The sequence below is a fragment of the Thermobia domestica genome, chromosome 1 (genome assembly GCF_964235325.1).
Source record: "Thermobia domestica chromosome 1, izTheDome1.hap1.1, whole genome shotgun sequence".
NCBI classification, from domain to species: Eukaryota; Metazoa; Arthropoda; class Insecta; order Zygentoma; family Lepismatidae; genus Thermobia; species Thermobia domestica.
In genome coordinates, this window is record NC_137454.1 from 337,519,467 (window position 1) to 337,663,645 (window position 144,179).

The window sequence follows — 144,179 nt, forward strand, 5'->3', positions numbered from 1 at the left end:
TTTCATAATCTAGTGCAGATTTTTTTTTCTTCTGGGAAACCTATATTCCGAATAATGAGTTACGATTTTACAAGGGTTCCTACTGATCTGGAGATAACTACTTCCCTGACTTCTCCCTGACATTCTCTGACCTTTGACAGGAAATTCCCTGACTTTCATGAAAGGTGTCGGATGACGTGGATATATAAATAACGGTGAATATTTATATATGAGAACATTTATTCCATAGAGACAAATAGTAATCAATTGCTCGTAATTACATTCTACTTACCTTCCATAAAAATCTGAGTAACGTTCCATACTGTGATCATTTATGGTTGACTATGCTGAAATTGGTGTACAATTAATGTTAGAAAATATATATTTTTAAAAATTCCCCTGACTTTCTCAGATTTCCAATCTTTTTCCCTTGACCTGCACCATTTTCCCTGAGTTTTCCCTGACTTCCCTGACTAGTAGAAACTCTGTTTTAATGATCCCAACAACAACAACATTATCTTAATAGTTAATGAACACACTTGTTAATCAATTTTTACCACAATTATAATACACATTACATATATATGATATTTTAAAGTACCAGGAAATGCTAGGGAAGAAAACTTTAGATTGATAGCAAACTTTATATGCGAATTTCAATCTATAAAATAAATTTGATTGTTACATGATCAAAGCTAATTTCTTGAATGCAATTTAAAATTGTTACTTCGTTGAAATAAAAAAGAAGTGGAAAAGATATACAAAAATGTATATTTTAAAGGAAACACGCTACATTACAATAATAAATGTATTATCTATTTGTATGAAAAACAAAAGGAACACTGGAAAATATATGAAACAAGTGAGGAGTTGAGGTCGATGCACTAATTGTAAAGTTTAAGCATCCATTTTACGAACCCTGTAATATATGAAAAATATTTTAAATAATATAATATATGAAAAAAGGGGGAGGAAAAGTCAACATTAAGTAAGAAGTATGTTGTGAAATTTTTCTATCCTCTTGTAACAGTTTGTAAATAACATATGTTAAAAAATGAAGGTAACTGCAAAAGAGGATCGACACATTGTATAAAAACAGGTAACATGTCACTATATCAAGTGTCTTAAGTATATTGCCAATGGCTTTTAACAGTGTATCGCACGCCTTGGTTGCAACTAGTCAAAAGTGTACAAATATTTTATTTATTTTTAGGTATGTACTTAACTATTAATAATCAATCGTAAATCAATAATTAATCTATATATGTTCTGCGAAACAAATAACAAAATGGAACATTAGTAAAATATATATATTTAAAAAGTTCCTTACATTGTACTTTAATTTTGTAAATATTTCTCTATTTAATAACGTACAGAAACAAGTTATTTCTAATTGTTTCTGTTTATCAAAAAAAAAAAAAAAAAAAAATCATACAACTGTTTATATAATCTAAGAAAATAATGAAATGTTAAAGAATTTTGTGCAAATTAAAAGTGTGTATATATAGAAAACTTTGTTTTATATCAATATAGAAAAGGACTTGTTTTTGAACATGCTTTATCATATAGTTTCAAGATGTTTTCGATGTTGCGTTTCAATATTGTGATTATTTAGTAATAAAGAAACAGTGTTAATAATAATTAATCCTTTTTTGTCATTGTTATGCAAGGGAGTATCAAAAAAAGTTCGTGAAATCATCCAAAAGGAGAAGAAATACGAACGCTCTCGGACACGCGGATTATACCTTGTTTCTTCGAAGTATACCAAATGTTGTAAGAAAAAAAAGAATTCACGTACCTTGTACCAATGTTGTTTAATTTTATTCTTTCCTTATATTTTCTTGATTTAGACCTGTAAGCTTCAATGGGAGTTTCACTTTATGAAGATAAAATCGACAAGAGTATCACAAGTTGGTTACGTGGTCTTTTCGTGGCCAAACTTCTACTGGATGTACTTTTAAAAATACACTGCAAAATTCCTATAAACTTCGTTAATCAATTATAAAATATACATTTGTAGTCTTATTAACAATAATAACGAATTCCTTTTGATTCATAATAGTCAATCTCTATAGGTTTATTAATTTATGAAAATAATTTATTAAATTATGATAATTTTTTGTGCACTTCTTTAATTTACTTTTATTAACCTATTGCACTGAAATGACGAGTCTAGCTTATTATGGCCTCCTTGTGCTAAATCGCACAATGACGAACTACACTCGTCATAAATATTTAAACTACTGTAGCATCACGTAGTGTTACTATATTGATGTTTTGAAAGTTATATAATGATAAACTATCTACAATACAGTTTTATACTTTATACTTCAAGAAATTTGATGCAACGGAAGGAGGGGTAGGAAATTCAGAAAATAAATCGTAGTAGAAGGGGTTAAACAAGATTGTTATTTCCTTGGTTAATGATATAATTCTAATTTTTGTCTAGAGATCTTTGGTCTAGATTTAGTTTCGGTTTCTCGTCCCAACAAAGTAGTTTATATTTGTGAAGCTGTCTCAGGAAGCAACAGTATCTTATTAATGGCGAGCTTAGATGTGGTAAAATGTTTAGAAAGTTCTGAAACTGCGAGATCTTGATCCTGATTCTCTGATGTGTTCTTTACTTCTCCAAGCCACATTTCTTTTGTCATTCCAATATAAGTTTGTTTCCAATTGCATATTGCCAAATATGTAACAGAGACACTTTTTCTTATTACACAATATGAAAACTTTAACGTATACACTTTTTCTTTTTTCAGATAAAATTATCACGATGCAATTATTGCAATTGTTGATAAACTTGAGGACGATATCAAGTTCCTATATCTCCAGGAGTAATCAGCAAAACAAATTCACGAGGAGATGAAAGCAGTTTATGGGAATGAAAGCCCATCGTATGAGATGGTATTCAGGTAGAAATTGCAATTTCAAATTGGACATATGACCACTTCGGATGTCCTTAGATCTGGGAGACCATATTTCACAGATGATGCCGTCATGACGAAGAAAGTGGAGATCATACTGGAAGACAGGAGGATAACCATTGAAAGTATTGTGGCTGAAATGTAAGATGTTAGTTAGGAATCCATCTGGAATATAATTCATAACAAGCTGCATCTTCAGAAAGTGTCGGCACGGTCGGTGCTACGGCTGCTTACCCTTTTGCGGAACAGAAATCGAAAGAGAATGTCAAAGGAAATGTTGGATCGTTGTGAGCGTAAGAAGAGTTTTCGACCAACTAGTCACAATGGATGAAAGTTGGGTATATCTCTTTTACCCAGAAACAAAGGAAATGAACAAGTAGTGAAAACATTTCTTCTCCTCCACCCCTAAAAAGTCAAAGTTGCAAAAGTCTGCCGTCTAAGTGATGCTGTCCGCGTTCTGGGACTGCAAGGGCATCATCATGATAAACTACTTCCAGATGATCAAACTATCACTTGTCGATATTATTCTTATTCCTAGCTCGGTTACGAGAGAAACTGAAGATCAAAGTCTCAGAATTCTCAGCAAAGAGATGTTGTTGTTGGCAGACATCAGCTCATTCAAGCAATGTGTCCATAACGAAGGCAGTGCAGTTAGGATATGAAACTTTGTCCCACCCTCTATATATACCGGATTTAGCATGAAGCGATTTTTTTTTCTTTTTTCCAGAAATGAAGCGTCGATTCAAGAGAGGTCATTCTGACAGTCGAGATGACGTCATTTCTGAAGTCGTCTTCTTGTTCATCTTAACCGTAGGTTGGTTGGCAACATGGAAATTTTAAAACTTTTCTCTCCCTTGGGAGAGCTCTTTTATACTTTGATAAGGTCTCTTCTTCGTAACTGAATCTAGATATTCTATCCTTGGTCTTCCTCTTCCTAGTTTTCTTTCTGGCTTTCCCTCTATCAGCACGGTAATCCAATCTGAGTGCTGAATAAGATGACCAAGCATGTTGTTTCTTCTTTTTCTTATTATCTTCATGATCTGTCGCCCTTCATTAGCTTACTTTAGTACGTCTTCATTTCTTTTCCTTTCGGTCCATGATATGCGCATTCTGCGCCAACACCACATTCCAAATGCTTCCAGCTAGCTGAAGTAGAAATGTGATTTCATGCCTAAAGTGCAGACTTCTATAAAAACGACCTACACAAAGCAAAGGATCGCTGGCAAAAATTTGTCACGAAACATGGTTACCACGTAGAGGACTAATAATACCATCATGTTCTTTAAGGTCTGTACAGTTGTTTACTTCAGATGACTGCACGAACTTTCTGATATCCTCTTATATAGTAGTAGTAACAAAGGGGTGTTAGAAGGGATGTAAGAAAAAAAATCTCCTCACGAAAATATGGAATACTTAAAAGCATCAGTAAGTAAACATAAGGAAAATAAAATCTTGGTAAGTACGAGGGCTATCCAGAAAATCACGTTTCGGCGGACTGTGCGAGCGCTGCCATTTTGTGCAGGGATTTTCTCCCCTTCAGTGCGCATTCAACTGTAGATGCGTAAAGTTCTTATTGCTTCTACTCTGTTCATAATACGTTGTAAAAATGAATGCTCCGATTGTAAATCCCACCAGTTGTGAAGCAAGGTCGGTCAAACGATTTTTGTTAAGGAAAATCATTAAACCAATTGACATTCATCGACAGCTGTGTGAAGCTTATGGTAAAGATGTGATGGCCAAGGGAAGGGGGAGATTGCTCTGTGTCATTGTTCTCCTAATGGTGTATTGGAAATTCAAACGGATTGGGGCCACGTTCTCACAATTCCCGGCCAACCACGTACTGCCGACATCTGCTCGACACATTGTCGGATGACGAAACCCACACCAATTTTGCTGACGATTAAATCCTCTCTTTTGCACCGCACTATTGCTGAGGGCTATAATAGGCAGCAGAAAGTCTACAAATGAACTTCTTACTTTTAGCTTTATTGTTCCACAGATCTTGCTTAACTGATACCGTTACCAAGAACAGGTTCCAGTGTATCGGGACATAACAGGGAGTAAATGCGTCGTTCGGGAGGGAGAGCGACCTTCTGTACATAGAGTTGATTAAAGTTATTCTGAATTATTTTTCAGCGATGAATTTTTGTCACTACATATTTATTATTTCAATTATCTAACAAGTAATCTGCTAGTTTTACAATCAGTCGAGGATGGGAACTGATTGTACTTTTTAATTATTAAAAAGATTTGCTATTGTCCGAAGGAATGTAATTTGATTACTTAGTAGATAAGTCACATTACAACTGTCAATAGCAGAAGTCCGTATAGTAAAAGTGGCTCACTCCACCTTTGGAACTAGGTCAGGGCCGGATTAAGGGAGGGGTTTGGGGGGCTATAGCCTCGGGCCTCTAGGTAGACGGGGGATGCCACTGTTATCAAAATCTCAACTAGCTATCTAAAAAGAATCATGATGATACAATCATCATCATAAAATAATTTATGACAAAAATATTTGGTCTAGGAATTAATTCGTGCGGTTGGTACGCACACATTGAAGCTGTAGTACAAACACAAAATACATAAATACCTTAAGAAAAATATTGTCCATCGCTAGCCACCACTTTCGCCCATCTGTCAGGCAATGTACGGATTCCGTGGCGAAAGAAGTCCTCATCCTTGGAAGCGATCCAGTCAGAGACCCATGTTTCGATATCTTCTGAAGAAGTAAACCGCTGTCCAATCAAATCGTTGTTCATGCAATCGAACAAGTAGTAGTCCGAAGAAGTAACGTCTGGTGAATACGGCGGGTGGGGTAAAACTTCCCATCCGACATTTTCTAAATAGGTTTTGACCGGTTTTGCGACATGTGGGCGAGCGTTATCATGTTGAACAATAAGTTTATCATGTCTGTTCTCCCATTCTGGTCGTGTTCTGGCCAGAGCTTGCTTCAAACGCATTAATTGACGTCGATAACGTTCTCCATTCATAGTTTCACCCGGTTGCAGCAGCTCATAGTACACCACACCTTTCATATTCCACCATATGCACAGCATAACCTTTGCACAGTGAATATCTCGTTTTGGTTGTGATGGACCTGGTTCACCTGGTTTCACCCAGGCCTTTTTTCGTTTAGGGTTCTCGTAATGGATTCACTTCTCATCACCCGTAATAATTCGATGCAGAAACCCCTTTCTGCTCTGTCGTTGAAGCAGCAATTCGCAAATGGTTTTTCGTCTTTCAACGTCTCTGTCTTTCAATTCATGTGGAACAAAATATGACATGTTTGAATCATTCCCATGGCTTTCAAGCGTTTGGAGACTGTTGTTTGATCAACGCCTAATGCTGCTGCAAGTTGTTCCTGCGTTTGACACAAATCCTGCTCGAGCAATGCTGTCAATTCTTCGTCTTGAAATGTTTTTGGCTGTCCAGCTCGCTCTTGGTCTGCCAAGCCGAAATCACCACTTCTAAACCGTGCAAACCACTTCTGACACGTTCGCTCAGCTAGAGCATGGTCACCATACACTTCCACCAAAATACGATGACTTTCAGTCGCACTTTTCTGCATGTTAAACTAATGCAGCAGGACACCCCGCAAAAACACTTTATCAGGCACAAATTGCGCCATGTTCACTTAACTACAAACTGGTGTTGTTGACGCTTTACTCCACTGCCCTATACTACGAACGATACGCGATGACAGGGGTTTGCAACACATGTGTGGATACACGGAACTGTGGGACGCTCCGTTCGTTGCGCCATCTCTTGTCCACCCGCACGAATTAATTCCTAGACCAAATATGAAACATATTCCCTTAACTTTTCTCCTGTACTTGCACAGAAATGTGTTAGGTGAAGTCAGCAGGGGCTACATATTTTTTCTAGCCCCGGATCTCCAGATGGGTTAATCGAGCCCTGAACTATATATAACTTAATTAAAAATAAAATCTGATGATCAAAGAGAACATTTATAAAAGGATGTCTATTGACCGTTTGGTTTTAAATTCCAGGTCTAATCTTACAGGTTTAATATTTTTTAAACGATGAAAAGTTGTTGTTAATAACCCTTATCAGGAGTCCAGTTGAGAAAAAAAGTGTAGTAACTAACAAAAACAATCACAACTCTCACCATTAAGTGTTATGTAATTCATATTCATTGGTATTAGTTTTTTTTTTTTTTTTTTTTTTACATGAAGTTCTAAAAATTATTAATTTAAATTCTAAGCATATGTTAATTTATATGCTTACATGTTACTACATATTCTTCTTGAATAGAAACGGCAGTGGATGGAAGAAAAGCAGTGGACTATGTCTAGTACTTTACATGGGATTATTCCAGCTCTACACTTAAAAATAAAAGGAATATCAATCTTGCAGGTAAAAGTACGTCACTAATGTGGGTCTTGACTTTACTAGTTTAGTGTTTTAGATGGTTTTGTTTCCACTATATCGACATAAATATTTAAGACAGGAATCATGAGAATTGTACTATTGATCACTCTTGAATTTTCCACTCACCTAATGGAGCAGACCTTAAGAGGAAACGCGTGTGTTCCTGAGGCTGTAATTAAGTCTGTCCTTCTAAATGGAAAGTTGTTGAAAAATAGTACAATCATCTCAAAAGCTCAGTTGTTTTCCAACCAGCCTTGGTATACAAAGTCTTAAAAGCTCCATTAACAATATTAATGAGCATATTCTGTTCCCGAGAGCTGTGGACCACATTAAAAAGGTCAAGTCGCTGAGAAATTTCAAATTAACGTTGGGGCTATGAAGAGAAACTTGAAGTAACTTAGAATAATCGAGACCTTTTCCACGAAAGTTTTTAAAAATGCATTTAAGAAATCCTGGACAGTAGATTGACCGAGAAATATTGACATTAAATATCGTGTCGACACAGATTTTTTTTTCACTGTCCCAGGAACGAATTAATACGCCCATCTGAAAGATATTGTTTAAGTCCTCGTCTAGAGAGACTGCGAAGCAGTAACATTTGTGTTGGTCATGAAGTAATGTCTGCTGAAAATATAGACCCAATCCAAAAGTGGTAACACAACCTATTTTGTCTTTGTGTAACTGCATTTTTAAAATCAATTTCACAATCAGGAAACATTATACGAAACAGTTCGATAGAACTAGCTTGGCTTCTGGCAGACGAATAAGTTGTAATTTTATTTGAAGTCCAAATTATTTCATCATTCGTCACTTGATCTTCACGTACTTGTTCAACCAATAGTTTCTACTGGGCTAGCAACGACTACATGGGAACTATACAACACTGGAATTTGAACAGTGTGCATTAACAGCTATCTTAAGCTTTTTTTCTTCTTTCTTTTCTCATGGAGCTTGACAGCTTCGAGTTCCCATATTTGAAACGTCAAATTCAGTTTTATATAGTCTCCAAACTCCATTAAAAGGTCTTTAGGTTTAATAGTCCATTTAAGGCTATTTAACGGGTCTTTCAACGAATCTCGAAATGTAGTCTTGCTATTCCCTATTTTAAAATGTGGGAGATCAAATATTAATATTACTATATGTTCACCAATATACGTACGTAAATAAAAAAGAGAAAAAGGCTTTTTATACTACATAAAATGTAGCTGTAGCGGAAAACATGTTTCGAATTGGTACACAAAGTATCGATAGAAATTCCGGCTGAAAAGTTTCAAGGACTATGGGAACTCTGATACTGGAAAGAGTAAATAAATAAATAAATAAATAAATAAATAAACTATAACAAGCAATGACAGACTAAGCTCATGTATTCCCGTGGTCACTACTCACGGACTCATAAAACGTAAGATCCAGAGGAAAGTAATCATGTAATGAAAATGGAAACGTTAAGAAAAATCTAGGTTCCTGGTTAAATTCCAAAGCTCTTTTCCAGGTTTTCCAGGACAGTAGACACCATGTATTATTATTCTGTGTTAAGGTTTCGTCATTGTTGCCTTCTCAGGCACATTATTATGTATATAATATTATAATATAATACCTGATGAAAGCAATGATCTATTGCCGAAACTCAGATAAGTAATATGTGTTTGGTCTGGTCAAATTATATTTTTATTTAACTCCCTGTCACTAATTGCCTATTTTGAGTGCAAAACAGTTAATAATTCACACAGAATTGTCTTCTCTATACGAAAATTGTGCTCGCCATACAGAATTTTCTTTAATTAAAAAATAAAATCTGACCAAAGCTAATCATTTTTAATAAATAATAGTGTTACTGTTTCGGTAATGCATCACTGTCTTCATCAGGCACGTTATGAAATAAAATCTAAATACTACAGCTTATGTATCAGAAAATGAGACGAGGTCATTTCCAAGAACAAAAGAGATTCATCCTATCATTTTTAGCAACAATTTATTGAGCTCCTCTCATTTTCTGATATATACGAGGGCTGATCAGAAAGTAAGGTTACAAAGCCTGCAGTGAAACGTGTATATATATTATTTTATACAACCAATACGGCCAATAGATAATACATTCACCAGGTTATTTTTCGACATAGTCTCCATATTGGTTGAGGTACTTGTCGCATCATGGAATGAGTTTGAAGATTCCCTCCTGGTAAAAAATCCTGTTCTTGGCGTATTCAGCCACGTTGTCACAAACTTTCCTGTACTGCAGAATATGGTGCACAATGTGACGAATGCTTCCGAAAGACATTCACAATTCTACTATCAGATGTCCTGTTCTCCTGAATCAGCTACTCCACGCGAGCTGTGTTCAAATCTGTTAATGTCGTGCTGGGTCGGCCATTGCGCTCCTCGTCGGTGACGTTTTCTCTACCAGTGGCAAACTTTCAACACCATTCTGCCAGATACTGACGAGACATTACAGTCTCTCCGTAAAGCTCTACTAGCTGCCGGTGAATTTCAGCCGCAGTTACATGTTTCGCCCACAGAAATCGAATAACTGAGCGGCCTTCTTCGTGAGACCAGTTCTCCAAACAAGACGCCATTTGTGTTTGCGTACAACTAGCGCCGTCGGTCGTGGGTAGCTCGAACTATAGATGCCAACCCCATGTACTAAAATTACTGCACATTCCTCACTCCTCTATAAGAGACGAAGCTCCAGAAATATCGGCCTTGTAACCTTAGATCCTTCTTTAGTAATAACTCATCTTTAAAGAAAAATCCAATAATAATATTCACTTCTCTAAACGCCTTCTTTGATAACCAATCTTGCTCATATCTTCCATTATTTTAGTTTTCTAAGCTTCAAGATCGTTCAGAATGATCTTTATCTTCCTGTCCTCAGCTTCTTTTTTTCTTCCTTTCATCAATGATTTGTTGCTTCTGCAAACAACGTACGAGCGTTTCTTAAATGATGAAATCATGGATTTCCTTATGGATAGTTTCTTAGCGGCACCAGAAGACGCTACTGAATTTTACACAAGTCTCAATGTTACTAAAGTTTCTTTTTTTTAAAATTATCTGCTTCACATTGACCATTGATTGAAAATCCTTTTTCCTAGATTTGAATTTCCATGGGAAATAATCAAGGCAATTTTAGCATCTCTTAAATCATTTTACTCTGAAGTATCCATTCTTTAGCCAAAAATCATCCAAATACTGACAAGTTTCAGAATATTGACTCATAATTGTTTTACAATTTGGATTCGAACAAACTCTTTGAACTGCAATACAAATCTATCTGCCCTATTGCCATCCAACCAAATATTTTTAGCTAGTTCAGCTAAAAGAAACTTCATAGTTTAAAGGTCACTTCTCCAGAAGTTTAAAAATAAATTTCTGTAGACATTTCTCAAAGGCAGTATGTGTAGCAAAGCCAACATCAACGTTTTTCACAGGAAGATGATTTTCTCAATTTTCCCCATTAATTCGAAGAACTACAAACTTCTGGTTTTACAAACGTATTTTACATCACTTATTATTATTATCGTCATGTCCAATAAAGCGTACAGAAGTGGACTGAGAGAGGAGAGTCAGTCTGAAATTCAGTAAGGAAAGATGCTACTACTGAAGAAAATCCTTTAAAAAACTTAAGCTTAGGAATAAGCATTTTATCTTATTCCAACAAACTTAACACAATCTGATAGCCCGAAGAGCTGGGAACTTTCTTATTCTTCCTAACACGTTGAATATACAACGGAAAATACACATGAATGTCAGTAGCTCGTTGGGCAACACTATTTTCAACCAACTCAACAAAATTTTACTGTAAAATTTTCTGCGCCTCTATAGGAGTGTACTTGTACTCGACACGCTGTGCTGAAATATCTTGAAATAATTATACAGAGTTCTTAGAAATTAAGCAAAGTAAGTAACCCACAGCTTCCTATACAGGATCATTTGCCGACGTCTTAATATCTAACTTGAAGAAATGTAAAAGTATAAAGTTTACACTGGGCAAGCTATTGAAGTTTGAATAATGTTTTTCCAGTTCTAGGGAGAAAGCGTCTCTTTGAAAGTGATTAAAAGGTCAAAAGCAGTAGAATTCCTCGTATCAAATAACGCGTGCACACTTGCTCTTTAAAGGTACTCCAGAATCCCACACTTGTCCCCTTCAACAACTAAATTAATTCACTTCTAAAGTATGTTTGTAATCTACAAACTAAGTGTATGCTATTTTGTGGCGTTGAAGCTGTATTTTCCCAGCAATCTCACAGTCTGAGAACATAAGTGATACTTTCACATCTTTAGCAGCAGAGCGCATCGATGTGTCATTACAATTTAAATACACTATTGTAATTCCACTTTCATAATGTTATCATCTTCCAGTCTTTGTTAAATATTTTTAGAAGGGTACTAGCAGGGGCATTGAAAAAACATACAAAAATTTGGCTCAAAGATGACTAAACAAAGAAAAAAAAATGAGATACGAAAATGAAATTTTATTTGAACTTATGTACCATAAATATTCTTCGCAAATTGCTGCATTATTTTTAATATCAGAGTAATTTTAAAATGAGAAAACAAAATAATTTGCGAGACGAACCATTAATAAATCATTACAAATGTACTACTATTGACGGAAAATGATTAAATATGTAGCTATAAATATAATATTTATTAATTGTTATACAAGCACAAAGTAGAAAATACACTTTGATATCTAAAGGCGTATTCCATATTTGAAGTTCAAGAGTCCTATGAAATTAGTCCGCTCAACGAAGTGTTGACCCAATGCATATGCTGATATGCAACTTTCTCAGAATTTTCGTACACTCATAAGACCTTCCAACAAAAACCTCTTTGTGAATTAAAATACATTACAATGAAAACACAGTACGAGTAACCGTGTTTCAAAATCCTTTTGTTTGTGTGATAAGCAACTCTCACACTTACTGCAGGGCAGGAAACTCAGATAAAATCGAAATTAGTACGAACGAAACAGAAAAATTATTGGAATTATGTTTACGTCAAAAATGAATTTATTATTGGATCGCTGATCCAACTGAATTTTGTTGATGATTCACCAACATGATATTCCACTGCACAAGCGAAAGTAAATAATGCGCAAAACTACAAAAAGTAAGTTTGCAACTACAGAACACAAATTTGTTACACATCGTTAGTGGAAAACACAAGTAAGTTTCTAGTTTGAAGCTGTCAATTAAAACATAAGCATTCAACCACATTTGAAATCGTCTTAACACGTCAGTACACGCCCCCAATTGTAACATGAGGACACGCCATGACGGCAATTTGCTCACTATTATGAAACTTTTGAGGAAACATGCAATGTTTTGTGCATGGAACTGCCTGTAAAAGCCTGTCAGATTTTACAGGCATTATACAGGCGCCTGTTTTGACGAAAACACATGTGAAGAAAATATTGCAGGCACATTGTCTTCAGGTGATATACATGTCGAAAAAGTATCCAACTTCTGTTGGAAATTTTGCACGGAAACATGCGTTGTACAGAGCCTGTACATTAAAATGAGAACATGCACTGTACACATAGTCACTCACATGCAAGTAAATGGAGGAAATATAGGTATGTAAAGTACCTTGAATGGATTGTTGACAACATTCGCAATAGAGTAAGAATGAAAAGTACAAGGAAGGTGCCTGTTTATCAACATGTAACATACATGCAATATACATGTGTGACATTCGCATTACATGTAAATACCATATTAGCATATAGCATGGAAAACGCATGATGCAGAATATGTTATTTTACATTTATCATTTTCGTGTGTAACTCCCCTACGTGCAGTGTACAGGCAATGTACTGATGAACGGGAACATGCAATGATCATGATTGTAAATAAATGGATTAAACAGATACGTGTGGTGAACAAGGTGGATTGGAGCTAAACATTCACGTTATAGGCATAGGAGACATGCAATATTCAGGCACAAGTCTCCAATTCGACTTTCGCTATGCAAGGTCTTGACACATGTATAATACATGGGATTACAACTGAATACATTGCCTGTATTATCTCCGTGTACATGCAAAGTGTGAACCCACCTATATGTAATGTACAGATAAACGGAAAATGCAATGATCATGATTGCCAATAAATGGGTTAAACAGATGCATGCAATGAACAAGGTTGATTGCAGTTAAAGTGTAGGAAACATGTAACATTCAGGCACTAAGTCTCCAGTTTGTCATGTACATATGCAAGGTCCTGACACATATATAGTACTTAATGCGATGTACTTTACATGTATATTCTGCTAACACGCCCACTAATTCGTTAACACTTGTATTTAACATGTCAATTACATTTTTATCAAATGAAAAGCAGCTGTCATCAGATCCTCATGGGGTAATGTATATGTCAACTACAAGGAATATGCCGGTTACGTACATGTCTTTCCACTCTCTAAATGTTGTTTACACGTATTTTTCACGTTGCAAGATTGCAACCCTATCAACATGAAAGCTACATGTTTCCGTGAAATGAACATGCAATGATCGTGGAAAAATCGATACCTGTCTCATGCGTTTAAGTGTTCCATTTTCAGCCGCATATACAGGCGCCTGTAAAAATATGCCTGTTTATGCATGTTTCACAGGCGCCTGTAAACCACCTGCATTTTCTGTCTGAGCATGCAAGTTTTGATAGTTAATTTCAGTATTTGTACATTTTTATTGCGAGTAAAAAATTTATTACATGAAATTTTGGCTTCGTAGCTTATTATAGACACTTTCAGTATCTAGAAAAGATTAACCTAAAGATTTTGACAAAATTTTTGTTGTTTTCAGTTTTTGAATTTTCTATTACTACACGAGAACACGCCACGTTAGCATATTGCTGCACTGTTTGATTTACAAAGTAACGCCAGAACACGCGCTGTGAGCAAATTGCCGCATTAGCTATTTGAGCTATAATAAATTTTCTCCGTCATATTGACACACGTTTTATTTTTACAAATACAAAAAAAAAAAAAAAAAAAAAAAAAAAAAAAAAAAAAAAACATTGATGTACTAGATCAGTGATGTTATGAAACTAGTCCAATGAAATTTAGAACGTATATTTACATGTCACCTTCTCCGTCCTTGTCGTTTGCAGCTGGTCCTTGGCCACGCTCGATGCAGTTTGTGCATGATGGTCTTGTGTTCCTTGCATATCGGAGTGTTGCAATTGATGCATAAGACTGTAGTTTTCCTGTTCTTTCTACGAGGGCAGATACCGCAAACTCTATTGTGACCTCGCTGATCAGGTGCTGCTTGAGGTTCTTGTCTAATTGGCTGAAGTTGGAATATTTCAACTAGTCGGTCCTTTATTGACCTTGCGATTGGATAGTTTGCAGCTATTCTTCTTTGCACATGATCCAAAATAAGTTGTCGGCCAAGTGATTCCAAGAAGTATTTTCTTGCAGGCTTGTTGAATTCATTATCTCCAGTGTTGGCTTTCTAAATAACAAACGAATTTATTCCACCAACATTCAATTCAAAGAAACTCATGGTTAGTGGCCAGCAATTTGATACACTCGATACGCTACACTCTTTTTGCATGGCGTCATTGACATCTACACCACATTTGTTTTTGTTGAAGAAGGTAATTGATGGTTTGCATGCATCACTTGTACTTTCATCAATCTCATCGTCCTTGTGCCATGTGGAAAGTAATACAATATACTTGTTCTTTGCAGCTTTGTACGATAATAGTGTTTCGTTCAAAGTGAATGCAAACATTGAACTATTTATTGGTTGCTTGTTTTCTTTATCTTCCGTTATAAGTTCTATTGGTATTTCACTTTTGTTTTTTCTAATCGTACCAACCAACGTCAGCTGTTTTTTAGATCATCTTGAGCGAGTGGAATGGATGTGAAGTAATCGTTACACGTTACGTTTCGTCTAGTATTTTCTGTGTGTGAGACCATTCTATTGACTACATCTTTGGTGGAATTACTCACAAAAAAAGGGCCTACGTGTTGATTCGGAATAAAAACCTCCAAATTAGATGTATAGTAGGTTTTTGAGTCTGTGACCGCCCAAACTTTGATACCAAATTTTCCAGGTTTCTTCGGCATGTATACGCGGAAGCTACACTTCTACGAAAGTTGGGCAATATTTCATCAATTGTTACAAATGCGCTGTGGCTATAGTTTTCCCTACATCGAAAGGAGAAAACTTCAAAAAATATTTCTGAAACAGTAAAGTCTATCTGTTTGTTTCCGCTGTTGTTTCTTCGATACTTTCTTCAAGAGTCAGAGTCATTTGATATCTATGTTACTAGATATCAAATGTTCATCCTCAACATCACTATACTCCGATCCCGGATCTCCAAGTTCGCCAGAAGGATTATCGAGCATCGCTTTAATTCTTTCTTGCTCCATTTCGTAACTACCCATTTTCACTACTACAATAAAACACTTAGGCCCATTTGCTCAAACAAATTTAAACCTAATCCAGGTTTAACGACAGAAAACATACAATCATAAGTAACTTTTCAAGCACTTATGGTTGCAGGCGTTAAAGTAAAGGCTTTTGGGATTTTAACTGTTTTCAATTTTATAATTACAAAATTTATGCAGAAAAGGAGATAATTTTTATATTTTATCTTGTTAAATTTTGTGTAAAGTTTCTTGTTTCCAAAGCATAATTTCCTCTTGAAATTTGCAGAAAGTTTTAGTGCTACCTGTTGTTCTACTCTTCAAAGAATACGCTTAAAGAATGTTTGAGCAAACGGCCCTTAAAATACAACACGTAACACTAGAACACGCCCGTTAGCAGCCTGCTCACAACAATCTCTACGTGGTAACACGCGCCGTTAGCAATTTGCTCACTGTGACCAATACACACCCTTCCACTCCCGAACCATGCGCGTGAGTGGCAAAACCGGTCAGGGTCAGGTGGAGGTGGGGTGGGTAGGGGATAACTCGGACCCTCCGCTCCTATTGTCTTAGAATAAGGAAAGTGCAGATGTTTTTGCTAAACTGCGGCAATTTGCGGCGGGTGCGTGTAACGACGAGTTAAAAATTTTGATTTTAAATGTTTTTAAAATCTCAATTCTTGCAAATCGAAACTCCTTGACTTTTCCAAGTTTGTCGCCACCCTGTATTCTTTCAATCGCAGCTCGAAGTAGAAAAATATGCTTTATGCAATATGATTTTTTTTTTTTTTTTTTGAAGGAGCTCAAAATAAACAAAAATACGTAATATTTCACACTTTGCATTATATTCAAGTAATTTTAAAATCTACTTTTTACAAAGACATTTAAATTGCAACAATATTTTACAATTATACATTTGACAAACACAGTAATTTGTGTTAATTTACACACAACGAAAAAAACACTTATATAAAAATAACTCTTTCACAAAACTTTGGATTTCAATTAGTAAACCCACTTAGTATAACACAGCACAGCACTTGTGTTAGAAACGAATGTTCTTACATAAAGGTTGTAATTTCTATAAGAAATGATAATAATGTTCACACATTATCTGTAGTTTTATTACATATACTGAAGAAATATTATATGGTTATTTTCAGAGTTTCTGAAAGAACTGTTAAATTTCCTATTAACTGAATTCATATTATAAACTGAAACATATAAATTTACATATATGAAATTATAATTTATCGTATGTTTATAATCTTTTATAACAGTAATGTGAAATAATATAGTATTTACCTGTGAACATACACTTACTGTTACAAAAAAATACAATTAATTTTATTACTTGTACATAAAATGCATATAGATAACTCATTATTTTTGTTTTGCCCTACAATCTTAATATATATACAGACTACAAATTTAAATCTCTTTTAGAAAAACTTCTATTAATGCATGTAATAAGATATCTGCAGCTAAAGAGGCAAGCTGTAATATAGTGGTCTTTCCCACTTATCTGTCGTATTTAAAAGAATTTATTGGACACCATTACAACTTTTCGCTTAGTGCCTACAGAATGCTATAATGCAAAAATTAAGTGTTTTATTAAGTTCCTCCTTCTTAAGCAGAACTTAGCAAAACATTAAACATACCAAATTAGCCAATTAGACGTGTTGTTATTGAAAGCACGCTATTTGTAATAGTTTCTTAAAAAAAATTACTACAAAAAAAATTAATATTGTATGTACTGTATACAAAGATGATGAAAACCGAGTAAATATGCTAAAGAATTGTCATAAATATTAGTTTTTTTTAATTAAATGTAAATTGTTTATATGCTGACATTATTATAAACATAAACAATATATACTGTTTATATTGTTTATATTATCTCTGCACTGACCTCTACACCCTGCCTGTACGTCAAAATCATGACAAAAACAGAGAACCTCACGGTTTCCTGGTGTATCGTGGCTGACTACCACGAAACACACTTGGGATCTTCGTGATTGCTCTTCTCTCTTTGTTTCCTTTCTAAGAGTGGATACGAGAAATGAGAAAAAAAAGAACAAAAATGCCCCACATTTTCAGTGATTTTTTTTTTTTTTTTTTTTTTTTTTTTTCAGGAATTATGTTTCATCAATTACTTCCACAACATACTAGACCTTCCAACATGATGCTAACAGACATTCTCATGATTGTAGTGCTCTGTACCGTCATAGTCGCAGCTTTTATCTTAGTGATCATTTGCATTTACTATTGCAAGAACAAGAAAGGCTGTACTTCTCAACATTATAGACGCAACATCATGTCTCAGTAAAGGGTTACTTGTACGCAATCTACCGAAAATACTGACCTAAAACATCTGATGCATAGCAACCACCCGACACCCCCAAATCCTCTCATCCTCCTGCACGCGCCGGCATCCCCTCCCGCTTTCATTCGTGGTGACTCGCCGTTTTCTCACACCCACCTTTTCATTGATCGGAATCAAGCTGCAATATCGCGTCGCGTTTGGACAGGAAGATCGGTGTGTCAATGCTCACGACCCCGCCTGAATATCCGCATGGATACGCTCCAGGTGGAGTACCCCATTTGTGATCTGGGATCTCTCTCCCCCACGTAATGACGATTTTACAAAGCAATTCCTTTTCTTTCCTTTTTTTTTTTTTTGTTGTTGTTTTGGGAATTTTGTGTTTTGTTTACATGATTTTTACACTCCTAAGGAATTCGGTAGCAGACTAGTCCTTCATAAGGACTGCGGAGTGTTTTCCCTCGACACTGTGGCAATTCTATAGCATGCAGGCCAATAAGAACCTTGAGAGCATGAATATGATTTTCTTGCTCATATGGTGCATAGAAAAACAATTCATAGTGAAAGACAGTGAGGTGTTCCCAAGTGGTCTTTCCCTCAGACGAACTCAGGACCTTCGCCATTGGTTCACTACTCCACTATGGACATGTTTCATTTAACATGCTGTGCTTTTTTTTTTTTTTCATTTGTTTTCCTCCACGGCAAGCGTGTCTATCACTGGCGGCGAAAGGCATGGACATTAACGTTTGCAGCAAGGACCCCTTTGCTTGTGGACGATTATCCTTCGATCTTAAATAATCACATTTCCATCATCCATAATCATATATTTTGTAATAAAACCTACAAAACCTAGTCTCTCATCTTTTATTGAGGAATCCAGGCATCATTCTTATACGTAGTTTATAAGTTTGGAGTAATTTACAAAATTATAAATTACTACTATTACGTAACAGATAGATACAGTATACTACTATTCAAAGATTAACAGGCCAAATCATTAATTCAGGAGGTTTTAGAGAGGTCTGTTATATAAACTCAACTCTTACATAAAGAATTTTGTTATAGTTTTATTATACTGGAAACCATGTCTTAACAATTGTAGGGCAATTTTATTATTATTATTGTTATTTTTTTTATTATACATAAAACTAATACAAAATGACCCAAATAATATATTCACACACAAAAAAAAAGTTATAGCTTACATAAATCAACACGAAATGAAGAGTAAAGAGCAAACACGGAACGCCAAGAAGAGTACAAGTATGTACAACGGCATTATAACAAACATGACATAGAAAAGCATATAAACAATAAAGTATTAACAGTTACCTTTTTAATAAATTCATGAAGTCATGTTTGTTTTCAAGGACTTCATTACTACTGACTAATACATCTGTTGTGTCACACAGAAATTCTTGAAAACAATGTTAATTTTATAGAAAATAGCACATTACAAGTACAAAATATTTATTTGAAAAGTTTTTTTCTATTTCTTGTAGTATTTTGTAAATACGAAAACGTGCATCAAAAATTCAATGATCAAGTTTTAAACTACAGTGTTAACTAGTGAACACACACAATGAATCTTATTTCTTTGTCCTCAGCAAACAACTCATTATCGACTTCAGCTTTTGCTCTGTACTCTTCAAAAATACTACATTACTAAAATCAGACCTACATCTTTACAATGTATATTTTTAATTGTTTACATGTAATCAAAACTAAATTATTATTATTTGAAACCTTGTGATCTCATAGCCCTGTTACTTAAGGAGCGAAATACCTTAGGCTTATCGCATTAATAGTACACAATATATGCATTAACTATATACATATTTATATGCTGTACATATAATTACTCTGTATCAACTTGCTACTACTACTTGTTCTGTTATCAATAACTTCCGTATTATTTTTTTCCAACCTACTGATAAAACAGTATGTACGAAGTAGTACTTACTTTTTCCTGGTAAATCGTACTCTTCATCTACTCTCACTTTTATTTTGTTTATAAACAATGCAAAAAAAAAAAAAAAAAAAAAAGTTTTAAAAAAATCTTAAGAGTTGCAAAATGTTCATATGCACTACTATGTATCCTGAAATGTTTTCTTGTTGCTCAGAAACATGTCATCCTACTGTGACATCTTCCTTAGAAAGGAAGGGAAAAAGAACTTTCCGGTTTCTTAGAATTCTGAAGTACTTTGGTTCGTTCTTCCAAAAAATTATTATATTGTTTATTAGCTTCGCATTGTTTATATACAATAAATAAAGAGCAGGCAATACAGATAACAGCTGTATAACATGGCTTCAAGTGCTTAAAATATTATATTCTAATGATGCTCGTAATACACATATGAGTAATTAATGTGCAACTTTTGTGCAACGTATTTTAATAATCAAAAAATTAGGCTTTTATCATCATGATTTAACGTCTCTTGTATGTACATATTATTTAAATATATATTATATATATATGTATAGGACAATAATATGAGAAATAAAGTCTGCAATGCACAAATAAGTTCTTTAAACATTTCACAAGTTCATAACATGAGAATCCGTCGGAAAAACGTTTTTGGTATTACACTGCCTTTTACAACTTATTACATCACAAAATATGTAATCAATATTTCTTTTTGTGACATACCACTGTAGAACTCCTCACATAGTAAATACGATTCTCTTTTAATACATAGTAAATACACTGCCTCTTACTACTTATTACGTCACGAAATATGTATTCAATATTTCTTTTGTGACATACCACTGTAGAACTCCTCACATAGTAAATACGAGATAAAATATTTTCTTCTGCCACTTTCTGCGACAAATTACTATCGTTTAACTATAGCTCCACATATTTTATTTTGTCCTATCGACACTGCAAGTAGATCAGTCTTGATTGTTCACAGTTCACTTCTTATTGTATTACTATTGACAAACTTTAACTCATAGGAAAACTCGTCGAATTCATCACTTGAAACACACTCGAAAAACTCACTGTGTAAAATAGGGGATTTTTAAGTCATGAAAATTTTCCATACTTGCATTAATTCTTAAACTAACTAACAACTAAGTGTATCCCTTCGTGTTGAACCACTATAAAATGTTCAATCTCAAGTAGAATTATTGAAAACTTTTAAATATATTTCAGTATAGGTTCTGAAGATTTATCTATTATGTACAATACGATACATGTCTTTAACTAACACAACACATTGTAGATTTATCAGTATTAATAAGACAAACCTGATCAAAGCACTAAATACATACTAATAATACTTGCCTAACAGTTTTGGCAATATAACGTTATCTAATACACATTATCGAATATGTCTAATGAAGACGATATTAATTTGACGGAACTATTATACAAGTATTAATAATATGTATTTAGTGGTTTGATTACTTTTGTTTTTTAATACTGTCAAATATTTCATATCCATACATAAAACTAAATGTAATGTATAATACATATAATTAAGAGTAATAGCATACATTTTACATATACAATGTTGCTTGTAAAATTAAAATTTGTATAAAATATTGCTACTCAAAATACAAAAACTATAAATATATTTTATGAATTCTGCGTACTGTACTACAGTACTATCCACTCATTATCTCGCTCTTCAACAATGTGGTACGTACCTTGTCACTTACAATATCACCACTACTCGGTATAGAATTTTTGTACTATTTTCTAAGCGAGATTTCATGTATAGCTAGTTAATTTGTTCACACATTTTTCTTTTCACTTTGGCTCTCTTCATATGTACATTTAACGAAAAAATAGTACTATTTTTACAAGAAGCTTTGTAAAAACTGCTGAAAATAAATTATTATTCTAGTAGAATTTTAAATTATTATTATTATTATTATTATTCTTTCAAAATTATCGCTGAACAACTTTAATCTGAGAATCTCTAACCTACAAACTACATAAACTTCAAAAATTACATTACAACCAACGTGTTTTTTACGATTTTACGGATTTTAGCATTTACTTAATCTTTATAAGTAACTGAAAAATGTAAATAGTTTTATATGTAACAATACATTTTAACAATATTTATTACAGTCCCAGTTTCGAAGTGTAATTATGTAAGAAATTATATTAATGTTCAAGTGAACATATGTATAGTTTGTTACGCAATTGAACTATGAGGCGAAGTGATTACTAGAGCCTTTCCCCACAAAGCGAAGAATACCTACTTTTATATTTATTCATTCAACAATGAATTTGCCCTTGTTTCTAACGGAATATTTATGAAAGGTCCAGGGCAGTCATTTAAGGAGGGCAGGGTGATGTCCCCCGGAATTCCGTAAGTGCATACTTTTTAATTAATGTAGTAATAAAAAACGTGAAACTCTTGTGTCGATCGGACACCTAAATCTCTGTATACACATCACAATAGGCGTATATTAGGCCTAATATTTACTATTCAATATCAATAAACCTGTTCTTTTCGTAATGATTATTTCTCAATGAAAAAGAAAATCTGGTATTTTCTCTTCATTATATATACAAGTGTATCGCAATATCTTTATAACTACGTAACATTCTGATTTGTTTGAATTAATCTTATAGGTTCTCGCTTTGTTAGTAGATCGAGATAACTTATCTACAATGATAACACGTTACAATGTACCCACAAGGACCTAGTCCAGCAGTCTCATCAGCAACTGGAAACTGTTACTGTGTAGAATTAACATAAATCAATACATACATTATATACTGACTAGAACCACGACCGGCATTTACAATATTATCACAAGAATATCATAAACGTACTATTGTCACGTTAAGACAAAATTCAAAATTCTTAAATGGTTTATTTGTACTGAATCTGACCATATAACTAATATAATTAAATAAAAGTAGTATGATACTTGTAGGCATTGGAAATATTACGAAGAACAATGTGACAGAATACACTCTCAGACATATTGGTTTTAGCGTCAAAATGTACTACAATTACCATTTTATATATATATATATATATATATATATATATATATATATATATATATATATAAACTATCTGACTTTTTTCAGATGAATTAACTTTCAAATGAATGAATTAATGACTAATTTTTTTAAGTTGTACAGTACGGGTAAATTCTCGATGTTACTGAAACCATCTTCAAATTGATAAATTTGTCGCAAAGTTATTGTTAAAATATTTGAGATTGTACTTTGTTGATGACTATACAAAGAACGAGATACAGAGAATAAAAGTTGTTTTTGTGAATAAACTGAGAATATAAAATCTGCTTTTGTACAACGGACAAGACGCACGAAATGAAAGTGTTTTTCTGATCAAATGGCGAATAATGCGTTCCCTTTACTTGTGTAAGTATTATATAAACCTGACTGTAAGGCTCACACTAAGACAAAGAAAAACTGTATTTGGTATTATACGTTTAATCATATATTCAAGGAAATGTACACAATTAGTAAATACGTAAAGCTTTATTCAATAACACCATTATCAACATGAATGTGATTTTCATGATGGATTTTTATAGCTGCCACCTACGCTTATCACAAATTACTGGATTACGTAGATATGTATATGCAAGAAAAGGATTCTATATCTATACATATAACATAAAAATCATTGTTTGAAATAAAAGTCAACCTTCCCAATTTTGGTAAATTTTTCCTTAAACTATTTTCTTTGATTTTTAACCACTCACAACACTGTCCAAATAAGGACAATTTGAATTCAATTTACGGAAGCCCCATTAACCGTCTATCTTTCTGTTAATAGGTTCTATTCGCCATGCTTCACATTTTAGATGCAATATAAGGAATGTTAAGCGAATTACGGAAGTAAACGTGCAAAATATGTACAGTTACGTCTGCAAACACCTGCAGTGCAACTTTCTTCTGAAAACTTTCTACTCAAACGTCAATATATCTGTTTTATACTGAGCCTTGTAAAGGTTTGACAGGGAAAGAAAATGAGCCTTTGATAAATATCCTCCACCTGATGACACTTCCGAATTTTTCGAAGTGGATGGCCAAGATTTTCTCAACAAAACTGTCCCTATAAATATGTGTACATCTTAAGCTACGACCGTGCCAATATATTAGGATGATACACTTTCTTACCAGAAATTAGAATCTCAATATAAATGCACAATGACGTAAACTAACCTAACAGAAAATTGCACAGTTAACCAGTCCATGAAAAAGATTTACAAAGAAAGAAAAATATACTATTCATATTAATGAATAATTTCGTTCTTACTGATGTAAGTTTAGCGTACGTATTATTCTTGGACAACTGGACGAAATTGCTTGAAAATAGTAAGATATTCCTCTAAATTTTATTTCCATTGTTCTGCATTACATATAGGTCTTCAACGTGCTTTATTTTAGTCTTCCAATGTTTTTCCTTTTAGTAGTTAACAGGAATAGCTATTACCAAAGGAAGAATAAAAACAGACACTGTAATTTCAAAAATGAAATTAAATCTGAGTTTTATGCCACACGGTTATGCCGGTTAGGCTAAAGGAGACGGTGATTATGAGAAATGAATGAAATGAAAGTGGGAGGAAACGGGAGAATCCCGAGTACGGTGTTTGTCCACCACAAAGTCCACACGGCGCGAGCTAGGATCGAACAGGGACCCCAAACACCGGAGGTGAACGCTCTACCACTGAGCCACCGCGCCCTTACTGTAATTGCAAATGGTGTCCTAGTGTCAAGGGTTAATATGACACTATCATAAAATCCAATATACTTCGGGAAAAAATACAGTGGGAGAGATTCTTTTTTTCAAAATATATTTTCTACAAAATGTTAGAAGACTGCAGTTATTATTTACTATGTCTATTAGAGTGGGCCGATTTTTTTTTTTTTAAATAGAAAATTAAGATTAAGTATCGTGCAAAAGTTATAAAATGTTATATTATGTTTCCTCACCAAAACAGAGCCGGATTAAAATATATTTAACCGGGCCCCGAAGAATGTTAATTTTGAAAAAATAGTTGCAAGTAGTGAAAATATTATTGAAATAATTTTTTTAGAAAGTTAAGTTTGAGTACCATGCAAAAGTTGTATAATATTATGTTGTTTCTTCACCAAAATAGAGCCGGATAAAAAGATATTTAACCTGGCCCCGGGGGCCCGAAAGAACGCTAATTTTGAAAAAATAAAAGTAGCGAGCAATGAAAATATTATTAAAATATATTTTTAGAAAGTTGTTTCAGTACCGTGCAAAAATTGTATAATGTTACGTTTCTTCACAGAAACAGAGCCGGAATAAAACTTATTTAACCGGGCCCGGGGCCCTAAAGAACGTTTATTATTATTTTAAAAAAAGGTAGTTGTGAATAGTGAAAATATTATTGAAATATATTTTTTTTAGAAAGTTAAGATTGAGTACCGTGCAAAATTTATAATGTCAAGTTTCCTCGCCAAAACAGAGCCGGATAAAAAGATATTTAATCGGGCCCCGGGAGCCCGAAAAAACGTTAATGCTGAAAAAATATGGTAGTGAATAGTGAAAATATTATTGAAATATATTTTTCAGAAAATTACGTTTGAGTACCGTGCAAAAGTTGTATAATGCTATGTTTCTTTCCCAAAACAGAGGCAGATAAAAACATTTCACCAGGCCTTGCGGGTCCGAAAAGTGTTTTGTTTTTTTAAAAAATAGATACCATTATTTTAAGTATGAATAGAGAATTGGTTAAGATTCCTAATACTTTAACTTGACCCCAGTATTTTAAATGTTCTGATCTGATGTGCAGCTCTTCGTCTGATTGGTGTTTAGTAGATATAATAGTACGGACACAAATACGTAAGGTTGCAAAATTGACCAACAAACACCAAACCAGCCCGGAACTCACCACGTGGAGGTGGCTACACAACGAGTTCCTCCCACCGACCCTCCTCTTACTTAAAGCTCCTTTAGTTGAATCTTGGAACAAAACATTGAGATTTATGTCCGAAGCTTGGTAGATACTTTCGTGCTTCCAATTTTGCACGAACATAACCGTCTCCTGCAACACTACCGCATACTTCTGAAGAAGATTCTGTTACTACCTTTGTACACCTCTCCAAAGCCTGTGTGTGGAAGGGAAACGTGCCAAACTGTGGAACCTCCTCTTTTCCTCAATCATTTCAGTTAGCAGGGTTGGCAAAAACCATGGTTTTTATTAAAAAAACCAAATAAACCGGTTTTTTTGGTTTAAACCAGGTTTTTATGGTTTAAATAATTTACTCTATATATTCATATCATATATGGACAGAAATAAGTTTGTTTCGCCTTGATGATATTATGCGACAACCGAGTTATGCTGGAAGGGGTCACATAAGCTTAAAGCGGAATAAAAACCGCTTCTCGAGTTACATCCGAGAGAAATTGTCCTCCATTTGAACTCGGAACCAGGACTAATTGGCCACAAATGCGATACGTCTGCCGACTCACTCACGAAGGAATCCTGATTAAAAAACGTTGTACTGATCTTTACATGCTTCTTAATATAACTGTCAAAAGTCATTTCAGAAGGACAAAAAGATAAACAGTTGCACAAGTGAAACCATTACACAGAATTGCATATGAACAATTTCAAAATAGTACGGAGTACAGAAGAACTAATTTAGTTCAAGTTAGTTAATAACGACTTTTATTGGTCCAAATTAAAGAAATACACCGACTTAATCTGCATATCAATAAGAAAAGTGAATAAAGATACGAATTATTTGAGTCCACTTTGGCTCAGACTCGTTTATACATAAATAGATACCAAAGATACTTATTTCACTAAAGGCCTCTCGTGAGGTCTGTATGACCCCTCCCCCCTACAAAAAGTACGACATTTTCGATGTATTTTATCAATAGTAAACATTGAAACGAAACAATATTTAGAATTTTTCTTCGACTGCAATTACATAACAATAATAACTACAAAAAATCACAAAATAAACATTTATAAACTTATAAAAAAAAAAAAGTTGCTTTTGTAGTATAATCTTTTTGAGTAATGAATGGGGAATTTAGGTCTGGATATAATACGAATAATATACGGGAGTGAAACGTGATAACCCACAAATGTGTGTTCATCAAGATTTTACAAACACTTACACTTTTACGAATATTTTTTGTTTTTTGGTTTAAACCAGTTTTTTTTTTTTTTTTTTTTTTTTTTTTTTTTTTTTTGAAAAAACCAGCTGGTTTAAACCACCTTGGTTTAAACCAGCCAACCCTGTCAGTTAGTTCTTCTGTTGATACGTTAGCCGAAATTGGAGGTTTCGTTACTATTACTTCTGACCAACCGGTCAAATCGATATAATCCGCATATTCTTCAGTTCTTTGCCTATTGCAATTGTCAATTAGAACTATAGTTTGGTATTTTCGGCCACCAAAATAAAGACCCTTAAAATTAGTAGCTTTACACGGGTTTGTTTTTTTTTTTTTTTTTTTTTTCTAGTTTCCTACTGATTTTGTTTTCATCTACTACCTTGTCTTTGTTAGTTTTGTTCAGTAAATTCATATCTTCTAAAACAGCGGATACAGTTTTAGCAGCCGACCTATTCGAGACACCTATTAAATCTTTTGCGGTACTCATTTGTTTAGGGCTCACTATTGTTTATTTAGGTTTACTTTAGATTTTATTCTCTAAACGATAGTTCCATGCGAACTCTTCATCGTCTGAATTCGGGGTGGAAGCGCTTAATGTATGTTGCAAGTGCGGGATTGAGGCTAACGATTGCATCCAGATGCGAAAAAGTGATATTCTCTTAAAGTTTGAGAGTTCTGAGCTGGGCTCAACACGAAGGTTTTTTGTGTGTTAATATGGTAATTATAAAAGTTAGTTAAGCTCTTAATAGTTATTTGCTTACATTGGAAGCATATATTTCATGTTTTATGTATTAATAGTATTGTCTGGTAAAATGTTCTTATTACCTAAACTCATTTTATTTGAACAAAAAATTAGGCACTTTAGGGCCACGAGGACCCGGTTAAATATTGTTTTAAAATCAACATATTTGACATGACTTCATTTCGTACCAATGCACAACTTTTGATAACTACTCAATCCTGAATATCTGAAAAAAAAAAAAAAAAAAAAAAAAAAAATTCGGCCCACCCTAATGTCTATCCAGTGGTAAACAATATTCATTTTATTTATTTATTTTGGGGATAGTAAAATCTTACGGAGATTTAATCAAGCTAATCTTCAACTTTAATTAATTAACTTAATTCTTCATCACTTCTGTCTTCATCCGCCAGATATGTTCATACAACTGTCGTGTTACTGTTAGAAAATAACTGTACTTGCACATGATATTAAAACTTCGGCTCCAAAGTAGCTGAATACTTAGCACAAATACTTCGTTTGTATTGATTAGTTTCGATCTCCGGTATGAAAAACGTAATTATGCCCTGGCCGGCGAACGATGATTTCTGACAGCTAAGCTCGCGAGGACGACTGAGGAGTGCGGTGTTGCCATGTGTTTCTTGCGTAAGGGGAGAATCGTCTGCTTCCTCGTTGAGGGTGAGTGAAAGTTTGGTAATGTGCGGTGGTTACCATGGAGACGCGACAGGTTCTGAGCCTAAGGTTGGTTGACCTGCTGTCTTCTGCTCGCTCGCCGTGGCCTTGTGCAAAGCTGTCAGAAATCATCGTTCACCGGCCAGGGTATAATATTACCATTTTGGCTTCATGTGAAATACGATTTTTAGAGTGAGTTTCCCTAAAGACTTTCAAAGTCCATGTTAAATATTTTAGGTCCACATCTCACGGTCGGCTGTTAAAATGGGACGATAAGAGTCCTACCCACGAAATGGTATTAAAAGAAAAATAGCATCCCTTGAGTAGAACTATATTCAAATAACGCGTGGAAATATATACAAGGTGGTAACAAAGTATCTGAACAAACTTCGGGAGCTGATTCCTGACACCGAAACGAGCAAAAAAAAGTCCTCTAAAACTTTGGTCAGTGATGGATAGTTTCGGCGATATAAGGTGCCTAAAGCGTGGGAAAAATGAACTTCAGAGAACTGTAATTCAAAAACAAAGCAACGTAGAGAATGCGGTTTAGAACATGACACTCGAAGTCACACTTGCCCGGTTGAAAAATGTATGCTTCAAATCGCAAGGTGTGTGTGTGAGGGATTCTCCAAAGGAACGTACGAGATTACTTGCCAGGTTATATCGGATCCCTACGGTTCCTTTGGGGATGTCTATTTTTTTATTTTTATTTTTATTATTATTTTTTAAGGTCATCCTGTTAGAACTTTCGTAACACCAGAAGGAGAAACTCAAGTTTATGTGAAAATGATGTAGTTCGCGCTAGAAACACAATGGCACTACAACAGTAAGTTATTTCTAAAATGGCGATCCCAATCGAGCATGTCAGTTGTGTAGTGGTATGCAGAAGTAAAACTCATAATTCAAGTGCAACGAAACTTTCGTCGTGTGTAGAGCAAGGACTCTCCGATATTCAAGACTACAAGGAAGTGGTGTGATCAAGTTTGGGTAACCGGCAGTGCTGTGAAAGAACATGGTAGTGGAAATCAGGGAATTCAGGAAAAGGTAGTAGAAAATGTTCGAAGATCGTTCGAAGTCCAAAGAAGTCAACTAGGCAAGTAACGAGAGAAGGTCGACAGTTCACACAATTCTTTACCGCCCACTGGACTTGTGCAGGAAATTAAGATTGATGACCGACTAAACAGCGAAACATTTGCAACCGCTAAGCTAGATCGCGTTGCTAATGATTATACATGTTTTACGCGCATGATGTTTTCACATGAGACTTTCGCCTTCCGGAAAGAGTACACCATCACAATGCACGAATTTGGGGTTCAGAAAACTTCCATGCATTCGTAGAACACATGCAAAACTCCCGAAGTTAATGGACTACCGAATTGAGCGGCTTAACAAAAATTCTGTTACCGTTACTCTTATTAGGGTGTTCGAGAACTTTGCTGTACAACAGTCAGCACACATGCATCCGACAATAGTATTTCAGCAGGATGGTAATCCGGCACATTGGATTCTTAAGTCCAAAATTCAAATCGTTGGATTAGCCAAGATGAACTTATTTCTTGGCCTCCACTTCCTCCGATATTACCCACTTGACTTTTTCTTATGAGGATACGTCAAAGACAACATGTACGCCTCAGAAGTTAACAACATACTGGACTGTAACATCATATAAAAGATGCCATAAACTATGTCTCATTGTAAATACTGTACAACACATAGTGTAAGATTGACTACAGGTTAGACATACCTTTGTGCTATCAAAGACGTCAATGAGAAAAGTGTATTGATTTGTGTTATACTAAAACTCTTTTAAGTTACATTATCATTTCCATGTATATTAATGATGGAATACAAATTTTCTTTTCTCCTACATTTGCTTGAAATGTTACTAATTTACTTAATTTGCATTGTTAACTATTTACAATTGAACGTCCCCTTTTAGCAACGAGGTCATATAAGACATGGACCTACAGGTTAAGGTGGAGTACATCAACATCTATCGGGAATCGAACGAGGTCTTCCGCATCAAAGGCAAGAACACTTCTTTTTTAAATTTATTTTTCAATTGCAAATGCAAATAACGGATTATATATAATTCTCGCTTAATAATGAAGTTTCTATTCTTTGAATTACATATTGTCAAAACCTAATAATTAGGCACGGGAAAAGGTGAAATGTTACGTTTCGCTGTTTACAAAAATTATTTAAAACAATATTGAGTTTCTGTACGATCAGCAACAAAAGTTCTGTTTCTTGAAAATATACTTCAAAATAACGTTAAAGCAAAGAAAGAAAAAAAAAAAACACTTCTTCAATGTGTTATCTAAAAAGTCATACAGAGTTTGTTTTTAAACAGCTGAATGAATTAGAATTGAATAAAATATGTTAAAAACCTCCGTACTCCTACTAATCCAGTGGTTTTGAATTTCGATGTCTGGATCGGCAAAAGTCTTTACTTCATCTTGTATTTGTAATATTTACACTTTTATAAATGCGGGTGTTATAATGATTAAACACAATCGAACAGAATTTATTATATGAAAGATTTTATTATCGTTAAAGTATCATAATCTTTAAAATTCTCATTTACCACTTTTTCCCGGATTGTGTTCTACAAGATGTTATAAGCATTTATAAAAATGTAAATAATACAAATGCAAAATGAAGTACAGGTTTTGATCTGTTAAATAATAGAAATCGTTACGCCTTCGAAAATGTTCAAATATTGAAATTCAAAACCACTGAATTATTAGGAATGTGGAGGTTAGTAATTTAATTCAAGTAATTGTTTCTTAACGTTCTCTAAGTAACACAAATGTTTTACGATCTCAATCGCATGTTTTTGTACATTTACACATTTTATTATATTCACGGAGAATCGAGTGTCCCTGGCACCAATAACGTTAGACTAATGACTATTATTAGATAAAGTCCAAACAATAAAACAAATTTTCTTCGTAACACAGAAACATATTAAACACGGAACGATTACATAAAAGTACGAAAATATTCAATGCTAGAGACAGGCTAAGTGTTTGACTGCGTGAGAGAACTTGCGATTTAGATCGGAGAGATTAAAGAAAAAACGTTTGTTGCTGACCGTGCATTTAACACGACTTATATAAAGTATTATATTAAAAAAATTACTGTAAATGCGATGAGACCTTTTTATTGATTACAAAATCCATATCTTTTATTGTATATTGTTACTGCGGAATATTTTCATATTTCACCTTGCTCAAATCGGGTCACAAAAGTGCTCACATTATCTTTACATCGTATTGCTATCACATTTCAACTTCATTTCTACAATGCGGAAGTACACTAACAAATTACTCTGTAATTTTTCAATTATATATATATATATATATATATATATATATATATAGATAGATAGATAGATAGATAGATAGATAGATAAAACGAACAGTCTATTTCAACCTTCTGTGCTAATTTTTCATCACTTTAATGGAAAAGTAACACTTCTAGCTTTCCAGAAGAGCGAGTTGATTAGCACTGTTGCAGGCTAACATGGGCTAATAGATGTGAGTTGGTTCCTGGGCAGGAGAGGAGGGATGTGTACCATCAATAGCAATGTTTTCTCTCAACTTTCCCAGCCTTTAGGATCATTTTCAACATCATATATCAATAAGGATCACTTTTAGTTGTGTTACTTCTCTATTAAAGTGATAAGTAAAACTTCACTGAAATGATCACAGAAGTGATTCAGTTATCGTGAAGAATATCATCATTAAGGAGTCACAAATGGATTTCTATGGTCTTCTACACAAAATTTTCTTTTTCACATAATTTTGTCTGAATATGCAAAATCAGAATCTTACAATTTCTGTGTTTAATTTGCAAAACATACAACTTTCTTAAATTTATATCTAAACTTACACTCGAAAACAGAAAAAAAAAAAAAAAAAAAAAACACTGAAACACTCAGAACTTTATTAAAGTATCACATGAACTAATTCATATTCATGAAAACTCATTAACCGAAAATGATATGAGTGGAAAAATGAAACCGAAAATTGTTATGATTTTACAAATACTCACAGAAATAAGAATATCTCGGAAAGTAAGACCGTGTTTTAGTTTGAAACTTAATAGTTTACATTTTACCTCTCTATTAAATCTCCACCATAAATCAACAAACAAATAAAGATGGAATTCGAAATGAAAAGTTTCTATAAAAAAAGAAAGAAAAAAAAAAAGAAAGAAAGAAAAGAAAAAAGGCTAAAGGCTAATCCAATATTATACGCATACAAAAGTATATAAAACATCATAGTAGTCGGATGCAGCTTTTGAGAGGGTAAGAAGTCTAAAATTAGCAACAACTCCAAGCTTTAAATATATATATAAAATAATAATAAATGCTATTATTGCATTTAATTCCTTTCACTCAGTTGCATTAGATGAACCCTACAATAGAGGTACTCCTTACCCTGTAATAAACTTTCGAACAGCTCCCCACTTTCTCATAGTTTTCTAGAATTATGAAGAAACAAATGACCTAAAAAACTTTCTTACGCACTAGTAGTTTTAATAAAATGTTCTTAAAACAAAATAATTCATATTATCGGTTTGCTACAATACTGGTTATTTTTAGAAATACTCAATAATCCGAATCACTTATTTTTCTTTCTTCCCCTTCTCAATATATATATATTTGAAACGTAATATATGCAAGAGAAAGAATGCGATTGCATTGCACTTGGAAGCAAGAAAGCAGATATTCCTTCAAATTTAGACTAAGATGTATACGTTACAAAAAGCTTCGTATGTATTTGCTTGTATAATTCTGAAAAATATGAGAATCTGGGAGAATAATTCGTTTCTCCTTACTACCTTCTCCCAATCTCTTTTACGGCATAGCGGGCTTCTATATTATTCTCCTTTCCCCCTAATGCGTTAAGTTTAAAGGTAAGAATGTATCCATTTAACGCTTAATCCCCTCATAGAGACTAAGGTATTTCATAACATTCTGTTAATATGTTAAAAGAAGATCAAGCAGTAACAGGCAAAAATAGTTCAGAAAAATTTTCTACTCAAAGACAGTAGAATGCATTTAATCACAACAGTTATTTCTAATTCAAAATAAGAGGAGGGGGAGGACCTTATTTCAAGGCACTTAAAAGATGTGCATCATAATGCAAACAAGGATTCATCCTTCAACACAATATTATTCCAATTACAAAATCTTTTAGGAAAGAAAGAAAGAAAAAGAAAAAAAAGATGAAAACTGAAAGTAACGGTCTTACTTTCCTTAATTTTTAATGCTTCCTAATTACTATTGTTTTTCGTTTAACTCATTAGGATTTTGTGATGATTCATGGTAAATAGGCTCTCACAGTAGCCGAAATTTTCTTCCTGCATATCACACATTCTGACACACTTAATGCACAGTCGATACACGTTGCAAGATGACCACATGGCATGAAAAGTATTCCAAGTTCATTCATGTAGCATACTTTACACAGTCTCGCATCATCTTTCACATTTTCTGCAAAGATAAACAAAACAACATCACTATAGTTATACGCTATAATTAAGATACATGCACTGCACACTGTCGGTAGTACAAATGGATACTCGTTACTATCGTGTGTTATCAACAATTCTGGAAATACTGAATCAATATGAATACAGTTTCCTTTCCTGAGAAGAACTACTCAGTATGTTAATCAAATTCAATTTCTTCCAGTCAAGGAAAAAAATATACACAATAGGGGTAGGAAGCACTTTACGTGATTACTGTAAAGGACGTAATAAGCTGAAACACACAAACACAAAATATGAAAGGTAAAGGAAAAAAACAAGGAATGTCCATGTATGCGCTTTATCGGGTGCTTTGTCCTATCTGTTGCTGACTCTTGGTACTATTTGACTGTATGTCATACATGCGTAAATGCAGAAATGGCCATGTAAGAATGGGCAAAAGATTTGAATAACCCTATTCTTTTTTACGCGGTTTTCAATATTAAAACGCTGTATTCTCGAAAATGCAGTTTTGTGACATTCCTTCTTTTTTTCCCTTATCCTTCATATATAAAATACTTTTATTACAGGGTGTCTACTAAATTCCAAAATGAAATTTCGTGACCTTTTCTTCACCAAATCATAAATTTTCCTAAGCTTTTCGAGAGCAAATTCGGGTGCGAATTAGGTCGAATTTCAATCCATGCGTCAGAACCGTACTTTGCTTGCAATTTGGTAGCGTCTAAAGCCGACCATAGACATTTTTAGTGGTGAATTTTGACGTTTTACAGAACGAAATTTTCTAATCTGTACTTACATTGTACAGTTAAAAAAATCGTGACCCAAAAGCTAAATTTCGTGACTTTCATGACCGTTTTGTGATTTCGTGACATTCATGACTTTCGTGACCGATAGACACCCTGTATTACAAACAGGGGCGGATCCAGGACGGACTTCTGGGGGGGGGCGGTCGGCGGTAATACTGCTACTTTTAAGAGCTCCAAACTTGTTATGGATGGGTTTATTTATATATAAAATAAGAAAGTTTCCTCTTGTGGGGGGGGGGCGATCGCCCCGATCGCCCCCCTCTGGATCCGCCCCTGATTACAAATGATCTTCCCAATTGGAAACACGAAACTCATGTTCAATGACACGTAGGGTACATAAAATGATGTGAACAGATATTGACTCTCACGAAGTGTTGTTTTACAACACTGAAATTGTTTTTTATGTCAGAAGTGTTCAAAGCAAGCCCCACTTGTTATACACATCAAAACTATAGTCAAGTGCCTATCATTCATGTTACAGCATACAATGGCTTTCTGATGCGCACTCCCAGCTGGTTAGTGGATAGCACAACACACGTGTTTGATGCACGTAATCCCGGGGTCGATTTCCGGTGGAGAGCACTGAAATTTGAAAGCATTACTGTAGTTTGGAATTCATAGCCTCGTTGATGAAAAACGCAAAATTTCAATAAACTAATCAATTGGCGGTTGTGTGTGCTCCCTGATCACTATGGTGGATGGAATGAGTGGACCAACAGACCATATCCCAGATATTAAAAATAAATAAATAAATGCGGATAATGAACTCAAGAAAAAAGTTCACTATTAGCATGATGAATACAATCGTCATGTTTGTAGGCATGTATACATATCATTTCTGGCCTCTGTGAAAATGGGGAATATGAAAACTCAGATGTCCAATTCTTTGCTAACTCTGATCGTGGATTTCTGTGGACTTCGTGTGAAAGTTGTATGAATACGTTTAGCTGTTTCAACGCATCCTGGCGGACGGCCGGATTAATTCATTCACAGAAACAAACCCTTTTCTTGAAATCGGAAGTATCACTTACTAACCGCATGCCCACTGCCCATGTGCGCCGAACTTTCTTCCTAAATTGCGTTGTTCGAATTTTCTTCCTCAGACTGCTTGACGTGAAAACGTAGGAATAAAATGCGCTTCAGTATTTGCTGGGAATCATTTTCTCTCGTGTCGCTCAAACGACAAATCATGTAATTACACAACTGTTTCACCACCCATTGTGAACTTTGTGAATTCCTCTTGCCATTGAGAACACTTTTTATGTACATGAGTTTCAATGAGCGTGAATTCTCAGAGTTCATACCACGGAATATGAACAATCTTACCTTGTATTATGAACTTTTGTAATTCACTAAGACAGTGAATTACACTGTCATTCACTGTGTTCTGTGACACTATCATCGATCTAAAAGTTGCTAAACTGCAATCATATGTTAAGGTTCCTCTCAAAACTAGAAAGAAACATTTGTTCCTTGGATAGTTTATAAGGATTAACATTAATTATAGTTCTTCGTATTTTCCGTATACAAACAGGGAATGAAATTCCAGACAATCATTTCCAGAACAGAAACAAAATAAGTTTCTGGGAAAAGTATGAGTCACAGTTTTAAACGCTAACCTGAAGATTGTTCACAGATATAGAATCTATCAGCAATTATTTATAAGTTCATTTGTAATAATTCAGTACAGTTCCTTACTTAAAGAGAAATTTGTAATCCACATACCTATAAGATGTGAGTAATATTGTTAGGAACAAATTGGTTATGGAAGGCTTTTTATATTATATTAGTACTTAATATAAAAGGAATTATCATTAGAAACTTTACCGAGACAAAAATGTAATGTTGCAACATTATGAGTACATTTGTTACCGAATATAATAATACCATTTGTTCTGCTCGAGTACAAATTTTGTACTAGCAAGTTGTCTACGAAAAATATCAGATTCTATTTTGAAGTGTCCCTAATAAATTGTTTTGATAACTAAGACACCTATATGCTATGTAACAATTTATTCATACCTTATATTTTTAAAATTCATTTTCTCTGTAATGTTCAAAGCTAAACCGTTACCGCCTTTGATGTATTCTACTTCTTTATTTTTACATTTTTTAAAAAGTATTATTCCCTGTTAATAATAACTGCAAGTAAATATGGTAGCGTTAACACGTGAAATCCAACAAAATTTCGTCACTAAATTAATTAGCTAACAGAATACATTTTCTGATCACTAAATTTGTCCAGCTATTCAAAAGTTAGTGGTAAACATAATAATCATTACATTTCAATCTTACCTGAGGACTCAGAAGATAGGAAGAAAATAAGTTTATATATATTACTATTTAACTTTGTGCTGGAATACGCCATAAGGAAAATTAAAGATAGCAACCAGGGCCTAGAGTTGAACGGCATTCACCAGGTTATGGCATATGCTGATGATGTAAATTTAATAGGGGATGATAGGAGAACAGTAGAAATAAATGCAGAGATCTTATTAAACGCTTGCAGGGACATGGGTTTAGAAGTAAATGCAGAGAAAACTAAATACATGGAAGTGCGTCGGGACCGTAATACGGCAAATTGTGGAGGCGTTAAAATATTAAATAATACTTTTGATAAAGTGGATACTTTCAAATATTTAGGATCAATATTAACAGACGAAAATCATATTCACGAAGAAATTAAATGTCGACTAAAAGCAGGGAATTCGTGTTACTATTCGGTTCAAAATCTCTTGTCGTCGCGAATTCTGTCGAGGAATTTGAAGCTTAAAATATATAAAACGATAATCATGCCTGTTGTTCTGTATGGTTGTGAAACATGGTCGCTTACTCTGAGGGAAGAACATGGACTGAAAGTATTTGAGAACAGGATCCTGAGAAGAATATTCGGACCCAAGAGGAACGAGAATGGGGAATGGCGGAAGCTTCATAACGAGGAACTACATAGTTTATACGGTTTACCCAACATTGTTAGGGTCGTTAAGTCTAGGAGGCTTAGGTGGGCAGGTCATGTAGCTAGAATGGAAGAAAGTAGAAACGCTTTCAAAGTCTTGACTGGTAGACCCATAGGAAAACGACCATTAGGAAGACCTAGGCGCAGATGGGAGGACAATATTAAGATGGATCTCGCAGAGATAGGAATACAAAGTAGAAACTGGATGCAATTAGCTAAGGATAGAAGTCAGTGGAGAGCTTTTGTGAACGCGGCACTGAACCTCCGGGTTCCATAGGCCATAGAGTTAGTTAGTTAGTTTAGTTTATATATATATATATGATGAAGGAATGGTACTAAGATTAAAAGCTTTAATGTATATTGGGAAAGTGATTCCTATAATCTATTATAAGCAGTAAGTTCCATGTATGATGCGATGCACTTACCATATGTCCACAATTAGAAACCTATGATAATCGATAACAGAAATGTAACTTAAACATTGAACACAAAGTAACGCTTTTAGTCTTAGCCAAACTTCATCTTACCCCCTCCCCCCCCCCTTCACACACACACACACAATAGTACATTTTGTACAAGCATTGTATTTTAAAAGTTATTTTTAAAATTATTATTATTTACTGTTTAATCTTTATTCAAAACCCTGCTATCAAATTTTTTACTCCTAAATACCATGATTTCAATGTCTGAGCTTACATCATATTTATTTTTATTTTCTACAAACACTTCGCAACTTACAACTGGCAATAGTTCGTAACTTTTTCGTTCAAGGCGCTACATAAAGGTTTCGAAACAACACTCAACTACTCTGCAAGCTATTAAAATAATGCTTAATTAACTGACGTTGACTACTCGTATATATAATCTAAATACGAGAGGATCAGAAACTAAGGTTACAAGACCGATATTTCTAGAGTTTCGTCTGTTATAAAGGAATTTGGCGTGTGCGGTAATATTAATACATGGAGTTGGCAACTGTGTAGAGTTTGAGCACCCGCCGCATACAGCGCTAGTTCTAGGTAAACACAAATGGCGACTCGTTTGAAAAATTGATCTCGCGAAGAAGTGCGTTCAGTTATTCGATTTCTGTGGGTGAAACAAGTAATCGCAGCTGAAATTCTCAGGCAGGTAGAGATTTACGGAGAGATTGCAATGTCTCGTCAGTATGTAGCGGAATGATGTCGACAGTTTGCAGCTGGTAGAGGAAACGCGCGCCCGCATACAGCCCAGAAGATCACCACTCTGTTAAAGCAGTTTTGCTGGGACATCATCATCAACTCCCTACAACCCGGATCTCGCTCCAAGCGCTTTCACCTGATCCCGCACTTGAAGGAGTATCTAGGAGGCCATCGCTTTGTTTCTCAGACGAGAAGGTCAAACACTTCATGACAAAGTGGCTGAACACGCAAGGACAAGATTTTTACCAGAGGGAATCTTCAAACTCATTGCACTATGCGACAAGTGCCCCGATTGATATGGAGACTGTCAAAAAAAACCACACCCTAATGTATGTATTATCTGTTGACTGTATTGGTTGTATGAAATAATGTATACAAGTTTCTCTGCAGACTTTGTACCCTTACTTTCTCATCACCCCTCGTACATTTGTAGTAAATTAATTTTACAGTAAAATGATAAGCTGGAATGAAATTTACGTGAAAATATAACATCGTCGTCGGGTTTCATATCTACTAAATTTCTGAGCTGTAGTTAGTATGAACACCTGTTAAATTTACGCTGCAATATTTGATTCTTAACAAGCAAGCAAACAGAAAAGGAACCTTAAAAGCAATTTAGAAAAAGAAGAAAACCGCTTACCTGATTCGCTTGAGGCAGCAGCGTTACTTCCGTTACTAGTTTCACCATTGGTATTGCTGAAAATAGAAGAAAAGCGCTTCAAATATGTCTGTTAGGGTTCCCACAGATTTTTGTAAACTGCTTTCCCTGACAAAAGTTTAATTTTTCCACATTTTCATAATCCCGTTACTTCAGTTAGATACCTAAACTAAAGATAGGGCACTAATTTCGTATAACATGGGTTGGCCTAGAAAACATACATGACCAAATATATATATATATGTGTGTGTGTGTGTGTGTGTTTAATGGGTCAACGCGGTACGGAATTATACGTGAACATATACACGATATCAACTGTGGGGGGAATTTCACGACCAAACTCTCAAGATGGTTACTAAATGCTGATAAAATTTATACAGAATCTGCGGGAAAGTATACTCACTGAAACCAAAAGATAATTGAAGTTATGCGTAAGCATGGACATAATAAAGTTAGTTAATTACGATATTAGCACTATGAACTGTTAACGGGTTTCTAGATCTAGCTCCGATGATAATAATCATATTCTAATGAAATTTATATGGAACTAATGCGAGAAGATACTTCTTCAAACAAAAAGTAAATCAACAAAATTGGTGGGCCTATGTCGAAATTACGCGTATACATAATTATGGTAATCCCAAACACTGTCAGTCGTTGATTTATTATTATTATTATTATTATTATTTTTTCATGGTTTAGCTCCGAAGACTATGGTTAGATCTTAATGAAATTTATGTGGAACAGCCGGAGAAAATACTCTTTCAAACAAACAAAACAAAACAAAACTAAAATCGGTGCACCTATGTCGAGTTATTCTTGAACATACGCATAACATATATACATAAGCGGATCGAATTGAGAACCTAGTTTTTTTTTTTATTTATTTATTTATTTATTTTATTTTATTTTATTTTTAAAGAACGACGTATGTATCAATTCAGAAGGTCAGAAACGCCACACTGTCTACACTAAGTGATTCAAGATTCTGCAGATAACTGAGTTTAGAATTAAGAACTACAAATTATGGCACAAATCACCGTGATATAACTTTATGCATCTTTAACTTAATATTATATATTCTTATATTGGATGATCTTTAAATTCCATAAAAACTTATTACTTCAAAGGGCCTTTATTATCGACAGCGACTATTTGGTTTCCCTGGCATTAAAGAACTTTTCAATAATTTCCGACAAAAATCAAATTCCCTGACTTTACCCTATTTTCCAACGTCTGTAGAGATTCTGGATAATACTACGGTTACCAATATCCATAAATTTTAGCAACAACGAACTCACCAGCTCTATGCTAATAAATCACACAAATAATAAAAATCGTTAACATACATTACAGGGAGTCCGTACAAATGGAAGAAACAATCGATTTTTAAGACCAATTCTAGCGAATTCAATATTACACCATTCGTTAATATAATACAACTGTCAGAGTTATGCTGAATGTGGACACTGAATTGTCCAAGCACAACACAAGTTGTACAGGCCATGTGGTCTGAGTGGAGAACGCAGACTTCCGGAGTAAGAGAGTGTGTGGATATTCAAGGAGTGGAATGGGTGATGAACGCATCGGAACAATTTGTAGAAGATCCCATGCACTTTTTCACTTTGTGTGACAATGAATTCGCATCTATACAGAAGTTGATGCGTTAAAAATCGGTTATTTCCTCCATTCGATAATGTAACACAATTATTTTATTAAAATGTCTAGCTTAATGGAACTAAAATGGAACTAAAATCCGCAGGAAAACAACATTGTGTAGTTACACGCCAGTAACAAACAATAACCAATGGGCTATTCGCAGGTTGTGACCCATTTAAAATATACACATTTAATTATTCAGACTTTTAATCCAAGTTTCCTCTCGATGAGTCCTACGAATCTAATCAATTTATGCTTTCTCAGAGGTGAATAATCAAAAAGTTGTTTCCTTTCTTAAACTTTCATCATTTAGACGCCAAATCACATTTCGAAATCAATACTGTTATATGATATACAATATATTACTATTGAAAAGATTTCCTATAATTTAGTGGATTTATTTTTTCTTTCCTTCTTTTAAACTTACTTACTGCTCCAACATGTAAATATTGGCCGCCTCAATGTTGATTTTGGTTGTTTTGTTTATATTAAATATGCTTCTTTTCGTTTCTCTTTTCTTATATACTTTTTAGCTATTTTATTGCACCTTCTATCATTTTTAATGGATTATATTTTTTATATATTTTCTCTTTAATTTTTATTCCTACTTATCCTTAGATCTTACCTTTTATCACACTAAGTCAGATTTTGCAAGTGCCTGCAAGACGGCGACAGAATATAGGAAGACGGAGAAGATAGATGAGAAGTGTTGAGTCTAAGACGACAATGGGATTACGATAATTCATCGGTTGTGGTTGAAAAAACTTCAAGGATCCATTGCAAACCGCGAGTAGAACGAAACAAAACATTAAACAAAGGTAAGTCGACCACTGCACTAAACTTTCTCGCTCTCATTCCTTAAACTTAAACGAAGTCACGCTGCAGTTCTTACTAAAACATTTCTTTACGAAATATGAACAAAATTACCTAGATATAATAATGTTCTCATAAAACTTACCCTAAAGACTAAACTAATGCTTGTGAATTTTTCATTTGAAATGACATATTGCAAGGTTGTTACTAAAATATTTATTTATGAATAAAATTGCCGGAGTAATTTTTGAGAAAATCGTTATTTAAAAAAAAAAAAAAAAAAAAAGAGTAAACTATCCCTTGTGGACACACACCTTATAAGCCTTGTTAATGAAATATTTACTGTATTTTTAAAAAAGAACAAAATCGCCTGAATAGTTTTTGAGATGATTAAAGAACTTACCGGAAAAGTAAACTACTACTACTGGATTTTTCTTAGAAAAACAACTTAAAATATATAAACAAAACTGTTAAAGCTGCTTTCGAGAAAAAGTGCAAATTTTGATTTTCACCATCTCCCGTAAACTACCCTTATTTTTGGGATAGGAAGAAAATTCAATCCCACTCCTAGAAAATCCTATAAAAACATTAAATTTAAAATTTGGTCAGAATGCATTTAATGATACGACCTTTACGCGAGTGTGCACATATTGGGAAAAACAGAGAAAAAGGTATCCAAAAATTTCTTTTCCACCATGTAGGGGCCACGAAATGTGAACAACCGCTGAAAATCTTGAATTCGATTTTTTCACGACCAGCATAATTTCTTCTCTCATTTCGTCGCCCGAAAGTAATAAATGAACACTAGCTAACATAGTATATAAACTTGTGTCTCACTTCTAGTCTCGGATATAACCAACCGCTAATTATACTGACTTAGTTTTGGGTACTAGCAGCCGCTGATTAACACTAATTCCCCATTGTTCCTCAGTTGTAGTTTCGGGTACTAGCAGCCACTAATTACAATGACTATCTTTCCAAATAGAAGTAAAACTATATACAACTCTTAAAATTTATTTTCCATACAACATCAAACTTAGTTACATGTCCTTGTTTGAATAGTGTTCTTAATTAACGGAGAAAAAAATCATCACTGCTACAAAAATTTTTATAGCAATTATGTATAGAAATTTATGCATAAAAAAGTCTCTATGGAATTATTTTCACATTAATACGAACTATATGTTATGCCTGCTTAATTATTAATGTTATTATAAAGTATATAAAAATCAGAGAAATACATATATCAAAACGTTATAAATATACTGAATTAAAAATTATAAAAGGTGCAATAAGCTAAGTAAATGGAAAGGATCCACACAAACCTGTTCACCAATAAGCTCATATGGATTGAGATCGCTCTTAATTCGAATAGTTACTGAAATAATAATAAATTGGTGGCCGCTGGAATCTGGTCCGGCGCAAAGTACGTACTATTTTGTTTCTAGGCGCGGATGCAAGAAGGGGACTATAGCCCCCCCTTGACGCTTAGGTATATACTGGGTAAAATGGACTTCAATCCTGCTTTACACTGGATAAAGCTGCAACTCCTCCCCTGATCATATCCTGGATCCGTTACTATAATATATATATATATATATAAACGATAAAACATAGACCGTAATCGTATGATACAATAGTATCATATACATTTACAACCATTTCTAAACATAATTTCTAACTGAATACTATTATTTATTAGATAGCATATGCTTTGGTCAGGGTGTCGTATTTTATATAATTTCTAACTTAAAATGTTATCAGTCTCTCGTTTTAACTATTATTGTTATCATCATGCAGCCAAGATAATTCGTAATGATTAATGTCCATCACCAGTATTATTATTGTTTAGTATTTAAAAAATATACTATATATACAAAGCGCACTTATTGAAGAAACCAAGTATATACATACCTATTTACTACTTCCATCTCTTCACTATGAGAAGATACATCGCCATTTGGTGTATGGCTATTTTGGACATCCTGTAATAGATAAACATATGATATTATACTATCCATGCAAACAATTATTTCATCTTATTGGACTACGATCAATACATGAAAATATTTATTTACTGATTTATAAATTAAATAAAGCCCAGTTGCTACAGCAATCTTACACTAGTAACATTAACGATAGAGAGGCAACAACTTGGAAGGCAACCTATCTGAATCTATTAAAATAAGATTTCATCTTCCCCTGAGGAAACTGATGACAACCCTGTTAGGATTTGAAATCAATTACAAATCAATGTTAAAAATTTACGTATGACCGCTCACCTTCTTAGTACGAAACAAATCAATCTAGGTGGTCAACACTGATGTGTTCAACATCACAGAAGTACCCAGTTCCTCAATCAAAGAATTTAAGTTTTAGTGTATGTATTCTATCGGTTCTGAAATACTCAACAATTTATTATATCACTAATTAATATTAAATTTTTGCACAGAAGTTTAATGTGAAGTAGAAAAGAAACAGACCCTAGAGAGCCCCTCATACTGTTGTGTGTGTGTGTCTCTCTCATACTGTTGTCATACTCTCGCATTTTTAATATATAGTGTGTAACAAAAAGGTCGGGACAGTGGAATATCTTGAGAAATACACCTGAGATTCAAAAACCGCGAAACACATATCCAATATTTTAAAAAGATCTATTTAACTAACATGCAGCGGCGTGCCGTCAAGGGGACTAGGGGACTAGGCTAGTCCCCTGGCATTTTAATTAAAGTATTTTGTGATAAATATATACCAAAGAAAACGAAAACATTGTTTGTATTTCTCTATTTTCGTAAAATAACACTATTTCAATTGTTCTGACACAACTATAGTCAGCGCCCGTATGCTGGGTGTGACAGCGAAGTTGAGATCGGAAACGCTCGGGTTTTAATCGGCTTTTCTCGGGGAAGGGAACAGGATCCAGCCACCTAGTCCTCATATTATGTTGTCTAAGCTCTAAGCACGGGCGTTCTGTCGTAAGCGAATTTAATGCTCGTTTGCTTTTTACAGTTAATAGTTTTAACGCTATTAAATTTACAGTATTAATCTTGACACTTTAAGAGATCTAGTGAAGTGTGAACTTTTTAGATTATTAATATATTTTGAAAATGACTCAAAGAATAAAGTATGGAAGGGGACTCGTTTGAGAAACCGAGTCCCTTGCAGCAAAGCGATGGCGCAAGCAGTGATATTACTTCAATTGGTACAGGAGACAGTAGGGGTGGGAATCGGCCGTTTCAGTGTTGTATTCTGGACCAATTATTCATGGTATAATTTGGATTCCTTAATTTTCAAGAAAAGCAACAAATAATAACCAGTGGTAGAACAACTTTAAGCATTTCCATTCAGACAAAAATGAAAGGTTATATACATAATATCAAAACGGATTATTTTGCTTCTTCAAAATAGTTAACTGCATGTAAGACAAGAAACAAACTGTATTGCTGGCCTTGTACTCTGTTCCACATAGAAAAGAACGTGTGGAATAATGATGGCTTTTGTAACATGAACAATTTTCACAAACCCAAGTTGCGCCAAGAAAAATGTTATTCACACCTGTATACAATAACTAAATTGAAAACTTTCGGAAAACCAGAATTGATTTTCAATTGAGCAAGCAATGCAGAAGTTGATTCAAACCGAGAACTAATGAACAGATTGATTTGTTCCTCTTGTTTTATGGCTAAACAAGAGCTATCATTTAGAAGTCATTACAAACAGGAAGATTCTGTCAATTAGGGAAATTATATTGAAGTAATTCAGTTACTTTCAAGTACGACACTAAATGGACTTGCAGGGGCGCCTGAAGAAAATTTTCTAGGGAGGGGCCCATCTCCATGGTTGCTATGTTGCGTCTGGTATTTCTGGTATTTAATATACGTGGTTTGCTATATTACGTATACATTTTCGTGAGCCAGAGGAAAGTCCGGGACCCACCCTGCCCTCTCGTTCGGGCGCCCATGTTGACTTGTCATCTTCACAGCATGGGAGTGTTTAAAGGAACATCAAACAGAATTCAGAATGATATTATTAAATGTGTTGGTGAGTAATTCTGGATAAAATTAAGTCAGAAATAAACAATGCACTTCTTACAGCAATAATGTTGGACTAAACTAGGGACATTGCAAAGATCTCTCAACATTCAATCGGTATGTGAAAGACGGCAATTCATGAAAGATGTATTTGTTTTGCAGATGTTACTAGTGATTGCACTGCGACTGCTCTAAGTGAGCATGCTTTCCAAATTCTCTCTCATTTTAATTGTAAGCAAAACCTTGTAGCACTAGGCTATGGATGGAGCTGCCACATTTTCTGGACATTTGAACGGTTTACAATCTTTTGTGAAAAGGTGTTTGAGTGCACTCACCATACACTGCTATCATCACAGACTCAATCTCGTTGTTCCACAGTCTGTTAATCACATCAAGGAATGTAAAATATCTTTTAGAATAAGTGGCATTCCAAATTTCTTTACATATTCATGTAACGCGCTTGCTGAATCAGAAGTAACTAAGCGATTTCCAACGGTTGCCTCTATAAGATGGAATTACAATTCCAAAATTGTGAATGCAGTAAATGAAAATCAAATAGAACTCTTACGGTGTGCTGAGAACATTGTAGAAGATTCAGATAATTGCGACACCGAAGCTTTCATGACTACAAAAAAGAAAAAAGAAAAATGTGAGAGTTATCATTGAAGGATTTCGATTTTGCATTTCTACTAAAAGTTTTCAGTCATTTTTTTTTTCGCGCACGGATATACTATTCAACATTCTTTAAAGTAAAACCTTGGATGTGAAATATTGCATCCAAAAATTACAAAAGATGGTATCTCAACTTAGAAATGCAAGAAACGATTTTGAAGACTTATAGAAAAGTAGAATTGGATGACAACGGGAACCTTCTAATAAAAGACGTAAAGTAGATGACTCAACAGATACAGAAATTAAATATATGCTTCTCTTCAATGACATTATTGATATTGTGATTTCAAGATCTCAGTGAGTTACAATTTCTTGAGCTGTTAGATTTAAAGAATTTTCAGTGCATGAAATCTCGATTTCCTGATTGCTTGTTTTTGAACCTTAAATCAATTTACGGGAGTTTTTTTTTTTTTTTAAATTTTAACAATTTGCAGAGTGAATTAATATAGGTTTACAGACTCTTAGATTTTTCAAATAGAACTGTGACTGAAATTATCCATTTCTTGAAAGAAAGAGGCTTCGTAGAACAAGCGTTTACAGAAACAAATAAATTGTGTTATTTGGTGTCAACAATACTACTCAGGACCTCCACTCTACAGCACACATTCTCTTTGAACCTAGTCCCCTGTGAGAAAAGTCACGGCACGCCACTGCTAACATGAAATAAAGTTGCCCTCCTCCCCTAACGGGGGGAGGAGGCAGCAACTTTAAAATGTTAAAAAGAAACCTATTTTTCTTGCAGATTCGGATTCTACAACCAAAAATAAGAAACTTTTACTGGAAATACTTTTTCGTTATCTTTCTAGATGGCGTTGTAATCGAAAAAAATGAAGATTATCGTACCGACGTCCCCTAACTTTGCGATCTGAAATATTTCCCAAATAACAAAGAATGTGACAAATCTGGTTACGTAAGAACGTACTCATGTCAGGGGCCTATACAATTCTGTGAACAACAAGTGTCCCCAATGGTCCTATCATAGGGCCCCAGGGGCCAACTTGAAAATTTCAAATAGAAACCCACTATTTTTATTGCAGATTCTGGTTATGGGACTGAAATTAAGCAACTTTTATTTGAAGCGTCTTTCCGTTATTTTACTATATGGCGCTGTAATCAAAACCGGTATGCATCAAAGCTTGTATCGTGGCACAATAGTGTGAAGTGAAATTTCACAAATGTATTGGGAAAGTACGACTGCTTGAACTCGAAAATAAGAAATAAAATGAAACACATGTTAAACACAATTTTTGAAGATAATTGAAATAAACCTACTTTTCTCTTTTTTTTTAAAAAATCACATTTTCCTTATATTTCGACTATCCATACTCCAATCTTCCAAGAAACTCATAATAAACACTCGAAATACAGGAAAAATTTGAAATTGGAGGACAGAAAGGATAGTGCATTTTAATTAAACTCTAGCATTTTAATTACTGTATTCCATGCGCACGGTTTGTAATTAAAACTATTGAAATTCCTCAAGCCTCTCTTCCAACACTTATTGACTTTTCTTGAGCAGTACGGTGAGGAAAGTGATGCTTTTATAAGCCAAATTGTCACAGAAGACAAAACATGAAAGGCTTACGTTGCACCGTCATCAAAGCAAAAATCCATGAAATGGCAGCATTCAACACCACCCAAGAAAGTGAAATTCAAGCAAACACTTTCAGCCCGGAAAATCAAGTGTACTGTGGTTTGGAACAGGAAGGAGGTGTGGCTTGGGATTTTTTGCCTCGTGGCGACATAATAAATTCAACGACGTATTAAAAAACTGCACCTTGCAGTCCAAAACAAAGGTACGGCATGTTGAGTAAAGGGATAATTTTGCTTCACGAAAATGCCCGTCCACATATGGCAACTCAAACTCAAAATGTCATCGCTTCATTGAGCTGAGAACAACTTGATCACTCTCCGTACATTCCGATCTAGCGCCCAGTAACTACAACGCTTATACATTTGAAGAAGCATCTAAGTAATCAACACGACGACGACGATGATATGAAAATAGCTGTGCTGCAGTGGTTGTGAAATCAGGCGACAGACTTCTAACAGGATGATATTCAAAAGCTTGCTGTACGGTATGGCAGGTGCCTTAATATTAGTGGAAGCTATGTAGGAAAGTACATTGAGTTACAGACTCTTATAACAACAAAATTAATACGAAAAGAATACTTATTTTGTTTCATTTCAAAACGGTACTTAAAAACATGCCTCGTATATGCATATTCTCAGAATCATATATATATCTTTCATTAAAATCGTATAAGGTATTTCTTTTACTTTGAAAAATCTCGTAACCTTAAGATTAAAGCAGGACCGAACCACTACTCGGTTTGCATCCGAGAGAAACTGTCCTCCGTCTGAATCAAATGCGGAAGCCCTTGATTACATAGGCGATTTAATCGTTAAATTAAATCTGTCGTAAAATCCACATTCACGCCCAATACTCGGCAACAACATTCATGAATATGCAGCGTCGTCAAACTATGTATAAAAGTGGGGAAAGGTCACTTCCAGCATTTCTTGTAATGGACCTTCATTTCTCAACCGTAAAAGTATGTCATGTAAAAATTTGGCTTCATACCCTTTTTTATTAAGATTCCCGGGGTCCCTTATGAGTGGGACACCTTGTACATTTTGCGAGCTTGAGGTGTTCCGGTACTGATCCGTTTCTTTTATCAAGTCGAGTTGATTGATATATATGTTGCATGTGTACAATCGCTGAAAATACCCCACTCTCGGAAACTCTATTAGGTACTGTGTACTGGATGTGAGCAATTCTGGTACTGTTCGCTTTGGCTGTTACATGTTTGCAATCGCTAAAAATACTCTACACCCGGAAACTGCATTAGATACCAAGTACCGCAAGCGGTTCATCGGAAGTAACCAATTCCGGTAACAATCACTTTCTCAGTTAAAGATGAGTTGATTGATATGTTGCATGTGTGCGATCACGGAAATTCGCCACCCCGCGAAACTGTATTATTCCTCTTTAAATCGTTAGTCCAATACCGGAAATATTTATGGTTATCTTCCTTCCTATTCCCTGTTCGGCCTAAGCTCTAAACTGCGATAAACAAAGCCACGTAAAACCAAACCTCGCTGATTTGCTGTTGGTCTTCCGACACCTTTACTCCTCCGCAAAATAGTTCATATGATATTATGATTACTTTTACAATGAAGCTCCATATAAAACTGCTATATTATTATAAATGACAAAAATATAATACGGATTATCTAATAATACTGCAATCGAGTGTGGTTAATGAAACAATAGAAATAAACACTAAGATGCGCAGTAATTATGGCGCAATTCAACTGAGAAGGCGTGTTCTGCTTTTAAAGTCTGAAAGATGGCTGGCATGAATCCCGGTTCCGCGAGTGTTGTGGTGAAACACCAACAAGGCAAACCTTTACTCACTAAGTAACAACTGTTTACCAGCGATATTCATTTTTTTTTAATCTTGCGAGTTTTTTCTTTCTTTTCTGTTGTTGCTGTAAGTATCTGGACAATACGAGACAGTATTGTCAAAATGCACGTGTATAATTTGCTCCTCCCCGTGGGGAGTGGGAGTGATACATTACTAGCCAATCGTAATTGTGACAAGCGGACGGATACAAATATTTTGTTTATCGGAGTTTAGAGCTTATGCTGAACAGGGAATCGTAAATGGCAAAAATTATTTTCGAGACATTTTTGAAACATTGCTGACATTGGAGGTAGTTTAGCCTGTATGAAAAAAAAAAAAAAAAAAAAAAAAAATGTGAAAATCTCAGCCTAACAGTCAATATTATTTTATGATTTGTTCCATTAGCCTTCTGATCCACCTTCGGCGAGTTCGTCTTTTTTCCTTCTCGTTCACTTTTGCTCTTTTAACTCTTCGCGTAAAGCTTTTAACAAACGTGTTTTTTTAAACTAATCCATGTACATTCTGATATTCTGAAAATGAATCCTTGTGTTGTGCATCAAAATGGACGAAACAGTGAATTTTGGAAGAATTATGAAATCTTGTTTACATATTTATCAAGCAACATTAGTCTTCTCCCTTTAATAAATAAAATTCAATTTGGAGAATTAAGAGAGAGAATTTTAAATAATACTTCGAACGTAATGTGATATTTTAAAAATTAAAACCTACGAAACACATTCTTTTGAAGAGAGAAAAATAAATACAGTAAACCTTCGGTAACACGAATTCCAAGGGACTGAAAAATCAGGAGTTCGTGTTAAAAGAATTCGTGTTAACCGGGGACCCAAATTTTATTATTCGAATACATTTTCTCCATACATACGCACTACAGTATACAGACTATACATACCACTACAGTATATTATGTATGTCATAGAAAACACTAGAGATGGTATCGAGACGAGACTGAGTAGTCTTGGTCTTGATACCATCCACAGAATTGTATACAGACGAGACTGAGAGTTTCAGTCTCGTCTCGATTTCGAAAAGCACTCCTCGGTCTCAAATTCGATTTAAGATCGAGATCGAGACTAGTTTCGGTCTCGGTACCATCCTCTGAAAAGTGAAAACACTACGGTAAGTTTATTATCCTATCTCCGAAGATTAAAAAACAAAAGTTTCCACGCAGAAAATCCAGGTCAAGTTATAAAATTGATAACTCCGCTAGCAGGGTGAGTACTGCTAGTAACGGAAAGATATTTATGACTGCTGTCACCAATTTGGAGTTACAGGGGAGAGATGTTTTGTCTCGAGCTGTCGCCAGCGCGTCTGCCAAGCACCTGCATGTTCAGCGCTTGACGGAGGACAGAATCAACACCTCATAAGAGAGGAAAGATACCTGTTTCTGGTTTTTCTCTCATTTACAAGGCAATTTTCGTCTGTATAAATACTGTATGGCAAAACTGATCTGGAGTGAAATCTGAAATAAGAAAAATGATCTTTAAAAAAAAAAAAAAAAAAAAAAAAGATTGAAAGTTCGTTAAATCAAAACCTTTACTGACTCAAGGGACTAAAAATTAGTTCGTAATTCGTGCTAACCGAAATTCGTGTTAACCGATAAAACTTACTGTAAGGTAACGTACAGCGATGCCGGTACCGAAATTTTGTTCGTCCTAACCGAGTGTTCGGCTTAAGCGAGTTCGTGTTAACGAGGTTATACTGTATTAAAAAAATTCCGGGAAGCCTGGTTGAATGACCTATATGCAAATACAAATAATACATTACATTCACTCATACAAACATACAAAGCAATAAAAATGTGTATACTTACATGAGATGACCGTATTCCAGAGTAATTTGCATGTACACGTTTGACAAAATCATCTCCCTTTTTCAGTTTGAGAAAAGCACACTTGCCAAACCATCGTGCATGCTCTACCCATGGATCATCATTGTCTTCCCAATCTTTCAAGCCTCCACCACAGTAGTAGCAAATAGTCTGGTCTCCTTTACCTACATTTAGGGGGAAAATTGTTCTTTAGCATGAAGGCAACCAAAACAGAAGATTTTAAATAAGAGAATCACGGCATGTACACTTAATATTTTGTACGAGAAATTACTCTCAATCAAACGGAAGTATGTAACAATCTGTTGGCTTTACAGTGATTTTCGGCATCAGAACTCATACATAATACATTTCTAAAGCTTCATCAATACCTTACAACGAAGACAACAATAATATTATATTACGAGAATTAAACTCTGGCACTGCAGAACACTAACTATAGCCGGCAAAGGTGGACATCCAATTTAATAAAGTCATGCGTCGGGAGCACATCTGCTCCTAACAATTTTCTTATGTAAACTAAATTTCTTATCTTGTAGTTGATATACTAATAATAAAAATAATACAAAGATATTCTGTTTTGTACACAGCTTTTTTCTTTTTTTACTACATTTATTTCAAAAAGTAACACTTGCTAATTAGTTACTTTAAATCCTCAGTACTACAGAAGAAGACAGCACGAAGGATGTCGAAAAATTTTGAAGCAATATCAAAGTCTACGTAAATCAAGAGTAAAACTGGAATTTATAATTTTCATACTCATTTGTCTGCACTGTCACTGAAAATAGCAAGGTTCTCTAAATACAATTTTATCACTTTTCTTCGACCAATTACGCAGAGAATTAGTAAAGTGAGATGAAATATAAGTGAAATACATGAGACTTAGAAGCAATGTTTCTGACACGCCTCTCTCGTCGTCACTGTGATAAGAGTCCCGTACTGTTGACAGTTTTCATTCGATGTTTCTTCCAGCATTATAAGCGGACCTTCTTCAACGTAGCAGACGATGATGAGCGATGTAAACAGTCAAATACGTGAAAGCACTTAACGGGAGAAACTGTCATACGTCGCTCTGCAAGAACGCGGAAACAATCACAATAGGCAACGTAAACGGCCCGAATCGGCAGCTTGAAGTAATACCTCATGCAGAAAAACGCATCCAGATGCGGAATGGGGAGGGTCCGTACCCAAAAGAATCGAACATGCAGTGATTAACGTAGACCTAGATAAAGCTACAATGTAGCCATAATAAAGCTACAATGATTACTAAATTTTTCGCAATTCAGTTAATATTTCAAGATGTAAACCTGAACCAAACAGTACAAAACATATACATACACAATACACATTTAAAGATACTGTAACAAAACATCTGATCTACGTTTTACATATTAATCTTATTTTCCCTCTTTCATGTTGTAGCTTCCTTTCTGTGACCCATCCAAACTAGAGGCAGAATCGAATACGAGAATCGATTCTATTCGATTCCTTTGGAATCGATTGAATACTCGGTTTGATTACACTATATGCTTTCCAACCGAATTTTAAATTACGTTTTATCAGTTATGATACGTTTGTGCTGAATCAGGCTATTGAGACTTCTCTCTTCCCAATAATCAGAATGCTAATCAAAAATTAGGTGGCGATGCTGGCTTGACGTCAAGTGAAAATAGTCATTGAGTAAAATGTATCTCAAAAGTTCCAAAACTGTTTCAAAACAATTGTGCTGCATTTGTGCTGAATTGTGTAGTTAAAATTTTTGTTTGTATTATTACCCGGAATAAGTGAAAACAGAAATAAACTGGTGACGCTGACTTGATAGTAAGTGAAAATCACCATCAATCAAACATTTTCCAAACTAGTTTTAAATTAGGCTTTAACGGTCATTAATTGTTTGTGCGGGATTATGCCGTCGAAAATTTCTCTTATGCTATTAATAAGAATCCATAATATGAAAGGAAAAGTAGCTATGCTGACTTGACAGTCCAGTGAAAATCGACTACACTCAAAATATTTGCAAACTAATTTCAAACTAAACTCAAATGATTGCTAGTCATTTGTAGCTTCATGGCATACATTACTGGACCCGCATTCAAGAACACACAGTACTCGCTTTCACTGGAATAGATTCTAAATCTTTTGATTATGCTCATTAACTGGTTCACCTCGCTGGCAATGCATTAACGAACATGTCGCGCACACGAAACACTTTTCTGCTGTTCACAACTAAAACTCATGGGAAAATACTCTAACGTAAGCCTTGACTAAATTCGTTAGAGTAGCTTATGTCCTTTCTCATTCCGATATACGTGAAACGGATACCTAATAAAGCAAGCCAATGACGAAGTAATAAATCCGAAACAAGATGATATCCGTGTCCAGGAGAAAAAGCAAACAGCAACGAAGTGCAAAACAGTGAATTTCAATGTGTCTGGACACGTAACGTGCTCTTTTCTATACCGCGGAATGGTTGTATTTATTCATGTTGGAGAGTCAGAACTACCTTTATCCGAATTCTTTTAGCTGGAGAGAATTTCAAATCCAGGAACGAACTATTTTGGAACAGAAATAAAATGAAAAATGAAATCTTTAAGTTTTACGTCCCACGGTTATGCCGCTTAGGCTAAAGGAGACTGTGATAATGAGAAATGAATGAAATGGTGGAATGAAGAAAGTGGGAGGAAACGGGAGAACTCGAGAAAACCCACGAGCATGGTGTTTGTCCATCACAAGATCTACACGGCGTGTTTGTCCATCACAAGATCGAACCAGGGACCCCAAGCACCGGAGGTGAACGCTCTACCACTGAGCCACCGCCCCCCCCCCCCCCCCCATTTTGGAACAGTGAAGAAAGACTTAACAAATGTAATTAATCCTTTATAAATACATTACGTAAATGATAATATTCGAGCCTTGCTGGTCTAGTGGGTAACGCGTGCGCCTTTGGAGCATTGATCACAGGATTCGACTGTTGGTGGACAGCATTGAGCATATTAAGGTGGCTCCGTTGAGTGTTTTTTCCAGGCATACTTCCGGAAGGCTTTGCTCCACAGAAACTAAGGTAAGTTAAAGTACGGCCCCGTTACATTTTGATTTTGACCCCGGACAAAATTTTGTGGAAGAAAATCTGGTTTGGATTACACTTTAAATTGGAAAATGAAATTATTATTATTACTATTATTTAAAGTTTAACGTCTCACGTACTTTCCACTCAAGGAGACATATGACTGATTTAAGTGAATGACTAGAATTATTTTTCTGTGCTCTCCCACCGGGAATCGAACTATTGCTAAAGCTGGATTACGAACCATGAATAGCATTTTTATTTGAGGCAAGTAATCCCCACAGAGAATTGAACTGGGGAGCACGCTTATAAAAAGCTCACGCCACGAAGGGACACTACAACACTTCTAATTTTTGTACTTGGGCCCAGCTATTCCTTTTCTATTTACTACAATTATTATAGTAAATATACATATGTATTTTAAAAAATCCACTGAAACAAATGCAATTCAGAGAGTGACTATCTTGCACTGTATATTGGTGCCTTTAACAGTATTAATAGTATTCCTTTGCTCAAGGTTGACTGACCTAGCAAACAAAATAAGCTGATAACACATCTGGTTTCCTATACTTCCATGCAAGTGTAGCCCGTCTCGAGTCTGTCTGTATTCGCTTTTCATAAACCAAATACTCAAGGACATCTGGCTGCAGAATCTATTTGTTTGCACTCGGGAATCGCTTTCCCATACCTGAGTTCAGATATCCGATTATCTACGCGTGGACTCATTGGCTTGAATCGAAGCAAGCATTGAAGTGCAAAGTAGTTGGGAATATATATATACAGACATTTTAAGGGGATATATAATTTAATGAGATTGGCCGATGTAGGAGACTGTTCTCTCATTCGTATTGCGTGCTTTAACACACAAAGCACAACGTATTTAACACTACAAACTTTTTTTTTCTTTTTTAAACTTTACATGGAATACATGCTGTCTGACACTAACACACAGACTGCAAGAGCAGGGAGAAGTAGAAGTTATTGGATAAGGAGAAAGCTGATTTCGATCCGAGTACAAAATCGATTCTCTTGCTGAAGAATAGAGTATGGACTCGATTCTCAAAAGTACTCCATTTTGTCATCTCTAATTCAACTGTTAAGGTAACTGGGACGACGGTCTGCATTACAAAGTAAGTACCTTTTCTTTTATTTCTTTTATTTTAACACAATGTAATACAATATTTAGCATTCCACAACATTAATTTTCGTATCTCCTAAACAAGAAATCAACCAACAATATGTAAATGTAAAAATCACTCTTTTTTTCCCCCTTTATAATGGAAGAGTAACTAATATTAGTTTCTGAATTAGTAGTTTTACTTCAATAAATCGTGCAGTTAATATTATGTAACTATTCTAGCAGGTTTTGTTTCCATATTGTTAAGCTAACGCAACACATTGAGTAAGGCTATCGTGGTAATAATACAAAAAGCACAATGTGATTGTGTTTTTTATATTATTATTACAATAGCCTTGCTCAGTGTATTGTTGTGTTACATTAATATTATGCTTCAATGTATGATATAATATTATGTTTCTTTAAAATTAATAATTAACAGACAAGAGATTATAATATTAGTAATCACTATATCAATTTCCTTCCTTTTATTTTGCCGTGAAATTTAAAGATGCAGAAATTGTCTCATTTCTTCAACACAAATCTTTCGTTCAAACAATAATAAATACAAGGTCACAGTTTTGTAATTCCATCACGGAACATGTGAAGCATACAAGATTTAGAAGTAATGTTCCTTTAATTATTATTAGTCAGCTACGTAATGATACCGGTTAGTGCTCATGTAGGAGAGTATATAAATACAAGGAATAATTTATGAAATACTACTGGAAGTAAGAAAAATAAAGATATTCAGATGATGAACCCTGGGACTTAGTGCCACAGACAACGTTCGATTCCTGTTAAGGATCTCCGCCCTGGAAAGTAATAATCTTTTACCGAAACGTTCCCATTTGGCAAAAGGCTACATTATATTACTGGCAAAAGGCTATATTATATTATCTTAAAGCCATTCTTACCTGTGTAGAAGAAACCAGCCTCACTTAAATTTTCAGGGCGCTGTTTTATAGAAACGGGCCAATGTTCAAACGACCTTAATCGCAACTCCTCTGTGCAGTATTGCTTATGCTGGGGTCCGCGACATTCATACGCACCAAGAGCAGCAAATTCTGACGTAGGACCTGAAAAAGAAATAATTCAAGTTGTATCAAATGAAGTTTTATTATTATTATTGCAAATAATTTTATTTCTTCAAACATAACCTGGAATATTTGTTTAAAGCAAGTACTTACTACTTTCCCTTTGGCTTTTGTGAGTAATACGTTCTTTAAAATATATTTATATACAATTTTCAATAAATAATCTACGCAATGTCCAGATTTCGATAACAAGAACACAACCTACTTTACGGCAACTCGTCCTCTGAATTCGAAATCCTCCGAATAAAAGTTGCGAACTCGTACTACCTTTATTCAAACTCGATAGATGTAAATTAAATATTCGAACATATCTGAATAGATATATCATGACGTTATGACATCAGGGAGTTTGTAAGTATATACGTACTTGATTATAACGACATCGGTTTCTGCTACACCTCGGCTACTGCGTCAAATATTCAGTTGGATCAACTAATTCCGCATAAGCCCAGTGATTTTATACTATACTTAGTACCTGATTCATTCCCAACCTTCGATGTCTGATCCTCATCACGGTTACGACACTAATTTATAACAACAGGTCCCTTTGATGTCAATATACAGTAAGTCTCCCTATATAAAAAATACAGCGAAAAGATATTCATAACTCCTTTGTAAATCCGAGAAATATATTGTGGATCTCATCATGACGTTATAGCGTTTGCAAGCATAACGATGAAAAAAATTCGTGTAGATTGTGAGGATGTTCGTAGAAATAATGTGAGAAGATTTTCATTAATAGGTTTAATGCAGTGGTTCCCAACTTTTTTTTTTTTTTTTTTTTTTTTTTTTTTTTTTTTTTTTACTAATGACACTTTTCTGTCCGCCCACGATATCGTGACATACTTGTTCTTTCTTTATTAAAATACTATAAATTATAATACGTCAGTGGCGTACGCTGAGTTTCATCAAGGGGGTTAAACCAATCAAACTCATATTCTTTCAAGATTTTTACACATTTTTAGTCAATTACTTTAGTAAAGTATCTACAGTACTATCACTATTTATTGTAAAGTCATGATACGTACCTCGTTTTCTTTGGCATGAACCAGTCTTTCAAACGGAACCACTCGCATGTCTCTAGCTAGTGGAGGGGCCCAAAATCGGGGGGAAAGGGATTTTTTTTGACAAAAATGTCCCTTTTTCGCGATTTTTTTTTACTATGGTACACGCTAGAGACATGTGAGTGGTACCGTTTGAAAGACTGGCTCATGGCAAAGAAAACGAGGTACAATTAATGTTCCTACAATGAACAGTCTTGATGATGATGATGATAGTATAGAAATTCACTAAAAAGGTATTATCAAGGTAAAATATGTAAATCGGCTGTAGCATCAAAACTATTCATCCCAAAGCCATTCTTTGTTTGTATCTCATTCTCTTCACCATAAAGCAAATTTTTTTAGTAGCATTCGCATGATCGTATCAGGGATTTTTAAAAAAGAAAATCCCTTTTCCCCACTTTGAGCGGAAATTTCCCGCATTTGGTACACTTTAGGGAAATTTTACGGACGCAGTTGGAAACACTGCTTTACTAGAAACAAAACGGAGTATGAACCATGATCCTACGATAAATAGTCTTAACGCAATAGATGATTGAGTGAAAGTCTACAAAATACCTAAAAAAAGCCATAATTTAAAAGGGTTAATACTTTTTCCGTTGTTTGCTCATAGGAAAAAAAGTTCAATTATTGTGGAAAGGAAACAAAATACACAAATTATTTACATCTACTGAACTTAATTTTAATTGGCAATTTTGTAAATTTTCCAAAGGAGAATGTTTTGTCAAGTTAGCTTTTGGCCCTTATCGCATTTTAATAAGTATTTCTTTGCTGTCTTTACCTGTTTCAAACATTATGTATGGTACAGCCTTCAATAAAAGAAAACAATGCTTTCATATACTCTGCACATAAAATATGCTATCTTTTGTTTATGCTTTTAGAATGTTACATACTTCAGTTAGCAGTCGTAAGAATATATGCATCCTGCACTATTGGTTAATTTAAATTAACCATCAGTTTGCATTAGCTCCTTAAAAATCATCATATATTGAGCTTTACGTTTAGAACTTTTGAAATGACTCTGATTTGTTTAGGATAAAGTAATTCACCATTACAATCGGAGGATTTCGAATCCGAATCAAAAGAGCAGCCTTAGCAAGATAAATATCTCAATCTAGAATGTATTTGAATTTTTCAAACAAATTAACCGATCTAAATTGTACAAAACAAAATATAAAAATACAATATTTATTGTTACTCTGCGCTTCATGTATGTTTAGTTTCAGAAGTCAGAAATCAGTTCCAGTAAATAAAAAACCACGGATTTCAAAAATATAAATAACCGGAGGCATTACAGAACTAGTTTTTATACGACTGAGAAAAGCCACGAAAATCTCAAGACAATAGCCAGCTTAAGCAATAAATCTTTCGATCTACCTCCTCAATCTTACATATCATCTCACTTTAAATTCTGATTTCTCAAAATTTCTTGCACTTCCAAACTTTCGGCTTTTCCCTAGAGCTTTGTTCATAACAAAAGGTATGGACAATCACACTTAAGTTTTTCGTTTCCATTCCTTAAATTAAGTTACGCTGCAGTCATTACTAAAACATTTATTCATTTTCGGAAAACTTTAAAAAAAAAAAAAAAAACTCATCCCCAAGAGTAAACTATCCCTTGTGGACTTAGCTACATTATAGGGTTACTAATGAAATATCTATGAAATATATATTTCATATATATTTCATCTATGATATATATTTCATAGATATTTCATTAGTAACCCTATAATGTAGCTAAGTCCACAAGGGATAGTTTACTCTTGGGGATGAGTTTTTTTTTTTTTGAAGTTTTCCGAAAATGAATAAATGTATATATGGGTGATTCCACTATATATATATATGGGTGATTCCACGAAAAAGGGAAATTTTCACTTGGAAAATTTTTGTTCCGTTGATGGTCGCCTATTTCGAAAAAAGTATCAGATGCACTTACTACTACTAAGTACATGTTAATTAGGTGTTCAGCAGAGCTGAATCGTTATTGGTGTAGTAAATAAAAAATAATAAACTTTTCAGCACCCACGGAGTTGAGACCATAGGTCACGGAGTTGAGATTAGTTAACACGGAGTTGAAAATTGCTGTGGAGTTGAGAAACGTGATACATCTGGGTGATAAGTTTTGGTTTATAAGCGATTAAGCTTATAATTTACATAAAAATTGAAATTATTTTCCAATAGTTTTTGTAAGTTAGAATTATTCTCCTTATGTTGAATAAAATTCTAACAAACTAGATGACACGTAATTTGTTATGCAAAAATACTCCAGAAAATACTGCAAGCATATGAAAATATATCTAATGAAAGTTCAAAAATTGAGTATATATATATATATATATATATATATATATATATATATATATATATATATATATATATATATATATATATATATATATATATATATATATATATATATATATGAATATGTGACGTAAATAAGAAAAAAGAAATACACATACACTTATCGAATACTGAAAAATTATTGCGCTTTCAATATGTTTACTATCATATGGAGAGGATAAACTTTTCACATCAGCTTACGAAACTGACGAAGTAGTCACTAAACCTGTCTATTGTCTACTTCATTTGTTTTCTGAGCTTATGTAAACCGTCCGTCTTCTCTGTGTGATCAAGTCAACACGTCAAAAGTGCAATACTTTTTCAACATTTGGTAAGTGTATGTGTATATTTGGTATATATACAAGGTGTTTCAAAACAATCCACACATCGTTTGGGAACTGATTCCTGACACCAAGATAAGACGAAAAGTATAGACAACTGGGTGCACAAATGCTTCCTTTCGGAGTTATAGGCTGCCGAAAACATGAAAAAATTAACTTTAAAGGTCCATAGCTCTAAAACTGAGACCTGCCGTAGTCGGGTCACGACTTCACTTAGGAACTAATATGTGCACTATCCAAAAATATGTTTCAGAATCCTGAGGTACTCACGAAGCAATTTTGATAGAGGGAGTTTGGCTACGGGCGTATAATCTGAAGTACTCACCAACTACTTCTATAAAAGTTGTTGTGGAAGTACCGCAAGATTCTGAAACATGAATATTTGGATAGTGCACATACTAATTCCTACGTGAAGTCTGACCCGACTACGGTAGGTCCCATAGTTTTATGCTATGGACCTTTAAAGTTCATTTTTTTCATGTTTTCGGCAGCCTATAACTGCGAAAGGAAGCATTTGTGCACCCAGATTGGTCTATACTTTTTACCTTATCTTGGTGTTAGGAATCACCTCCCAAACGTTGTCGGTATTGTTTTGAAACGCCCTGTATAATGCACACTAAATGACAGTGTAAGGCACTCATCATTTCTGTTTTCTTTGGATAATTCGATGTTATTTGTTAAGTAGCCCTCATTTTCCACTCCAATGAAGGAAATGTCTTGAGGAAACAGGGAAGGGTTGTTCTAGTCTACACAGAATGACAACTGCCAACGCTTTTTAAACGTCAGGTTTAGTAGGCCAGGAGAAATTTCTCCCGATCCGCGTCATAAAATTGACTGTCCGTACATTGCCCTCAGACTCTTCGACAATCCCTAAAAAGAAAAGAATTAGCTGATCATAAGCTTGAGACGTCAATAGGTTAAAAACAGATACCATCCATCTTGACTTGACTGAAGTTTTACCTCCGGCTACCTGACAGCCCCAAATCTGAACTTCCGCGAAATACTCCTTAAATGGGCTAGGACCCACCAGCCAGCCTTTGAGTGTGAATGACACGTGGTCAGCGTGTTGGTTCCTACGACCGTTGTGATGGTGTGCGCGATCAGGTTTCAGTACATCTCTACTCAAATGAGTTTTTCAATTGCCTCACTGTGCGAAGTAAACACCATTAATTTTTGAGCTTCCACCGGGAAACAAACCCAGAACCACGCACAAAAAGCGAGCATACTAGTCACTAGACCATAAACGAGCTTTATTTCTATCAATATGTTGAAAGAACAAATATTTGGAAGAGCATGAGCATAACAAACACTATAGGATTATCAACTCCGTGAACTTGTCTCAACACCGTGGATTCCTTAGTTTTCAGATGGACATGGAGTTGAGAAAATCGAATATAAATTATCTTTACCGGCCCACTTTTTAACCAGTACATGTGAGTAATTGTGTACGAATTTTCTACGTTAAGGCGTAGGTTCCTCAAGGAAAAGAAGGTATATACCATACAAATACATTCAGTAATAAATGCCATGGTGTTTTCGTGGAATCACCCATATATATATATATATATATATATATATATATATATATATATATATATATGTGTGTGTGTGTGTGTGTGTTGTATGTGAGAAAATCATCCGGAGAAAAATCACCTAAGAGCCACTCCTTGCACATCTTTTAAGGAGGAATGACATTTCATATAGGGTCGTAACGAAATATGAACAAAATCGCCAGAATCATTTTGGAAAAAGTCGCCCAAAATGAACTTACTATATATACACCATACGAAATATAAACAAAACTGTTACAGTCGTTTTCGAGAAAATCGCAAATTTCGATTTTCACCTTCTAGTACACCTTGCCTCTCAGAGGATCTCTCAGAAACCTTAAATTTAAAATCTGTCTTGGTACGAGGAACAGATGAATGTACATACATTAGGACGAACGGACAGACGAACAGACATCCAAAAAAAAACTTTTTGTGTGAAGTGATTACAAAATCCTACGCTGCTACTTGTTATTTGTCAATGAGGTGGTGTAGCACGCTGTGCAATGGCGGGTTCAAGTTATGTGTTCTTTTGTTGGGTAGCGAATGTTGCCAACTTATATTGATATTTTGTTGTATCAAAATATTGGATGTGTTTTTTAATTACGGTTTCCCATTCCTTAGCCACTTCTAATCTATGTTAAGTTTCGGATGTCTTAGAATAAACAGATTTTTGGAAACTACTAAGTCTTTCTGTTTCATTCTCAGCTCCAAAATTTCTGAGTCTCTAATATTCAACTGAATTTCTTTTTCCTGTTTCAAAAGGCCTGAAACTGGGTGTTTTGTTTCAGCATCTGTAAGATGTCCTTTGAAAAGTACCTTTAAATTTCTTTTCGTTATTCTTACATACCCTGCCATCACGCAGTAGCATTTTATTCTACAGACTCCCGAGTTTCCACTGTGATCCGTGTAATAGTGGTAGCCATATCCAAACCTTAGCGGGAAAGGAAGGTACTGCTGTGCATAAACCATACAATGTAAAAATTATATTTAATTCAGTCGTCGATTTGGGGAATAAAGGTACCCAACATTATTATTATTATTATTATTATTAATTTTAGAGTGATCTCAGTTTCATGTTTGTCAAATTTTACATTTATCAACTTAATAAATTGGAAACAAGATATCCATTCAGATTGCCTAGCCTCCATAAGTAATCAATAGCTGTTAGAGTACGCGCCTTTGGCGTCAGAGACCCAGGTTCGACTCCCGGGAGATCATGTGGTTCAGATTCCACGTTAAGCTATAGGTCCACGTCTCACTGAGCTTCACTGTTGAAAGGGACGCTAAACTAAAAATCAAATCAAATCAAATCAAAATAATAAGTAGTCAATCCGATTCGAAAGAAATGAAAGCCTTGTATCATGTAAATAAATAAATATTTTTTTCCTACGTTAGTCACTGATAAATGTGCATATGTATAGTGTACACACTATGTAGCTGCAGTGTACATGTATGAACTCTGGTAACAATCTTGGTATCATGTTAACGTCTAAGTAGGTCAAGTTCTCGCGCCTTTTCACGTTCCAACTTCAAAAGTTATAAAGATCTCATTTAGTTTACTGGTTAACCAATCCAATTGCGAATTTTATTTGATGCTAAGAAAGAAATAAGAATACTTGTTTCTGGTAAGCTGTTTACTCTTCAAGAAAACATCCTAAACATACATAAGCGCTGGTTAATAAAGAATGGGAAACGATAATTGAAAAATAAAAATAAGTAAAGTATTGACAACAACAGTAACAAAAGTATCGACATAAGTTGGCAAAGTTTCCTGCCTGAACAAAAGAATGCATGACTTGGGCCTGCTATTTCACAGCGTATTACGACTACCTAACGAATAACAAGCAGCAATTGACAAGATGTTTTCTTCACTTATCTTCCCAGGTGAGTCTATTTCTTTATATTTCCTTCTTGCTTCCTCCGTCACAAAAGCTCTACGCAAGAGCCTGAACCTTGGAAATGCAAGAAATTTTCAGGCACCAGACTTTAAAGTAACTGATATTATCATCAATAGTACCCTGCCAATGCACAGTGACGATCTACTATAAAGGCTGAGGAAGCCTGGCTCAACTAGAAATTGAATCCAGACTCACGAACTCACAAGGTACATGATAATCATTAAACAGTCATAATTCAAATAACTATAGAGAAATAACCGATTTCTTCTGTCTCTTCTTCCACCACCGGACTTCCACATAAATTTCCATTAGTCCAGCCAGGAAGTGAATTCATGTTAAATCACATATCCACAAAGATAACACAAATCTTGATCTCACCGTTCCGTGACTCACCATCGCACAATCGAAACAATTGCCTCTTCTTTTGGACACACTATAGTCGTCAATGGAACCCTGTGGCACTCAAGAACTGATTCGTTACAAAACAAAATTAACAGACATTTTAATAATGCATATTACAAATGAAGCTATTTTCTGATAAAAATACACGTCTCCGTTCTTATCAAAATAAATTTAGAAAGCGCAATTTCCACTATGCTACAAAATAAGTTAGCATTTTTAAAACGTACCTTAAAACCTAGAACTTTACAAAACCTTGCATTATGATCTTATAAATTAAGTTTCGACATCTGTGAATTAAGAAACCAATTTTGAAAACACATTCACGGCATTTTGAAGGCCTCAAACCGTCTTATTTCCTGAAACTGTCCGATTTTTTTTCTTTCCGAAATCTCTGTAAGCGCAGATAAGACTTGACTTTAATACACAAATTCAAAGTTGGTGCGCAATGTACATTATAAGGACTAGCAAAGTCCACGCCCTTCGTACGGGGAGTCTCTAAACTGAAGGCATTCCGAAATATGGATGTCTTAATATAATTGAAAGCCCCATCCCTTTTCCTTCCCACCTCCTTTATTTTCTTCTAGGTCAAATATTTAAACATGTGAGATTCGTTTCACAGTGTGAATCACAATAGCCTTCCAAACAATGCGAATGCGATACTTAAACTTGAAGTAGTACACCTGTAACTACTGACTGCAATAAATTAATAAGATCAAAGATAGAGCATGTTCTTTCGATGCTGAATCCATATCAAAAAAAGATATTACTCGCTCTCTCTCATTGTTTTTATTCTATGGCGATAAATGCTTAAGTTTAATATCGTTAATTTGAACCATTTCCGCTTTGAACCGAGAAGATGGGACCTATTCTTGGGATGCTGAATCGATTGAAAAATACGTATCTCGATATCACTTACAGTTTTCGCTCTATAAAAATCGGCACTAAAACCGGAAGTACTAGTAAATTCGAACACTTCCGGCTTTGATAGCGTATTGTGGATTGTGGTGATATATTTACTCTTGAGACGCTGCATCACTTGCATGAAATAGTTCGTCACTTTCTATCACCGTTTCTGTTCTATGGTGATGAATATTAAACCGGAAATGGTTAATTTGAGACACTTTCGGTTTGAATCGAGGGCTAACCGAAGAGATGGGACCTACTCTTGGGATGTTGAATCGACTGAAGAAAGAAAGAAAAAAAGAAAAAAAAACCGCATTTCGATATCAATTACCGTTTTCGCTCTATGGAAATCAGTACTGAAACCAAATTGTAATAAATTTCAATCACTTCCGGTTTTGGTAGATATCCGCGGGTCGTAATATGTTCTGAATGAACTGCAGAAAAGTTTGTCGCTATCATCATTTTGTTCTATGGTGTGAGGGTTCAAACTGGAAACGATTGATTCAAACCACTCCCGGTTTGAATAGAAGGTTAACGGAGGAGATATAATCTATTACTAGGCCGCTGAATCGATTGCAAAAATTGCATCTCGATATCTCTTATAGTTTTGGCTCTGCGAAAATCAGTATTGAAAATGGAACAGTAAATTTGAATCACTTCCGGCTTTGGTGGTGTGCTATAGATAGTCACTATATGTCGCCTTGAGAAGTTGAATCGTTTGCAAGAAAATAGCTTTTTGCTATCTATTACTGTTTTCGTTCTATGGCGATAAAATTCAAACCGGAAACTGCTAATCTGAACCACTTCCGGTTTAAATAGATGGTTAACGGAGGAAACGGAACCTATTTTTGGGACGCTGGAATCGATTGCAAAAAATCGCTTCTCGATATCTCTTACCGTTTTTGCTCTGATACCCGTCGACGGACGGACATAACCGTTCTATAAACTTCTCACACTTATGCATAGCATAGTTTAGAAGTCTAAAAATCGAAACGTGTTCAATTATTTTAAATTAAAAATCTTAATATCAATAGGTTCCTAAACTTAAGGGATTTCGAGATGTGGAAATATAACGGTAGCCCCCATTCAGTTTTCTTTTCCTTTAGGTGAAACACTAAAACACGTGTCAACTCATTTTAAATAAGTCTAAATACCAAATTTCATATTCCTAACATTAAGGGGTTCCGAGATGTGGGTATCTTAATATAATAACTGAATCCCCTTCCCCCATTTCCTCCCTTCCAAGTCGAATTTCCAAAAGTTCTTCCTTACATCACAGATCCTATGTATTACCCAAAATTAAAGCTTCTAGCTTAAGGAGTTTGACGTAGATGTTAAGTGAATGACGACGATTATAGAGATTAGCTTTTAATGTTAACATTGTCAAAGTAGGTTATCGAATGTGTTTTATAAACGAACACAAAAACTACTCAAACTTGTAGTATACTGTGCTCGAAATTCTATTGCATTACGAATTCATTGATCAATCGTCAATCATCGAATACTGGCTTTCGTGGCAACACTGTCAAATCACAAGCATGAAAACAGGAGGCTGGGGTCTTACTGAAAACAAGAAGAATGGGAGTTAATTACACAGTGAAATACCTATGTGTACTACGAATTACAATGTAACACAACACTTTCTCCGTCTTTTTTTGTTACCTTCGCCTAGGTTTCCCCTTCCTTTTTTTTAAAGTGTAGTTATCTTATGTCACTGTGCTTCTTTCGTGGTTAGTGATGATGATGATAGCGATGTGGTTAGTGAAAATGACATTTCTTTTCATGCTCAGATTGTCCATGTGGATTTTAAGTTTCGTTTGTTCGAATGAATCAATGAAAATCTTTTTCTATAGATAATGTAAACTTATTGTTTTGTACGTTTTAGACGTTTTGAAAGAACTAATGTTAGTTAAACAAAAACAATGACAGAACGTAAAATTAAAGAAGCCTACTATGTTTATAAAGAAAGACCTGCATTTAATTTAGACAGAGGTGACATAAATACAATTTGGAACGATCTTTTTAGCCCGTATTTCAGCCGGTTGGAAAGAAACACTAAAACAGTAAACAAGAACAGTGATCAGTGAGCGGTGAACAAACATGTATGCAACTTTCCTTTGATGGGAAGTGATTTACTTTTTCACCCATCCGTATTTCTTGTCCATTTTTGTATTTTCTTTTCTGAACTGCTAAGCTGAGGATGGAAATAGTAATTTTCGAAACTACTTCTTAAATCAACATTTGGTCTGCAGTGAGTATTAAACTTTTTATTTATAGTTGTTTCTCTGGCTGAGCATTTTGAAAAGAAATAACAAGTCTTCGCTAATATGAATGGTTTAAATAGAACCTCATTTTTATATATCAGAAACGAAAGTGAATTGAATTTTAATGTTTTTATTTTTTTCTTTCTTTCGTATTTTACTTCCAAACAAATTTTCTATTGTTGAATTTCTAATTGGACTTCTGTGCGTTGTATAAAAGCAGCACTCAAACTGGTTTATACATGCACTCTTAAGCTAGAGAAATCATGTAAAGATATATACTTTTTAAACCTGACAGACCAGCGACTGTAACAACATATCCACTTTTCTTCATCCTCTACTGAAATAATAAAATTTGTTTAAGCAGAAAACATTGCAAATAGATGTAAATTCTATTTTAAATAGTATTTATTATTTTACTTTCAATTTTGAAGGCGTTTTCGGCAATGTGTGATTGTTTCCGCAAATAAGTTTTTAGTCTGTACATAAGCTTCCGAAGAGTGTTTTTATAACTTAATATGTAAGTTCCACAGCAAATTAATTTTGCATTGAAGATTGGCCCAATATACTTTCAAAACCAGATAGGTGAAATAACTTACTCTCCAACTGTACAGTTTTCTCAGTTCATAGTAGTATAAGAATTCTACGATCTATCTGGTAATCCCCATCACTGATAAATTGGAAAATTCCATGTATTTCCAAACTGTAATTTCAATTGAAGCATTTCTTATCTGAAATCACCGTTACTGTCTTATCTTCACTGGTGACAGCTTTTTCTAGTGCTTTTAGCTCTATCAATGATGACATTTATTACAGTCTGAAAACTTTTGAATGTCAATTCCGAATTTACTGTATATTTCCTTTTAAGAAATATTTTTGTTGGTATGAAAGAGGCATAGTAGCTGTGCTAGATGGTGCATTGGCCTATTAGATGGCTCTATCTGGCAAACAGGGAAAAAAATTTAAACCCTATGTAACGGGAGAGGAAGAGCCAGTTCGAGCTGACTGAGGGTAGACGGAGGACTGATGCTGCACGCGTGGGGATCTCGATTGAATGCAAGTGGATCCTGCGTCTTTGTTTGACGTGGAGCCCTCACCAGTTCCTTTGTTCTCTTCCCCATGTCTATTAGTCTGCTGTCCACAACTCCGCCACCATTACGACCCTCGAGTGCAACTGTCGTGGACACCATGTGGATTTGTCATGTCCACTTCATTGGCCAGTGCGTTACAACGCATCTAGAGTACCACCGCCGACGTTTTCTATAAATGATATACTATAGTCAGGAAATTCCGACGAACTCTTCTGTCGCCTGCTACACAATTTGGAAGCCTCACCACTGTCTGTGATATCTTCAAGTGTTTGTCGCCCGAGTATTCCAGCATACCAAGTGACTAGTGCCAGTATTTCATTTCGACTGCGTGCAGTATTAGTGTTACTACTTCTATTTGTGCCCTAGTGCTCTCATATCCATTAGTGCTCCACAAAATCCAAGTATTAGCGTCGCTTCGACATCACAGCGTCTCTCTCTTTTCAAGTCGCCAACTCGGCCTAAGAAATTTTATCAACTATTTTTTACATCATTTCTACAGAAAACATAAGCAACCATGGTTAAAGCTTTAAGTTTGTAACGGAAAAGTTACAATACATTCAAAATTACTTTTCTGTTATTAAATCTTTATTAACATTTATAGGACGTTTGTAAAGAAAGACAAAATACGTTAAAAAAAAAGTACCGAAGACAAATTTGTTTTTAAAAAGCTGTCCGAATGAAACTAGTTAAATCTGTTTGAAAATACCAAATTAGGAGACAACAGCACTTAAGAGTTCAAATTCCCACTTGAATTTATGGTGTGAAAAGAAGTACGGTGAAATGATACTAAAAACTTTTTGTTTTGGGAATAAATATTGAAAAATTCAGGTTTATTCCCAATGCTGCCCCCCCCCCCCTCTTTTCAAGATAATCTTGGATTTGCATTAATACAGAGGCACACTATACGTCAATGCGGATAAATAAATAAGCAAATGTATTACTCTTATCTTGCAGTCAAAATATCTAAATATAATTTATTCACTGGTAGCAAAAGAAAATCATACTAACCGTTCGGTATTCTTTCTGACACAGAATTCGGCCGCAGCTCCATCCTCAGATTTCCAGGAACATCATACCCTGTATTTCTAACTTTCTGTTTTTTGCCATTTAAGGGAACATTACCAACATCGAAGCCTCTCAAATACGGACAGTACGGACTCCATCGTTTATGCTCTTTCTCAGGATCATCACCTTCTTCCCACTGTCCCACTTCTAGACTACAAAATATACATTTCACTGCATCTGGAAGTCTCAAAAAGTAAAAGCCTGTTTCGGCAAGTTTTCTAGGTTGTATGAAAGGCACTGTCCACTTATTTTCATATGTAGATAACCGAACACTCTCCCGTTTTAAGTCCACTGGTGAAGGGTTTACAGGATTTTCTACCGCTGACGTTGATGGCTGCTGATCCACTTGCCTTGATGGTGGTTGATCTACTTGCATATCACAAGGAGTTGACGTGGATGGTTGTGAAGTTTCGTAAGTTGTTAGTGTAGATACTTCGTCTCTTTTGGTAGCTGGAACTTGTGGAGCCATGGGTGTTTTTTTCATATGTTCTTGCGGGATGGCGTCAAGACTTTCTAGTTCTGATCTATAAAAAAAATAATAAAAAAAAAATAGTTAGAAAACTCTTTATGCAATACAATGTACTAGTAAATTTTATTACAAAAAAAAAAAAAAAAAAAAAAAAATGGAAAGTTCTAATAGTTAATTATGTTTAGAGATGCATGGGCCGAAGTCTTTCTCCACTTTTTTTTTTTTTTTTTCTAAAAAATTTTGTGCTTTTTCGAACATTTCGATTTTAATGAAGAAATATCACTAGTTTTACTTTTCCATTATAACACGAAAAGACATTTTAATGAGTCTATTCTAAAGAATTTTAAAGAAAACGAAATAAAAGCTCGAGGAGAAAGTAAAAAGTGGACGCAGTGGGCTTTCTAGTTCCAACGGATTGTTGTAGAACTAATAGATTAATGTTCAACAACCAATGTAATTGAAACTACTATTATTTTGGGTTGCATAAAACACTGTTGGGGGGGGGGGGGGGGGACGGCAAGAAATATTGATTTGAAAACCAATCGAGATCGCCAGCGTCGAATGCAAATCGGACTCACAAGCTGTGAATGTTGTGAAGTTTTTTTAAACTGTACATCCTGCTACAGGAAATCACGGGTGATGCTTGAATACTAAAACCACAAAAAGGCAAAAATGTCTGTTCTTTCTCTAAAATCCGGCTTTTATGGTCAAAAAAACCTATTAACCCCCCCGCTCAAAAAAATGTGGAGAGACTACATGAAATAGGTATACCCATTGTTCTAACGTAAGTGATTCTAAGATTTGAAATCAAGTAGCAATGAGTGATGATTTGGTCCTTCCATGTTAGTCGGTCTTCTTTGTCGAACGTCCATTGACGACTACTAGGCCTAGAGCTTACGCGTGTTGATACTATCAGCAACAATTGTTGCTGAAACTTGCGAGTCTTGGTTTCGACAGTGACCAACGACCTTAATATTTAACTAGAAGAGTCCATCTTTCTTCTTCTGGTACTTAGATGGAGGCTGACTTTTGTGGTGATTAACTGGCGACATCTAGCGTAGTCGCAGGGATGGAAGCTGATTTCTGCAGCAATGAACAAACCACATGAAGTTGGCTATGTTGGCTGGAGTTCGAAGTCCTTGGGTGAAATCCGTGACACGGAAATGTCCTGGCTTCTAGTGTGATCTGGATAAGAACAAAGTGGCTGGCACTATGTTGCATCATCATCTAGACATTTGTTGGAAAATTTCAATACAGTATGTTCCAGACTTCCAACAAGCTAGCTGTTTGTTAAACAATCTACAATGAAGAGTAAGGGGAAAAAACAAGGAATGTCCATTTATGTGCTTTTCGGGCGCTTTGCCCTATCTATTGGTGACTCTTGGTACTATTTGACTGTATATGCCATGCATGCGTAGTTGTAGAAATGTCCATGTAAAATGGGCAAAAAATTTAACTAACCCAATACTTCTTACACGGTTTTCAATATTAAAATGCCGTTATCTCGAAAATGCAGTTTTGTGACATTCCTTCTTTTTTCCCTTACCCTTCAATTATGGATTTTAATATCTACTGGTGATTGAATGCCCATTTTGGTACTAAACTCAAGGGTTTATGTATATATTGCAAACTATAAAATCTTGTTTATCTAGGCCATTTCTGCCTTCCTAACCGGTAAAAAGGAAGGTTTCGCGTTATTCTTCACCAAGCTGTAAGAAAGTACTTGTCAGTTTTCGGTTAACTAGCTACTGAATGCATTTTCTTGATATTCGCTAATTTCTTTTTGGGGGCCAGAAGGGGCTATTAGGGAGGGTGGAAGGAACCTGCAAAAATAGAAACGGGAGGTGAAGAAATAGAAAATTTCTACTTACAGAAATTCTCTCTTTCAATTTCGAAAAATAAAAAGGACAAAAAAAAAAAAAAAAAAAAGGAAAGAAAAGAAAAAAGTAATCGTTTCACCATTCCCTTTCATTAATCGTCCATTTCCTTTCATTTTTAAATATTTTTACAGAGGTAAGAAAATAGCACCGTCTCTTTCTTTCGTTAAGCTGTACTGGAGGTTTGGAGAAAGGAAACGGTTCTTAGGGCGAGTTGGAAAAGATGGCAGAATCGAGGCACGAAGGAAACATGGGAAAATAGGTATCCGAGAACACAAGAAAATATCAGAATAAACAAAAATACAATTCTCATAAAAAAAGAAAACAGGAACAAAGAAAATGGTGCTAGTTTTTTAACGGTTTCTATTTTTAAAATATATATTTTTTGTTAGTTTTGTACTTTTCTACGAAAAAATAAACATAGCACTTGACTTAGTCACAAGTTAGAAGGAATGGTCCACACCTACTTGAGAGAAAAATGACCACTGACCATCCTCTACAAAACTCCCACCAACCATCCTTGAGTTCTGCAGCATTATTTGCAACTGAGAGGGCAGGCAGAGCATGCAAATGACCGTGTGATAAATGCTGCCTTCTCCCCCCCCCCGCCTCCCGACGATGGGCGCCCACTGCATGAAGGAGGCAGTTTTCGTATAGTTACTTTCAAATATTCCTAGCTCAGGCTTTAAATGACACACGAAACAAAAACCAGGATATTCAAAATAGAAAGAAAATTGAGGAAATTTATGTCGTTCGAATATTCAACTAACAGCTACTTTATGGGGGGGGGGGGGACTGATCTGCCTGCAGTGTATTAGAAATTGTCCATAAAAGTTTATTAGAAAAGTTTATTACTCTTCTACCAACGTTAGCTTTCTAAAGCACTCCGGCAAGAACTGTCTGCTGGAATATTCAAGGTGTAATCTGCAATTTGAGTGTTTTTGGTGAGTTCAGTTTAGTTCAGTAGGTCAATGAGCTGCTCATTTTGGTGTCTTCCCGCAAAACACTTTGCTACATGTCATAAGCTTATGTTCACAAGTGTTTATTTGTCATACGCAGAGAGTTATTGTAGTTAAATTAGTAGTGACATCTTGTGCTCCAGTTACGAACTATTTCCGTAACGATCACGTTCGGATTGTAAGCGTTCACGTGTTGTTCCTAAACACGTTCTGTTCACACGATATATTCAATAATTTAATTTTGATGTATTAACGTAGAGTTTTGGTTTAAATCGATAAAATACTTTATTATCATTTGGAGACAAGCAAATATACAAAATTAAAAACACAGTCGGATCGCTATAGTTGGGTGAAAAATTAAGCATATATATATTAAAAAGAAAGGCCTGCTAGAAGAAAATAGCGCGACACTTTCCAAACTAAGATAGACGCATTTCAGACAAACAATGATATTATATTATACACTATTAAACAAACAATAAAAATTATTTCAGGACATCTAAATTCAACGTTAAGTTTAAATCTAGGGAATTTTCCATACATCTACTAGTACCTAGTCACACTTGTAAAGCGGCAACACTGATTCGGATATGGTGGATTAATGTGAAGAAGGCAGTAATGTTTACAAGTTAAAAAAAATGTCGCTCTTTACAAATTTATCTTAAACTTTACTGTTGTAGGACCTACAAAGGAAATGGATATCTCTTCAGTTTAATTATTAAATACAACAGACTCAGAAAAATATCACGAATGTGATTTCAAAGCAGCAGGTAATATTTTCTTCTAATTTGATCAAAACCCCGATGCGAACTCCAGGACTAGCAAAAATCGAAATGATTGGTGAGGGAAATAAAATACGAAACGAGGTAATTTTTATTTCTTATAAATCAATATCCTGTTTTGCTCAAAGTAAAATTACCATATTTTTCTTGTTTTTATTTGTATACATCTAAAATCAATGATTACGTGCCTCTGTTCCAAGCAAATGTGTATTTGAAGCTTTACGATAAGCCTTACCAAATAAAAGCGTAGAAGATAGATAGTACTCTGTAATGAATGTTCAATCCATTTGAATTCACGAAAACCAGAATCAAGTCTTATCAACTCTGGCCTTCTTTATATAACGAATTGTATGAGAAAAGGTCGACTTTCGAAGCCGAATACACGCAAGAACAAACAATATACTAAACAAGATATTAACTCAAGTTTACTGTTAAAAGAGTAGTAATCATTTCGCTTAGCGACAAAGAATACAAAGGTCATTTACACTTTCTTATCAAATGCTAGCTGATTGTAACTTTTATGAAAAAGTCAGTATCACTGAAGCATTCTATTACAGGTTAGTACAGTTAGCAATAATAATATAACAAGCGGAGGTCAATCGAACTCAGAAACTTCCGGCGTGCAAGGCTGAGGAACAATAAAGGTCTCTGTTGTCGAGCCGAGCCTGGGCACCAAACAGGCTATAGGCTCCTAGGAAACCCCAGATCGAAGTCAACATTACTATGCAGAGTACAAAACTGTCCTTACTAACCTTTTCAACCGAGGAAATTTTTCTCTTAGAGATGTTTTCCTGACTTTTTTTCCCCTGTAAGCATATAAAGAACTTCATGTCCTGTCCTCTCAGTCGAGGATTCTTAATCATTCTTTGGTCCTTCTGAGGGGGAGGGGCGGAGAATCTGGGATATGCTCATTTTCTAATCTTCCGCTCATCACAAACCAAATCTTCATTCAAAGATGGAACTAAAAAATTTACTGAAGTGAAGTAAGGTGTGTAGAAGATCACATTTCACGTAAGTTACGATAAGTTAATCAGCGATTGGTTTTCAGGACATAATTGGTCAACTGCAGTTTTGTAAGGGTATGTTCTGTAGCCATCTGATGAAACTTTCTCATTCCATGCAAGACAAGAGATTGTGTTTCAAGATTGCGTTTTTTCTTTCTTAATTTTCCTTGATTCTGACCCTATTTAACTCTTGATATGAACTTGGAAATTTTGCATGAATTAATGAAATAGCTGTGACGTATGTACTAGAAAATTCAACTGGAAGAACTTTCAGAGGTGAATCTTTTACACACTTCAGTACTTTCTTATACACATCGTTTCGTATATATATCTTTTGGTCTCATTTGGGAAAGTGTAACATTTATTTACTTTGTTGCTACCCAATTATAAACTTTTCAGCAACCGTGATCAAAGTCAATCACCTTGTTTTCAACATGTTTCGCAAAAAGAGAGATCGTCATTAAAGCTGTACTTGATTTTAAAAAGGCACAAAACAATTACTGTCATGCACAGAAAAAATATTGATCGGTATACTCTACAGCACTGAGAAAAATGCAGCGTAACTGAAATATAAGTAAAACTACTTTTAAAACTAGGACATTTCATATTAGAAAATGAGAAGGGCAGTTTAATTCCTGTTATTGAATTTACATCTGCGCCCTCTTTCTTTACTTGATTTACTATTTTGCAGAATTGTTAAATTTGCACGACAAAATTCAACGGCATCCTACGAGCTTGACGAAACACTAGAAAGGTTTTCTAATCGTTACTGACACTTCTTTTCTTGGAAGCTATGAAAGCGATCATTAAAGGAAATAGTTTTAAACAGGTTTAAAGGAAGTTATTCCCTTCTGCCAGTTCATTTCACTGTAACGATAATAATATTTCAACATAAAATCACGTAATTTTTTTGTTAATTTGATTCCAGAAATTAATTTACGTGCTAATTAAACGGAATAAACTTTATATAACAACTAATGCACTATTATATTTTGATGTTCCTACCACCCTTTTGCGACATTAAGTTATATGCAACAATATAACGTTGGCTACTGACAGATTTTGAAGGTTAACTATTTCTTACACATCAATACAATTTGAGATGGGATCTAGATGTTTAAATTAGATCGGGTGGATGATTGCTGCTCGCACTCGGAATTAAACCCAATATATACCACTAAATAAAAATAACGTACAGAAAGGATCCTGAGATGAGCAGAGCAGAGTGAAAGATCCGCTCTGCTTCTCTGCTTTCACTCTGCTCTGCTCATCTCAGGATCCTTTCTGTACGTTACTTTTATTTAGTGGTATATATTCCTGGTTTTACTCCTTTTATCTCCTTTCCGTTTTAATCATTTTTACCTTGCCACTGAGGAAGGAACCAGCAGTGAGTTCCGAAACATCAAAGTGTTTAAACTTTTCAAGGAAGGATTCATTGGTAAGTAGCAAATGTTTTGTTAATTTGGATTATCCCCCCATGCGCCCATGTAATTATATAAACTCCCTATTTAGTCTGTACGCTCATAATTTTAGTGTGCGTTTAAATTTGTGTGACATGAGTTTTTATTTTATTTCTCTTTTGTCAACAGCTTTGATGAAGTTTTCATAGACTTTAAAACGACGATTGGCAATAAGACCTGACTCGGGTAGTTTATTCCTTACAATTTAAGGAGTATTTACTTACTTTTAGAGGTGGCTCCCTGGTTTTAAGTAATTAATAATCAGTCAACACGACACTTGCCTTCCTTCCTCAAATGTTTTGAACATAATGAATCGAACCCAGTTATGAAGGCACAGAGCCTACGCTAGATAGATAAATAAATATATATATATATATATATATATATATATATATATATATATATATATATATATGAGTTAGATTAGGGTTTAGAGGCTCTTGGCAGCAAGGCTACATAGAGGGATAGACCTACAGCTTAATGTGCATTCGAAACACATGAGCTCTCAAAGGGAATCGACCCCAAGTCTTCTGTGGCAATGACGCGTGTGCTAACCAGATAGCCACGAAGGAGCTCTAAAGAAAATTTTCATTATTGTGATAGTTATAGTAAGCCTTAAGAAAAACAAGGGTTATCTGGCGTTACAAGATACAACATCGGCCATTGCAGAATAGGAGGAAGAGGAAAGAAAATATGTACACACAGAAAAAGGGAGTACATGCGACTATAATGTTGTCTTAAAGAATGAAGCAAAATATGTGCATTTTGTTTAAGATAAAAAGCGAGAAATATGAAATTGATATTTTTTCGCGGAGAGAACTCGTGGGTAATAGAACTTCCCTGGTTCAATCCGCATTAATAAATATACATAGTTGACGCCTCGTTAAATAAACTCATATATCTAAGAGATGATGTGATTATACACAGTAACTTCGCAAGAGATCAACCTCTTCGATGCAAATGGAGAAATTTAGTACTAAAATCCAGGACCATATTCTGTGGATTATAATTTTACACTTAAGTACATCAGAAGAAAGGAAAATCCTATATAGGTCCTACTTCTTTTAAATTTTGCACTAATGTTCGTTTAAATTGAAACAAGAAATAATCATCCAAAATATTACATCACCTCTACGAATGAAGTACAAAAGAAGTTTAATGCTTATTTACTTAGGAAATTTTCGTCAAATGAATTATGAATACTGGATGTTCATGCTAAAAAGAATATAGAATGGAAAGATCTACAATTAGTTAAGAAGAATATGTAAACCGAGGAGTAACGATTAAATTCAGGAGAACCGAACAGCACATAATAAACTGAAAAGATCTGTCGACATACGTATTTTAATTACTCAATTAAAACCAGGAATGCATTTACATACATTTTAATGTCAAAATTTTCAATGTGGACCTCACATTTGTCAGCAACTTATTTATTTACATAAACACAAACTGCTTGCTGTTTTAATTACATCTCATGGCTTCCTTTATATAACGAAAAATCATTTTAAAAATTAGTATGGTGAGATGTTTAGAAGTACTAAGATAACATGTCTTGACAGGCCTGACGTGATAGGATCATCAACTTTGACTTTCCTTGAAAGTTCTTTAATTCTAGTGGTTTATGTTTCTGTTGGTTATACCAACATAGGATCCATTACACGTACAGTACACCTGGTAAACACCTGATAGCATCAGTCTACCAACTTTCTTCTTATACAAAATATATATATCATATACAGGGTGGCCCAAAAGTAAGTATATAGTCCCGTACTGATCAGCTGACTGTATCTTATATCATTTCTTATTGTTATCAAACAGGTAGACTTAGTTTCTTTATTATTTGTTCTCAATGTCTTTTTACTTATACCTTAAGCTTGGAACAACAGAAACAAAGAAATCCATAAACCAGAACAGTATACTTGAAATGAAATCTAAGTTTTACGTCCCACGGTTATACCGGTTAGGCTAAAGGAGACGGTGATGATGAGAGATGAGTGAAATGAAGAAAGTGGGAGGAAACGGGAGAACCCCGAGAAAACCCACGAGCACGGTGTTTGTCCACTACAAAGTCCACACGGCGCGAGCTGGGATCGAACCAGGGACCCCAAGCACCGGAGGTGAACGCTCTACCACTGAGCCACCGCGCCCCCACACAGTATACTTGATCAATGCAGGGATGTATACCTACTTTTGGGCCACCTGTATATATATGTATTTTTTTGTATAAGAAGATATACATATATATAATGTTTTTGTTAGAAACAAGACTAGCCACATATGATCATTTTCCAACAGGGGCTCACTTGGGCTCAATATTCTCAATCATGCTCAGGTTCACGCTAGCTCGATCTCGAGTTCAACGACCTCACTGAGCTCGCTATCCTAATTGTGGTTGAACTCATTGGATCTCTAGCTTACTACAAACTTACAGACGCTAGCACTGAATTATTAATTTCGAGCCCGTAAGCCAGGCTCTCAAGTTCAAACATTTTTGGAACAAACTTTGCTAACTGCGTGCTGTTCTGCACGATAATGTTCTTACTGGAAGTGATTGGTATCACAACAACGAGCTAATTTGTAATAAAAGTCATACAATATTTCGCAGAGATTGTACATATCAGTAGAAATGTGTAACTAATACGTGCAATAACGCTGCTACTGAAACGATTGATTTTTCTCTGGCTGTCTACTTTATAGTCGTGAGCCGTAATATGTTTGCTGTTACATTTCTCTGCTGGGAGTCGCTGAAACGAAATACAATCACAGTACAATGATAATGAACTCTTGTGGAATTTGAACTGGAAGCTAACAACACTAGATTAAAATCGCTGTAGACTATAGGTTAAAATCGTGCAAAGAACGTTTATGATCACTATCCATTTTAAAATAACAAAGTTCAATTAAATCGTCACAATACATTACTGTACAAATACACAAATATTAATAACAGATCTTACGGCCCTTATTTTAAAAGAATGAAATTAAAACAATAAAATCTTCATACGCATAAAAGCATATTTTTTATTTATTTATTTTTTATTTTTTTAACTTATAAACTTTCTGGAGGAATACACAGGGAGCTTATAGGACTGTGTAATAACTGAATAAGTAACCAATCAAGAGATCTCCATATATATTTTGCACCTCTCAAGTTTATCGGTATATCATGACGATCAAACGAATTGTTCTGAATCGTGCTTTATTTACGGGAAAAAAGATATTTTTACCACCGTAATTTTTATTTACAGAGTAGACAATCTTTCTGAGACAGTAATTTTCGTCTAGAGGTTAGTCAATCTTTCTGCAGTCCTCATTTCCTTTCTGCGACATTGTCGCCTGTTGTTCTGTTTTGGGGATGTGTGCCATACGGTCAATAACCAATGAAGAAGAAATACAGTTCAAGCTGATGTAGAAATCCATAAATATTAATGCTCAATTCTAAGTATGGTTACGACCCTTGTCCTTTTATGAACTAATTGAACAGAAACAATAGTTTTTAAGTTGCAATTAAATCGTCACAGTATATTACTGTAGAAATCCAGAATTATTAATGTTCAATTCTAAACACGGTTAAAGCCCTTGTTGTATTTTGAAATAGTTAAATTGAAACAATAAAGGACTAATTTTTGTTGAATAACCTTAGTGTTTAATTGTATAGGAAAAAATATAATTTTATTTTAATCTTCAAGTAAAGTCACTGATAAATGAGTACCAGTGCCCTACGTCACTCTGTCCAGTACTCGTCGTAACATGTCTTTCTGAATAGTGGCAACGGATTATATGCGATCGTGGCAGGACGTTTTTGGAGAATTTTTTGCGTCACAAAATCTTGTAAGAAGGAATATGAGAGCAATCTGGGGACTGAATCGGTCAGGAGATGCGTACATAAACTGAAATAAATTTTCTATGAGGACAACGACAAATCAATGAACTATCAGGCACTTGCTATTATCAGCGCCATCGTAATATGCGGGGAAAAAATATAAATTGCGTCGCAACCTACTTTGCGAGCAGAGTACATTTTGTAAGGGAAAGACGAAATAACTCAAATTATTTATGATTCTCAGAGATATATTGCTTTTTGCTACTAACTAATCAAAAGCCTTAACCCGCAAGTAGATCAAGTTCCAACCCACGACATATACGTTATAACGGTGGATTAGCAGACTCGATATTCGAAGACAATCATCCACGTGGTGAAAGATTAATCTTTCACATACTGTGCAAAGATCCCTTTAAAAAAATCTTTCAATAATGTTTATATACTTTTTCTGCTTTTCTATAATGCATTGTATCCTCATATTGACAGATGTCCGATTATCAGAATAGATTAGGTAAGGTTCACTTCATCTTCTCAGTTCAATTGTTTTTAAAATGAGACTGATTGAATGATTTCTTCAGAACTTAATTCTATTTATTTTAATGCACGTAAGATACCTCTGACTTATTCGTGATATGCTGAATTTAAAATAAGTAGTGATGCTTACGTAAAATAATTGTAATCTTACGTGTCTTGAATGTGAAACACTGACAAATGTTTCAACAGCTTGCAAGTGACACTTTTGGGTCACTTGCTGGTTTTTATGTTTAAATAATGCTTTAAATTTAAATATTGTTTTATATCAGTATATTGGTATTGATTTATATATTTTAAGTTGTTATTATTATTAGGTTAAGAAATCCAGATCTGGTCATTGGGTGATTAATTATTGTTATTATTAATTGCATGTAAATGTAATTGTTGTATTTACCATGTATATTTACATTATTTCTATTTTCAGCTATTATATACAAATACCTCTAGTATAAAGAATAGTTAAATAGCAACTCTGTTTCAGGGAATAACAGTCAGTTTCAAAGCATTCAGAGAAAGCTTCTTGTTGGTGAGAGAACCCTCCTCCCTACCACTCGTTTTTTCTATATAGCTTATGATATGACAGCTTTCCTATATATACCGAAGATTTTTACAGAGAAGAGGTCATTTGACCGTCAGTCTTGGGGGAGACTTCGGACAGTCTTCAAAAATGTAGTCTATAGGACGGACTCGGCTCGGTAAGCCGAGTGGGAGCTTTTCTCTTCCCATAAGAGAATATTATGACCAAGTAAAGAAGGGGGAGTATTACGGAGGTCTTGCTTAGACTCGTTAGGTTTCTCCGAGTCTTAAATAGGGCAGCAGGCATGAGCTATATTAGGTTCTACCTTCTAGTAGGTTTTCATTTTTAAGGGACTTCTTTCTTGAGCTAAAATGAGGTCCTGTGAGAAGATGGGACATAGAAAAATAATTCTCATACTAATTCAAGAAACAGATTTTTGCTAGGGAATTAGGCCCTGTAGAATAGGGACAGGATTTGATCCTTGAAATGCTACATTCCATATTTAGGTGGATCATTTAGATTAACAATTCCCTGATATTAGAAATTTTGAGTACGTGTTCAAAACTGAAGCTGTATACGGCTTTGGTCGGTTATAAAGTAATTTGTTCCTCTTGCAGAACACATTAGGTTTTTATGAATACTCTGAACACAGATTCCTGGGTTCGATCCCTCGAAGTAGACTCGTGAGAGGCTACTGATAGTTTTTAATTTTTTTTTTTTTTTTTTTTAAATCACATCTAATTCAGGGAGTATGGTTCTTATCTAACCTTTACCTGCCAGATCTATTTAAGGATCTTTCGCTACTATAAGGCGAACTCATTTCTCCTTACCTACCTATCCCTATAATAAGTATTTAGATAGATATCCTTCTAGTGCATCTCCTATTTAAGGGAGTACACGAAATAGGGTCGTAGGCCAGGGCTTTTGATGTAGTGAGTCAATGCCCTTTATAAGTCAAGGTTGACAGAGGACGCTTTTAGGGAGGGCTAACCCTTCTGTCTGCCACAGACACATAATTAGAGAAATCTTAGCTTTATGAAGTTTACTAAAACTAGAGAAAAACTAAGGAATTAGAGAAGAGAATACCCAACAGGTATATCTCATGCACTTTTAAAGAAAGATATTTCATAGAATTATCAACTTTTTTCTAAATAAACTTTTAATAGAGGTAACTCATGTGTTATGATTTCATATGTAGATAAGATCCTGAGTTATAAACCTGTTTATTAAGTTAATTACCCAAGACATTACTTATTTTGTTTTAAGATACGAGCCTGAATATAATTTATTATATTCTATTTTTTTTAAAGTTTATCGAAAATTTTGTGATAGAGACACGAATAGCTATAGCTCACAGTCTGACGGATTTCAGTCTTACATACATACAAAAAAGTAACTTCAATCATTTATTTATTTTTTTTTCCGACAAACAAGCTTAAAAAGATTGAGTGACATATATCTGATATGTATATTTATTGTTCATAGGTAAACAGACATCATATACCACTACTACAAGGAATAAAAAGTACAACTGCTACTACAATTGCTTTTCGCATGATTCGGTTTCTTTTAAATCTTCCAGGATTACTTTACCTAAGATGATTTCGCAAGGGAGTCAAATGTAACTAGAAGTATAATCGAAAAACACATTCCAGAAAAGATCGAAATAAATAAACTAAGAAAAAAATTAGATGAATACTGGGGTGAGTAATTTTTATTCATTTGTACAACATGTATCCTATAACGTCAATTAGTAAATATTTAAATTCACTTAATTACCATTCCATCCAACTTTAGCTCTAATGATAACAGAAGGAAACCTCTTAAGATGTTCACACTTTGGACAATTGAGGTCCAATTTATTTTACGAATTCCTAGCCTGCTCAAAGCCCTCGTATCCAAACGATTACTGAAATTCGATATGGTTTGCAATGATCGTATTACAATATGAACCACTAACTTGAACCTGGTCTTAGTGTATCATACAAATAATGTGTTCATTGCGTACTGTATGCAATTAAAGAATTATTTTGCTTGGTATATAAGTATTCATACCCGTAGAGAAACTCGAAACATGACAAGTACTGCACCTTAAAATTAACTTCACTTACTGAACAATTACTGTTTGAGACAGGTATTAAGAGTTATCAATTCAAAAAGCACTGGGAAAATAACGAATATCGATGGAAGAAACATGGTTTAATATGATTATACATATATATATATATAAAAACGTAAAACTGAACAGAACCCATCGAACACTGTTAGCTTCAACTGCTGTAGCTTATGCAGTTTATGTCTTTAACGGATTTACCTTTCTTTCTATTCAAACACATTTATATACTACAAACACAGACTATTCGTTCACTCGCCCTTATTCTCACGTCTGTAGTGTGACAAGAAGGGGGGAAGGGGGGGGGGGCAAGGTGGCTCAGTGATAAAGCATTCACCTCTGGAGCAATGCAAGGAGTCTTTGGTTTGATTCCAGGCCATGTGAGTTTATGGTGGACAACATCGTGTCCGTAGTTTACCAGTTTCTTCCCACATTCTCATTCCGCCAATTCTTTTATACTCATAATTAACAATGAACCTGAATAATATTCCTTTCGTGTGTGTGTTTTTTTTAGTCTATACCCTTCAAGTACTTCCCGCAGCCACATTTCTTCAAGGCTTAGTTTCTTCCATACAAATCTTGTTCAGTATAGTTTAATTTGGTTAACTAAAACTTAATCAAACCTGTTTCCTACATGTTTTTAGGAATCTTATCTTGTAATCTTCTTTGTTGCATATTATTGTCATGTCATCCAATTGATGGATGTATGAACAATGTACGAAATTAGCCTCAATCAGATCAAAATAACAACCGTGTCACCGATTTATGTTCGTTATGTTTGATTCTCATGTACTGTAAATCTAATCTCTTAAATTAGTATTATTGTGCCTGTCCTAAGTTCTTAACAACTTCATATGGAAAATGGTCAATTAGAACGCAGGAATTGCAGTATCCTAGTTAAGTACAGGGATTTTATTATTATTTAGCACGGGTGGATTCCATTCGGTCGTAACATCTATAAAAATTGTCCACGTTTAATACGATTAATTGCAAATGATGCAGGAAGGATAAAAAGTTAATGAATCATTCGTTGTGTTAGTGTCTGGTGTATGCAAGCAATGTTGTAACCGGAAAACCGCCAAAATGGAGTAGTTTTTCGATTTTTTTTTAAAGAAAAAAAGAAAGGGGGGATTTCATTCGGTCATACAGTCTGTACAAGTTGTCCAATTTTACTGCGGTTTGTTGCAAATAACGCAAAAAAAATATGAAAACTTTATGCAGAAAGGCTGGTAATCACTTACTGGTATTTAAAACATGTTGAAAATGATCTACATCTTCCATTACGCACGGTCGAACCTGTCGCTTCATGCTTGAGCAGTAGCCCATAATGTATCCTAGGCGATGATTCCAATTTCTCTTATGATGTTAGCTCGAAAGTGTTCCGGTGTTCGTGGGTTATCACGGTATACCAAGACTCTTCTGATAACTCCATAGGAAGTAATTTGAGAACCGAAGATCAGGAGACCTCGGAGGCCACAAGTTCTTAAAAGTGATCCGATCACCCAACTTCACAAAAATTTAAAAGGTTTTCTTCATTATTTTTGCGCATCCGTTACACCTGTTCGCCATATTTTACAACTACCATGCTGCTGAAACCTTCCTAGAATGCTTCCGCATCCGGCAAATAGTACTAACTTCCACATATCTTTTCTTGCATTAAACATAACTCTCGAGCCGAACTTACACTCCTAAACATCATATAAAAACTTCAAATTATCATTTACCTCATTTCTCTTGTAAATTTTCCTGATTTTTATAAAAAGCGGAGGGATAACTCTAAACTTAACCCTTAAACGAACATAAAGAACTCAATTGTAATTCCGGAAAGACATCTCCTACTAACTTACACCTAGTTTGCACATTAACAACTCGCTATCTTGAATTCAACACCACTTTGGAAGACCTTCCTAACTTCAAATATCTTATTTGTTAAACGAATACACCATAATTTTGACATATCGTTACAACAAGTTTTCTTTTTCACGTGCCTATCTGATTAGGATAAATTAGCAAGTTTTTGCTTGCTGAATGCTAATCTTAACAAAAGAAAAAATATATCAGATTGATCTTACGTTAAACTATCATTACAATAGTTGTATCTAAATGACTGGAGTAGAAATCTTTAATTTATTAAGATTCGAAGAAAAAATCTGGATATCATCCAGGAAAAAAATAACTATACATACTTTTCATATTCCAGCTTACTTTACCGGGGGTTGGTGTCCCGTCCCACTATAAGAAACAGCAGTGACGTGTAATTTCTACTGTTCGAAAACACGTAACAGTGTATGTTCAGTGATCACTACAAGTTAGTGCTGTATCTAGTCAGCCAGAGTGGAGCGAAGCTGGAGAGCAAGCACGTTTACGACCCTGAATATGCATAAAAGAAGACTTGTTTTCTTAGATCACACTCTAATATTTCATGGTTGAAAACAATACTTCTTTTTGTATCTGTGTAAGATTATCAACCCCGATGATAAAAAATTGGATCCTTATTCCTATTAGCAAGTCTAATAATAAATGTTTATATCTTTATATATCTATCTCTCTCTCTATATATATATATCTATATATCTATCTATCTATCTATCTATATATATATATATATATATATATATATATATATATATATATATATAAACTCACAAGTGCGTTTCTCTTGCTTTAAATCGGTTTTCCCACATAGTTTATTCTAAACATTGAACATAAATCGGATATTCGAGGTTGAGATTAAGAATAATCCACCAAATTTTAAAAAGCACTTTTCTTGCTTTAAATCATTTCTAAGATATTTTGGACTGTTATTACCCTGGCGCAAAAGCCCAAATATTACCATACTGATTGAAAATAAATGTGCTCTGGAAATGAATATATGATATTGTATTACTTACTACCCTCTCATGTGCAATTTTTTGATCACGAAATTCCCTCGCAGTGCCTTACAAATTGTTTCTTAGGATAGGAGTTGGATTCATGGGTGCAGATTCACTTTACGAGAACTTCCCACTATAAAGATATCAACATGCATCAAGGACATATGTCATAAAAACGCTTGTGCAAAGTACACAAACCAATTTGGACTAGTGACCACTAAAACGCGAGAATGCAATCCAACGAAGTCAGGGCTGGAGCGTAGCAGGGGGATCAAGAAACGACTCAAGCTTGTAACTTTACTGTACAAGGAATTTTAGGGAATTCACATTATTTGTCCTCTTGCATGCATCTGCGTGAACACAGTGCATTTCAATTACCACTTTCTTCATCAAACCGTTACTAATATTACAACTTAACGTGTGAATACATAAAATTTAAAGCCAATGTTTAGTTGAGGGGACAATCATTTTTTTTTTTCGAAAGAAAAAACAAATGTTTCAAATTTAAATGTCGCAATGCACCAAGCCAAAACACTAAATATTTGGTACAAATGTTAGGAACTTTATCCAAGGCGAAATAACGGGTTTAATTTTTAGCCCTACTGTCTGAAAAACGCGTAGTAAGATCGAAACCATACAGTAACGGATTTCCATTAACATTATTCAATATTTTTAGGATTGTTACTGCAAACCATGACCGTTTTACGTATGACGCAAGTTCTTATAACATTCCTTAAACTCTTAGCTTAATTTCTTTCACCAATATAGGATAGAGTTAAAGCAAACTAATTTGATGACCTATTCTTTCCTAAAAAGAGCCTAGAAGTTAGAAGAAAAAAAATTCTGCGTCATCCGCGTTCGATAAAATATACTTACGCCCATTATTTATCCTCACGTTACTTTGATACTCCATATATATAGTTAGTTACACAATTATATGAATTTTAGAACTCAAGGAGGATAACACTACCACTCAGACAAAATATTTCAAAGTCCAGAAAAATCACCCTCTCTTCACCACCACCAATCCTCCATTTTGAATTACTTTAATACCACAGTGTTGCCACGAAACGCCTTCAGAAAGTAGGTAAAAAACAGTATGGCTAATCTAACAAGGAGAAGGCTGACTTTGGTCGTGAACTTCGGAGCCATTTTTTGCGAGGTGGTAGTGCACAAAATTTATCAAGTGACGGCGTGGCAGAGTGAGGAAAATCTGCGACTCATGTGCAAAAGGTCCCGGGTTCCATTCCCGTTCGAGTCGAACTTTTTTGTTTTTTGCTTCAACCAATGAAGTAGCTATTTATAAGTAAAATATTAATTCACCATATGTTTATCTATATTATAAAAGAGAACGTACAAATCCTTTGTTCCCTCATCACGCTAATACGGCTGAACCAATTTCTTTTATTTTTGGGGGGTTATTAGGATTTGGACCCTAGATGGTTTTTATCATATCACTTTAATTTTTAATTACCAGTGTCTTGAGATAATTGACCATTCAAGTGTCCATAACGTACAAATCCTTTGTTAGTTCATCATAGGTATAAAAATAAACGTATTTATATGCAACCCGCATGACCGTGTCACTCGGCGGGTTAACATAAATGACAGGCGCTATAATGTTAACATTTACTGCAATTTGAAAGCGAAAAAGTAAAAATTATCTAAGTAACAAAGTTTATTGCGTTCCGGGGTGACCGCAGCGAAGCGGGGCGGGTTAACATAAATGACAGGCGATATAATGTTAACATTTACTGCAATCTTCTATGGTTTTTATCATATCACTTGAAAGCGAAAAAGTAAAAATTATCTAAGTAACAAAGTTTATTGCGTTCCGGGGTGACCGCAGCGAAGCGGGGTGAACGCTGCTAGTAATGAATAAAACAATAGAAATTTTCAAATCACTTGTAAAATCTTTCAATGTTTCATGTTAACTAGCAAACAAAATGTAATCTATTCCGTAAATATACTGATATCACGAGTTATATTATGGTCACGACAGTCGTTGTGTAATAAATGTTCTTGACGTTTCGTGTCTACATCTCTTGACAGTGTGCGAATTACAATGGAATTGAGGGGAAAAGTTCCCTTTGCTAATACTGGATGTTGCTATAACCAAAGATTTCCCCTTCATTCCCCTTGTAATTCGCACACTGTCTACAGATGTAGACACAAAACGTCAAGAACATTTTTACACGACTATGGTAACAATAATATTTACAGAATAGATTAAATTTTGTTCCTAGTTAACATCGAACATTGATTTGGAAATGTCTATTGTTTTATTCATTATAAACATATGGTGAATTAATATTTCACTTATAGTTACAAATGGCTAATTTATTGGTTGAAGCAAAAAACAAAAAGAAGCTTGACTCGAACGAGAATCGAATCCTTTGTACATGAGTCGCATGTTCTACTTACTCTGCGAAGCCGCCACTTGCTAAATTTGTGCGTCGTATGATATATGCGTCGAGTAAAGAATTTTAAGACGGTTTTTCTCCGTTATTTTTCGCCATTGCACTCTCCCAGTTTGTAATAGACCCTATTAATTCTTTAAATGTGCACTACAACCTTGTAAAAAAAAAAAATGGCCCCGAAGTTCACTTACCAAAGTCTGCCTTCTCCTTGTAAGACAATTATAGCTAATTTTTATAGCTAACAGGAGCTAGTCTAAGACAATTATAGCTAAATTTATAGCTAACAGAATTTAACAATTAAGCAAATAAGCAAAATATATCATAATTTTACTAACCCTTCTAACACATTCTGTAGCTTTATTTATCTTGATCTCAAACCAAACCCTTTCGTCATGTAATTTCTGGGTTAATTTCCGATAAGCTCCGCTAGGCAAAACCAATGTACTAAATGGACGAAACCAAACCTAATCTAACCTAATTTAAACCAACGTAGTCTAAACTAACCTATTCTAACCTGTTCATCAGGGCTGGATTAACCCACCCGGGGCTAGAAAAAAAATTGTGGCCCTGCTGACTTCACCTAATACATTTCTGGGAAAATACAGTAGGAAAGTTAAGGGAATATGTTTCATATTTTTGGTCATATTTATTTTATGGTAATGGTTTATTTTCATGATTCTTTTTAGATAACCAGTAGAGATTTTGACCAAAGTGGAGGCATCTGTCCAACTGGAGGCCCGGGGCTATAGCCCCTCTTAAGCCCCTCCCTTAATTCGGCCCTGCTATTCATATGTAATTATTGTTGTGTTGAAAAACTGGCAGGAGTTAACGGAAGTTATGCCTTGCATACCTATGCTTTGACATCCCATGAATTATTTTAATTGTTCAGAATCTTTACAGTGCACTAGCTATATAAGAATGGCTCTGTTGATCTAGTACACTAAAAGTTCACGTTTCTAGCTGAATGTATACTCATACGTAAATTGAAAAGTATTTAAACTAATTATAAGAACTTCCAAAACTGATATCCTGTGGCAGCGGGATGTGTAGCCGAAAAAAATACAAATAACTTTCATGTGACATTTGTGACAATGTAAAATGTGCTTCCCTGCAACTAGATTAATTAGCAAAATAATGTACTTCTAAATAGTTAGATTTGCTTATAAACTAGCTAGAATAGAAAAACTTTACCGCCCCCATAGCGCTTCAGAATTCAGAACGAAGCATGAATGCAAGTCTTTTAGCTCAAATCATCAAACTTTACAATCGTCATTTTAATAATAGCTAGGTAGTTCTAATTTTTATGCCATTACTAAGTGAAATATCAGTTGTTTGCACAGGAAGACTAGGTTTACGGAAATAATGGGATCCCCTTCCCCTTTCCCTTAGGATACGTATTTCTATGAAAGTGTAACGGTAAAAATACAGAACATACTCTAGATACTTTCGACAAAAATTTTGAGTCATTCGCCCACAGAATACACCCTTTAATAAAACAGATACGATGTTAAAATCATATTCACTAATTATGTTTCTAAACTACTAATTATATTTCAAACATGTTAACCGTTTTTCTGACCTCAAAAACTATGAATTCGATATTAATCTCAGTCATTTTAGGCCCTATATTTTTCACCCTTGCTCCCCCTCCTCTCTCTCGACGGGGTTGAACTTAGATTTAAATGCCATTAGGAGCGTCACTATTTTCACTTCAATCGCCCAGAAAGCTATGGATTCCACACTATATACTTTATGGGTGTGTTCTAGAACTTTTTAGTGATTCCTCGTATAAAAAATTCCTGGAAATTTTCTCTTTTCAAATGTACATATACATACGTTTGAGAGTGAAAGCTATTGACTTTCTTCAAGATTGTGCTGGGCTCTTTCACATCTCCTTGTTTGGATTAAAGAAAGAAACTCAACAACGTATTTCAACTTATGAAATCGTAGCTAAATTTAAAAATTACCTCAGCAGTGTTTCTTCCAGGCATGTTTTTGGTGTTCACTGCCCCCCGCCCGCCCCAGAGCTCTGAGAGTCCCACCCAGGAGAGACCAAAATAATATGTCTATAATATATTAATAAATAGAATAGTACCAGCAGTGCCCCTGGAATACTAAGTGTGCCTCCCAGAATATTTTTTTTCTGTAAGAACGGCTGTACCTCAGTGATCCAGGTATTCAGTTTGTATTGTCAGGGAACCCGAGAATTTACCTTTTGTAAACAAGGACAAAACAGGCTGTAGAAGCAAGATGTAGTCTACTTTCAGCGCCGGTGCGATAAGCAGTGTGTGCATGGTATAGTACGTTAATTGCGTCCTACAAGTAGTCGCAGAAACTAAAATGTTTACAAACAATCAACGTCAAGTAGTTAGCTATACAAGTACTAGTAATAGTGTGAAAAATACTTCAGCATTAATAATATTCAGTTCCGTTATTTACAAAAAGAAATAAGGATTAAATTATACTTCAACGCAAAATGTGTTACGTCGATAAAGTTATTTCTTTTCAAAGGAACCCAGGAAAAAACAAAATAAATTCGTCCATATGCCATTTAAGAAAATGGAATAATCAATCATAACTGAAATAGTGATTATAAATCGGCCAATCTTTCGTGAGTTACATGTAAAACCTAATTATTGGACCTAGCACACAAGTATAATATCACCTTAATGTTTATCAAATTCACGTCCAATATATATTTAATTTTTAGTGTTTCGTGTAGTGATTCTTAAGTGTTGAGAATTAAAATATAAAAATACAAGTTTTACATATCTTTTCAAAATCGTACACAAAGTAACACCATAATAAAAATTTATATATTAAGGAATGAAAACGTAATAATTAATTTACTTTTTCAGTTTCAGGATGTTAATATTAGTGCTCATTCAATTCAACAATATTTATTTTATTGAGCTGTTTTAGCAGTTGTGGTGCAATTAAAATCCGTCTTTCTTGTACATTGCTTAAACGTTGTGACCCGAAAGCTGTGCTCCGAACCTAACCAAAGCGTATGCAAATGTTACATCCTCAGGAAAGTTAACAAATTTCACCCGTTTTGGTGGTACGACTTTATAATTTGCATTAACAAAATTTACTTCACATGAATTACTGTTTCCATTTTGGGTATTACTGGAACCCTCATTACCGCAAATACCTTACTACTCTAAATTAATTTTATATATTCATTCGGCTAACCTGTCCGTTGCTATTCGTGTGGTGTTGGAATTACAATATCTTTCTAACCTACATCTAATTTCTGACAAAGTAAGAAATTCTCTTTCATAATCATAAACCTCTTTAATTTTTTAATAACCATCAGATTTACGTATTTCAAGCATTTTTGAAGCAATTTTATCCTCAATTTCAGCTCTATATTTCATATTTATTTCCAAAATAGACGGATATTTCTTGTTTAGCTCCTTTACAAATTTTATATATCTCACTTTGTACACCTAACTCATTCTCAATCTCGCCAAGTGAACTTTGTGGTGGACAAACAGCGTGTGCGTGGGTTTTCTCGGGGTTCTCCCGTTTCCTCCCACTTTCTTCATTCCACCATTTCATTCATTACTCATCATCACCGTCTCCTTTAGCCTAACCGGCATAACCGTGGGACGTAAAACTTAAAGATTTCATTTCATTTTTTCATTCTCAATCTCATGTAACGTGAAAGCTTCCATTCAATACCTAAATTCACGTTTTACTATTATATACTCTGTTCCTTCCACATCTTTTGCATTTCACGCACCACGGGTATCATTTTCCCATTTATTGATATTGTGATCAATTTGTTAATGCTGAAACAACAAAACCATGTAACACTAACAAGCCACTACAATTTTCCTTTAAAAAGATACAATTAGTATAGTCTTTGCGCAACTGTACCAAACGTCCCTGTTCGGGCGCCACTTATATATGTAACATTTTTGGAATGTGATCCTGAACATCAGTATGAAGGCCAGGCCATTTATATAACAGTATGGTTGAATTCTTCTTCGTTCCTGTTTAGGAAGAAACCATTTATATAATGAGAGGTTAGTCTTAGCATTGGTTCGGAAACACCAACTAGACTGAATATAGTCACTGGACTAAACGGTTCGAGGCACAGAGTTTGGATCAAAACGTTCAGACAATTTACGTTAAAGGCGGATTCTAATCGCACCACAATTGCTAATACAGCTCAATAATATAACTATTGTTGAATTGCATTAGTACTACTATAAAAATCATCGATCGGAAAAAGCAAATTAATTATTACGTTTTAATTATGTTACTTTGTATATGATTTTAAAAGAATACGAAAAGCTTGTATTTTATATTTTAATTTACAATACTAATGAATTACTACACCAAATACTTCACACTTTATTTTACAAGGTTTACAGGCGAGAGGAAAAAATATTATTTTCTTAGAAAGATGTGCTTTTAATAAGATGGTAATTGAGCTACATTACAACAGATGATCGACAAGGAAAAGGGATGGCGTTACGTTCCATTTACACCAAGTGGGGCTTTCAAAATTATGTCCAAACATGAAGAAAACTAAAACAGCATTTTTGGAGTTACGTTCCTCTGGTTCTTCTGTGACGAAATTAAATATATATTGGCATGTGATTTTGATTAACATTAACGTAATATTACACTTGTGTGCTAGGTCCAATAATTAGGTTTTACATGTCACTTGCGGAAGAGATGGTTGAGCGATTTATAATCATCTTCCATTAATGATGATTGATTATTCCATTTTCTCAAATGACATATAGCCGAATTATTTTGGGTTTTTCTGGATTCCTTTAAAAAGAAATGTCTTCTTCGATATAATACTTTGAGTTGTAGTATATTTTAATCCTTATTTCTTTTTGTAAATAACGTGATTGAATATAATTAATGTTGAAGCATTTTTTACATTCTTACTACTACTTGTGTAGGTAACTATTTGACGTTAATTATTTGTAATACATAGTTTTAGCTTTTGCGTCCACTTGGAGGGCGCAATTCACTACTAGACCATGCACACATTGTTCATCGCATCGGCGCTGAAAGTAGACAAAATATTATTTCTCCAGCCTGCTTTGTCCTCCATTACCAAATCTAAATTCTAAATTTCACTGACAATGCAAACTGAATATCTGGATCACTGAGGTAATTGTTAAATTTTGCTATGACTACATCAGTTGAGAGGCATTGTTGAGTTTTTTTTCCTTCCTTCAATACCAAACAAGGAAAGCTGAACAGTTTATCACAATCTTAAACGAAGCCACCAGCTCTCACTCGGAAATGTATTTTATATATAACAGGTTCTATTTGAAAAGAGAAAATTTCCAGGAATTTCCTTACGAGATATCAATGAAAACTTCTTTTCTAATTTCTATGACATATCCATGGGTTATAGAAGGCTCGCGTAAAGGGCGTTTGCGTGTAGAAGATTGAAAAGCAAAGAGAATCCTGGACCGTTTGTAATTTCAAAATTAACTTTACTGTTCTCACTAAATACACATTTTGATCATTTCTGAAGATTTCCAACATTTTTAGAACTTCAAACATTATTTTTGATATAATAGTCTGGAAAGTTAACATAAAGTGAAAAAAATAGTCTAATATAATGGTAAGGCTGACAGTCTTTCCTGTTTCAGGCAGGACAGGGCAAGTTTTAACTTACAAATCAACCTATCACAACTGACAGTGATGTTGCAACAATCAGTAAGATCTCAAGACCAAATCTCAGATTTGAAGTACACCATGTCCATATGCACAATGAGGCAAAGCAGGTCCCCTGATGTCGAAAGTTTAACATCAACCCTTGTCTTGAATAGCATTGGACAGTCCATTATTTTATTAAATATCTGCCAACTATCCAACTCTGTGTCATAAATAAAAATTCCAACTCATTTACAAACCAGGGATAACAGCGAAAGTAAAGCAGGATGTTTCTGTACAAACCCGGTTTTGCAGGTCGAGAATCGTCGGCACGAATGGCTTTCGATGATATGTGACGTAGTCGATAAGTTTAATGTCCGTACATTTAGAGGGGCCAAATCATGTGTCGCAAGTGGCAAACCAGTCGTGCATCGTTGCGGTGACATGGCGGATTGTCATCCTAGAAAGTCCCATTTTTGGCAGAGTACAAAAAGTCAGTAATGGGCTGTAGATGATCACCAAGCAGCTGAACATGGCGATAATCGGCCAATGTCTGGTTTAAGTGGACCAGAGAACCCAAACCATGCCAGGTAAATATTATGAAGTCACAGTAACTTGCAGAGGGCCTTGTTGACAAGGTCCACGGTCTCATAGTGTCTGTGTCATACCAGGACCCCTCCATCCGTGTGTACCAACTGGAAAGGTGATTCATCTTACGCTACACGTAGCCAGTCGTATAAGGCCCAGGTGTGTCGCGATCCCATGTGAGTCACCGCTGCCGATGATCACTTGTGCTAAAATTTTTGGTTGATATACGCTCGACCGTTTTCAAAAGTATAGTGTATACCCAGACTCGTATACGCTCATACTTTTGTATATTTAAGATGAGTATATGCTGTACTATAAAAATAGTAGGTAGATATACGGCCCATTACATCCTTGGTTGTAATGCCTCCAATACTTTACTTAGGTACATCCTTGACACTGTGGAGCGAGGAAAGTTCAACGACCGGACAACTTCTGATATCGCATACCTCATTTGTCTAGCACCGACTACCATCCCGCATCCATCCCAAACTCCGATAATTCCCTCGGATGCCATCTTACAGTACACGACGTTTCACTGCACTCAACTTACAATACTGAAACTGCTTCGCGCCGTTCGACCGGTTTCTTGTGATGTTCCTGAATCGTCAAAGAGTTCCCCACCACTTTCCCATGGCTTTTGGCACTTCAGTATATATGAAATCTAAACGCCGTAGTCAAGTTTTCCTGTTAGCTAAATTAAAAAAAATAAAAAGTTTTGCAAATGGCCGATTCTTGAAAATAAACTCTTTCACTTTCTTGCATTAAAGTATATCATAATCACTTCGAAATTCAAAACGTGGTCTACTGATTGGTGGTCTACAATAGATAATAATTTTAAATATCAACCCTAACCCCCACCAAAAAGGAATGTTTACTAAAATTCTGTTCGATGACTGATAATTTTATGTAGGATATGCTTTACCTCGCAATGAAGGGATTTACGAGAAACATTGCTCCCTGTCTAATGTTTATGTCATAAGATTAGGGTTTGATTTCTAGTAGAAGGTCAAGTAGTTTGATTTTCACATTAAGCTCTAGATCCATGTCTCACATAGCAACGATGCTGAGAGAGACGTTGAACTCCAAATTAACTAATCTATTCTACATTATACCACGTGTAACTTTAGAATTTTAAATGTGTAATGTGTTAACTAAAACACGTCAAGAGTTTCTTTCTTTCATAATTAGCTACTTAGAAGTTAAGTAAATTTTGGATTATACTACCATTTCTGGTTTTGATATTGTATTCCATAGGTCGACAAGGGTAATAGGAGGCGGGAAACGGATTTTTAAATATGGATCCCAAGAGTAGATTTAATCTCGGTTCCTTTTCTTCCGGTAAAAGCGGAAGTAGTTAAGAACTAGTTAAATTTCCGGTTTCAATATTGATCCTTATATATATATATATATATATATATATATATATATATATATATATATATATATATATATATATATATATATATATATATATATATATATATATATATATTAATAATTTGTAAGAGCTAGAAACTAGTTTTGCTATGGAAAAAATGCTCGAACAACAGGTTCTATCTCTTCTGACCTTACCTCTTTGTTGTTTGCAACCGAAAGTTGTAGATCCACTCTATTTGTGATTTCAGTATTGAATTCGCATAGTTCGAAAGTCCGCCGTAGTTTTAGAGTGTGAAACAGTAGTTAGTTGTTAGTTTTTGTTAGCCATTTTACGTTTTCCTCATAATCACATGGAATTCAAACTAATGTAACGTATACATTGCAGAATGATCTACATAAAAATAAATGATGAAAGGTCATATAAGCCTATTAAATATCCCCGGATTAGGAGAAAGAAAAACTAGTAAATTATTGTAGCGCCTAAGTCAATAAGGTTTGAAAAGAATCTCCTCAATATGCATCTTACAGTATTCACACAATATCTTCAAACCAAGTTCTTAAATAGAACTCATTTTAATTATGATTCGTAAATCATTCATTGAAAAATCACTCTTCCTTTAAATCGTAATTTTTAAGTGATCCAACATAAATGCATTTTGCTTTCTTTCAGATAACAAAATTAAATATTTGTTGTCTTATAAAGACTTGATTTATGGAAATAGGCCCTTGTTTTAATCAGTGGCGTCATTCATGGAGGAACAGGATGCAATCATCCCTTGAGCTTGATAGTTGTCAGCAGTGTAGTATAATAATCAATGTTAATCAACAGTACAGTAATACTAAGCAGGGGCAAAAGTGCGGGGAGACGCGGGGGGACGTCGTCCCCTCACTTCCAGAAAATATCTGTGGCGTACCCCCACTTTCTAAAACTTTACAATGGGCAAAGATAGGCACGGGGGACGGCGTGACTGATGCGTCCCCCTACCTTTTCAAATCCACTTTTACCCCTAATACTAAGGAAAAACGTAAAACTTTACGACGTATTTATATTAGATCGTTTCATATAAAATGTCCATTTTTGTATTGGCAGATTTCCTTTAGTATTTAGTATAGTTTGTATTTAATGTTAAATATATGTTGTTGCATATCATTTTATTTCTTATTCTTTGCTCTATCTAATCATATCTTTATCTTTTAGATTAGACCAGAAATATTGAAGAAATTCTAAATTAAGTATAAACATGGAAACCTACAATATACGACTTCTTATACCACAAAATGAATTCAAACTTGGACTTCTGCAACCATAGCAGCTCTGAACATCAATGTTGCTTTTGTGGAAGATGCTGCTAATGAATGCACAGTGAGACGCTGGTTTGAGAAATTCTGTTTAGGAGATATGGCCTTGCAAAATGAACTCCGTAGGAGACTTGAGAGCGCTCTCTGTGATAAAGACCTAAATGCACTAATTGAAGTAACCATTCCATAACCGTTCGAGAACTTGCTTGCAAAATGGGAGTTGGAATATCCACAGTTTCTAGACACCTTGCAGTTCTTGGAGAAGTTAACATTCTTGAGACATTGTTTCCTGTTTCCTTATGAGGTGATAGAAAGGCATATTGCAGTGTTTGGAGATATGCATATTATTAAGTATTAGACAAAAAGTTGTTTCTTTCTGAGTTGTCTAGTCATATGGGTGGAAAATGGCTTGATAATCTCTTTGATAATCGTAGACGTTTAGCACAATGGCTAGATGCAGATCAAAAGTCAAAGCATACACTCAAGGAAGATAATAGTGACAATTTGGTGGCATTAAAGGAGAGTCATTCATTACAGCTTCCTAGAAGTGGGTGAGACCGTTAATACAAAGTCTTACTGTCAACAAATTTATGTTGTGCATAAAAAAATGTTCTCAAAGTCGGATTTGGTAAACGGAAAACGCGTAATCGTTCTCCATGCAAATGCACGATGACATTTTTCACGTGTGACCCTACAGAAACTGAAAGAGTTGAAGTTTGAGGTTCTGTTCTTATCCATCAGATTCATCAGACTTGTTTCCCACTGACTTTCACCTGTTTCAACGTTTGGATGTTTTTTACTTTGAACAAATTGCGGAAGCTGTCGTAACAGTCTTTAAAGAATGTATTTATTGTCTCTACGCCTAAGGTAATCTTTGAAACTGGTATAAAAATACTTTGTAATCGATGAGAGAAGTGCATTGATACAGATGGAACGTACGTTGATTAAATATATTTTTTAATTATGAATCTATGGCATAAATAAAACCTATGTGCTAAATAGTCATTTCATATGGAACAACCTGATATACATGCACAAAAGCAAAATCTGAATTTAAGCTCCTGATTTCAACTAACCTGTTTTAATTTTGTCAAGTACCGTAGCATTTAGTTAGTAGTGATCACTATTGGTACAAATTAGGGATGGCCAAAATTTTCCGGAATCGAAAATTTAACTTTCCGGATTTCGGAAAAATTCAGGAATTTAGAAAATTTAGGAAATCGAAAAAATTCAGGAATATTTCCAAATTCCGGATTTTTTCCAAGATCGGATTTTTTTCGAATTCTGGAATTTTCCCGAAATCCGTAACTTTTCGATTTTACTTTCCAGATTCCAGAAAGCAAAAATTCCTGGATTTGCCATTCCTAGTACAAATAATTTCTGGCTTAGTCTCAGACCACGTGAATTTGTGGTGGCATCATCATATCCGCGAGCTTCGTCGGAGTTTTCCAGTTTCTTTCTATTCTTTTCATTACACCAATTCTTCTATAGTAATTTATTTGCAAATATAATCTCTTTCCTTCAGTTTTGTTGTACCATACAGCGAGATCTGAACTAAATATTTCTTTTCTTTTTATGGTTGACATTTTCAGAACGTTTGCAGATTCTATCGTAACAGTTATTTGGGTTTCATGTTTTAACACTATTATTATTTATTTATCTAATTGTATCTAAATGTGAGTAGTTGATACGACTTAATTCTGATTGTTTAATCTGTTGTAAATCATAAGGTTATTTGCAGTTTTTGAGCTGGTAACCCTGGAGGCACAGTGCAAACCGAAATACAGTAAAGATTAGCTGAGCTGAGAATTCTTATACTTCTGGCAACGTAATATCTCTCTCTCTCTCTCTCTCTCTCTCTCACACACACACACACAGACATACACGCACACAAATACAGCATCTGTCTACTCTACACTAAAGAATGTATGTTATGTGAAAGAGTTCCGTTGTTACTGTGCACTGCGCATGATTTCAGTGAAACAAACTGTGATAAAGTTGAGCATCCAATACTTTAAATAAATGCTCGATTAAAATGGTTTAATTTGAACAGTAAAATCATATGGGGGAAAAGTAATTACGCGTATTGTTTTGTGTGGGACACTAACACTTTTAGCTTAAAGCATCACCTCTCTGTGAAAGCAATAAACGTATCCAGAGTTAGTAGCGTCTAAAAGTGTTAACATGTCACCCGTCTGCATTTTCACCTTAATGATTGGTCAACTTGCTTGTTTTGTTAGTTAGATTTGCTAAGAGACCTACGTTTGAGATCCTTTCAGTATATATCATTAATTTCCAAATCGCCCTTGAAAATGACTAATTGTGTATGCTGACAAACTACACATCACTCTCTTCCACGAGCCCTGTAGTAAACTGTGAAGCTAAAAAAAGGTTTTGGCTTGATACTACTATTGAAATTATCCTTGCAGCTTAGGAAAAAAATCCGAATTACACTACTAGTAATTTTCACTTTAAAGGTTAAAATGCCAACATTTAATAAATGCTTAAATACTGACATTTCAAGATTATAGTGGGCTATACCACTTGCAATAAACCTTATAATTCCGACATTTTAACCTAATCACAATATTGTAGCAACGTTAAAATTTGAGCAATACACAAGTTGAATATACGTATATTAAATTAAAGTAAACTAACCTAACTTTGTACGTTGTCATAACGTTGCAATTGACATACTTAACCCTTTAACCGCCATGAGGCATCAACGTTATGACTCACTGTTTTTATAAAATTGTGTCGTGTGGCACTTATCGATGCCTCACATTTTTTCCCGAAGATTATGCACATGCAGTACACAGAATCGGTCCAAATAAAATGAGAAAAATCAAAATTACATTTTGGCCCCAGGGATATAGTTTTTGCTAGTACATTGTGGCAGTTAAAGGGTTAAACATACTGTGAACGTCGTTTCAACCAATATGTGCTGTGCATGAAAGTTTCCGAAAACACCTATTATATTTTTGTCAATATTTTACCAGAGAGGTCCATACCCTATAAGAGTTTGGACGCAACCCCAAATTTAACTTTTGCCCCCCAAAAACATCTTTCTTCCCCCCAAATTTTCCATTCTCTAGTTTGATTGTATCAATTTCAATAAAAAAAATGTCCGCGCCCCAAGTAATCTCATGGGAACAACCTGCGACCTAAAACCCACCTATGAGTACGCTTGAGTTTCACAAATACGCATTTCACTGATAACTGCAACATGACATGAATTAATTTAGGAAATGTGAGCAAGAAATGTTAGTGCGATGTTTCGTATATTTCTTAATGGACTTGTAGTTTTAAGATGGAACACGAACCACCACAATGCATTCAATTTTTTTTTATGTTCTCCCACCAGTAATGGAACTACGAGACCAAAGGCACACACCTAGCCACTAGATCAGTGGTGAGAGCACATGAACAACGTGATAAGAATATTGCTACACAGATATTCACTTATATACGTCAAGTAATATTCCTCTAATATAAGACACACTTTCGGCTTTGTAGAGTGCCACTGGTTGGTATCAAGAAGCATGATTTTGTATGTATTATATTGAATGTTAATATGACGAAAAGTTAGTGCTAACCACACCAATTACATGGCGGATAAGATAATTATTTAAAAAATAAATAAATAAAGCGGGCAGTTTTTTAGTCTCGTTCCTATCTCAGATGACAGATCCGCTACTTACTGTTGATGTGACAGATCTATCTTGATAGTTCTATGCAGGGGTGTTATTTGAGGGAGGACAAGGAGGACACCTCCTCCCCCGCCCCGTGACGTACGCAGAATTTCACCAAAGGAGGCTCAAGTTCCCAAGTACATTTCGTTTCAGGATTTCTGTAACCTATGCATATCTCAATATTCTAAACAATGTTTCTTTCAGAAAAAAAAATGTTCCAGGGGTGCACTTAGTATTCGGAGGGGCACACACTGCTTTCACATGTTACTATTCTATTTATTGTTATATTATAAACGTATTATTTTGGTCTCCTCCTGGGGGGCACTCTCGGAGCTCGGGGAACAGTGCCCCCGCCCCCCCCAAAAAAAACATGTCTGGAAGAAACACTGATTGTAAACGTTCATTTTTAAAAATAATATCTTGTTCAAGACACTTAAAACCCGGAACTTCGTTGCTTACACTACTCTATATTCCTATATTTTAATCCATAGCAGTGGTGGACCTAGCCCGGGGTGAGGGTGCCTAGGCCCCCAGTTTGGTAATAATAATTGAAGCTATTATTTATATATTTTTGAAAGTTTATAGTAAATTCATGATATACCTGTCGTAATCTGGGTTGCGGTTGCTCCCCCAGTTTTTACGTTCTAGATCCGTCTCCGATCCATGGTAAAGTAGTGAAACTTTACTTACAAGTACATCAGTGGAGAATCTTTCCCTTTCCCCTCGCCCACTATGGCCTCGAAAAACTGAAATGGCACGGTTATTCCTAGAATGGGTTCTCCTTTATTTTTATTTCATTTTGCATTCCGTCTAACCTGGAAGTTAGATAATGACAATTCTACTGTTACATTTTACAATAAACACACTTTAGTTAGTTTCGTTTGGATATGGTGACACTCACTGGATATCCTTGGAATTAGAACGTTCTACGGAAATACGTTTTTGACTTGTGGGTATCACGTGGGAATGAATGATTCAGCTGTCGTGGCAGTGTTTGCAGAAGCATGAGTATTTTCGTGTGCGCGAAAAATTTTCGGTTATGTTGCCAGGGTTTTCCGCAGTATTTTCGAGTGAATAAACCCTGGAGGATGTGCTCGATAAATGAAATCTTTAAGTTTTACGTCCTACGGATACGCCGACTAGGCTAAAGGAGACGGTGATGATGAGAAATGAATGATATGGTGGAATGAAGAAAGTGGCAGGAAACGGGAGAATCCCAAGAAAACACACGCATACGGTGTTTATCCACCATAAAGCTCACTTGGCACGAGCTGGGATTGATCCATGGAGCCCAGGCACAAGAAGTGAATGCTCTACCACTGAGCCACCGCGCCCCAGAGTTTGCTCGATCATGAGGCCGCGGCGAAGTGTGAAGTATCATACTCTCAATTATTATTATCATTATTGCTGTATCTCGGTTTAAACCGGTTTCAGCTTAGTAATCTGACGGCCGTCTCTGGCAAGTGGGGATTGTTTGAAGTGTTCTCCAAAGAACTTCCTGGGCGGGGGCAAGGGGGCCCGGGCCCCCAAAAGCTCATGTGGCCCCCTTACTGTATTTATAAATTTACAATATTTTGGCATAATTTCAATGCAATTTGTTTTAAAATCCTCATATATGCTTTCTGCATATGAATGGGCAGTGCTGTAGTTCTAAAATTTTCAGAGGGTACACGATGATTTGTGATCATCTATCATTGTCATAAGAGACATTGAAGGCCTGATTTAATGAACAAATGTCAATCGTATGTATTAATAATAGCTATAAAGAATACATGACTATTTTATAATCTAAAAGCATTTCGTGCTATTTTCTTGATGACACTCCTTACCTAAACCACAACCAGGGGCGGATCCGGGGGGGGGGGGGGGGCGATCGGGGCGATCGCTCCCCCCAAAAGAGGATTTTTTAAATTTTATATATAAATATAACCCATCCCCGTGTTTGACGCTCTTAAAAGTAGCTCTAAGTACCAGTATTACAACCCATCGCCTCCCCCCCCCAGAAGTCCGTCCTTGATCCGCCCCTGACCACAGCATTAATAATTTAAATGGATGAGGTATGGAGAAGGAACCAACTCACTCCGAGAAGGAATAGAAAAAATCAAGCTGGATTTTTTTTTCATGACTCATATACGTATTTAAACACCTGCTAAGAATATAAGAGGAAAATGGTGATATAGTCACTTTATCATTGGAGTCATGGCCCGATTAAATATATTAAATATAAACGAAACTATACATTTTGAAGCAGAAGGTACACTCTCATGACTATGATTAAGCAAAGGGTATACGGCGTGTACCGCCGTGTACCCTCGACTACAGTCCTGTGAATGGGCCCCCCAAATTTACAGAGAAATCGGCGCCCTTGATGTCAAATCTATTTGCAAGTACCGTTACATCTGTTCTGATTTCTCGATCTCTGTAGAGTTTGTATTTATCATTTTCAAGTACTGGACTTGGCTGGTATTTGTTGTATGGCTTGGCATCGGTGATTAGTTCCATGTTATGTGCCAAAAATTGGTGAATGTTTTTTTTTTCAACATTGTTTTGTCTTTTTAGGTAGTCTGTGGAAGCCATTATATGGCATGAACCTATGATGTGTTCAATTGTTTCTGATGTGTTTCCGCATTTTCTGCACTTTTCATCCGGTATATCTTGCTTAATATGTGTCTACAGTAGTTTCGGGTTGGTATCACTCGGTCCTGTATGACCATCATAAATCCTAATGTTTCAGGAAAGAGTCCAGTTTTCTTGAGCCAGGCAGCTGATCGTCGTATATCTGTGTTACTGCCTCTGAATGATTCTTAAAGGCTCCATGGAGTTCATTTAAATTCCATTTGCTAAGCTTTTGTTCATCTGATTCATAGTTTGTGGTGGACTCTCATGGCTAGATGGAGTGGTGTAGCTTTTGTGTCTGTATTGCATATAACATGAAATAGATGATTGGTTTCTTTTCTGCTGTGTTGATGAAATATTGGCGAAGGTCTTCAATCTGTTGTTGGTGGAGTTTTGGTATATCTGCGATTTCAATCCGCTGAGTACATGACAATTTAAGAAAGAAAGAAAAATCAACTATTTTATTAGAAATGGTTGAGGAGGAGATATTGAAAAGAGGAAGAGAAACTGGCTGGGGCATTGCCTATGAAGGAACTACAATTGATAGACGTGCTAGAGGGTATGGTGGCAGGAAAGATAAGAAGGGGGCGAAGGAGACTACAATTAATGGACGATATCAAAATAGAAAATCGTACATGAAGATGAAGAGGTTAGCGGAAGAACGTCGAGCATGGAAGTTTCTTAGTTGCCGCAAGTGACCTGCCAAAAATGGCCGAATACCAATTATTATTGTTATTATTATTAAGGTGTGCTCAAACCTATATGTCTATATGATTACAAGTCATAGTTTAATAGTTGAGCAGCTTGGGCAAACATAATGGTAAGCGGCACTTTCGATGAAATTGAGATAAATATAGAATGGGTTGGCGTCGAACCACAGAACAATATGTAGATAGTGTAATTTCGGAAACATATCTGCAGATGGGGCCGTGGTGGCTCGGTGGTAGAGCGTTCACCTCTGGTGCATAGGGTTTTTGGTTCGATCCCAGCTCGCGCCAACTGAACTTTGTGATGGACAAACACCGTGTGCATGGGTTTTCTCGGGGTTCATTTTCCATCATCACACCGTTTCCTTGAGCCTAGCCGGCATAACGTGGGACGTAAAACCTAGATTTCATTTAATTTCATTTCGAAAGTTATAAAATGTGACTTACCATTATGTTTCCCCGAGCCGTTCAATTGTGAATGTTCAAATATGTGAACGCTCTTTGCCCAGTGCAAAGACATTTTTTTTTACACTCCTGTCTTTCCCTCTTTCCCTCCCTCCCCCACACATTGATTGCCACGATTTCGCACACTGGGTATAGACTCTTTTGTGTAAATGTATTTATTTGTTTGCAGCTTTTGAGTTTTGATCCCTTTATATCACTTAGTGTTCATGTGAACAAGTAATCTTATCAAGTTCAACGTACAGTAGATATGTTTAACGTTTTTCTTTCTTCAAAGAAACAATAGAGAGAATTCAGTGTTTCTTACTAAAACATTTATATATATATATATATATATATATATATATATATATAATGAAAAGAGTTGTATTAAAATTCATCTTACGAGTCATGCGTTGATAGAAGAATTGAACAAATGATTTGAATCATCCGAAATGAACATATTATTACATATTATAGCCTACATGGAAATAATATAAACTTCTGGACATGGCACTGTTTCGCATATTCTATAATGTATCATCATCATAGGTATTCTGCTATTATTGGCAGCTCACTTGCTGCAATTGAGAAGCTTCCATGCTCCACGGTCTTCCCGCTAACCTCTTCGTTTTCCCATACGATGTTTCTGTTTTGATATCGTCCATTAATTGTAGTCTTCTTCTCCCCCTCTCTCTCTTTCCTGCCACCACGCTTTCTACCACGCTCCTATGATACTATTCCTTCTTACCCAATGTACCAATCAGTTTCTCTTCCTCTTCTTAATAATATTTAAAATCGTTCTCGTTTCCCTCCACCATTTCTAACACCCTCTCATTTGTTTTTCGTTCGACCCAGTTAATTCACTCCATTCTATAATAATAATAATAATAATAATAATAATAATAATAATAATAATAATAATAATAATAATAATAATAATAATAATAATAATAATAATAATAATAATAATAATAATAATAAAATCCATTATGTCGGACATCTCAAGTTATAGCATACTCATTTACTCCATTTATTTTATGCTCAAATGCATTGTTTTTAATATTGCTTTGAATTGAACACCTTTCGAAGTAACTACAGGTATTCAGCTTAGAGGGGTTTAAGGATACAGCTGTGTTCATGAATCAGGGGATTTTGTAACACTATTTTCTGGATTTGCAAAAGTCCTACCAGGGTGTTAGAAAAATATGTCACAATATTTTGGGAATAGATTCTTCACATCAGAATAAGAAAAAAAAAAATCATATGGTCCTGTGCTCAAAAGCGGATAGTTTCGGAGCTATAGGGTGCCGAAAACGTGAAACAAGTGAACTTTAAAAGTTCATTTCTTCACTACTATGAGGCCGGTTCCAGACCTGGATCCGAAGAACCGGTTCTAGACCTGAATCCGAAAAACCGGTTCCGGAACCGGATCTTCTAGAACCGGATCCGTTCTAGTCATCCCTAGTCAAGACATCACTGAGGAACTGGTATGTGGGCTATCCAAATATCCATGTTTAAAAATGCACACCAATTTTTAGAGAGGTGTGTGGAGCGTGATCAAGTACTCCCAAAACAGCATATCTAAAAATGACTGTGCAAGTACCGCAGGTTCTGAAAGATGGTTGTTTGAAAGTTCAGATAGATCTACTAGTTCCTCAGTGATGTCTTGACCCGACTACGATAGGTTCTATAGTAGTGAAACTATGGACCTTTAAAGTTCATTTTTTCACATTATAACTAAGGAACTATGCACTTCCCACCACAGGTCCATATGAACTTTTTACTTATTTTGATGTAAAGAATTAATTCCGAAAATAATGTGACAATTTTTTTGTAACACCCTTTGAAATGAAATCTTTGAGTCTTACGTCCCACGCTTATGCCGGTTAGGGTAAAGGAGACGGTGATGATGAGTAATTAATGAAATGGTGGAATGAAGAAAGTGAGAGGAAACGGGAGAACCCCGAGGAAACCCACGCACACGATGTTTGTCCACCACAAAGTTCACTTGGCGGGGGCTGGAGTCGAACTCGGGACCCCAAACACCAGAGGTGAACGCTCTACCACTAAGCCACCCGGCTTTTGTAACACCCTGTATATCATTTAGATTATTACTATTGAATCCTATTCACTCGGTAAGTCTGTTGAAAATAGTTACCCAGTCTCTTTGAAGGATCGACACAGAAATTTGTTCGACTTCTTGCTAAATTTATGTATAAAGTCTGTCTAATGTTGTCTTCATATTGCTCGAGCGAAATTAAGTACAAACGTGTAGACTTCTTTCAATAACCTCTGTCAATATTCAGAAAAAAAAGGCATTGGGATACAGAAAAAAATGACACTATACATATTCGCAAACAGAATGTACACATACTCCTTACATATTCCTTTGTCTACAATTTTGGAACTTTATAAAAGAATTGGACACTTTTAAAGCGATGTAAATAAACGAAATTGTATTTTTAATGTTATCGCAAAACTACACTTAAATTTGCAAATTGCTTGCAAAGTTACTTGCCGCTTAAAATAATAAAATACTGTTACTAGCCACTGTAGTACAAATATCATAACGTTACTACAAGCAATCTGTCATTATTAACTTTACTTGAAATTCCAGCAGTGGGAGCAATGGTCAACATTTTCCCGACTACTAGTAATAATGAAAATAAGCGCTTAGGATCCACTACGTCCTTGGGAAGAATTCGAGAAGGATAATAATAAGACAAAGCATATTTTCTGCAAAATGTTAAGATATGTATTCAACATGCTTACCAGAAGATGGAATTATTAACCCATTTAACTTAATTAATTCAATTCAAAAAAAATCATAAAACTTTTATGGAAATTTGTCAAAAATTCTCTCGAAAGTTGCAAAATAATATGCACCGTAGGTTAGGTTTGCTGCCACCTAACAGAAAGAGATAAAATACATACACACAGATAATTGTCAAAACAATGAAGATGCTTGACAAAAATGTAACTTCCTTATTAATGTGGTGTGGGACCAATTATAACGATCTGAAAACCGATCGCTACAAATCTGATTTGTTTGGTCCACATTATCATTATTGATTGTTTTATTTTATTGTAAATACTTGTTTATTTAATTTTAAGCTTGCTGTTACTAATTTTAAAATATTATTATCAATTTTCAACTCAAATTTTATTAAAACTAGTCGATTAATTATAGTTTTCTGGAATACTAAATGAATCACTGGGCGGAAAGTGTTTTAAATTCTGTATGCATGCATTTTTATCTTTTTCTTATTATTGATCGATTGATGAATATAAGAAAGTGTCTACGTAAACCAAGGATGTTATAAATAGAGGATCTGGCCATATGTATCATCATCGTATTAAATCGGTGAAGCCAAAAACAACCGAACATCGGCACGTCTGATTGGCTACTCTCGTTTCTACCATCGTCTGATTGGCTACTTTCGTTTCCGCCATGAATGTTGGCTCAAAACATTGCGATCCTATTGGGCGGAGTGGGCAGAGTAGGGGTGGCGAAACTGTGACGTATGACTTCAAGATTTTGTTGTAAGGGCAGATCCTCTATTTTATAAGATCCTTGACGTAAACAGTGAAAGTTGATAAATGTAAAACCGAATTAATTTGACGTTTAAAGCAATTTTAAGTGTTATTTGGTCGAACTGCCATAAAATATTAAAAATTATATTATTTTGTGCAGTAAATAAATATAAACGGTAAGATGTGTTTTGGAATATTGTTGAGATGTACCATAATATGAATTGCTAAGTGCCTAGCCCCGCCTACTTTCGTATCCCAGATGATTCCCAATGTTAAATTATTAAGTTAGATTTTGTATGAAATAACTATTTTATTAAATAATAACGAGTTTCCTGAATTTAGAAGGCTAATATTACAGCCTATGTTCAAACTACGAGATGGATTTTTTTTTTTAAATACGTATTCTTAGCCATTGTTATACAAAGCTTCTCAGTCATGTACCAATACGTCGCTGTCTTAAAGTAATGAATGAGTTAAATATTATAAATAATTGAAGTATATACGTCGAATTCTTGATAGTAAATGAAATAATCAAGGTACTTGCTGTAGGAAGTAAAATGCTGCTAAGATAACTGATGTATCCTATAATCCGGATCGTTTGAAAGCAGACAACTGTAATATAGCTCTTGTATCCTGGTATTTGAAATAAACATTAATTTTGGAACTGAGATTTGGAATCTGTATGACTATTGTAATGTTTGTTAAATGCTGTGAATCTGCTTCCCCGCATGATATCCGGACCTTCTCGACTGGTGATAATTGGAATGGAAGTCCGAAATACAATTTATAATAGTTAAGGTTTTCTTAGGACAACGAATGGTTGTTACTATAGAAAGAAAATGGGTAGTACTAGTGAGTATTTCAGAAAATTAACCCACAAAGATGCTTGACAAAAATGTAACTTACCTTATTAATGTGGTGTGGGACCACTGTTAGCTTGCAGAACAGCTCTGATATATTCGAAGTGTGTTCAAAAAGTATCGAACCTTATTTTTTCCCGTCGTAAATCAATGAAGCGCGGGAGAGTTTCTTCCCGCCCGCAGAAAGTGTCAGTCGCTGGCAGTCAGCCAACGAGTGAAGACGTGTAGTGAGCGGTCGTCGGATTTCAGTTTTATTTTTTTTCAATATGATAGAAAAACTTGAGCGGCGATATTGCATCAAATTTTGCTAAAAGTTTGGTAATACCCAAGCGGAAACCATGCAATCGGATGTGTACATTCAATTTTGAACGAGAATTTGGGCACGAGGAGAGTGTCTCCGAAATTTGATTCAGGCTTTCATCATCAAACACAATATTCCTGTGTGCTATCAAGCTCCCTACTCACCCGACATAGCTCCGTGTGACTTTTGGTTCTTCGCAAGCTAAAAATGCCACTAAAAGGGACCCGATTTGAGTCAAGAGAAGACATCATGCGGAATGCGCAGTCATGGTTGCTCCAAAAACTGCTTTCCAGAAGCACTTCCAACAATGGCGGGACCGCTGGGAGAAGTATGTGTATTAACAAGGAGACTACTTTGAAAGGGATTAGTGTTTCGGATTTCCAAATCAATAAATGTATTTTTGCCAATCAAAGGTTCAATACTTTTTGAACAAAACTCGTATATATACTTCCGAACAGTTTGAGCTCCAGAACTACCCACAAGTGTTCAATAATGTTCACTGACCAGGATTTGAGTGATTGGAGATTGGACTGGTCAGGAGGAGTTGTAGTTTATCCCAATATTCATGAAACAACGCTTCAACAGCTCCAGCAACATGAGTTGAAGCACTATCATACTAGAAAATTGCATCATTGGCCGGACACAACATGTGGACCCTAGGATGCACATTGTCATCTAAAATGTTTAAATAACCACTGCCAACAACTCGTCCTGTAACGTAATGACAAAACCTACATAAAACCAAGATGTTGCGGCCTACAAAATCACAGAGACATCGTCATGTTTCACGGTAGGAAGAAGATAATTTAGAGCATATGCTTTGTGCGTCCGACATACATAAACGTGTCCTACTGCTGGCTATAAGGTGAAAGAGGATTCATCAGACCAGGGACGTCAATATCCGCATAAATTATATTAAACTTTGTCATATTACCCCTAAAATTAGACTAAATTTATAGAAAAGTCGGGATTTCGGCGGGGTGTGGACCCCCAGAACCCTGTGTACGTCTTTGCATCTGACCATATAATCCATTTACAATCATCGATGGTCCGTGTGAATGTTGTCGACAATACTATTAACTTCACGCTAAGGCATTGTTAGCGATGATCGTTGGTTTGAAAATTGCAAGCCGACTGCAGGTGTTGCGGCTGTGTAAGCTGTGTCGGTCTGTCATTATTGCAATACGCTATTCCAGGAAGTGGCCCCGTGTAGCGTAGTCGCTAATGCCCTCGACTTTGGTGCAAGCGGTCTTGAGTTCGACTTCCGGTGCGGACACGGTTGAAAAGTGTAGAAGTTTTTTCAGGTCAGCCATCCTGAGTGAGGTTTTCCTCATTCACAACAGGTAAATGCCGGGATGGTACCTAACATACAGGTCCCAGGCCGCTTCATTCCTTTCCTTTTCTCGGATAGTGTGATCGCCGAGGGACGTCATGCTTCATACGTGACTGGGTAATATGGCCATAGATGCCGAAAGCCCAGAAATCTAATTCCTAATCCTAATCCAATTCCAGGAGCTTATTGGGTTTGCACTTGCTCTACTGTCCTTAGCAATACTCGTGTTCGCCCCGTTCTGTGTGTTTTTTTTTTTTTTCGTTCACTATTAGTCTATTATTTGCCGCTGTTATTTTCCGATGAGTTTTGTAGGCCGCAATCTCCTTGAACAATGTTCCACGCGACTGCTAGCACACTGAACATTTTAGATACACTTGCAGCAATTAACCGCGCATCCACAATTTGATCTCTTTGAAACATGGAGAAAGTCTCCCGTTTTGCATAAGCACTGTCTTCCAGGTTCAACACACTCCTCCATTCTGCACTCCACCTGCTGCTAACTACTACAGACAATTATTTACCACACCACTAACAACGGCTAGGTTTTTCATACGCATCGTCAATGTTTCAACTCTACATTTCTTCCATATTACGCATCACAAGTGTTTACATCATTTTGTTAACCATATGAACATAAATTTAACACTGTAGAAAATTCGAAAAAATTGAATCCCACATTAAAAATTGATTCTTCGACCACAATTGTCTCCAAATTATTACTGACTATTAAAACAGAAAATCATGTACATACTTACACATTCATCGTGCTTATAATTTGCGTTCCCATTATTTTATTAAAACACTATTTCACTTGAAATTTCAGAATGTATTATCACAAATTACACTTTGTAGAAATGTTATTACACAAATAAAATTAACACTTTTATTTTTCGTCCTTTCTTTGTATGTGAGAAAAAACACCAGTATCGCCACTCCGCACACTATCACGTTAAAGGACGTAAGAAAAAGAATTCTATCGCATTCCGCACACTACTATTACGTATGAGGACTTAGGAGTATCTTATCTTATTGTATCTTATATCAGGACGGAATAAATGCGTAACACAATCATCTTAGCAGTGGCGGCCGATGGATTGTGGTTTCGGTTGTTGCAGTACGAACGATCGGAGACAGAAGATATAAAGTGGACTCATTGACTAATCAGCATAACTTTAGATGCAAATGCTATGTGACATGTTAAATTAAATAAAATTCTGTTTTAAAAAAATAAAAAATGCAGAACATTTAATCCGATTAATCACCTTGTTTAATTAGTAAGTTCATTCTTCTCTCCTTGATTGGAACAAATCTGCCTAATACATGCTGGTTGAACTCTAGTACTCTTATTGTCAGGTCTTTTTCGATGGAAAGCATAGCCAATGGTGATAACTTTCTTGGGACATTCAATTTCTTGAAAGTGTCAATTCTTTTTGATGTGAAAAAAAAACTTTTCTTCTTTTACTGACACCATAAGTACAGTTAATATTAATTTCAGAAGCTTTCTAGATTCACTAAATATTTTTCTAGATTATTGTGAACAATTCATTCTAGCAAACCCAGCCCCTGACAGTGATCCGAATTCATCTTCAGTGTAGACTGAAGAGAGTTCGTAGCAGAGATTAATGCTATTAAAAAAAATGTACATTGAACACGCTTTATTCACAATTTATCTAGGAAAATTTAAAATAAATTGTGGAAATGTATCTAGTGCATACAATATTACTGCCATAAGATGTCCTGTAAATTTAAAACGTTATTTTTCGAACACTCTCCTGAATTGCACTTTGCTTGTTTTGTCTAACGTAACCCTTAATTGTAAGTTTTTCCTCAGTTGAAAGCTGGGAATTTTTTTTGTAAGTTATTTACAGAAGTCATGGTATGCAATTCATTCAGAATTTGTAGGTTATGTACCAAGGGCGCCCATGTTGTGGTTTCCAAGGGGCGGCAAGTATAAGCCACATTTCAAATGTAGTCTCAAATTTTGCGGTAACTATTCTAAAATATCTATTAGGTTTTCGATCTTCCGAAGCACAATTTCCTCTAGGGGGCGAGCGCCCCACCTTGCCCCCTCTGATGGGCGCCCTTGTTATGTACAGAATTAAAGCACACACAATAAAATTAAATCTAATAACTAATAACCAAAACAGCTGATACAAACGAGATACTGGTATATGAATTGCGAATGTCACATATTCATAAATTGCCGATTGATCAATTTTAGTTTCTCATTTATAACACAATGTATCTATTAAGCTTACTAGTGAATGTTCTAAGGACATACAGAATATATGTGTTAATGCACTTTTGTTCACGATAGTACATTTCCTTTCCATGGATAGGTCCGAACAGAGATACTTCACGCTGAGACCTATATTATAGAGAATTTTGAGGAAGTGTCGTTTTTTATTTTTATTTTACAGAGTTGGCAACCATATTCATACATCAACACACACACACACACACACACACACACACACACACACACACACACACACACACACACACACGTACACACACACACACACACAAATGTGCGTAAAAGAAAAAAAACTACATTCCAAATCATCCGTCTTGGTTGTTACGCAATGCACGATGAACACAATATACTTCCACATGAGGGGAAACAATGTTTATCAATGTCATACGTTCTGGAAAGCAACCTTGAAACCCGCCAGATATAGGAACAACATGTTAGCTGGGAGGGGTCCAAACTATTTGAGGAAGGTCCAATACGGCTACGTAATAACGAACCTGTCTTATACTGTACCCGAAAAGATAAGTAATTCTGAATTACTGTCACCTATATTTTTTTAGAAAAAATGATAGAACGATTATTTTTATAAGAAAAGAAAGAGTACATGATGAGGCGTAAAATAAAATATTTAGCTTGCATCAATTATTTCTCTGTTAAACAAGTATAGTTCGTTAAGAAAGTCTACAAATGCTAGTCGAGTTTCGAAATTTTGGGGAGGTCCGGACCCGATGGACGCCCTTAGTGGCTACGCCTCTGAGCATTGCTAACTAGTACCAAATTCAATGTGGCGTTCCCCACCATACAGTTTTATCAAGAGTATAAAATATAGGCCTACTTATTTTATAAAAGAAATATGTATATACTAAAATACTATCCATAGAGGGGGAGGGGATTCTGCAGATTGACTTATTAATATTTGGTTCACAAATTACTGTAGAAGAAATCTTCATTATCTATATAAGCTAAGAATTAACTTGTAAATGCGGATCTACTTTCATTTGATTTCTGCTCTACTACACATTTTCTTTCTTAGTTTGTAATTCTGCTATCACTTTTTTTAATTGTCATTATATTGATTTGCTTCAGTATAAGTACCGTAATTTAAAAATATGAATGCATAAAAACAAATTCCATTTGTTAATTGATAGTGAAATAACATTCAGAAAGCTTATTTAGCGCGAAAAACCTTCTCATTCACTGGAAACCGTGCTGTGTTGCAGAAGCACTGCAACGACCAGCCCCTTTAACTTCTAAGATAGGGGAAAGGAAACTTAACATTTGCTCCAATTCCCGCGCTGAAGGAATCTGGTCGTTGTATGCTAGCTGCAACACAATATAAATTAGAGACTCTGTGACGGATTATTTTTCGCTTTTAAAAACGGATTAACCAAACGGACAGTTACAGAAGTAAAAAAATATGTTATTTAATGTATATATGGGAGTATTAGAAAGTATTTTTTCTTCATAACGAGAAACTGCATAATTTATATGGTTTATCCAACATTGTTAGGGTCGTCAAGTCTAGGAGGCTTAGGTGGGCGGGTCATGTAGCTAGAATGGAAGAAAATAGAAACGCTTTCAAAGTCTTGACTGGAAGACCAATCGGAAAACAACCATTAGGAAGACCTAGGCGCAGATGGGAGGACAATATTAAAATGGATCTCGCAGAGATTGGAATACAAAGTAGAAACTGGATGCAGTTAGCTAAGGATAGAAGTCAGTGGAGAGCTTTTGTGAACGCGGCATTGAAACTCCGGGTTCCATAGGCCATAGTTAGTTAGTTAGTTAGTTATGGGAGTATTAGAAAGTATTTTTTCTGTTCTTTACTACTATTGCTAACAATATTTTTTTCTTGAAATACTTTGGTCGTTGCGCAATGCCGCAACACTAACATTAGCCGCCACTGCTTCTTAGTAAATAATTATCTTCTTTATTGATCTTTTTATTACGGATAAAATAATGTGTGCGTGTGTCAGTTTGTCATCGGGTTTTTGCATAGGAACGAGTTGCCAAAAGCCACGAATTTTGTACACACACACATATATATATAGGGTGTTTCAAAAAAACAGCGACAACGTTTGGGAGGTGATTGCCGACGCCAAGATAAGACAAAAAGTATAGTATGTATATATGAACTTTAGAGGTCCATAGCTCCAAAACTATGGGGCCAACTGTAGTCGGGTAACTTAGCATGTGCCCTATCGAAGTTTCAGAATCCTGCGGTATTTCCGCAACAATTTTTATAGAGGTAGTTGGTGAGCACTTGAAATTATATGCCCGTAGCCAAACTTCCTATATAAGAATTGTTGCGTGAGTACCTTATGATTCTGAAACACGGATTTTAGGATAGGGCACACATTAGTTCCTAAGTGAAATCTTGACCCGACTACTGTAGATCAAATAGTTTTCGAGCTATGGACCTTTAAAGTTCTTTTTTCATCTTTTCAGCAGCCTATCACTCGGAAAGAAAGCATTTGTGCACCCACGTCGGCATATACTTTTTACTTATCTTGGTGTCAGGAATCACCTCCCGAACGTTGTCGGTGTTGCTTTGAAATATCCTGTATATGATCATCAAATCAAATCGCGTAAGAAGCAGTTTCTTTACGAATTTCGGATCTAGAGGGGATTAAAGGGGGAAGAGAGAACGTTATGCAAGTTTCTGGCTGTTTCTACAAGAACACTTACCAGTATGCAACCAACAATAATTAGATATTTGTTATGCGGGCTTACATAACAGGAGAGGATAAAAATTTTGCTTTTCGTAATTTATTTATTTCATTCTTTTCTTTGCTTTCAAGTATTTTGCATAAACTTTATCTTCTCGGTACGAAGAACAAGCAATTCAGCTGTTATATTAAATAATGTGTGTGTAAAATAAAAAGAAATGAAATATTTCAATTTAACGTCCCACTATTTTGTTCTTTTAGGCTCAAGGAGACGATGGTTACGGCAAGTGAATGATCATGGAAGTATTGGTGGAATGAGAAAGTAGAAGGAAACGAGAGTATCCTGAGAAAACCCACGGGCACGATATTGTCCACAATAAACTTACTTAGCCAGGGATCGAACCAAGGACCCCACACACCAGAGATAAACGTTTTACCACTGAGCCATCGTGTCCCCTATCTGCAGTGATGAAAATTTTCCGATTCATAAAAACATACTCCACTTATTCCTACATCGTTGTTTAGCCGTGATGTGAGGTGGAAAATTTTCTTCTAAATTTTTCCGGAAAATTTTCCGTTCTTAAATAGTAGTGATCAAGTAACAATTCCTCAGTATTCATAAAATTGATTGAATTCATGTATAGAAAAGTTAAAAATTGAAAAATTGACAATTTTCAGTACTATTTAGGAACAAGTTAAACAATTTTTCATGAATCGAAATATTTTGTGTCTTGTATGGAAAAATTTAAGAACTTTTTATGAGTCGGAAAATTTTCATCATTTTGAAGCAAAAAGTAAAACAACTTTTTGTGAATCGGAAAGTTTTATTGCTCTGTAGAAACAAATGAAAGGAATTTTCATGAATCGGAAAATTTTAATCACGATATAGAAACAAGTGAAAACACTTTTCATAAGCCGGACAATTTTAGATATTATGTATAGTGGTGTTTGGTGGAAAATTTTCCACTATATTTAACAGCACATTTAGCTATAAAATTCAATTCCTGTAGAGGGAAGTTAGACAGCAACAAATTATCATTTTCCAATTAGCTTTCGGAAACCAGAAAATTTTCTAATATTTCAAGTTGGGAAGTAAAAATATACAGTGTTTTTTTCTCTCTCTCTCTCTGTTTGTATGTGTGTGTAAAGTGCAGGGAACATAAATTGAGTTCGTAGAGAACAAATATCCCATTCCAATATTTAAAATGTAACAAGAAATTGAAAAGAGACCTTTGGGATTAAAATTCCACTACTTTTTCAGATGTAGGCCTAACCTATGTAATGAAATAACTACATAAAAGTTCCTTATGAAGATTATTTTTGTAACAGAAAAAAATCTTCATATACTTCATAATCTTAAGAAAATGATTTTATTGTGTTTAACACTCGTAAGTCATAATTTCAATATTGGAATTTTGTATAACCAACATCTTAGAGCAGATATTTGTATTGTAAAACTACCATTATTATGTATAAAAATGTATTAGAAATAATGACGATTCAATAGAACAAGTACACACACACACACACACCCACACCCACCCACACACACACACACACACATATATATATATATATATATATATATATATATAAAGAAATATGATTTTTATTTTGTAAATTAAAATGAAATTACTTGCTTTTAAACGCAGCGCTAATAGTTCTGTTTTTATGTTTCTTTTATTATTTTATTGGAAAAACACCAACACAAATCAGCTTCTTTATTAGTTATATTTCACTTTCTCTTCTGACTGAATATATGGATAAATAAATGTTTATTTCCAGAAAATGGTCAGTATTTGCTTTCATGAGTTACTTAAACTCGAATTTTGGGTAGTCAAAAATTTACAGTAGGCACTTTATATTATACCTACTTATTTATAAATGTTGCAGTATGTAAATCTATAAAAGTAGTAAAGCTATGAGAAAACCGTCTTATGCGTATTAAACTGACGAAACTAATATTGTAAGATCAAAGGTGGATTCTGAGGGAAGAACGCATTGAAGTTTTTGAAACATTCTTGAAATGAAGAACCGTTATATTTTCACTTCATAAAACTTTTAAAGACAATATTTATTACCAATAAATTTTACAGCTAAACAGCGATGTAGGAATAAGTAGAGTACGTTTTTATGAATCGGGAAATATTCATGAGTTTTAATAAATTGAAATTTTAAATAATAGAATGGGATATTTGTACTCTACGAACTCAATGTGTGTTCTCTGCACTTTGTATACACACACACACACACACACACACACACACACAAAGAGAGAGAGAGAGAGAGAGGAGTTGAGTTGATTTTGAGTTTAACGTCCCTTTCAGCAGCGAGACTATATACGACGGAACCAACTGATTAACGTGAAATCCGAACTACATGAGCTCCCGCTGAGAATCGAAGCCAGGCCTTCCATGCCAAAGGCGCGTATGCTAACGGTTTAGCAACGAAGGAGCTCGCAGATGAAGAGAGAGAGAGAAACACTGTGTAAAATTTTACTTCCCAACTTGAAATATTTGAAAATTTTCCGGTTCCCGAAAGGTAATTGGAAAATTATAATTTGTTGCTGACTAACTTTCCTCTATAGAAATTGAATTTTGTAGCTGAATGTGCAGTTAAATATAGTGGAAAATTTTCCACCTAATATCACTATACATAATATCCAAAATTGTCCGGCTTTTTTTTTTCTACTTGTTTCTACATCGTGATGAAAATTTTCCCTGATCTATGAAAATTCCTTTCACTTGTTTCTACAGAGCAATAAAACTTTCCGATTCACAAAAAGTGCTTCAAAATGATGAAAATTTTCCGACTCATAAAAAGTTCTCCAATTTTTCCATATAAGACAAAAAATATTTCTATTCATGAGAAATTGTTTTTGTTCCTACATAGTACTGAAAATTGTCTGAGCCATGAAAATTTTCAGATTCTTTAAACGATCTTTCACTTTTTAACATTGCTGTACATGAATTCAACCAATTTTAAGATTGCTGAGGAATTGTTACTTGATTACTGATTATTTTTAGAACGGAAAATGTTCCGGAAAAATATAGCGGAAAATTTTCCGAAATGGAAAAATTTTCAGCGGAAAATTTTTTACCTCACATCACTACCTATCTGTCTGCGTGCGTCATCAGATTCTCTAAAAGAAGGCAATCCTCTGAAGCAACCAAATTTTTGTACGCACGAGAATCTTCACGAGATCTAATCTTGTACGAATCTATTTTTTTTGTACTATTTTCAAATCCAAAGGCATTGGAGAGGACAATAATTATGCATAAAGTATGTATACGTACAGTGAATTATAGTTTCTGAGAGGCAAGCAATCCACATGTTCTTCATGTGTTGTAGGTTGCATATCTCCTAGGCCTTTGAATTCTTTTGCATTAATTACTTTATTCTGTGCTTGCAAAGAACTTACATGTCATCTGGCCCAAGAATCGATAGGATAATCTGAAAATATTATTCTTCACTGTATAGTTCACGCATTTCTTTAGTTCCAAATATTTCTGTAAACCTATTTTCTCCATGCGGGGAACGAGCAACTCAGTTAGTTTGCACTAAAACTATCTTTACTTTAGAGATAGTATCTAAAGTTTAAAATAATACTAATTTATCAAAATAAGGAAAGTTTACTTAAGAACGTCAGAGGAAAATATAAATATATAATTCATAGTATTTTAATCTTATAGTAATCTTATCTAATAATTTCAGATAATCTTTGTCTTTAATGACGTACTAAGCTCAAAAAATTTTACATTTAATGACCTTAAATATTATTAATATGGCTGGTATTTTATTTGTATTGAATCAAGAATTGAATTTGCCAAGTGAATGAACGTTTAGATCATTAGTTTTGTTTGAGTTTACTCATATTGATAGTTTATGGCGTAGAATGCTATTGTAATAGTCTGGTAAAGTGCTGATGTTATATGGTACTCTGTTATCACGGTGGTCGCTATCTCAACTATGTAATGCATAAGGATTTTTGGAACGCCGATTTTTGCCTTCTGTTTAATAACAACTAGCTGAACTTGACCTCTCTACACAGCACATCATTCATATATGAGCATGAATCTCCTTGTCATTCATCACATCTGTTCATGTCCCTTTACAAAGTGAAAGACGTCTTGATAAAAATCGCAAGGGGTACTATACAGGGGAGATTTTTTTTCGATTATTTTTTTTATTATATCTCGCACCGTTTGCAATATTTGAGCTTACTTCCGTTTGGAGTTTCTAATTCATGTATGATCACTGTTTTCTTTCTTCTTGCACGCATGACCATCATTTGGCCATGAAACAAACGCCTGAGAGATATAAAACCTCTGTATACAAATATGTGGTGTTGGAATGTATAACTCGTAGGATATGATGCTTTACTCTTTTAAAATTTCAATACTTTGAGTGTACCTCTAAAAATGTAATAAAGATATAACAGCCATGTTGTTTTTTAAATATTCAATTAGAACTGGAAAACCTACACAAAATTTGGAATCGACCAGTGAAAACGGCACATTTCTAGCGTTTGTGGTTTTCCAGATCTTATTGTCGAAAGGATTGAAAACAAACATATAAACTTTTCTTTGGAGGCAAACGTATAAACCTAGCATTTCAATATATAGACTAGCTGAACCTGCGCTCTTTACACAGCGCATCATTCATATATGAGCATGAATCTCCTTGTTATTCCTCACATCTGTACATGTCCCTTTGCAGACACAAGTGAAAGAAGTCTTGGTAAAAATCGGCAAGAGATACCGTAGAGGGGAGATTTTTTTCGATTACTTTTTCAATATCTCGTACCGTTTGCAAGATTTGAGCCTACTTCCGGTTGCAGTTTTTAATTCATGTATGATCTGTGTTTTCTTTCTTCTTGCATATAGTATGTAATAAGCAAATACATAAACTAAGTAACTCTATGGCCTATGGAACACTGGAGGTTCAATGCCGCGTTCACAAAAGCTCTCCACTGACTTCTATCCTTAGCCAATTGGATCCAGTTTCTACTTTGTATTCCTATTTCTGCGAGATCCATCTTAATATTGTCCTCCCATCTGCGCCTACGTCTTCCTAATGGTGGTTTTCCGGCTGGTCTTCCAGTTAAGATTTTGAAAGCGTTCCTACTTTCTTCCATCCTGGATACATGACCTGCACATCTGAGCCGCCTAGATTTGATGACCCTAACAATGTTGGATAAACCGTATAAATTATGTAGTTCCTCGCTTGAAGATTCCGCCATTCCCTATTCCCGTTTCTTTTGGATCCGAATATTCGTCTCAGGATCTTGTTCTCAAATACTTTCAATCTATGTTCTTCGTTCCGAGTAAGAGACCATATTTCGTAACCATACAGAACAACAGGCATGATTATCGTTTTATACATTTTAAAATAAGCTAATACATTACACATTCAATCAATTATAATATCAGTGATGTAGGGTGTTCATTGGGCAAAACACTCCAAACAATAAAGATTCAACTTAGACTGGAGAAATGGTTATCCTTCGTTTTTCATTATAATTTGGCCATGAAACAAACACCTGAGAGATATGCAGCTCCTATATATAATTATATGGTGTTGGTATGTATAATAGGTAGGATATGATGCTTTAGTTTTTTTTTTTTTAATATCAACACTTCCAGTGTACCCGTAAAATTGTAACAAATAAATAATGGTCAGGTTTTTCAGTTTTTTTTTTCTAATATTGAGTTAGAACTGGGCAATCTACGCAAAATTTGCAATCGATCAGTGGAAACGTCATCTTTCTAAAGCCTGTAGTTTCCGAGATCTCACTGTCGAAAGGATTTGCCACAAACATATAAACGTCCAAAAACGTATACTTTAAGAAACTCCAGAGATGGCAGCACAATTCATTTGCATTTATTTCGGAGAAGGCTTATTAAAATGCAAAGGCTTTGAACAATAATTTAAAAGGATAAACTTTGTGAAAAAGATTTCTTTCAGTAATTTATTTAAAGTACATCTTTTTAAAAATATTTGTCTTTGTTATAAACGTGAAATCACAAACAACCATAAATCAAAGGTTTGAAAGCTAAAGTTATAGGTTGGAGCTCAGTCGCTTTTAGTGGAACTGACCACCTGGAATCGCTAACCAGGTAAAAAAATAGGGTATCCGTAGCTGGCGGAGAAAAATAAGCAAGTCACTAGTATTTCCATCCCATTGGTAGAATCGCGAACTTCTAAATACGGTTGGATTACTTGCCTCCTTGAGGTTCAAAGAAACAACTGTCGATTTGATTTTAAGCCTCCACGGAGGCTAACACACCTAACTGGTCTTATCTATTGACGACTTTGCTATTCCTCTTGGTTTTACGGTTTATTTGGCATCATCTCATACTCGGGCTTAGCCCACCAGACGGTTTTCACTATGGCGGACAATGGCATCGATCAAGGCAAACGCACAATGAGCAAACATACTTTACCAAGTATCATCCCTGGTCCTCCTGGTTGCTCCACTAAGGTGGAAAAACGCAAGGTGCAGTCACAAACCACTTCTGGTCGTACCAGAAGCTCATCTCAAAGCTCTGTTACGTCTGTGGCTTCCCACTCTTCCATCAAGCAAAGTTATTCTAACCGCTTGCAATTTTCACCACCTGCAAAGAAAGCACACACTGCACCAGATAGAATGGAGAACACTACGGATATGGAAACAGATTCTGCTGCGGCTCCAGCTTTACCTCGCTCTTCATCACCATCAATTTACTCGTTTCTGTTGACCAATTTTGATTCACGTTTCTCGACTGAGAAACAAGTTGCTATACAACTGCGCAAGTACCTTCCTCGTGCTTCACTCAAAGAAATAGTCAAGACTAGGAACGGCTTCATTTTCAAAACAGAAGATGCAAACTTGCTTAGCACTATAAAGAACAAAGTACCTATAGATACCTTCGGCAAAGATGCTAAACTTACTAACCTTAATGCATCTCAACGCAAGCAAATACCACCACCTCGCCGTCCTCCGCTCCTTTCCGTGGTGATTCGCGGTGTTGATCCTTCTTATAGCGATGAGGAGATTCAGGAGGAACTTACCTACGAAGGACACACACTCCAGAAGGTTATGCGAATTAGAAACGCTGCAGGCCCCACGTACATGGTTCGAGTACTAACTCCTTCTCAAACCACCATTGATTCTCTTCTGACTAATGGAGCATACATTTATAACAGAAGACACAGAGTTGAACCTTCACGGTCACCAGCACCACTACCACTTCGATGCGAGAAATGTCAGACATATAATCAACATTCTACCGCAACATGCCCAAATACTACTGTTTGTGGCTACTGTTCTGGTGAACACTCCACTCGTACATGTCCCAATCTACAACAACCACCGAATTGTCACACTTGCCACGAACAACATCCGACATATAGTTACAAGTGCAAGGGCAAACCTGCCCCTTCCGAGGCTCACCCTGAGTACGTGGCACCATTACGTACATATAACTATTCTGCAGACGTTCCACAATCACTGGACTCTTCTATAACAGTGCGCAATATGCTTGCTTTTCTAACGCTCACTCTTCAAAATATCCAGCCATTTCATCGTTCGCATGTCTTAAAACAAATCACCCACGCAGCCAGAGAAATATTCCATGTTACATTTCATGCTACTTATTCTGGTCAAAATGTCTATTTTCACACATCACCTTTGGAAACTACTGTCTAACCTACTCATCATGGATATAGTCTTTGTATTTCTCAATATTAGATCCATTTGGCAGAATAAATCTTTATTCGAAGCGCTGTTACTGGAGGAAAGAGCTGCAGTGTTTATCCTTAACGAAACCTTTCTCACTCCTCTATGACTTGTCACTTTTCTGGATATACACTAATTCGACAAGATAATACTCTTCCTAGGAGGCGTGCAAATGGAGGAACAGCCGTGGGATTTTCTCCACGTATCCCATCACGACGACACTTTTGTAGGTTGCCAGATCTGCCTGAATATCTTATAATTACTTTATACTTCCGTAATATAGCCATAACTATTGCCACTGTTTATATCAGACCTGGAAAGCCGCTACCTACTGCATTCGTGCAACACATTTCCGATAATTATAAGAGATTCATAATTATGGCCGATTTCAACATGCACAGCAGATCACAAAGAGACAGAACTACCTTTCAAACCTTTGTCACAACTCACACGACTGGTATCATTCATGATCTTCCAAAACCCACTAGGCCTGAATCACAAAGCACACCAGATATTGTCATTACTTCTGCTAATCTCGTTTCGCAAATCCATATTGATGTTCTCGATCCATTAGGAAGTGACCATGTTCCGATCAAACTGCTCCCCCGTACTCAACATACGTCTCCCTCTCCAGAATTTCAGAGAACTAGCGTTCGTTTTGACAAAGCCAACTGGGAACACTACCGAACATATCTATCGGCAGCAATAGAGCCATTAAAACCTCCTACATCAGAAGTCGAACTGTATCATGACATTCATACCATCACAACTTCAATCCAAGAAGCAAGTTCACTTTACATACCAGTAACTACATCAACGCCTTATCGACCAACATTGCCACCAGAATATCTCACATTTATCACTCGCTCTCGACAGTTTTATCGTGACTATCAACGTACAAAAAATCCAGAATCACTCCGTCATCACCGGCAACTTCAGAGGATGGTCAAGAATTACATTTGTGCTTACAAGCTAAGGTGTTGGGTTAAAACCTGTAATTCACTCTCTGACGTCACTCATCCTAGCAAGTACTGGAAACGTTTTAATGCTCTTTGCGGAAAACATGCGAAAACACCATATCCATTATTAAATGGTGACTTACCTATACAAACAGATTCCGACAAAGCTGACGCTTTCGCTGATTTCCTCCAAGACATCTTCACACCACTCAGTTCCACATATTCATATCGACATCCAGCTGACACAGTCAATCCATCTTCTCCTTCATTACAACCTCATGTCCTTCATACTCTTCCGCAAAATGAACCTCTAACAGAGCCAATCACAGTTCAAGATATCAGTACAGTTGTTCGCAACAAAAGAAATAGTGCACCTGGCTTTGATACAATAACCTATCGCCATATAAAAGAAAGCCCGCTTATATTGCTTACTCTGTTAGCCACGATTTTTACTTTCATTCTGCGAACTGGCTATTTTCCTGTCACCTGGAAAACTTCTAAGACGTTAATGTTTCCAAAACCAAAGAAACCTCCTGCCAACTTATCATCCTACCGCCCAATTCAATTAACGTCTACTTTTAGTAAAATCCTAGAACGTATTCTAGTAAGACGTCTGCATGTATACATAGAAAGACGCCAGTTACTTCCCATACACCAAGCAGGATTTCGCCCAGGTTATTCGATCAACGATCAACTACTTCGTTTAACCACTATGGTTACACAACACTATAACTCGGTCAAACCATCATGTCTTGTATTATTTGACTCGAGAAAGCATTTGACAGGGCATGGCACATCGCACTTATATACAAATTAACTCATCTTCGATTTCCTGTTCCATATATAAGACTGATATACAACTTTTTAATCGGCCGTCTGTCATATGTTTCAATAAATAACTGCCTCTCACATCCTATTTTCCTTCACTGTGGAGTACCTCAAGGATCGGCTCTGTCGCCACTTCTCTATCTTCTCTATGTTGCCGATATGCCTCCACTTCCTGATAAAATTCACCTATTTCAATATGCCGACGACACTGCCTTTCTTGCCTTAGGACCTACTATCCAATCCATCAACACTGCTCTACAGTTAGCAATTAACAATTTTCTTCGCTGGTGCGACAAATGGCAGCTAACGATCAACGCCACAAAAACACAGGCCATTGTCTTCATTCCTCCGAAACGAACGTCAAGAGTCAGAAGAAATCCTAACTGCCTTTCACTACAAGTAGACCAAACTTCCATCCAGGCACGATCAACTGTAACTTACTTGGGGCTCACATTCGATAAACATCTCACTTGGAAACAACATCTTCAAACAGTCACAACTAAAGCATACAATAGACTTAACTTATTAAAAAGGCTCACCGGAACGTCCTGGGGACTAAAAGCGAACACAATTCTGAACACATACAAGGCCTTTTTACGGCCTGTGCTGACTTACGGAAACGTTGCATGGATTGCGGCCACCCGCACAATTTATGAAAAGTTATTAGTGTTAGAACGACATGCTTTCCGCATTGCATATCGAGTCAAACTGCCTAGTCCCACAGCAGACTTGTACAACCGAATTCAGTTTCCTACACTTCAGTTTCATCTTGAAACTTTACGTCTCACATACATATGCTCTCGTTATAACACCCAACACCCTTTACTTCTAAATACTATGCACCACTTAGCTCTCCATCCTTCTCCATCTCGATATTACCCTACACCGCTATCGTTACTCTATACTCTCTACTGCTACACTCTACCTCCTGCCGCATTAGACCAGGAACTCCTCATAGACTATCAAGTTCATGACCATCTTCCACTCATATTTCCATCATTTGCACGCTGAATCCATCTGCTACTAACAGAACTCCCATTGTCTACTTTGAAGCCTAGAGCAGCCCCTAGGCGAGAAGATGATTTCATCTGTTGGACTAACACTTTTAGTGTTGTGATGTGATAGCACGCCTCGCCTCATCCTTCATGCTCATCATTCACAATCTATCTATCTATGATATGCCTTCTCACCAGGTACCCATATTACTTCGATATATCAGTTGCTCCAGTTCAGGTTCGGAAAGATCCTTAAGACCTTAGCAATTATTATAATAACTTCTCAGAGACCGTCACAAAATCAATTAAATCTTCCATTTACGCAACACTCTTCCCTAAGAGAGGGCGTAACCCTCTAAAAGGGTGCTAGTCATTATGACTAGCTATAAACAGACGACTGACTCGCTTTTAGTTGCTATTGTAGCATTTTAATAGATAGATAGCAAAGGATTGTCACAGTATAATTCAGTAATAAGAGACCTTATATATATATATATATATATATATATATATATATATATATATATATATATATATTATTTTCTGAATATAGAAAATCAGTGGTAAAGAGCAAAAGTCAAAGGAAGAGTATTCAATATGAACAAGCACAGAAATACAATATTGATCCTTTCGAGCTTTACAGGACTTCTGTGATTTCTCCTTATACTTTCAAATTTTACCATCTTATTCAGCTCCTTAGTTGGAAAGTTTACCACCAAACTTAAGATAATCAGAATGTTAACTTTCAAAAAGGGACCGTATATGAATGCCGAGGACGGAGGGGAGAAAATTGAAGAATTCTCAGATTCCATTTCGAGCTCCAGCACTATTTTAAATTACATAGTACACAAATAAGGGTGATATCATAGCCTTTCTTAAGTAATTCTCAACAATTGCCAGTTGCAGGCACGATCCAAAAGTTCCCAATAAGCAAAATTAGTTTTGTAAACAGTTGTTTTAATGAAAAGGTGTAAAATTTCCTTTGATTACTTATATTTTATAACAGTTAGGGGCAGTTTGTTCATATTTGTTGATAAACGGAACATTTAGGCGTCCCGTTTGAGAATTAAAACGAAACGTGACGAAAAAAGGACTGTGTTATTTAAAATCGGACGTCTGGTTCACCTGAACCAAAATACATGTATTCGTTTTTCATATTATGGTGTTTGGCACTTTCACCTTCACCATTGTTAGTGCTATTTTTTTATATTTCTTCTCAAAAGTTATAATAATAATAATAATAATAATAATAATAATAATAATAATAATAATAATAATAATAATAATAATAATTATTATTATTATTATTATTATTATTATTATTGCAAAATTATAATTTCTATATTTGTTTAGAGTTCAGACGTGGTACAGTGCGTAACCACTAGCTTTCGAACCCGAAAAAAACGTTATAATTTCCGAACAAATGTACATAAGAAAATTAAATTCACAATACACGTACCTTGTTTCATGCTAAACACGAGAAAGGGTTGAACAGAAGCGCACACGTCAAAACAAAGACGATAGGTGGCGCCAGGAGAAGTGCTGCTTGCCGTGGTGCGCGTGCATTAGTGTGACTCAGTGTGACTCGAGTCGCTGCATCGCGAGGATGGTTCTGTACACCGTACAGGAACGCGTGTTCATTGTTAAAAAATATTGGATATCGGGATCGTATCATACCGTTCAAGGTGAATTTTGCCGTGAATTTGGATGCCGTAAAGGACCATCGAAATCATCGATACATCATTTGGTGAAAAAGTTCGAAACAACAGGAACCTTGCTTACGGGACATGAAGGCGCGCGTCCACGGATGTCCGAGGAGACAGTACAGAATGTGCGGTAACGTCTTTTGCAGTCCCCTAAGAAGAGCCTGCGTCGATTATCACAAGAAGTAGGGATGTCAAAGTCAACTGTGCAAAGAGCCGCCAAAAGAGCCAAACTGTTTCCATATCGCGTTACAGTCGTCCAGGAGTTGAAGACTACAGATTGGGAAAAACGCGTGATGTATTGTCGTTGGTTGCAAGCTTTGTTGCATGACAATCCAGGAATCCTAGACTATACTTGGTTCACAGATAAAGCTTGGTTCCATCTCTGCGGTTATATGAACTCGCAGAATACTCGGGTGTGGGCCGCCGAAAATCCGCATGTGTACCATGAGATTCCACTTCATCCCTTGAAGGTGGGAGTTTGGTGTGCAATTTCTCGACAGCGTATCATTGGACCCATCTTCTTTGAAGATACAGTAAACACACAAGTTTACTTACACATCTTCAGCGAATTTGTGAATCAGCTGGACGATCAAGAACTGCGTCGCGGTTATTTCCAACAAGACGGAGCAACATGCCATACTTCCAACGTGGCCATGGCAGAAATTGAGTCCTTTTTTGGTGACAGGATAATCTCCAAAAGATTGTGGCCCCCAACATCCCCGGATTTGGCACCACCTGATTTCTTCTTATGGGGTTTTCTTAAAGATTGTGTGTACAGAAACAACCCACGATCACTGCAAGAGTTGCTAAACAACATTGAGAATGCAATTCATGAGATCACACCGGAGACTCTACATCGGACTTTTCAGAATATGGAACGCCGTGTACAAACATGTTTTGACGTCCAGGGAGGACACTTTCAGCACCTGCTGTGACGGTCATGTATTCAGCGTGGAACAAGGTACGTGTATGGTGAATTTCATTTTCTTATGTATATTTGTTCGGAAATTATAACGTTTTTTTCGGGTTCGAAAGTTAGTGGGACGCACTGTAGTATCCTTGACCACTAGGCGGAAGGGACATGCCATTTTCATACTCTGGAGATCTTTCAGTTTTAAGTCTCAAGATTATGCTCTTTAGACTAAAGGGTACGATGATTATAGCAAGTGAATGACGATGGAAGAATTGGTGGAATGAGAAATTGGGAAGAAACTGGAGTACTCCGAGAAAATCCACAAACACGATGTTGTCCGCCACATACTTACTTGGCTGAGGATCGAACCACGGATCCCACACATCAGAGGTAAGCGCTCTACCACTGCCCCCCATACTTTGGATATAAACGACAAAAGGATTAAGCAGTAATATTGAATAAAAGGTACGAGCCACCACAGTAAACTTTCTCGCTCCCATTCCAATGATTACCAGGGCAGTCAAAAATTTTCCAGAATTTTGTTATAGCTCTTTATTACCACAATATAAGTGCACAATTACTTAATCGTCTTCAAAGTAGGCTTCTTCGAAACACACACACTTGTTCCACCGCTCGTAGGATTGCTAGGAACACCGACGAAAGTTCTCTTTTGGTATCTTCCGAACTTCATCCGTCACGTTAGCTTTGATGTCTTCTATGGTGACAAAACGGGTACCTTTGAGGCACATTTTTAGCTTTGGGGAGATCCAAACATACGATAGTGCTAAGCTGTTTTTAAGGCCATCACAGTCTTTGAAGCATATTTTTTTCCCAATTTGCAAATGAACTTGATATTTTCGCATTGTTCGATCTGCGAAATTGCGCCAACTGATCCACGCACTCCTCCGTTCAGCTACATTTCTTGTACGCTGCGGCCTGTTGTGACCTGTTCACACTTGTCAGATTCATATATAACTAGGTAACCTCAGGAGTACAGACTGTACAAGATTCATTTAGATTACATTACAAATGTCAAAACGACGACAATCCGGGAACCTTTTGACTGTCCTGTTATATAATGTTGTACTGCAGTTATTAATAAAACTTTTCTTATGAAATACAAACAAAATTATAAGACGTTTTCGGAAAACTTTGCCCAAAGAAAACTCACGCTCAAAAGTAAACTACCAATTCTAGATTGCTCCATACGAAGCGACCTATGCCATATGTTAGGATTATTAATGAAACATTTGTTTAAAAATATCGACAAAATCGCATCATATTTAACAATGGTATATATATAGTACTTACATAGTACTATATATAGTATAGTCACCTGCAATAGTGGATATTCTCATGGAAGTGATTTAGGCAACATTATAGGAACTCTAAATATTTATTTATGAAATATGAACAAAATCGTATGAGTCGTTTTGATAAAGTGTTTCGCATGTAGACTATACAGAGTCCGGTAGGAAACCTGACTGTTTTCAAATTGAAATTGTGGCTAGTCTGATTATTTCATCAATGACATTTTATTTGACCCCCCCTTCAGATCCAGAAATGAATATATTAAGGAAACATGAAACAAACGAAACGAGAAAAAGATGAATCAGCGTCAAAAGTATAAAGCTACACCAAGCGTAACGAAATATTCCGAATTCCGTCTATCTCCATGCTAATACTATGGACTACAAATGACGATCGATAAACCGTTTCAATAAGATAGACTCTCAGATAGAACTTAAGAAATGCCGAGAATCACCAATAATATGAGTCATTTTGAATTTCGCGGCAACACTAATCCATTTTATGGGATGTCTTTACTCCCGAAAGAGATCTTATTGCCATCCTTGACGGCATTAAACGAAGATAAGAAAAAGGAGAAGACAAATAGAAAAGAGTTCAAATAACCTCGAAAAACTATATCTTTTTCAATACTTTTTTATATTCTTTTACTCAAGATTTCATCATAGTTTTTCTGATTAAAATACTTTCTAACATAACCTCATTTCATTGTCCTAAAAACCAATATAGGTACGTTGCCAGTAAAATAGTTTAGAATGATCGACCCCTAGTGTGATAACCACAGTATTTCGTCACGGACCCCCCCTATTGCAAAATCCTGGCTACGTGCCTGCTGTGGATCGTCGTTGTCTTTGTAGAACAGAGGAATGCACACGATCAATATTCTCTGGAGTTCGAACAATTCACGGTTTTCCTAAAAGTTTCTTTACGGCTCAGGTCGTAGCCACTCTAAAACTGTAAGAGGGCCGGTAGAAATTAGGTGGTGAGCGATCCAACCATATTATAGTTAATCACTATATTATAGTTCATTTGCAAGCTTATCGTGAAAATTTTAGGGGAACAGTAAAAATTTAGGGGGGCTCGGCCCCGACCCCCTACCCCCCTGTGGATACGGGCCTGTTACGGCTGAAGCTGTTTCCCGAAATTTCCTAACCTACAACACTATGCTATTGTAGCTTGAAACACTGTCATTCTGATAATGTCGAATTCTTGGCGAAATACATGCTGAGTAACAATCACTGCCTTATCTTTTTCGATTTTTTGTTTTAAGTCTCTAAAATGAATAGTCGCCAAACGCTCCATGGCAACTCAAATGTTAGGGCAAGTTGGCTATAATGTCACAGTCAACCTCAACAATCACGCCTGCGCAGAATTGATCTGATAAAGAAAGAAAGAAAAGAGAAACAAAGTTTACAGTTATGCCAATCATGAATACGGTCATGGTGAAAAGACTACAAGATAGTTGCATGCGCATGTCGCCTGGAGCGCTGTCGTGTCTGTGACGTCATCTGGGTTGCAAGGGTTAACGGGAAAAAGCGCGGCTGGAAGTGACAAGCAGCGTTGCCAATGTGTGTAATTGCACAAAATGTGTGCAATTTTGGCCTGTTTGTGAATTTTGTGTGTAATGCCAATCTGTGTGCATTTTGTGTGTAATTTGGCACAATTAAAAATTTTGATCATTGATGATTTTTACGAAGTTTCTTTCATTCAAATATTCATGATTTCCACCATTTTTTTCTGAAAATTGCCTTCTAAAAACTACGAGCTCCAACGCCTGACTCCAGGCCAGCGGAATAAAACCACAGAGAAAATAACAAGTTTCAACAATATTATTGCTAATCTCTTGTTATTTTCTCTACAGTATATAAAACCTATCTTGCTTCCTTGGTACCTCACTTCTTGTTTTTCAGAGGCGGGTGTCATGACATCCCCAAACAAAGACGCTTTTTTCAAGCAAGCAATGTGAATGAATGTTGGGACCCTCGATATTGGCCAAAACATGAGGCGGCGGTGGTAAGAAGTCTTGTCTTCTTACCACTTGTGAAGAAAATGCCATTGCAAACAAATGAACGACAGAGTGGCCGATGTCCAATTAAAAACATTAAGTACGTTGAAAGCAATGGCGTAGACTTTCCAAGATTTATGTGGGTGCATATCAATGGCGGGTCATATTAGCCTATATGTTTTCAGGGAAGTCTCGATGTTTGATTGATTTACTTTTAGTTAAAATATTTTATGAACATTGTCATAAAGGCCTGTGCTGTGAGAAAGTAAAATATATCGGTACTATAAGGATAAATTGGGGCTGCCCTAGCTCAGTCGGTAACAAGACAGATTTAAACGCAAGAGAAACTGGTTCAAACCCGGGTTCAATCTAAAAATCTTGTGGGTGCGCCGCACCCACAATTATTTAGCCTATGTGGGTGCCGAAGCCCTGAAGCACCCACGTAGTCGACGCGCATGGTTGAAAGTAACATGAAAGTGACAATGGGCAGGAAGGTGACGGTTTTACAACAACAACGATAATAATAATAATAATAATAATAATAATAATAATAATAATAATAATAATAATAATAATAATAATAATAATAATAATAATAATAATAATAATAGTAGTAGTAGTAGTAGTAAATCAAACGCTGAATCCTTTGAACAATGGCTAATCAATGTACACTGATGTCCAAAATGATTGTCGCATATCTATAACGGTCGTGTTGCGCGAATATAATTGGATAATAAACTCGCAAGGTACTTCTAGTACTGTTACTATGTGTATAATCGGGAAATGTATATTTGTGCTAAATTTCATAGAAAAAATATAAATACGAAAATTAGAATGAGTACATCAAATGTTGCTAAATGGACAAGAAAAGTTTTTTTTTCGTTATATTGTTCTTATTTACAGATCTTTTGACATGAAATTCACCACATACATGTCTCTGCCGATTATACACATAGTAAGAGTGTTAAATGTACCCTGCGATATCATTATTCAAATATATTCGCACAAAAAGCCTGTTATAGATATGCGACAATCATTTTGGACATGAGTGTACGTATAGGTATGTACGTCATTAGACATAATATACATATAGATAGGTAGTTATGTATTGTGTAATGTTGTGTGCACTGTCTTCCAGCTTGTGTGTAAAATTGTGCAATTTGGACGGAAGGTGTGTGTAATTTTGCTTGCCGTGTCTGGCAACACTGGTGACAAGTGGAAATTCTTTGTTACTTTGTTCTGTTAAATATCGGGAATGCCTAACTGCAGTGTGCGGCTGTAGTAATTACTACAGAAAAAACTAAAGGAATTAATATAAAATACTTTAGAATTCCTCAAGAAGAGGTGGAATGTCTCCAGAAATGGATTTTAGCTTGCAGGTGACAGGACAAAATAAACCTAAAATATGACAAGTTTTACATAAAAATAATAAATAAATGCAATGTTAAATGAAATTCTATAAACACGATTTCATTTTGTAGTTTCTTTTTAGTATTAATAGTATGTAATAGTAGTATATAGGGCTACAGTAGCTTGTGTTGATTCTGCATACAAAAATCCAATAGTAATATTTAAAAAGACGAACTTCGAGGTAAGACCCGGATTCGAGATCATGAGGGAGGAGGAGCGACAGAGGTGATCATTTCTATCACCATTTCCTTCTACATAAGATATTGAGAGAAAATTTTCCCCACAGGGGCAGGCATGTAAGTCGAGGAGTTACACATATGGAGAGCATTGAACGTGTTAAAGTAGTTCAGATCTCATTTCATTCTGAAGGTCTGCATTCCCTGTAGCCTCGGTGCTGAAACGGAACGTTGCACTTCAAATTAACTAACGAATGGAAGGTTCGTAATAACGATTAACGGTTACAAAGATATATAACAATATATTAGATCAACAGAATAAAATATCCACCTACCATGTCAGGGCTACATTGTCGAGACATTTTTGCACTCAGGTTTTGAAACTTTTGTTCATTTTAACCATAACTTTGGATAATTATATATACATATTTAGGGACTCGCTCCAGAATTACAAAGTTAACAATGACCGCAGTAAATATAGAAATATGGTAGATTCTCTAACAATCTAGGAAGCAATGTGGCTCAGTGGCAGAAGGCTCACCTCTGGTGCAAGGGATACTGGTTCACTTCCCGGTCAAATGAGTTTGTGGTGGACAACATCGTGTCCGTGAGTTTTCCGGGGCATTCCCGCATTCTCATTCCATCAAATTCCACATAATCATTCACTTGCATTTATCGTTTGTCTTCTTTAGTTCACGGGACAGAAAAGAGAAAACTTATTAAGAAAATGAAGAAAATTATGTAATTTTATGGTTTATATGTGTTCTAGTCTAGCTGTAACACCCTACATCGTCTTCACCTACGCCTAGTACTTTGTTTCTTGCTTGAAATAGTCATATTATCGCAATTTCTTTGTTTGAGGTGCTTTGTATATACATATTTATTTATATATATTTTTAGAACATGATAGTATATGTAAAGTTCTATTTCGTACAAATGTTTAATAATGCAATTTGTTGTGGCGTAAATTTTGACACTAATATTCAGAGAACTGTCAATTTCACCAAACCTTTTGTTTGAATACAAATTCTATAAATAAACCATCGGCGATTCAAATAAGATGATTTTTTTTTATAAATCAAAAATAAAAACGATGTTTAAAATATTAAATACGTGCTTCCATGTTCAATAAAGTTTTTAACCTCCCCTGAGATTCTGATGAAACTTACGCGGGAGCAACCTCTTTAAAAAAATTAAAAAAAAAAACTTTTCCAAGCATAACAAAAACATACGTACGTGCATCTCTATTTGCGAAAACTATGAATTCGCCCCTAAGATATTCTCAAAATTTATATGGGGTCATTAGTAAAGAATTCTCTTTCAAGCAAAATAATAGTAAACCAATCAATGTGTTACGAAAATATACTTGAGCATACATAAATATATAATAATGAAATGCATTAACGACACACTGTGTTATAGACTATTCAGGCCTATACATACTCGAGTGTATTACTTCAGATGTTAAAAATGAAAAGAAAAAAGAAAAAGCAGAAAATGTAGTGAGCAATATTAATTTATTCAAGCTTCAAAGTTGTGTAATATGAACTGACATTGTTGTTTCTTTTGCTGTTGTAAATATCTTCCTTTGAATCCACTTAGCTCAATCATTGATTACATTACGTTTATATAATTACTGTTTGTTCTAAAATTTTCACTTCGTTGAAGATCACTACAAATACAAGAGAAGTTTGTGAGATACCAGCGAGCAAGCGCTTGTTAAAAGTTTATCTGCCTCTCGTTGGCCACGTCTGCGACCAAGATGACGTCATGCGCCAGAGCGACAAGAATGTAGTACTGCATTGCATCCACCTTGTAGTCCTTCCACCATGAATACGGTTTTCAGACATAGAGAAAGCATCTTATCAGTCTAAAAATGTATAAACTGATATATATTGTAAAATCGCAGGGAAAATAAAAAGTACGACAATATGTAGTTATATTTACTTACAATGTTGTATGTATTCAATCGACTCACATCGTATCCGAAGAAAACTTTGAAACAGCTGTATTCTCTGAACTTAGTAAAGGAATTGTACTAATGTTACATATAAGTATTTTAACGTCGATAAAAGTGGCGTTACTCAGCATTTGAATCTATTACACATAAAACTTCCCACAAAATGAGTGGTCATAGCTGGAAATAATTGCGTATAGTGACGACAGTTAGCTTAGTAAACACTTCCCCTCTGATAATATTTTCCTTCTCCATTTTGGTTTTGGATAAATTATTAGAAGTAAGTTTAAGAACACGCTTTCCTTTATAGATTAATAATTTTATATTTTTAATTGAGGTACTGATTCAAGAAACAACAAATTTTATAATATAAATTACAAAGTAAATTTTTCTATTATTTTTGATTCACGGAATGACTATGACATGTGATTATGTTGCAGCTAATACGGTAACAATATTCCTAGAAGTGTATCTGTACCCAGATTCAAGGCTGATTTTATTTTGTAATTCCCCACTCTATGAAGGAAACAGGAAGCGAGAGATAAAAAGAACGATTTATCTCATAATATGAAATATGCTGATAAAACTGAAGATAGTATGGAAAGGAAGTTATGAAAACATATGGTTTATTATTCGAGATATTTTGTCCATTCAGGTCACAAGGTCAGCTGTCTTGTTCTTTTATGTGCATTCATGATGAGTAGTCCGTTGTTTTATCACATGTTATTAGGTGAAATGTGATTCAGTGCTCACGAAGTGCGTTAAGAAGAAAGCAAATAGATAGAACTCTTGTAAAATTGGTTAATGTGAATATCTGTGATAGTCTTGGAGCCAGTAACACTGCTGTATTCAAGTCATTGCAGGGAGGAAATTATGTTTTGGATTGGTTAATTGGATGCATAAGGAGAATTAAAATCTTGGGTGGACACTTCTCACCCTCCACACTTTTTCAGGAATGATGTAATTCAAAATGCCTACCTGATAATCCTGATATGGGTTAAAATATACAAATGTAACGTCCTAGGAGACTTAAAAATAAACTAAATCTACCAGAATTCTATGCATCCTAGTCACGTGAATCAAGATTATTAATTTTGAAGTTACATTAGAATCGAAAATCACCGCCATTTTGGAAAATGGCATGCAGAATGGCACATCTTGCGTCTCGAGTGTGAGAAGACTATAGTAACAACATTGATGTCCAAAGAGTATGTTTTTCATGTCGATAAATTCAATAAAATAGCATAAGAATAGAATTTGCTCCTTCCCATGACTTGCATGCCGAAGTGTTACTTACCAATTAGATATAAGTGAACGGAAATGGCAGTAGTGTTTTCTTAGCAATTATATTTTTCAAAAAGAAGATACATTTCTATTATTCACTCATCATCGGGATATTTTTTTTTCTATATTTCGACATTTTCAGTACATACAACACGAAATTTCAGATCTCACGCCCAGACACCTAAACGTGGCACAATTTAAACATGTACATGCACCAGCAAAGTCATTTCGAAATGGAACTATGTATTTGAATGGAATAAGAACATCATCAATAACTTAATATTTTGACAGGTCAACTTTTCATGTCCTTCCTCTGCACAGTGAATTTGCAAATATATATGAAAGAAAGTTCGAAGAATATGTTCTTTAGCACAAGTACTTGTCGGAGGCAAGTCTTCAATATAAACATTTTTATCATGAATGCATTTCCAGAGTCTGAACTCGTCTAATGCCTTACAAGACGTTCCTTTTTTCAGTAGCTGCAGAAGATATTCTTCAGCTGATTTCATGATAGTGTCCAATTATACCATACACGGTGATGTATCAAAACTTTTCAAAAACTTGACTGGATTGCAGTTCATAGCAGCTTTTTTGTACCGAACTTACTAGTATAATCTTCTCCTGAGAGAGCATGAAGTGCAGGCAGTACAGAGCACATATAATTTCCGAGTGTTTCTGCTAATATATGAATCGGCACCAACCTTGTTGATTCACTGATATCAGTTCTTAAGCAGACTTCCTTTCTTCTTTCTTGACTCCCATTCTGTCCAGTTTATTCCAGTGAAAAAGAGATAAGACCATAATATCAGTATCAGAAGAAACAGATTATCTTTTGATACCCCTGATTTGCAGAATGTAGCATGAACCATCATCCGAAAATCAGTTTAGACGATCTACACTTGGCGTTGCTGTCTGCAAACCATTTTCCACAGCTGTACAGTTAATGAAAATTTCATTGTTCATTCCTGAAAAGGCGCTGGAGACATGTCTGAGTCATTGGCTGATTAATCAATTTACTTTTATAATTATCACTAATAAGGTAACTTATTTAAACATGATGGCCAGAATTTATCTATTTGTACTGGTAAGCTAACATCTGATATATATATATATATATATATATATATATATATATATATATATTTTACAAAATCAAAAACAGCCTTTTTTTGCCAAAGAATACCTTCAGAGTCTTTAGGACAACATTCAAAGTAGCTATCAAACACATGGTCGAACCTTGCAGCTTGTGATGAAATAGATAATGTGTATGTAGCATAAGCAATAGCTACATCTCCAAATGTTTTTTTTTTAACCATCTTTCTCAGACAGTCCAGTGCATTAATGATAAAGCAAGTGCTGTCATCGGGTTGGCAAATACCACCTTTGGCATCGTCATTTAGCACGGATTCAAATTCCTGCATCAATGAGCATTGCTTTCACAAGAAGTCTATGTTCATCGAAAAGTATACAAGAATCAGAAAGTTCTTAATGGAATAGCTATTCAAGTCCATACCCTCGAAATTGAGCTATTTCAATGATCTTGTCTATTGCAGCTTTTGATTTGATGTTGGTACATTTTTGTTTTTCTTCACTGTTAGTAATCACTTTCTTTTCTGGACGAAATGTTGCAAATTTTATGTGGTGTGTGTAGTATCCCAGATACCAGCAGCATTCTCAACATGACGTTTTAAATTGTATGCATCATATATTTCATCACCTATGAAGCAAATACTAAGAAATTGCTCCTTGGTTTCATCAGCCACCGCAACTCGAGTGACTAAATTATGAAGTGAACTATTACCATTACCAGAGTCTAAGGGCGCAGATCTGAACATGGCTTGACAGAACCGCTTCCTATCCACCGTTAGGGGAATGTTGTTTCCAAAAACTCACGAACAATGTCGGTCAAGGTAGTGTGGAGAAGCGCCGTCATGTTGAATGATAACACATTCTGGAAATTTTGGCATTGCATATAATTGCAACATGTCAAGGTACTTGTTTGCAGTCACAGTCTTCTCCGCAAAGAAAAATGGGCCTATCACTTTATCATGCATCAGACCACAATACACGTTCACTTTAGGTGTGTTACGTTCGTGCTCAACGTAGGCACGAGGATTTTCAGCAGCCCATATTCGGACGTTATGGTGATGAACATGTCCACAGAAATGGAATGTCGCCTCATGGCTGAACACATTCTTTTGCAGAAATCGTCCGAATATGGGCTTTGGTCATGGTTTCTAATTTAGCATGCCACAGAACACACTGAACTTTCCTCTGTACCGTCCACATCTTGACTGACGTAGGCTGCTGTGCAGTTTGTAGTGTTGCACCTGTGTGCGCACACACTTGCACATCATTCTACGGAAACTTAAATGTTTTTCCTTTTATTTGGTGAAGATTTCATGTTTCTATCTTCTTTTGTTGCTTTCCTTTGACCGGTCAAAAGTGTACTATGACTTTATGGACACACTGTATTAATCTATATATACTATACTAATCTATATATGTACATGAATCCCAAGTCATGACAGGGAGCAAATTGTAGTAGATTTACTTCATTTTCAGGTCTCTGGGACATTTCATTTGGACAATTCAAGCCATATCAAGGTTATCAGGTAGCCATTTTGAATGACGTCATTTCCGAAAAAGTGTGGGTCGTGAGGAGTTCCACCCAAGATTTTTTATTCTTCTTATGCACCCAATTAACCAATTCAACAATAATTTCCTTCCTGCAATGACTTGCATACAGAAGTGTTACTGGCTGCTGGACTATGATGGAAAAGCCGAAAGCACCCAGACTCATGCAGGGTGACTATACGTCTCTGATTAATTGAGATCGTCCAGTTTTCTCACACTGAAATTGTAAAATAATATTTTGGCAAGGTTCTTTTGTGTCAGTACAAAACACCATAATTAAGTTTTATTGCAACATAATCATATGCCCATTAGGGTCTATGTAACATTCCTTTATTATGTTTCCAACTACACAATAAACACTGTTCCATTCTGTATTTTCTTTTTGTTGTATACACAATAAACATTGTTCCAGTTTACATTTTCTTTTTGTTGTATACACAATAAACACTGTTCCATTTTACATTTTCTTTTTGTTGTAATATTTCCAAACTAAGCTCTTATTATTATTTCTTTTAGCTTAGCATATCATAGCTTTTAGCATAGAAATGAACCACCTACAGCCACTCATTTTTGTACACAGACAGATCTTCACCTGATCTAATTGAACACGAAACCATCTATGGATTTTTGGCTTGGCGCAAGGGAATGGGATAGATTGACGGGAGGTCAAAATTTATACACATTTCCGGTTGTTTTAAAGAATGCCTTGTCGCTATGCAACTCACACTATTCATTTGTAATGTGGGGTTACATAACAGGAAAAGATAAATGTATTGATCATTATTTATTTAGTTCATTCATTTTATTAACTTTATGATATTTTGCACAAACGGGGATTTTAGCTAATGGCGTTGTTAAATGGGAAGTAATGTGTTCTTCAAACGTTTAGCATGTTTGCTCTCATTGGGTGTGGCCTTGGGGATTTCATTATCGATAGAAACTTAAAATTATATTTCTGAAGCATCACAGTAATTTTCTATTATCTGAGGTCAAGTGGATTTATTTGCTTCTCAGGCCGCTGAGACATCTTTCTTAGTACACAACGGAGGAAGTGTCACTCATTCCGAGTTTGCCATTATATACTGGGCTATGTTTGAGTTTGCCTTTGAGGGTACTTCCAGTTTTATCCGTCATCTTGAAATTCGCTATATTGTATCTAAATCTATTTTTTTCAAAGGAAAACGTGATTATGCGGTATCCAATTACACTAGCAAGTTATTCTGAATCCACTTATGTAATCATATTCTACATGCGTATGTGTATAGGTTGTCCTTGAGCACTGGCACTAAAGAAAATTTGCGCTGTTGTCGTCTAAAAGTCGTTGAACAGCAAACATACCTTACAAGAATTGGTGTATACATATAAAGGTAACCAAGAAAGTTCCGTCGCTTTTTCACTTACCACCTTTGAACATCGATATGTCACCTAAGACATACCTGGAAGATCAAAAATAGTCCCTATCAGCATCAACGACCTTCTGCCAACGTTCTGGAAGACCATGGATTCCATCGCAGTAAAAGTTGGTGGGCCGTGAAGAAGGTATCAAGTGCAATTTGCACCTCTACTAGGGATTTGAATTGGCGTTCTCTACAGTGATTATCCAAGGAAAGGAACAGGTCATAATCGGACGGTGCAATGTCCTGGGAGTACGGTGGATGTAATAGTGTTTCCCATCCCAGGCGTAGAATGGTATCCCGGGTCATCCTAGCCATGTGAGGCTTAGCGTTGTCCTGTAACAGGATGACCCCTTTGCGAGTTTTGAGTTTTTCTTGAACACTTCTCAACTGCTGACAGTACACAGTTGCATTGATGCTCTGACCAGCTGGTAGCTGTTCCTGATGCACGATGCCACGAGCAATCCACCAAACACAGGTGGACCTTCTTATGGTGCTGTGCTGGTTCCGGCTGTTTTGGAACCGGTTAATGGGATGCTAACTAATGATGACGGTGCCGTGGAGCTTCGTCCATGACAGGTGTCTGCCTGCGTTGCCTTCTGGCCCGGAGTCAAATCATGTGGGACCCATCGACCCAACTTGTAGTGCTCCCCAAGTTGATGGAGGTGCTGCCGAATAGTTTTTCCACTCACACTGAATTGTAGTCCCAGTTCATCACATGTCTGGCCACTGTTCGCCTCAATTGGTGCCTGAAGATCTTCATTTTGTACATGTGTTGGTCTTCCGGCACATGGTGCGTGTTCGAGTGTTTCGCCACTGTTCTGAAACTTGTTAAACCTCCGCTGCACTGTCCGCGTAGTCACACACCCTCACCAAAGGCCTAGAATACCTTCTGCCCGGCGTTTGAGCACAGTTTGAACTCGTACAACATACACCCCTTATGACGCTCTGTGGAGGTCCTATGTTCACTCTGTCCTTACGCAAGTTCACGATGTAACTGAACTGCCACAACCAGATAGTATGTTGGATATACCCACACCAACAACTTACCCTCGCCTTATCTCCATTCGCTTTCACCTCACGGTGTGAAGGCCAATTGAACACAGACCTCCACGAAAAGCAACAGAACTTTCTTGGTTACCTTTATATGTACACTAGTATAGATTGCATTTGGTGTTTTAGTGTTGTTCGTTATACATAACACATATACCTGCAAATGTTTTATGCAATCGAGTTGCACGCATCGGAGAGTCTATAGCAAAAATGTTGTCAATGGAAAACACCATTGCTTTCCCCAAGAATGGCGATAGCGCTTTGATCGTTGTTTGTAAAATTGGTAGAGTTAGGGTACAACTTAACTGTTCAGTGATAACATCTTTTTTTCTTGTTAAGTAAGATGAGTCAATTGTGAAGGGACATTGTGAAGGGACATCGTTCCACTGTCAATTGGATGACTCTTGAATCATTTGTACTGGTAGTGCATGTAAGCTCTTGAATTTGGATTGGACTCTGCCGGCTTGTAGTCAAACCGTGGGATACAGTATCTTGTACCAAAAAGGAGAGATGGGCTTGTGTCGACACAGACACTGGATATGTCTGTAGATGCCTACCCTCTATGGGAGCTTCCTCTACTAGTAGCTAAAACTGCGAGTTGGGCTTCGGCCCATCGCAGTAATGGACATATCCCATTAAGCTCCCTTGGAAGTGTTTTACATGGAAATTTTAACAACCTGAATGAAGCATACCCACACGATTCAATCATGGGCCGAGACTGGAACAAAGCATATCGCCAGATTCAATCATGGACAAGAACTTGAATGAACCATTTCACTAGACTCAATCATGGGCTGAAACTTAAACAAGGCATATCATCTGTTTCAATCATGGGTTGGAACTTGTAAGAAGCATACTACTAGATACGATCATGGGCCGGAACTTGAACGAAACATACGATCAGATTCAATTATGAGAAGGAACTTGAACTGCCGGAAGAGTACTGCCAGATTCAATCATGGGCCAGTTTAAAGGATATTATACTAGCTTATTAGTAGGGTACATACCCATCTCATCACAGATTAAAAAGTTACTTCTGCATTATATTAATTCCTTTAGTGTAAATCCAGAAATAAGTTAAGGGGATGAGGTCATGGACCTTGATAACCATTCCACTGGATCACATCACTTAACCCAATGATCAGAGAATAGCAATTAGCAATTCACGAATCCTTATATCATAATATGTTGAGGCCCTATCTTGTAGGAAATAATACGAAACTCTCATCGTTTTAGCAGGAAAGAAAACATGGAAACAATGTCTCCTGTAGCATTTCAAAATATTGCTCAGTACTGAGGGTGGAATTAATGAATAAAACGGGTGTCCGATGTTCTTTCTCAAATGACATCATAACTCTTTCTCAAGTGACTTCTTTGGAGGTGTCCGTCCAGTGAAAGTTATGGCTTCTCAAATAACTGCAATTCTGACGGTTTACCTCCCCAATAAACTTCTTCGC

General features: G+C 35.5%; 1 protein-coding gene across 1 annotated transcript; it reads right to left on the reverse strand.

Annotated features, from left to right (window-relative positions):
* Nucleotides 1–16,496: 16,496 nt before the first annotated feature.
* On the reverse strand, nucleotides 16,497–87,691 carry Diap1 (Death-associated inhibitor of apoptosis 1). Its single transcript, XM_081729581.1, has 7 exons — nucleotides 87,523–87,691; nucleotides 70,176–70,756; nucleotides 57,138–57,299; nucleotides 52,025–52,206; nucleotides 43,995–44,065; nucleotides 39,591–39,646; nucleotides 16,497–34,014 (listed from the first exon to the last, which is right to left on the reverse strand). The coding sequence occupies exons 2-7, from the start codon at nucleotides 70,714–70,716 to the stop codon at nucleotides 33,842–33,844; spliced, it is 1,185 nt and encodes a 394-aa protein (XP_081585707.1). The 5' UTR covers nucleotides 70,717–70,756; nucleotides 87,523–87,691; the 3' UTR covers nucleotides 16,497–33,841.
* Between the last annotated feature and the right edge of the window lie 56,488 nt (nucleotides 87,692–144,179).

Coding starts and splice junctions, on each gene's coding strand:
- Diap1 (XM_081729581.1), bottom strand. CDS start 70,716: ATGAAAAAAACACCCATGGCTCCACAAGTTCCAGCTACCAAAAGAGAC. Junction 52,207..57,137: donor GGCTGGTTTCTTCTACACAG/GTAAGAATGGCT, acceptor CCCTAAATGTAG/GTAAAGGAGACCAGACTATT. Junction 44,066..52,024: donor CTGGAATACGGTCATCTCAT/GTAAGTATACAC, acceptor TATCTATTACAG/GATGTCCAAAATAGCCATAC.